This window comes from Lacerta agilis, chromosome 5 (genome assembly GCF_009819535.1).
Source record: "Lacerta agilis isolate rLacAgi1 chromosome 5, rLacAgi1.pri, whole genome shotgun sequence".
In the NCBI taxonomy this organism is placed as follows: domain Eukaryota; kingdom Metazoa; phylum Chordata; class Lepidosauria; order Squamata; family Lacertidae; genus Lacerta; species Lacerta agilis.
In genome coordinates this window covers 62,873,068-63,017,246 of record NC_046316.1, presented here as the reverse complement: position 1 = coordinate 63,017,246, position 144,179 = coordinate 62,873,068, and the positions used below count along the sequence as shown (strand labels likewise).

General features: G+C 42.4%; 1 protein-coding gene across 1 annotated transcript; it reads left to right on the top strand.

Annotated features, from left to right (window-relative positions):
* Window positions 1–33,523: 33,523 nt before the first annotated feature.
* On the top strand, window positions 33,524–127,836 carry LOC117047273 (vertebrate ancient opsin-like). The gene is made up of 4 exons (XM_033150220.1): window positions 33,524–33,976; window positions 48,913–49,241; window positions 91,129–91,362; window positions 127,375–127,836. The coding sequence occupies exons 1-4, from the start codon at window positions 33,598–33,600 to the stop codon at window positions 127,633–127,635; spliced, it is 1,203 nt and encodes a 400-aa protein (XP_033006111.1). The 5' UTR covers window positions 33,524–33,597; the 3' UTR covers window positions 127,636–127,836.
* Window positions 127,837–144,179: the final 16,343 nt, after the last annotated feature.

Genomic DNA, 144,179 nt, shown 5'->3' with positions numbered 1-144,179 from the left:
CTCTGCCCCACCCCCTCTGAACGCTGGAACACTTGAAGAATCTTTTGTGATGCTATAACACTTGTCAGGTATTTCCAGCTTTAATGAACATTTTCGCCTTTTCACCTTTTGCCTTCCATTCTTCAGAACTTTTCCCTGTGTGAGAAAGGGACTCTACAAAAGGAGACAGAAAGTCAATACAGTAGTAAGTTGTCATTTCCAGAGATCTTCTCTCCCTCTCTCTCTTTGGCCTTTTTAAGTGCAGTGCAATCCTATATATGTCTACTTAGAAGAAACTCTGGGAAGAAAGATCCTGATTTGCCCATCCCTTTTTCTCTGAGCCTGTATGCCAAGTGTTATGTATTGAAGTTCTCACCCTAGGCCACTAGGGGTGTTGTGTATATAGTTTCACTCTGTCCACTGTGGCTGCAGTTTTCACTCAGGTCCACAGCATGCAAATGAAGGATTGAGAGTTCCGTTCACGCATTGGGTAGCTAGAGAGAGTTGTTACTGTTGCATGTTACTGAGTACTATATAAACAGGCTAGCTGAGCCCTGCAGTTTAGTTCTGTTCCAGCCTGAGAAGAAAGAGAGCTGCTTGGAGAATCACTGTGTCATCTGCTATGTCCACCCACTACCTAATACCAAGCATCTCTTGCAACAGAGTTTAGGATGCACTGGCTCAGGGCCTTTTGAAAAACCAATGGCTTTGGTGTACCCCCAGTTCCCTTCTTCGTTTCTGGTGCTGTAGATGACAAAAAGGATGGTGGTGGCAGCAACTACTGGACATTGAGACCCGGATGACAGCACTGCAGGGCTGTTGTGCAAAGTTGGGCAAGGAAGGGGGTGTGAGAGGCTCTGCTGGATGCTCCCTCTCCTCCACAAACCCAATTAAGTTTAATGGTACTTATGAGAGGGGAAGCAAGTATAGAATTGAGGTCTAAGGGACAGAAAATGTGTATGTTCATCTTGTGGAAAACACTTAATGAAGAGTGCCATGTTTTAAGTCTCTCTGTTGCCATTCTTAGAGAACAAGTGGCTGTTACATATCGGCAGGCCCTTGTCATAAAGAGCTTCCTGAACCAGGAGCTGAAGATGATACATTGCTCAATATCCTAGGTGTGTGGATTTCTTTCCATATAGCACTTGTACCCAGAGGGAACACTTAAAACAGGTGTCCAGTTACCCTGGCATCAACCAGGCTTGGTTCACCACTCTGGGTGGTTTACTCTCAACTTGTGAAATTTTGCTTTACCGGCCTCATTTCTATGAACTGTTGAAGCAGTGAACAGTGTTGGACAGGTGGGCAAGTTAATCCCTGGTGTGGCAGAGAAAAATTGACTAGCCAGTTCCTTTCTTGACTTTACATTTACTGACTTCTACTGCAGCCATCTGATGAACAGCAAGGTTTGCAAAAACTCTTTAGGTGCAGCTCCAAATTCTTTCTATCAAAAGATGAGCCTTAAAAAAAATTTCTTTTATGTTTACATTTTAGAGCCAAGCTACTTGTTACGATAAACTTTTTTTTTTTTTTTTTTTAAAGCTGACTACTTTTATGTGAGTGGAAAAGCTGCTGTGTGAGATTCTGATCCAGGTCACAATTTTGATGCAAACTGCAGCCTCTCCTGCGTTTCTCACCAAATCCCCACACTTTGGTTGCTATGTATGCCTGAAGGTGGTGTTAGCAATTGGGAAGTGGGAGTGGGGTTTTTTTTGGCATGAAAGTGGAATGAGTCCTGAATTGGAACCTTACAAGGCTTCTTTTCCTTCATAATTTGTTAAACTGTTGTTTATATTGCTGTAACCCATCCTAAGACTTTCTAGTGAAGGACAGATAACAAGAATATATTGTTGTGATGAATAAAAAAATTGAAATTATTTAAGACTTCATTTAAAAGGGTTTCCAAGTTCATAATATTTTTTGTCATTATGTTTTCTCAGTTAATGAAGCCCAACATTACAATGATTAGCATGTGGCCACCAACAGCCGCTGGAATTTTTTTAGGTAACAAAGAGCACCTGTATTCATACAAGTTAAGAACAACTAGCCTAGATGAGCCCTAAGATTCCTCCCAGTTCTAAAATTGCTTGATTCTATTATTAAACGAACAACCAACCAACTAGAAGTGGTGTTCAAGATGTCTAAGCAAACAGCTGTTTCCTCAATGCATGGTTTCCCTGTATTTCTCTATAGCATCTTGTGGGGGGCCCAAATCAGTTCAATGTCTGCCCTTATCTTGGCAATGGTGGATTCAGTGTTCTTTGGTTTATTTTTTGCATTGTGAAATAACTCTTCCACTGACTGTATTTATTTACTGCATTTTCTATTTCTAAAAAAAGAAATGAATGTTAACATTAGACTCTAATGATTAGATATGAGCCATATGTCATTTGCATTCATTTTGTGTGGTATTCATTGTGAAGTAAATAAAACCACTAGGTGGCAACACTCACAGCATTTAAAAAGCTTTGCAGGCAAGAAACAAATGACTGGTTTGACTTTGCACACACACACACACGGGACATGAATCTTCTGACTTGATCATCCTTTGCTTCTGCTTACATCTGAAGTAGCAGCTGTATTTATAATAGCTTCTGTTCCTAAAAGTTTAATAATTTCTTACAGGAAACAATTAAAACTACCATGCTGGAGAATGGAAGTTACTTTATTTTACATTTTCTTGATTTCCAGAATTTAATCCTAAGCAGTGTTGGCATCAAAGTTTGAAAATAATGGGCTCAAAAGACATTTCCCAATGTTGTAAGAGCGTGGATGTTTTCTGAGAAAGGCTCCATTGCTTGGAGAGCTCCCTTGCTCTGCTTATTATTTGAATTGCGATGCTCAGTATATGGTACAGCTTGTTTTCATCCATTGTACCACAGAGAGTTTTCATCCTCCAAGCGTCTTCTCTCCAAACAACTCATCTCAGGGTTATTTGGCCGTCTTCCAAAGTATTCTTTCCACTCTGCCCTCGGATGATTCCAAGACCTTTCTGCACTTTTGAGGCATGCGCATCTTCACCGTAATCAAACAAAAATGGCACAAAGGCGCATGAAGGTCACACCAAGCACTTCTCATCAGCTAAATGAATAGTTTTAATAAATGCCCAATTGGAAATGCAGACCCAGAAGTTACATTCCTGGCCTTTCGGGGGACATTCAAACAAGGGCGAGCAGAACAGAAACAAATCAAGGAGACGTTCCCAAACGAAAGGTTTCAACCTGTATAATTTTAGTAGCTACCTAAAGCCTTGTATTATGAGGCTCTCAATATTGAATGGACAGGAACATGGGAATCTGCCTTACGCAGAGTACTCACTCAGTACTGTAGCCACAAACTGGCAGCAAGTTTCAGACACAAGGCCTCACCCAGCCCTATCTAGAGATTCTGGGTTACTGAATCTGCCACATTTTGCATGCAGCACATGTGGGTGTACCACTGAGCCACTGAGGATATTTTATGTTCCCCGACCCATGTCAAACACTCCTTGAAATTATTATGGCTTTACCTGCTGAAATGGCAACAGGTACTATTAAACAAAATGGACCCAATCCAGCTGGTTGCTTCCATGTGGCATTAGGTGAGTCCAGCTGTTTCATGAGTCCAGCTTTCAGCTCACAGGTTGCTACTTGCTCACCATGCATTTAAAGGACATTACTTCCCCCAAAGACTCACACGAACTGTACTTTGTTAATTGTAGCTTGGGGGCAGAGTAAACTACGGTTCCCAGGATTCTTTGGGGGAAAGTCATGGGCTCTAAATGAATGTCCTCTCCATTGAAATGTTTTCCTACAGGAAACAGGTGAAGATACAGTATATTCAGGCCTGAGCTTTTAAAACGTTCATTGTTGTAGATTCGAATCCTATTTTAGGTATAGCTCAGCTACTTTTCCCATTCTACGTTTTATCGCGCTGGTTGACAGCATAATCATTCACAGCATGAATTCAAGCCTGACATTAACAATTAAATGGCAGCTTGGAGTGCTTGCTTTATTAATAGCCATAGTCTGTGGGGGGTGGGGTGGGGGGGGGAGGGAAGTCTCTCTTTTTTACAGCTATAACATGTGGTTCACGAGAAAAAAGTGAAAGGTGGTGAAATTATTGCAGATGCTGTGTAGCTCTCTTTAAATAATGCCTCCCCACTGATTAAAGAGGGAGATCAATGGGACATTGTCCGCCCAAAGATAAAAGTTCCATTTTATTTCAGTAGGAAACATGTCCAGCACAATCCTAAGCACATTTATTCAGAAGTAAGACCTTCTGAGTTCAATGGCACACACTCCCCCAGTGAATATATGCATAGGATTACAGCCTTAAGTGCACATTCTGACTAAAATGAATGGAACTCAAAAGCACCCTGTTTTGGCTGCCATGTGGCCTCTTTCTGCATATTCTGTTTTCCTAGTCATGGTGTGAAAATGTCCAAGGCTTGAATTCTGCTTTCCCCTCTTGCATTGCAAACATCTTATAAATTTTCCCCTAGTGATTTTCTACTGCTCAACACCAGCTTTTTAATTGCCAAATCTGCTATTTTTTTTCATCCCCCCTTATATTCCTTCTGCTTTAATAACCTTCATTACACCGAGTTATGCGGAAAACCCCCACACTTTATTTTTTACATGTGCAGAAGCTCAGAACGATTGTAAGGATGAAAGAGGTTATCCAAGGATGCTTCTGCCATCTGTTCATGCATGCCTTCTCTCACTTTATGTTCTGACCTATTGGACACTTTTTCTATTTAGACGGAAAGGGGGAGGAGGAAAATGTTTATATGGGGACTAAGTGGGCAAAGGGAGACACTGGCAATTCTCTGATACCTTTGCATAGAAATGCCACACCAAAAGATAAAATAGTAAACGCAGAGGAAAAGACTGGGGTGTACATACAGTATATCAAAAGGGCTGTCACATAGACAGCATCAAGTATTCCCAGATTACTCACTGTATAAATTGATTAATTTATTGTGAATATCAGCAGAACTCCAAGATATGTGCCCTTTTCATATATTATTGATGGAAACAGCTTGTGCTTATTGCAAGTTATTTGTCACAAGGTTGTTGTTTGTGGCTATATTTATCTGTAATATACAAAACATTTCCTCCCATTCACTTCACATGCCCACCAAGTGTCCCTATTTTCCATGGTATGTCCCAGAATTAAAGAAGCCATCTCGGTTTCTGATATGATCCCGGAATGTCTCTGTTTTCCTTTTTCTTCCCCTCCACATCTTGGAGAACAATTAAAAGTGGCGGAGAGATCAGGACTCCCTACTGTCCTTTTTGGAAACAGGAGCCCTTGCTGTGTGTGTATATTGTGGGTGCAGGTGCAAAAATCGAAATAAAACTGAAAATAAAATACCTGCACCAAATGAAGGAAATGGTGAAGCTGACATACAAAGCCCTTCCTATAATTCTGAAGAAAAATATAACCAATCCACTTTAATTGTAGCACTTCAGCAGCCAGCAATTTTTCAGAAACCTGTGAAGTGCTTATTCCTTCATTGTAAATTGAGCCTTACGCTGCAAGCCTTTACATGTCTACTCAGAAGTAAGAGCCACTGAGTTAAATAGAATTTACTCTCTCTGGTATGTTCCTGATCATTCTCACAATTTCTATTATTATTATTATTATTATTATTATTATTATTATTATTATTATTACCTGCCTTTTTTTCCTGACAGGGACTTAAGGCAGCTTACAGCTAATTTTTTATTCCATTCCATTTATCTGTTGAAGGTGTTGTGAATGATCCCTTCCTTCACACGTTTTTTCTTTACAACAATCCTGTGAGGTATGTTGGGCTTTTGAGGTTGTAATTGGCTCAAGGCGACAGATGTATATGAGTATATTCCCTCATATACCAGATGGGCAGCCAGTGTAGCTGTTTTAACAATGGTGACACATGCAGCCAGCAATGTGCCCCCAGCAGCAGTCTGGTGGCCACATTCTGCAGCTTCTGGATGAGGTCCAAGGGCAGCCCCACATGCAGCATATTGCAGTAATACAATACAGCCTCTTCCAGTGAGACAAGATTACGGTATGTACTTGGAGCCTTGAGACTTCCCAACTTGGATGGCTTCAGTTTTGTTCCCATTGATTCTGTGCCCCTGATGAGCATTCCAAAGTCCTTGATTAACCTCTGCCAACAAATCAGCCCAAACTCCAGTAGGTTATGCATTAAACCACTTGAAGCTTGCAGCCCCCAACTGTTCACAGCAGCTGGGGGAGCAAGCGTATCAGTTCATGTCACTGGGTCATGCAATGAGAACAGAGGAAAACAGATTTTAAAATTTGTAAGTCTCGTTAAAGATAAAAACTAGGAAGATCACCAGAAAATCCAAGGGGCCTTCCTTCAATAACCTCTCTCACAGCAGTGTGCCATGCATTTTTAAAGATGTTAAACACAAGTATTTCTGTTTGTTTGGGGTTGTTTTTTACAGCAAAATCCCTCCCTTCTACTTTCTGTGTCTGGTGTGAATTGTCACTTCCTGGCCTTTCTGAACACATCTAAGTTAGGGACGAGTTATTTGCCATGACAGATTTAAATATTTTACTAGATGTCTGTATAAATTATGAGGGCCCTAAACTTTTACACAATGCATTTTACAGTGGCACTATAGAAGCCACTGAGCATCAGATGGGACATATGCCAAAAAGTAATTTATTGAGACACCGGGGTGTGCTTAAGGCTTTTGTTGTCTGGAAACCAAAGGTGTGATGGCTTGTGGGCTTCAATATATCACTTGTCTTTAATGAGAGATAATATTATAGCAAATGTGTGCCCAGCCACAGATAGTGAGCAGTTGTCTATAATCAAATGAAGATCAATGTCTCATCCAGAACCGGACTTATTGATTGTGCTAGTTGTACGAGGCGAGTATCAGAAGGAAGGTAACAAAAATACGAATGCACTAGGACAGTCCCCACAAATAAGAGGGCTGACATGCTGGCTAATGATGATAAATGCTTTTCCTCAGTACTTTGTGAGCTCCTGCGGGTTTATTCATCTTTCTGAAACTATACAGCGGGAATAATAAAATTGTACAGCCTCTGAGATGGCTGTCAGCCAGCAGTTTGTCAGCCACCAGTTTCCCATAAATATGTATATTAAAAAATGACACCGAAGTCATGTTGACTAGAATTGTTTCCAAACCTTCTGAATGTTTGATAAACTGGATTGTTAAAAAATAATATAGGTAAAGGTAAAGGGACCCCTGACCATTAGGTCCAGCCGTGTCCGACTCTGCGGTTGCAGCGCTCATCTCGCGTTACTGGCTGAGGGAACCAGCGTACAGCTTCTGGGTCATGTGACCAGCATGACTAAGCCGCTTCTGGCGAATCAGAGCAGCACACGGAAACGCCGTTTACCTTCCCGCCGGAGAGGTACCTATTTATCTACTTGCACTTTGACGTGCTTTTGAACTCCTAGGTGGGCAGCAGCTGGGACTGAGCAACGGGAGCTCACCCCGTAGCGGGGATTCGAACCACCAACCTGATCAGCAAGCCCTAGGTTCTGTGGTTTAACCCACAGCGCCACCCGCGTCCCAAAATAATATACCATACCAATAAATATGAAACATCACACCTGCAAGATGGGGAAAGAAAAAGAAGGTCCCCTTGGTGGGACTTAAGTTACTTGCAGGACAGCTCTCAGAGCCCAAGATTCAGGGTTGGCCCATCCCGTTTCTCTACCTGAGGCAAAACAGGAAGGTGATGCTCTGTCCTCTCCCCACTGCCTTCTCTGAAGTTTCACTTACTTTGGTCACATGGCTGCGGTTTCCAGGTTCTGGTGAGATCTCGTGAAAGCCCCACCAGATCACCCAGAGGCCTTGTGCGACACTCTGCTTTGCTTACTGCGGTATCGGGAAGGTTTCATGAGGCCTCTTGAGGCCTCCACGTGATCTCAAGGAGATCTCAGAGAGCTCTTGCAAGATCTCATCAAAACTCGGAAGCTGCATTTTTTTGATTATTTGAAAAAAATATAACCGAATGAAGTCGTGGCCAAGATTTCAAATTTGAGCAATGCGAAGAAAATGATAATATACGAAATAGAGGAATATGTATTAGGTGAAATGTGTGATATTATGCAGAATGTGGAAGGGATGGAAGGAAAGGTGGGAAGTCAAATTATAAGAGAATTGTATACCAAATTTGAAATTAATTGGTTAAAATTATGAAAATTTAATAAAAATCTTAAAAATTGAAAGCTGCTTCTGCTTTTCCTCACTGCTGCAGAGGCGTAGGAAGGTCAGATGGTACCCGGTGCGGAAAATTTCTTGTCCCCCCCATTGATCCCCGCCCCACAAAAATGGTTTTACATTATTTCATATTTTCTTACAAAGGAATAATAACAATTAATAATAATAATAAAACTTTTATTTATATCCCGTCGGGCTCAGGGTGGCTAACATTAGATACATAACATTGGTATAAAATCAAACAATAATTAAATTACCTCCTAAAAACACCTCAAAATCAAATTAAAGTCTAATTAGATGGCTTTCCACAGGTTTAGGGTTAGGAACAGTAAGTGCTCCACTGAACTGAAATTTCAGCCTTCACGACATAGGAAAACAGCCAAGTAAACAGCTATTTCGGTGGAGGAGGGTCAAGATATTAACCGATATGCATGAAATTTCATATATAGCTATATAATCCCTAGTATAGTAAGATAAGACCTTTGGAGCATGCATTTTGTTTTTTCAAAAAAGTTTTTTAAATGAACCGCCCTAGTAGGGTAGTAATTGTTCCTTGACAATTTGCCACCCCTCCATTATGGAACATGGGGCAGTCCGCCCCCTACGCCCCCCTTGCTACGCCCCTGCTTCTCTGGTGGCAGTGTGTGAGAGAGCCTGTAGAGACACCCCTTGGATTCTGCCCCCTGAGGTGGCTGTCTCTGTCTGCCTCATGGACAGGCTAGTCCTACCCAGAATGCCCCTAACTTCAGAGTGTATCTGGTGGCTCCATTGTCCCCTAAAGAATCAGAGACTAGTCTCATCTCAACAGTGTAAAAAGTACACTGCTTCTTACAGTGGTTCCAGTTCTGACTCACAACTGGGTCTTAGCACCCAGACATTCCTGCCCTGCAGCCTCCATACAGAATTCTACAGCGGTACCTTGGTTCCGTTCCAGAAGTCCGTCCCAAAACCAAAGCGTTCCAAAACCAAGGCGCGCTTTCCCATAGAAAGTAATGCAAAATGGATTAATCCGTTCCAGACTTTTTTTTAAAAAACTCCTAAAACAGCAATTTAACATGAATTTTACTATCTAACGAGACCATTGATCCCTAAAACGAAAGCAAGAAACAATGTACAGCAGTCACACCATCAATCAATCAGTAGCTGACCTGGGTTCTACACAGTCACAGTCACAAAAACAAAAGAGCCGCAGAAACAAAAATGCAAAATAAGTAGCAAAAACAGACAGACTTCAGCGTAACACTCAAGCCAGAAGCGTGGCACTCAAAATGGAAGTGTGGCACTCAAATTGGAAGCATAACACTCAAAACGGAGCCGTTCGACTTCCGAAAAAAAGTTTGCAAACCGGAACACTTACTTCCGGGTTTGCAGTTTTTGGGTTCCAAGTTGTTTGAGCACCAAGGTACCACTGTATTAGGCTGTCTTGCTGCAGCCTCCTCACTTCCTCTTCCTTCATCTGTGCGTTACCTGCCTCTGCTTCTTGCCCTTTGCGCCCCCCCCCCCCCGGTATATGACTCTTAGCTTTTTTTGGTCCTCTGACTCCCTCCTTACTTGTAATCAACTTGTAATGTTCTGAGTCACTGTGTTTGGGCTCCTCCAGTATCAGCCACTCTCTTATGTAGTGCATCAAGCCATTCTGCCGCCAGAGTCTGGTGGCTGCCTTTGATGTAGCCACAGTGCACTCAGGCTAGAAGCGGGATGCTGCGGAGGCTTGCAGCATCCTTCTCCATCTTCTTGCAGAACAATTGGCGTTTTCAGTGGGACCTGAACTTGGTCTGCATCCAACTCAATGTAAATTTCTCCCTCAAATGCTGTCTCATGTATGTAGCTGAGGACTTTTAAAAGCGAGTGTTGAATAAACTTAGCATTTTAAATAAATGGCTTCAGAGAAAACAAAGGCTGCAAGAAAGAATAGGTAGATATAATTTTCTCACAGGAGACAGGTAAAGTGCCTATTCTGAGGCAATGTTTTGTAGAAACGGTCGACCAGATCTCTGGAGTTCCATTATGCAAAATTATGACGCTGAGAATCCCAAAGCAAAAATGAATATACAAGAGCTTCAAACCCCAAGTACACTGGCACCTTCTGCAAGACAATATATGAGGGAACGTATTTCACTTTACATAACCGCCATGTGTCTCGGTTTAATAGACCATTATAGGCCTATATACCCTGATAAGACAAGACCTGTTGTTATTGTGCAGGGCAACCAGACAGATGAATCAAATCCATTTAAAATTATAAATAACACGAAACTGTTACCTCTAGAAAGTGGTAAGATTTTAATTTTACGCTGCTGTTACAAGCACACCAGTGCCCTCGAGAATGTCTGCATTTCTCAAGTCTGTTCTTAATCCAGATTTATTGACATACTAAATCATCTGTAAATAAGTAATTGCAACTGTCTTCAATCTTTCATGTTTGTTGTTGGCAACGTGTTTTTGTTTTAGTCAATTTTATTTTGTTTTTCCTTCCTGTGATAAATCGGAGAACTGTGCCACATAGAATCAGTGGACAGAATGGGAATAACTAAACCTAAATGAAAGCAATAGTTCCTTGCTGCAGATTAATTTGTAGCAGCAAGAGACACAATCTTTCTGCCTTTGATACTGGTGGACAGTGTAGTTGTTGGCTTCAATAAGAAGCCAACTCACCATATGACTTGAATGCTGAAATAACGCAGAAGCAGCAATAGACATCTACAGGCTACATTCCAGCCAGTAGCGGACAGCACAGTAGGTTCTGCACTGCTTACCTGACCTCCCTCTGCCCAAGTCACTGACGTATACCTGGATAGAGAAGGGAAGGGACAATGCGGCAGCGAGGTCAGTGTGGTGCAAGTCTTTATTTCTCCCATCTAGCTGCATTACGAACGTTGTCTTCTGGAAGGTGAACTTGGTTGGGAAGGATCAATCTTCTGAATTTTGCATACAGTTGTTTGCTCTTGTGCCATTGACTAGAGCTGCAAATAATTCTTGTTCCCCCGATGTTGGTCTTGGTCGTGCCCTTTGCTGGTTTTTTTAGGAGTCACCTCTGAGGGTGAAGAGGGTGAGCACTTGCCATCTTAACTAAAGGTTATTGAGAAGGGAGCCTACAGAACAGCAAAGAAAGACACTTTGGGAGCAAAGGCAGTGGCAAAGTGACTAGGAGAGCCAGTGTGGTGTAGTGGTTATGAGTGGTAGACTTGTAATCTGGTGAACCGGGTTCGCGTCCCTGCTCCTCCACATGCAGCTGCTGGGTGACCTTGGGCTAGTCACACTTCTCTGAAGTCTCTCAGCCCCACTCACCTCACAGAGTGTTTGTTGTGGGGGAGGAAGGGAAAGGAGAATGTTAGCCGCTTTGAGACTCCTTCGGGTAGTGATAAAGCGGGATATCAAATCCAAACTCTTCTTCCTCTGCTAGGAGGTTTGAAGGGGCTGGTCAGAAAAGCACAGACCTGCTTAAACTAGGACACAAAGCCCACAATAGAAAGATGTAATAGGTTTCTTGTTACTTCATTATTTAATAAGTGCAGCAGCTGAACGACAGCAACGTGACTGGAGTAATGCCCTTTCAGAGCAGCAGAACAATTCCTGGCATGAGTCAGAGTCATTTCTGTTGGAAGGTGAGGGATCAGGAACTTGGCTACGACAGATCCCTTCATTTCAATGGGGACTTGCCAATTCGCCAGCTGTCACTCTATCCCAGTTGTAATTCAAGCCACCTAAGTCCTCGGTTCGGTGAGAAAATGAGCATGTTCAGCTAGGAAAATATTTCTGCTGATCAGCAAGTCAGTGCTCCACTGCTGAACGTTATTCCTCTTGTTTATCAGGCTCTGCCTAATATCACTGTCAGTCACATTGGCTTCAAATTACCACTGGGATGAACTGGCAGTTGGTGTAATTGGCATAGCTCTATTGAAATAAAAGGATTTGCAGCACTAGCCAAGGAGCTGACCTGTGACCCTTTCCATATGCAGAGAGACTCTGTGTGCTGTATCTAATTACCTATATAGTGGTACCTCGGGTTAAGAACTTAATTCGTTCTGGAGGTCCGTTCTTAACCCGAAACTGTTCTTAACCTGAAGCACCACTTTAGCTAATGGGACCTCCCACTACCGCTGCGCCGCCAGAGCACGATTTCTGTTCTTATCCTGAAGCAAACTTCTTAACCTGAAGCGTTATTTCTGGGTTAGCGGAGTCTGTAACCTGAAGCGTCTGTAACCTGAGGTACCACTGTACTTTGGGTAAAAGCTGGCTGGTAAAGACAGTAGGTCAAACAAGGTCCATAGGAGTCCAGCAAAGGAGATCCAAAGAATGTCTATAAGAGTCTTGATGGACTTTGATCATTAGGCAATATAGGAGAGGTTGTGTGGCCTTTACTAAAAAGCCAACCCTTGTAATCTTGTCTGCCTCTGGAAAACGTGCAAAGTCAGCCTGAATAATTTGCATAATATATACATACAAAATTACTTCTATGAAAATAAAGGCACCTCATGTTAGAAATGCATTCATCCTAAGGGCAGTTCCAGATGGGGACTTAATACTGTAAATATGGTAGATTATTTGGGAACATTGGAAAATACTCAAGGTAAAGTCATTGAAGTCCTGTGATACAGATTTCTCAGGTTAGCCTTGATAAAATACATATTTCATAACTTGGTTGCTTGTCTAGAAATGCTCAAAGTCAAAACAGGTGGAGAAGACAAGTAACAGAGAGACTCAAGAAAGACTTCAGGGTGACAGCGGCTTCAACTTATTCATTCAGTCTTTACTTACTCAGCATTTTACCATAGGTCTTAAATGACCTTGGCAGAATTGCAGGGATAATATTTTCACATGGGTAATCTGTTTGTGACTCGTGAGTACTGTCTTCTGCAAAGTAAGCACAAATTGCCTTTTTTTTAAAAGCATCAGGAATACAGGACTTGTCACGCAAGAGATGGCAGTGACACGAAGATTAAGAAGAACATTTGCTGCCGAAATGTAGAAGAGGCAACATCAATGCTAGTATTAAGAGTTGTGAGAAGGGGTGTGTGGTTCCAGTGTCTAAAGAAGCAGATCCAAGCGATGCACTGCATTTTTTCCAAAGACAGGTGGAGCCACTCTCCCATTTTGGGCATGGAATGCTTGTGTTTAAGGTCTTCCAGCAATTCACTTTGAGATTGTACATTAATGGTGGCTGGTCGCTGTTGTGAGGTATCCAGAGTAGTGTTTAAGAACAGGCCCCCAGTAAGGGCTTCCCCCAAAGCATCTTGGGAACTGTAGCTTGTTAAAGGTGTTGAGGGTTGTTAGGAGACCCCTGTTTTCCCCACAGAGCTACAGTTTGCAGAGTGGTTTAACTATCAACCCCCTTTCCCTGGGAACTCTTTCAGAGACTTAACAGTACTGAACATTCATGGTCTTCCAGGGGGAAGGATTTCCCAAAAATCCAGACAAAGCTCTCCTCCTTGCCTCTGCAAATGACATGACATACTGTATGGAGTGTGAAGCATCTGACAAGCTTGCCCATTGTGGTAGGAAGGGCTTGCAGAGCAGCAATGGGGAACCTGTGGCCCTCCAGATGTTGTAGACTACAACTCCCACCATCCCTATTAATTGGTCATGCTGGCTGGGATTGATGGGAGTTGGAGTCCAACAGCACTTGGAGACTCAAAGGGTTCTCCTCCTTACTGTATACTCTCCTGGAGAAATCTATGCTGCCTATATAAAGAATGAGGGAAAATACTGAGCCATTAAATCCAAATTATACCTTTTCTTGTTAAGCATTTATTGGAAATCAAATTCACCAAGTCTTTATCTCTCCCATCTAGCTGCATTACGAACGTTGTCTTCTGGAAGGTGAACTTGGTTGGGAAGGATCAATCTTCTGAATTTTGCATACAGTTGTTTGCTCTTATGCCATTGACTAGAGCTTCATATTCACTCAATGATTTCTCTGTGGGCTCTAGGTGGGAACTGTTAGTGATTTTCTCAATTATGTCAATGAACAATGTAAGTGGAATGTCGATAGAGGCATCATCTGTTGCACAAAGGCAAACCTCTTTTTCGTCTCTTTAAAAAAGTTTATATTTACTAATTAAATTCCTGGAAAAGTTTTATTTATTTTAGAAACAGCATAAGTTTCTGGATTAATTTGATTGAGAGCAGAATTATGAGGTACCGTATATACGCGAGTATAAGCCGACGCAAATATAAGCCGAGGCACCTAATTTGACCACAAAAAACTGGGAAAACTTATTGACTTGAGCATAAGCCGAGGGTGGGAAATGCAGCAACTACTGGTAAATTTCAAAAATAAAAATAAATAAAATTACATTAATTGAGACATCAGTAGATTAAATGTTTTTGAATATTTATTTCAAAGAAAAACAGGGGCAAGGAGTTCCATAGGCTTGACTCTGCACCACAGGAATAAGCGCTTTCCTTTATTTGCCCCCTCCCCTCTTCCAACAGTTAGGCTTTCCTTTTTATTTCTTTGGTGTATTTTATGTCCAATATTTCCATCCCCCTACAACCTCTATCAATAAATGGGACTGATTCCTGATTGTGAGGGGGTTTATTTTCAGACCCTTTTCTTCCCTCCCCAAAGAACCCTCCCTTCCCAAATAGCCAAGCTGTGAATGGATCCAAAGAAAGATAAGAGTTGCAGAGCTCCTGTGACCTTGCCTCCTCCTGGGCTTTGCAGAGAGGAGGGGGGCAAGAGGCTCTGTTCCTTGACTTGGGGGTCCTCCCTGCACCCTCCCCTTCATCCCAGGGACCCCCCTCTTCTCCCCAATGGACCCTTTGCAAGATGAGCAGAGACTCACTGGATTCAGGAGGCGCCAGGGATGCAGCACATGCAGAAGAGAGAGACAAAGGCCCCCTCCTCCTTTTGTAGGTGGGCTTGGTATTTCCTGACCTCTCTAGGAATCCCACTCAATCCTTTTTAACCCTTGGCAAGCCAGTGCCCCCAGCTTCTCTGATCCTGTCCTGTGCCTTTTGCAGGAAAGAGCTTCTCTCCACTTCTCTCCCCCCCCCCAACTGACAGAGGGGGAAGCATTGTGCAGTGCTTCTCCGATCCTCCATTCTGTGCCTTTCTGCTGGTGAGTGGAGGCAGAGGTGTCTTTACCCTTCCAGCTTGTGTCTGGAGGCGCTAGGACCTCGCAGACAGCTGCAAACGCACGGGATGGGATCGTGCGGGATCAGAGAAGACGCTGCGTCTCAGATCTCCATCCTGCGCATTTCCTGGTGTGTGTGTGGGGGGGGAAACGGAGAGAAACTCTTTCTCTCCGCTTTTCCTTCCCAACCACCTCGCAGACAGCTGCAAACGCACAGGACGGATCGGAGAAGATGCCCCCGTCCTGCACATTTCCCGGTGGGGTGGGGGGAGGGAGAGGTAAGCGGAGAGAAGCTCTTTCTCTCTGCTTTTCCTTCCCCACCTCCCGCCTCACTTGCGCATAAGCCGAGGGCGACTTTTTCAGCCCAAAAAATGGGCTGAAAAAGTCGGCTTATGCGCAAGTATATACGGTAGTTACCTTTGTTGCAGAGTGCCAAGTAAAAGGTTTCATCTTACATAGCACTGTGCTATGCAACCTGTTACCTGTGACATAAGGGTACACTTTCAGATGACCCCAAAAACGAATGCTGAGGCAAAATGCAGGGGAGAGGGAGATTTCTAACCTCAAAGTGCTTCCCATTTCAAATATATTTCAGTGGCAAACAAATGTGTCCACTCGTTTGGCTGAAAAGCAATACTTCACATGTGGATGTAATACTCATGTGCCTGATGGGGAATCATTGAGCTGTTGTTGGACTACATACAGCTCTTATCAGCCCCATCCAGCATGGTCAGTGGTCAGTGGTGATGGGAGTTGTAGTCCAATATTGGCACCATATTGGCTACTTCTGTTCTGCTGGAATATTTTTTGGTTAAAGCATTCAGTAGCATGGGAATTCCAATAGTAAGCAAAACTTGGTAACGAAGACCACAGGGCTTAAATAGCAGAGTCCTCCTTTAGTGAGAAGAAGTTATGGGCAAAACCAACGGCCACAACAACAAAAATTAGTACGGAGATTTTTGTTCGCCAAGGTACAAACATATGAACACAAGAAGAAGCTGTGGGATCAGGCCAGTGGCCCATCTGGTCCAGCCTCCTGTTCTCACAGTGGCCAAACAGATGCTTTTTGGCAAGCCACACGCAGGACCCAAGCATATGAGCACTCTCACTTCCTGCAGTTTCCAGCAAGTGGTATTTAGAAGCATTACTGAATCTGACTGTGGAGACAGGGCCATATCCATTGTGACCAGTAGCCTCCATGAATTTGTCTAATTCTCTTTTAAAGCCACCCAGCTTAGTGGCCATCACTGCTTCCTGTGGGAATGAGTTCCATAGCTTAACTGTAAGCTGCATGAAGAAGTATGCCAGGGAATTTTGAGGGGGAAGGAACAGCCCCTTCCTTGATAATTTTGTGCTCCCACCCCCCCCCGATGGTGTGCCTGCATGAAGATTTCCACCCCTCCTGCTACTTTGCATTGGGTTAAACCAATCAACTCAGAATGGTTATCTTATTTTCCTTCTCCTTCCTGATATATATCAGGAGGCATGCATTAAAATGTGTACTGGAACATTGCACATTTTTGCTCTACCAATTTTACAGTGGTCCAGCTGTAAAACTCTTCTCTCTCACCACATGAATTTAGTCACTGATAAACATCATGAAAGCAAATAATTATTAGAAGCAGCCCCTTTGTGAGGTTTTAGAAAGTGATATGCATTTCAGCTTTTTTGCTCCCCTGTTTGAAGGTTGATAAAGTAAGCTACTTAATTATGGTGGGCAGCCTCATAAAGCAAAATCCAATGACCTTTCCTTCACCCTCACCCTGGTACATCCCAGTCATTCAGCTGTTACGCAATCTGTACACTTTAGCCCTGAAGATAGAAGTCGGTGAGCCAAAAAAGTCTTTAGCAGTTTTGCAACTATTTTTGGTCATCTCTAAAAGGGCTTCCAGATTGAAAAGCATACTAGGAGCGTCCTCCCTTATAAAAGTAGTCCAGTCACATAAATCTGTTTTGAGATTGCCCTTTGTCTCACCTCATGGTCCCATGGCCAACTAGAGCTTGTCCTAACCTTTCCTATCACTTACCTGAGGGATGTCTGAAAGCTACAATTTCTTTTCAACCTTGAGTTGAAAACTTTTCTGGGATTCCAACATTCAACCTTCCATTCCTCCACTATATCAATTTATATCAACCTTCCATTCCTCCACTATATAACTTTAGCGGGATGGACATAAAATGCTTAACCCTACTCAAATCACAGTTGCCATTAACATGAATGCAATTTTAGATTGTAAAAGAGAGTTCTACCTGATTTTCATGGTTAGCGTGGATTAACTGCATTCACTAACAAATCAAGCAGTGAATGCTGTTAATTTGCTAAATCTATCAAAAACATGCTTTCAACCACCATTGTACACACTGAGGAAAAGTTAATGAATGAATTTGTCAATTCGTTGGTCACCTGTGAGCAACATCTAGCTCAGTTATTCCTTTTGTAAATGTATAGGTGTACCTTCTGTATAAAACTCCTAGAGCAGTGCACACTTCAGAATCAATAAAATAAATGCAGTAAAGCTCAGAATAAAGACAATGGTAACACCATAAAAGTAGCAGCCATAAAATAAGTAAGATCAATAAAATCCATCTGTGCCAAAAATGGCAAGAAAGTGCTATGCAGAGTTTTGATACCATTCCAAGCAAAACATCAGTTCACTATGTAACATCAGCAAGAGCAGAAGGCGAAGAAGAGCTAGCAACAGTTTTTTGACACCAGGAGCCAGATAAAGCAGAAATAAAAGATCACACCAGTGCATTCCACCCTTTGTTTTTCCTTCAAAGCAGAATGCACCTCAGACATTAAAAAAGAATCAAGAACCCAACATTTTTCATGGTTCCCACTTTGCAGCTCTTTTCTGTCATAGCTGGAGAGTGGACTCAGCCACAACAATCTCTGAGATGCACAGCTGTGACCACTCAATCAAAACTTTGCAACTTTGCAGTCTATAATCCGCCCATTTTCTGAAGCAGAAAAGGGAACACGTGACCAACCTTAACAATATATAAACCAGGCTGCTGGGGAAACATTGTGGTCAGAGGTCATTTTCAGTCAGCCACATGCCTACAGCTGAAGGCCACCTGCAGGATCACAACCATCATTCCCTAGAACTGGGAGGATGCTGGCTAGGTCGCCTCCCTATAAAAGCAAGTTGCTACTATTGCCAGTGCTAAGGATGCACTCAGCCTCACACTTGGTGGAGCAGGAGGAAAGTAGGGTGTCCCCCCCCCCACTCCCCAGCAAGAGGAAATGGCAGGTTATTTCAGATGGTTGATTTGGGTGGCATTCCTATTTGGTGAGGTGCTTCTTTCCTTTCTAATAATTATTTCAAGGCTAGGTTGTACAGACGGAAAATAGAATTTCAGGTTATGAATTATGGTCCTAAAGATCTAATGAATTAATACAACTACATTTTTCATTGGATTCTAGCTGTGATTAAGGGGCCATGTAACCAACTGAATGAAGAGATTTATTAGGAATGAGTAAATCTTCTGATCTGGATTGTGATTAACTGACTGTACAGCTAATGAATCCATGGACTGACAGATATTTTTCTTTTTAGCTGTGAGAGGGAGCAACTTTGCAAAATTGAAACTTTTGCTGCCTCTAGCTTAAGGACAATGTGGGGGCATACCAGCATCCACTAATTCTAGTGATTTTGAGGAAGAGAGTAACTTTGCAGGCGTGCATTGGAAATGAAGTTCTCTTGCTCAAGTCTTACACCACTCTGTCCCTTTAGGGGCTACCTTCTCTTGGTTGTAACGTTGAAATGGTTACAACTTTCAATGGTGTAACATTGAAATGCGCACAAAAATGTAGGTGGTTTTTTGTCAGACAATGGAAATGACTGTTGTAATGGCACTGCCCCCTCCTGACTGTGGATTATTCAGTGTTGCAGTAATGCCATACTATGAGTTCAGCTGTAAGGTGTAAATGGCTCTTCTTATTTATCATTTTTATGGAGGAAGGTCTCTCTAGTCAACTTGACGTCCACTGTATTACATTAAGGGAAATGCTCCATGTACTTTAATTTTGTGGCTCTCCAATAAAAATAGGCACCAGGCCATGCTGTGAAATCAAGGCTTTAAAAAATGCTGTTTAAACAATTAGCAGTTTCAATCACATTCACATCTTGTTTCTTTGGAAAGCAGGCAGAAGAATTTGGCTCCCTACCACCCCCATATAGACCTGCTGGTGTTAAGTACTCTGGGAGAGATGAGATAATCTGGCTCCAGCTGTTAAACTAAATGGATTTGGCTTGGAGCCATATTGGTTTTATTCACACCAGTAGAAAGGTTAATATACTAGCCTCTCACCTCTCCGGGCTTAAATGGCACAATCATAGGTCCATTTGGATTTACTGAGCCAGATGCAAAGAAGGGTGTGCATAGGACTTTATAGCATTAATAGCATTTCTTAGAAGGAAGAATAGGCTGAAACCTGCCACTCTTATGGAGCTACACATTCTTTCCCTTTAGAATAGTTTGCTTTCTTTGAAAAATAGTGGCCTTGGGGTGGTGAATGGCATTTCATTGTGCCAGGTGGGAGCATGTGCCAGATCAAAACCATCATCCTTAAAGTGAGCTGGGGTCTCTAGTTTGATTTAACATTCTATCTGCAACTGAGCTGTACCTGGTGGCAATGCCCTGTGTTATCAGCAAGTTTGGTAGTTAAGTCTCTGCTCACCATGCCTTCAGTCTGCCATGTATCCCACCAGTGGGTAAAGTAGCCCTACAAGCATGCTGAATATGGCAATGTCACAATTCAATTCAGTAAGCATGTGTAGGATAACATGCTGCGCTTTGTATTTTAATACCAGCTTGATACCACACCTATCTTCAGAAGTGAGGAGGCAGTGCAAAATACAGCCCATCATGTTCTTTCCATTGGTGACAAAGAAGGGAAAGAAAGTTGGTGGGAGGTGTTTAGGGGTAACCACCTACATTTCAAAGACAACTGTCAGCTCAACCTCACACCTCAAAGGGGCCACAAATGATGCCCCAGAAGGGCCACACAGTATGAGAGTTGCCTTGAAAACTGAAAAATCAGAATAAAATTGGGTGTACAGATTATGGACACAACCAGTGCATTTTTCCCGGGGGCACGCATACCCCTAAATATTTTGTGAATCTAAGTTTGGCCTCATTGAGGGGCAGTATTTCAATATGAGTAGGAAAATGAAAGTACCCCTAAACATTTTTTTTAAAAGAAAAGCACTGGACACAACTGTCCATTTGAAACTCAAGCTCCACTCTGACATCCATTGCAAATGATGTTAGCAATGAAAAGTGATGGTAGTCACAGAGAAACCTCCACTTAGCGCTGTGCTTAGTTTATGACTGTGTCATCTTCATAAGATGGTTATGAAATATTAATAAGAAGATTTGGACAATTAAATTGATGAATCATTAAGATCAATCTACTTTAACACCTCCCCCCTTTCCTCATCATTCTCTGCACTCTCATTTATTTATTTACTCACTCTAATGATAAGTAGTTTCATTGAGAGACCTATAAATCTAACATGCCTTATAAAGGACCAGAGCCATTGGAAAAATATGGTTAGGAGTTTGAGGAATCAGGATAGACTTTTTTTTTAAAGGGAACCTATCAACTTGAGGCAACATGATACGATGGTCACACCAGAGGTACCTTCCAAAAACGATGCTCAAAAATCCCCTAGTGAGGGGTTTTGAACTGCGAAACAGCTGGGAAGGCTCTTGAGCCTGCTTTTGGTAAAATAAAATAAAAAGAATTCTTTGGCCCCAGCTTCTTGTTAGGAGGTGCAATTTGACCAAATGTCTTCAGTGCCATAGACTTCATTACACTTTAAAGGACATAAAATCACCATATGGATCACCCAAGACAAGTAAATTGCAAAATTAATGTCCTGTAAAGTGCACTGCAGTTGTTTTCACTGCCCCAAACAATTACCCATAAGGCAAACCACTATCATTCCTATTTCATAGATGGAGACCTGAAGCTGGGAGTCTGTGGCTTGCCTAAAGTCACCCAGTGAGATTATTACAGTCCATTACAGCGTCACAAACCTGGAAGGAACCCAAGGTTTAACTCCTTATTATGGGATTGTCATGGCAACAGCATTCCTGGGGAGATCATATTATATCTTATATGACATATTCCATATTAATAAGAATACAAAAATAAAATAAGCGGTATATGCGAGGTGGAGAAAATGAAGCAAAGATATCTGTAGATGCTAATTAGCATTTGAAATCAAAGCCCAATCAAAGTTTGAGATTTCTGTAGATGCTGCTGAAAACTGGTGTTGCCAAGGTGCACTGTTAATATGAGTTCTATCAGGTTGTATAAATAGCCTGTGGCTGTTCTTTGCCTTGTATAACTCTTAAATTATGTGTTATCCCCCCCCCCCAGAAATTGCCAGGTTCCATACATTTTTACACCAAATGAATGCATCTGAAGGATTTCCCCACCAAGACTCTCAGACTGCCATGCTGTTCCAATGTTCCATGAAGGCTGGGGAGTGGAGCAACTCGACACAGTTCTGGTCTCTGCCCCCATGTTGAGTAACATTGGGAGTATTAATGCATGGAAAGGGCTGATGTCACCAAGAAACCCTCATTACCAACTATCCCCTCATTCGACCATCAACTCCAGAGCTGAAGGCTGAAGTGAGAAAGCATGTATATTCCCACTGTGAGGAAGCCACTAACAAAATCTGGTACATTTGTTAACTCCTTGATAACATCAATTCAGTATCAAGAGGAAAGGAAGGGGGACACTTAATGAACTTCTATCAATATGAATAGATTGTTTTGCTCCACTGGGTGGTACATCTACATGGGCTTCTTTTGTTTCCTCATTGGTATTTTGCATTTCAGCATATTTTGACAATTGTGTGAGGAAATAAACCTCTCTGTGTGTGTTTGCTCTCAAGAGTACTTGAACATTAATTAAAAGTGCAATATGTGTGTTTAAAATTGGTTCCTTTATCCTGCTGAATGTAAGACTTTCCTCCCACCTTCTCAAATACTTCATGTTCATATTGATAAATCATGCATACAATCCCCTTTCCAGTGTGGTGTAGTGGTTAAGAGCGGTAGACTCGTAATCTGGGGAACCGGGTTCGTGTCTCTGCTCCTCCACATGCAGCTGCTGGGTGACCTTGGGCTAGTTACACTTCTTTGAAGTCTCTCAGCCCCATTCACCTCACAGAGTGTTTGTTGTGGGGGAGGAAGGGAAAGGAGAATGTGAGCCGCTTTGAGACTCCTTCAGGTAGTGAAAAGCAGGATATCAAATCCAAACTCTTCTTCTTCTTCTTCTTCTTCTTCTTCTTCTTCTTCTTCTTCGGGTAGTGAAAAGCGGGATATCAAATCCAAACTCCAAACTCATCTTCATTGTTAAGAACCTGCTGAAATTATTGATATGGTTATTGGATCTACTGAAGTACTATTTGCTACTTTGGAATGGGTAGTCTTTTCTTATTTATATACTGTACAAAGAACATACACAAGCAGTTGCATTTCTTTTGAATTTTGGTGTTTGAAAACAAGAATGAAAACCTACATTTTCTTCAGATAGTAACTCCCTGATTCAGCAGGCATAACAAAAATAATAGCCTAATATAACAGAGTCAGGCCACTGGTTGATCTAGTCCAGGGGTCTGCAACCTTTAAGACCAAAAGAGCCACTTGGACCCGTTTCCGAAGGGGAAAAAAAACTGGGAGCCGCAAAACCATTGCGACATTTAAAACAAATATAACACTGCATTTTATTTTTAAAAATCCGATTTAAATTTAAAAAAATCTGATTTAAAAAAAAAAATCCGATTTAAATAAAAAAAATCCATTTTTTTTTTAAAATCATTCATTTTTATCCACCCTGGGGACCACTACCAGGTCACAGCCTGATCCAAGGTGGGTTGCAACAGCATACAAATATTTGATTTGTTTTTTTTTTTTTTTTTTTTTTTAAAAAAATGAGTCCTCAACTGCACACTTGTGTTAAATGTTTGTCCCATGTCTAATTGAAGACTGCTGGCTTTTACAATAATCTTAGTGTCTTTTACCCTTAATATTCCAGACCAGAGGCTATGTTCACCTCTTCCAACCTCCTCTCTTGCTAAATAAAGCACAGAATTGCACCAGAGAAGCCTGTGATGTTTGTGCTGACTTGCATACAGGTGGCTGTAGTAGTTCGTAGTGTTCAAACCTTTTTAGGGGAGTTCCCTGCCCCCTTAATGACAATGGCGATAGATTTTGCACATGAACACAGATCCAAGTTAGGACTCCTCTCTTCCACGCCAACAGGTGCTTTGTCAAGGCTCCCCTAACACACACTCAGGACAGAGGAAAAACTGCAAAACGTCCCGGCCTTGCTCCGGGGCGGAGAGAGACGCGCGGTCTGAGGCTGCGAGCGGAACCAGGAGTGAAGGAGGCAGCGGCAGGGAAACAGGCGCCGCTTCCTCGACCATTTTTAAAAAGAGGGCTTCCCCCCTCGCCCGCCACCCACCGCCCCTGGCCCAGCCCGCAGCTGCCTACCTCGTCGTCGCCTCGACGCAGCAGCCAGCAGCCTTCCGAGAGGAACCACGGCCAGCCCTCCCCCGCGGTCCCACGACCCAGCCGAGGAGTCCTGGCCTCCAGTGCCCGTGTGGGGATGCGTCTGAAGGACCCCTTCCTGCCCCCATCCCGTCCCGCCTCCCAGCTGCTTCTGGATGCCGCGGGGTCCCACATACCCGCCGACCCTGGAGCTCCCCTGTCCGCCCCAAGGCCGCCTCCCACGCTAGGAAGACTCCCGGAGCTGGGCAGGGTTGGTCCCGCCAGGCAGGCTCGGGGGGCGGCCTCTCCCGTGGGCGCCTGCTTCGGAGGCGGAGGCGGGGTCTTCAAAGTTCCCCCTCCCGCTCGCCCAGCTCCATCTCTTCCCGAAGGAGCGTGCGCGCCTCAGGCGCGCTCCCCGCCAGAGCCCTCGGCTGAGCTGCACCACCTCTACTGCGTCCCCACCGCCTCCGAGCCCCGCTGCCCCACTGTTCAAGGCCAGGTGATCCTGGGTACGCCCCTGAGCAGCGCCCTCAGCCTCCGGAGGGCGGGCCGCCGGCCAGCTGGAGGGCGGTCGCTGCCAGCTGGAGAAGTGGGCGGGCGTATCTGCTCCGGAGCCGCGGCAGCCGTGTAAAAGAGCCGCATGCGGCTCCGGAGCAGCAGGTTGCTGACCCCCGATCTAGTCCAATACTGTATACTCTGACTAATGATGGCTACCCAAGGTTGTAGGAAGGAGGTTGCTATTTGATATTATTTCACTGGAGATGCAGGAGAGAGAACCTGTGACAAGCAAAGAATGTTCTTTGCAATTAAAATTATTTGTGCAATTTTGTGAACCTTCTCCAAATTTGTGAAGCATGGAATTTGCACCATCAGGGTGTTTAATGCAAAAAATGAAAGCCAGTGCCTTGGGAACGGCCTCATGCTGAAAAGTTAACACTGGAAAAATCAGCTAATTTTGCCAGTACTGTTATATTTATCAGAACAACATATGATTCTCTTTCCAGATTGCTCAAAACAGGGTTCCATCAAACACGATGAAATCAATTTCTGTATTGCTTATCTGTCCAGTGCTAAAACAAATAAAAGGAGTATTTAGAAGAAAAGTTCAAAAATCTAAAACCATACTTTCATGCTCAAAGAGTTTGAAACAATTAATCAAGAATTTTTTGACTATATCTTTATTCATTTACTGCTGAAGTTTTTACCCAGACCTTCAAAGGTCAAATGGCATGTCCAGGTGAGCTTACAAAAATGCAAAATAAATTGATATGGATACTGAAGAAATCTAAATCAATCAAAAGCACAGTGCAATATAAAAGTGTAAAAAGCCCACAGCAGCTTAAAAGAATTATAAACTGTACAGGTTATTATAAATTAATAAACTGTACAGGTTAGCAAATAGGCATTCACTTTGTATTGAAATGATAGCAAGGTGGGCCCCAGGTAAGCGTCCTTCTATAGGTAAGGCATCATAATCATAAAGGCCCTTTCTCTCTGATTGTCACCCATGCAGCTCTCAAAAAAAGCCTCAAAGGTAGACATTAGTCCCTGTTTAGGGAAGTTTTTAATGTTTAATGCTGCATTGTGTTTTTAATATTTGGTTGGGAGCTGCCAAGAGTGGCTGGGTATAAATAATAAATTCTTCTTATTATTATTATCATTATTATGGTGGGTGACAAGAGAAGACCTGGGTCCTAAGTCATGCAAGGTTTTGTAGGTCAGTGCCAGCACTTTGAACTGAGCCAAGAACTCAACACAAGGTCAGTGAAGTTAGTTTAAAACAGCTTTGAATATAATCCTGCTTCCTGGTCCCTGTTATTTAGTGATATTTAGTAGTTCGGAATAACTTAGAACTGTTTTGCATGATACATTTTGCATTTGGGAATGGACTCCAGGGTACACAAAATGTGTGTGCATGAAGAGCACTCATATGCCTGAAATCATCGGATTTCCCTTGAAAACAGGTGTGCACAGCTGCATGGCAAAGAACTGGCTCGTGCTAATTATATGTGAAGGTAAAAAGTACTCAGAGTTGCACTTCATAACTGATGTTATATTTTATATGCAGGAAATTGTTCCAGGCTATAAAGTACAGTCAGAGGCAATATGTCTCTGAATGGCATTTGCTGGAAACGGCAAATAGGGAGAGTGCAATTGCACTCAGGACCTGCTTGTGGGCTTCTGACAGGCATCTGGCTGGCCCCTATATGAATAGAATGTTGGACTGGATGGGCCTCTGGCTTGATCTAGCAGGAGTCTAATGCTATTAAATTAATATATCATAAACAGTGCTAATAAGATGAATTTTGCCCAGGGTGGAGAAACAGAAGTTTATCAACTAATTGTGGGGCAGGAGGTGAAAAACTAAAGTTCTGAGGCTCTTGTTCTTGTTCCAGCACCACAAACAGCTCCTTTGTAATCTGCATAATATTCAAGACTTTATCTGAGGGTGAGATAGTTCAGAGTGTACATTTTGTGATTCCTGATAAATGTGATAAAAGTCTTGCATCTGAAGCTGCCAATGTTTGAAAAAAACAAAACAAAACAGTTATGGCTATTATTAAATCTAAAAGGTGGCTCAGGACTGGCACTAATTGCATTCATTACTGTATTGGGACTGCTAAGGTCACAGATTCTTCCAGGACAAATTGTATTACTTCAAGTGAACTGAGACTCGGGGACTTTTGAGAAGTTTCCTCTTCCGAAGTTGAATGCAGCAGTGTTGCACTTTCGTGGCCACTGTCAACTTGCGTATATATTGCATTTCATAGCACTGTGGTCTCTGTTCCCAATTGGCTCAACAGCACTTTAATCTCACATAAAGTCCTGGGTGTCATTTAAGATTAAGTCCAAGGTCTCCACCCTTTTGTTCAGTTCCATGACCAGCTCTGCTAGAGCTCAGTCATTTAGGGGACCTGGAAATTGTACCTCTTTTTTGTGACTGGAACAACACATGTACCCATTATATATGAGGGTAATTGAAATACTATATAGCACTTCTTCCTTTGGATGTTTCCATGATTTCATTCTCCATTGCAAGATCACCCTGGCCATTTGGGTCAGGGAGATGTGATTATGCCCACAATGCTAGATTGCTTTTGGGGCCAGGTATCATCACCAACAACAGTTCTGTGGAGGAGACTGTCCCTTTGGTGATTTCTAGCTTGCTGGACTCTGTGTCCTCTTTGATGTGCAGATCAACACTATCTCCAGTATGTCCTTTCCTGTCCTTATAGAGATAACTGTATCCCCCTGGTTCACTCTATTCCTCCAGGTTTCTGTTATGCTCACAATATCTGTGCTTTTCTCTGAACTAAGCACTCCAGAGATCCCATCTTGGCTCAGATGTGGTTATTAACACTAGCTCCAATAAACCTAATTAGCAGTGGAATTTTTTTTGCATCCACATAACTAATGCCCTGTCCCTCTGCTTTATTGCTTCTGCAGCATTAAAAGCAAAACATTTCATACATTGACTTGAACCCAGCCGTGCAAAACCTGTTCTCAGCAGCTTGCTAACTAGATTTAAAATATTATCACTTGCTTTGTGGCAAAGCATTAGAGAATAACATGCTGCTTTTGCAAATATAATCAGGCATTGAACTCTTGCCTTGCATTGTGTGTTGAAACCTCATAGCTGATCATAAATCAGAATGCTGGGATTAACAAGTCTTACACTATTAGCCATCAAAATTTAGATTTTTAAAATATTTCTTCTCCAGCTTCTCTGTTCTATCATGCTGAAAGACCAGCATCATGCATCTTTCTATTTGAATAAGCTCTACACCTACTATTGCTTAGTTTCCCCCTGTTGGGATTAATTTTTGCTGTTCATTTCCTTCTGAAAGAGTAAGGCTCAATATTCACAGACTATTACGGCTTGAGTTTACAGGGATTCTTAACCTGGTGTCCTGAATGATGTCAGGTAGAGATGCATCCTATGGCCTCTTGTCCATCTTGACATTGGACAAAGGAGAGAACATCTGCAAAAATATCCATACCAGTCAGGGAAGACTCCTAACACTATGCATTATACACTGGACAACCTTTGAAAATGGTTCTAAAATGGCAGCTGGTGCATCATTTAGCAATCAGATTGTTGACCAAACATATAAAACCAATTCTGGCACTACTGCACTGGCTAGTATAAGACCTGGCTTTTATTTGTTGTGTTTGCTATAAAAGGTTTAGTGTTTGTGCTATATATATTTTTAAAAGTCTCTTAAGGGTCACGTTTGTGAGGAAAGTGACATCATCATCATCATTCTCCCTGATCCTCATAAAAGGGTCAGACTTACTTACTGGTCTTCTGAGCAAGTAGGAGTTACACTGCACCTGCCTCATAAGACCTATGTGTGACACAGGTAAGTGGGTGGCATAGGAATGAGGCTAAAATTGTCCTTACCTACTGACAAGGACTTACAGGCTGATGTGGAATGAATATGTTGCCTCACTGTAAGCATTTGAACAGCATTGCACATCTAGGGATTCCTGGGCCTCTCAATTTCCATACAACACCAACTTTTTTATCATTTGCTCATGCTTAGTGAAGACTAATGACCACAAGCTTTTGGGGGAGCCACAGTGGCACATAGGAAGGTATATACTGAGAATCCATTGTCTGAGTTGCAGAGAAGGAGCTGGCGAGTGTGTGCAGGTTACAGTAGAAGATAGAAACAAGCAGCAAACTCACCTGGGCTTTCCTCCCTCCTCTACTAAGGCAGTATTATATAGCCTGCTGGTTTGCCCTATAACAACCTTCCCCAAGCAGGTACCCTCCATAGGGTTTGAACTACAGCTTCCATCAGTACCAACCTCTGCAGGGCATCAGGTTGGGAAAGGCTGACCTAAACTCAGGTATGCTCTTGAAGCCTTCCAAATCTGTGAACAATGTTTATGATTTGAAGCTTCTCACACTGGTGAAAAATTTACTAGCAATGGGAAATGTTTCCTGCTTCTGTTATTGATTTGTTGACGACACATGCACAGGTTATGTGGAATGCTCTGAAGAATGCTCTCTCTTTCCCTTTTCATAGGTGTCCACCCCCACTCCTTTCTTTTCCCTCTCACGCCATAAACCAAAAGAAAGAGAGGTGGCTTTTTCCCAGAGATGCTATCAAATCAATGGCTCTAAACCTAGTCCTGAATTTTTAAAGAAAACCTGGCCCGCAGGCTTTTCTTTTGCAACGGTAGGGGACTACACTATTGATTCCAGCACACTTCATTTCCTCATTCCACATGAATTTTTCTATATATGGACTTGTTGCACTGGTTGAAAAAGAATGCTTCTCTTCCTTTAGGTACAGCATTAACATATATTTGTGGGAACAAAATAAAATAAAATAAATCCTTCCAGTAGCACCTTAGAGACCAACTAAGTTTGTTCTTGGTATGAGCTTTCGTGTGCATGCAAACTTCTTCAGATATTTGTGGGATTAGTGTAAAGATGTAGGTCAGAGGTGGTGAACTTTTTTGCAGCATGAGGGTTGCAGTCCAGGGGCCACCTATCAGTGGTATGTGTGGTCAGAGAGGAGGGGCTGGAGCAGGGCCAGTGGTGGATATGGTTAGAGAATCCCAAGGGCCAGATGTCTGGAGGGCTGCATTTCACCTTCATACTTGAGGTTTACCACCCCTCCTAAAGACAGAGCGAAACAATGCGTCTCTGCTAGACATGGCAAGGAACTCATTGAAAGACCCCAAAGGCTCATCAGATATCTTATTGGCCTCCTGTATGTATGTGTTTAATGGAAACTGCAAGTGAAGGCAGCATATAGTCAAACTGTAATATGGCTCAAGTGGAAGTACAGAGCAATTTTGGTACTGCTGCTATTTCCAAATCTACTCTGGGAGCTATTGAAGTTCCACACGATGCTATCAGGACATGCTTGACCTTGTTTGTCAGCTATACATTCCTGCCATTTTGATATGGTCTAACTTTGTTTTTTTCAGAAATGTAAGGAAGTCCATACACCACTTAAGTATTATTAAATTAGCATTGTCAGTGGCGGAGCTTCATGCTCCGGCACCGAGGGTGGGAAGCAGGTGGGGCAGGGCTGGCGCATGTTCTGGGGGCGGGGTGCACTGCCTGCAGGAGCATGATGCGCGTTCTGGGGTGTGGCACACGTTCTGGGGGTGGGGCACGCCGAGATGCAACCCTATCGGGATCCTGCTGCCTGGGGTGCCCCACCCTTCCTACGCCAGTGAGCATTGTGACAGCAAATTCCGAAGCTATTTTCATGGCATGGAAAATTGCTAATCATGGGACAAAAACAGTATTGGATGGCTGGTATGTAGCTAGGATCTCTTTAGCATGAATTAAGCAACCCCTTGCTTTATATGATGTCCACCTTGCTGCTAGTGTACAGTGAAATGGAAGGAACCAAAATATGATGAGCACTTCAAAAAACGAGGTTATCATGTGATAATTGCCATAATCACATGGATAATAAATCTACCCTAACCATTCCAAGAAACTCCCTTTGCTAGGCTTATGCAAATTGCTTTTTGATGCGTGAAAGAAAAAGTTATAGCAAACCAAGTCTAATATTTTTTTATCAGGCCTGGTATATGGTCTGGACTCCACCCATGCGGCCAAATCCATACTGACTCCCCTTCTGTTTTAAGAACAGCAGAAGAGTCTGCTGGATCAGACCAATGGCCCATCTAGTCCAGCATCCTTTTCTTACAGTGACCAGCCATATGCCTATAGGAAATCCACAAGAGGGACCCAAGCACAACAGCACTCCCCCTTGTGGTTTTCTGGAACTTGTATCCACAAGCATTGCAGAGCACAGCCATCATGGCTAGTAGCCTTCATAGTTCATTTCCTTTTACAGCCCCCTTGCCTTTTTGTTTCTCTGCTATCACATGTATTCTTTGCACAGGGAAAAGTGCTACACTGAGAAATGCCCTGGCGATCAATGGGGTGACAGATGTCGTAGCCAGATCACCCTCACATCCGAGAAATGCATGCCACTATTTAGACTGCTCCCATATTGGCTGAGTTTTCCAGGGCTGGCAGTCTGGATTAATCTTTTTTTAAATAACAGTGATCAAACTATATGGAAATGAGCAAGATAGAAATGAGCACCCCATGGGTTGGTTTTATAGTGTTGTTTTTCAAAAGTCTACACTATGGTGTGTTATCTAAAGGAGATAAGGAACAACACTGAATGTTATTAAATCTAGAATGCAGAGGGACCCCACTGAGTAATCCAGCACGTTTATTTTTCAGAATAGCTTTTGGTGACACCCGAAAACACTGAAAAATCAGGTTTTGGGGTAACTAAATTCCCTAAGCTGTTTTCTGTGTTCTAGTCATGGGGGCTGAATCTTGACTTGAAATTCATTCATTCCACTCACCACCCACTAAGCTTTCAGGGAAATGAACTGTGTATGTGTGTGTGTGTGGGGGGACACCTTTGGGTCCTTTCTCAATTTTCCTGGAAAGCTTGAGGGTGGAGAATACCAAACAGTTTCCCTACTTCGCTGCAGATTTCACCACCCCTTTCCTGATTCCTCCCCCCAACCATTTTCCTTGAGAAGGGGAAAGGGATAGCTGGCTGCAAGGGGTCTCTTGGGGAGACGGAAGAGTGCTTAGCAACCTCTCCTTAACTGGAAACGATGATCCACAGCTTGTCTTGCTCTGCTCTTGCTGACTCGCTACATAAAAGCCGAGACTATTCCGCTGATTAACCGTCTGTTGTCTTCTGGCGTTTCATGGGATTGTTGCTCTGGTTTATTGGTTGCTGCGTTGGCTGTTGCAGATTTATTTATGTGGTGTAAGATGCTTGGCCCCAGAGAGGCAAAAGTTGGGATTTATGTTCATTTTATTCAGACCTGGGCTTGGCAAACTATGGGGATTTTTAAATTTATTGCTCGGTTGATCGAGACCCCAGGCTTGTGCTAGTGCACAGAATAGACAAGTGACCATCAGCTTATGTAACTAGAAACACACAGTTCTGCCTGTTCCCATCAGCTAAAATAGCCTGGGTGAGTAAGTGGAGGCTGCTCCCTTCTGCCTCTCATAAGAGTGGGAATGGAATGGCAAAAGTGTGAGAGTGGGTAGGTGAAAAAGAGGACAGGGCTCCTTCACCTCTTAAAGGTTGTGCAGATGGTGGAATTACACCACTGAACTAAGTGGAGTTTACTCCTCGGAAATTATGCACTGGATTGCAGTCACTGCTGACTGGCGATGTGAACCTAGGTCTCCTCAACCCAATTCCAAACATGTTAACCATTATACCTTCTTTGTCAGGATTAGGAAGCCTCCAATTTAAATCTTGCCTCTGTAAATCCACTGGATGGATTTGGGTGTCAAATGCTCCATTCCCATCTAGAATGCGGTGGGTAAAAAAAACACCAGTCTACCTCGTAGATCTGTTATTAATTTCAAGATAATGCAGATGAAGTGCTGGGAACATACTCAAAAGCTGTTCCATAAAAGTTAACTAATTCCATCATAATATATTTCATTACAAAATGAATTTCACTAATTTTAAAACTTAGGTACAAAGTAATTTGCAAAGGCACAGGTATTTCAATTGTTTTGCAGGGAATCCATCCTTGTTGCAAAGACAATATCCCACTGTGCATTCCAGGGAAAGTAATCCTGTTTAGAGGAGCAACACCTGCATTTGGATACACGGCTGAATGTGGATGTCAGCCCTCTGTACTGTATTAATATCAATGGAGCACACATTTCAATGTGCATCCCAGCACTATCCTGGTTGTGTTTACAAGTGGAATACAGCACCAACTGATTGGAAGAATGAGGGATGAAAAGAAAAACAAATATTCAGAAGAGAAGGGATGATCTTTTCATATTTTTGCCACCCACAGAATGCCAACTCTTTCAGCTGCATGTTGTGCAATTTCGGCATAGAAAGCACTGCTAAGTCCCAAATAAAATCAAGATATACGTAATAGAAATGTTTAATTCTAGCAGAATTGTGTCCGAGGTTCATTTAAAAGTGTACCAACAAGAACTAAAAGCTTGTGTGTGTGTGTGTTTGGAGACATTATGTTGGGAGCATAATTTGATTTAGAAATGCTTCAACTGTCCTGGAGTATACGATTGTGAACTATTTCCCAAAGTTAAAAACTAAAGTGTAAGAACACAAGCTCCCTGTCCTTTTTTTTTGTCATTATAGAATTATGAGGGGGGCGGGGAGACCTATAGATTTCAGTTGACACATAAATCCTAAAGCACCCGGACTTTTCTCATCCCCAGATGGAACCATTTACAGAATTCTGTAGCCTTGCTTGAAACTTCAGCGATCTGAGGAGCTGTCACAACCTGAGAAGTGCTGAAAGGGAAAAGAAGGCAGCCTCCCAATCAGACACATGCCACTGATCACTGGGGGGTTAAAATAGACCCCGCCTCCGTTCTTTCACCTTGTCATTATATATTGCTCTTCCCCCGATATTAGAATCAGTCCCTTGTATGTATGTTTCTCTGACCTACATTTTATTTTTCAGGTTGTAATGGTAAACGTTGGGGATTCGGTACGGTGCCTCAGACAATGAGTGAAGCAAGCAGAAACAGCGGTCTCCGCTTGGCCACATGGTGGAGCATCGCTGAAAGAAATCCCGGTACATTTTAACTCATTGATGTTACCGTTCACCGAATTTGAAAACATTACGAGAAAGAAAGAAAAGAAAGAAAGAAAAAGATGCAACACAGTGAAGCCTTCTCTATCTTCTTATAAGGGTCTTGTGTGTGTGTGCTTGTGTGTTTGTGTCTGCTTAAGAGAATTTTCCTCTGCTGATCCTGCAATGCTTAGCCAGGCAGCTGAAGGAGATCTGGAAGGAGCCTTACTGAGATGACTGTGCCGAGCATCAGCTCCAGTTGCAGTGGTGTTAACAGTGTCTGGTGCAGCAGTAACGGTGGCGGCGGCAGCAGCAGCAACCACAGATATGGCCAAGAGCATCATCTGAGTCCCACTGGCCACCTAGTCACAGCCATCTGCCTTGGCATCATTGGCATTCTGGGTTTCCTAAATAATCTCCTGGTCCTGGTACTTTTCTGCCGAAACAAAGTGCTGCGGTCTCCGATTAACTTGCTGCTGATGAACATTTCAGTGAGTGACCTGATGGTGTGCATTGTGGGTACCCCTTTCAGCTTTGCGGCCAGCACCAAGGGAAGATGGCTCATAGGGCCAGCCGGCTGCGTGTGGTATGGCTTTGCCAACACCTTGTTTGGTAAGTACCACTTTGTTGTCCTGCACCTGTCTAGGAGCATGCTTCCTTCACTTCTTCTCTGTGGCTTGGACCCAGTCAGGGGCCTACCTACTGAGCAGGTCCCATCTATTGCTGCTAACTCGGTGTGCATTTTCTTTAGAAAGCCTTGCATCATCTCAGAAGGGGGTTCAGTGCAGCTTAGGTCTCTGGATGCTGCCTTACAGCCTCTTAGAGGTACTAACAACAAACTAGATCAAACTAGAGTTTGTAAAGGGGTTGTGGTGGTGCTGGTTGGAGGAGATGAAGTTCTGTAAGTGTGGAGGACTCTGAGTTGGAAGGATCATAGTTGAGGGTCACCATATTCCCTTTATTTACAAGTTAAGTGCATTGTTTGGATGAGAGGTGACGTGTGTGTGTGTGTGTGTGTGTGTGTGTGAGAGAGAGAGAGAGAGAGAGAGAGAGAGAGAGATGGAGAAAGAGAGAAAGGGAGAGAGTGTACACAGGTGCATAGAAGTACCAGAAGTCCTTTAGACCCCAACCTGATACCCTTCATATGTTTTGGACTACAACTTCCACTAGTCCCAGCCAGCGTAGTCAATGGCCTGGAACGATGGGAGTTGCAGTGCAAAACTTCGGGAAGGCACTAGGATGGGGAAGAGTGCTTTAGATTATATATGCATAGGACTCTGGTAATTATGGAGTGTCAAAAGTATTATATGATGAGAGCAAATAACAAGGATTGCCTATCATATTTATCTATCATCTATCTATCTATCTATCTATCTATCATCTATCTATCAATAAAACAATGTAAGTTTTTGGAACTGTGAAAACAGGACTAGGTTGAATAGCTGGGACTACAAAGGGAACAGTAAAAAGGTAATGGAGCTGTATTCCTGCACTGACAAGTCTGCAGCCATGCTTCTGTTTCAGTATGGGAGTGCTGGGATTTGTGATTAGCTATAGTACTGCGAGTATAGGATGAAGGGGGCTTTAGACTATTATGGTAGGTGGGGAATGACAGCATGACTCTCTGATGGTCTGCTATAGTGTGAATGGTTTTCTATATTCATTTTCAGGAAGTAAATAGCTATTTAGCTGGGTAAAATGATTATGAATAGGACAGTGAGGCTGCAGTCCTATGCACACTTATGTAGGAGTAAGCCCCTATTAACTTGCTGCTGAGTAGACATGCATAGAATTGCACAGAATCGCAGTTATATTGTAGCAAAGTTTAGCATTTGGGGACTCAAGTATATGTCTAAAGAGCTGAAGGATGCAAATACAATGGTACCTCGTGTTACGTACTGTCCCCCTTGCGAATGCTTCAGGTTACGCGCTCCGCTAACCCATAAGTAGATGCCCCTTGTTGCAAACTTTGCCCTGGGGTGTGAGAGGAAGTCGTGCTCTGACAACACGGCAGCAGCAGGAGGCGCCATTAGCGGAAGTGCGCCTCATGTTGTGAGCGGTTTCCGATTACGAACGGAGCTCCGGAACGGATTAAGTACGTAACACAAGGTACCACTGTATGGTTATGTATTTTGGTGTAGGATTGCCGCCTTAGTAACTTCAGTTTGGGTCCCCTGTTAAGTGTTTAAGAGTTTTGGGGTTTGTGCTTTTGCCATATTTGTTCATTTTACCCACCCTTCTCTGGTTTGCTATTTTGTCATGCTACTGATCTCATTGTCATCATTTTATGTCTAAAACTCAATGCAAAAATTCAGTTCCATTGGTTCAACTCAAGGGAGTGATCACGGTTCCACATCATAATACCCACAACTTCCAGCATGGAGGCTACTGGTGAATCACTTGATGCTTCCGACCAGCTCCAATACAAAAATTAAAAACCTGCTAATAGTCACATTTATATTGCTCTGTACAGAGTGTACAAAGCTCATCACTCACATACTTCTCAGACATCCTTACAGCAGCCTTACAAGGCAGCTCAGTATTATTATCCCTATAATGGAGAGTGGTGGTGGAGGTTGAGACAGCGAGAAAATTGCTTTCATGAAACTAGCCAGTATGTTCAGGACAGAGATAGGTGTTCTTTAGTTTATTGCTCTCTCTTAAAAACCACGCTGCACTCTTTCTCTCACCCATACAGTTTGTGCTTCAGCATCAAGTGCAAAGCCACTGTCAGAGACAGGATATTGGTCGACATCAAATATTGTTGGGCAAACCCGCATAGAGATTTCTGTAATTTGACAAGTTGCTGCTGAGTGAGGGTGGTTATGAAACAACAACACTAAATGTACACTTTGAAAAGACATCTGAGGCTTCTTCTCCTTTGCATATGTCATGTTTTCACGGAGAAACTGCTTGGCCTAGAAATTTCAAACTTTCCCCAGGTATCGTTGAGAAAGGTTTTGAGGATCTCTCCTTCTTGCCTCTATTTCAGATGTGGTCTTATGCTTCTTTTGCAAGTTACCTTGTAAAGAGTCTGGTGCCCAGCTGGTGGCCCTGAAGGTTTTGCTGCTGTTCCCCTTTAAGTGCGGCTTTGTGTGTTATGTCTCAGTTGTGCCTATCAACAATGCATTCTGGCTGGATTTCAGTTAAAGGTGTAAGAGCCCCTATCTATCTAGTCCAGCATCTGCTTTCCCACAATAAACAACCAGAAACTTGCAAGCAAGCAGCAGATGAGGGCAACAGCCTCTTCCCGCTATTGTTCCCAGCAACTGGAATTTAGAGATATGCAGCCTCATTTCTGATCCTTGATGCAATAGCATAGCAGCCACTGATAGCCTTATTCTCCATAAATTTGTTGAAACATCATTTAAAGCCATTTTAGCTGGTGGAGCAAATTTCATCATTTAACTACACACTGTGTGAAGAAATATCTCCTTTGGCTTGTCTTTCATTCAGCTTCATTGGTTGACCATAGGTCTCAGACACCTTTATCATGTCCTCCCATTACTTACCTTTCTTCTAAACTTAAACAGTCCAATTGTAGCTCACCGTTCAAGCAGCATCTACCAAAATTCTGTCTTCTGCACAAGTATTAAAGGCACAGGAGCTCTGCCTCTTTCATATGTTGCCACACTAAGTGTTACTTCAGATCAGGGCTTTTTTCCCCAGCTGGAGCTCACCAGAGCTCAGCTCTGGCACTTCTCAGGTGGGTGCCATTGCCATTTTAAGAGAACAAGGGAGAAGTTCGTGGTGAGCTCTGGCACCTCTTTTTCTTCTGCTTCAGATCCTTTGATCCTTGTTATTGTCTTTATTTTTCCTCTTTCTCCAACTCTGCAATATCCTTTCTGAGATGTGGCAACCTGAAATGTAAACATTATTCCAAGTGAGGCAATAAAAATCTCTATCATTATGGCATCTATACCCCATTCCTCCTCCTCCTCGGAGCTCAAGCAGGCATAGATGCCTCCTCCATCCCAGACACACTTTGTCATAATAATAATAATAATAATAATAATAATAATAATAATAATAAATTTTTATTTGTATCCCGCCCTTCCTGGCCAAAGCCAGGCTCAAAGCAGCTAACAACAGGTTAAAAATAGCACAGTGTACATAAAATCGCACAATTAATTAAACTACATTGTAGAATCAGTTCAGAATCAAATTAATGGCAACCATTGGGCTAAACCTTCTGAGGTAGGTTAGGCAAGAGAGTCCGCTCCCAAAATCACCCCATAAGTTTCTTGGCTACATGGGGATTTGAATCAAACACTCTAACGATGATGCTTCTTTTCCTCTTTTTAACGCTATACCAAGTTGGTGGGCATAATTTTTTCCTGTGGGAGTGAGTTCCATAGTTTCATTATGTTTTGCATGAAGAAGCACTTTCTTTTGTCTGTGCCGAATCTTCCAACATTCAGCTTCCCAGGATGCCCATGAGCTCCAGTGTTACGAAAGAAGGAGAAAACTTTTACTAAACCCATTTTCTCCATGCCATACATGATGATGATGATGATGATGATAATAATAATAATAATAATAATAATAATTTATACCCCACCCATCTGGCTGGGTTTCCCCAGCCACTCTGGGTGGCTTCAACGGAATGTTAAAATACAATAATCTATTAAATATTAAAAGCTTCCCTAAACAGGGCTGCTTTCAGATGTCTTCTAAAAGTCTGGTAGTTGTTTCTCTCTTTGACATCAGGTGGGAGGGTGTTCCACAGGGTGGGTGCCACTACCGAAAAGGCCCTCTGCCTGGTTCCCTGTAGCTTGGCTTCTCGCAGCGAGGGAACCGCCAGAAGGCCCTCGGCATTGGACCTCAGCGTCTGGGCAGAACAATGGGGGTGGAGATGCTCCTTCAGGTATACTGGACCGAGGCAGTTTAGGGCTTTAAAGGTCAGCACCAACACTTTGAATTGTGCTCGGAAATGTACTGGGAGCCAATGTAGGTCTTTCAAGACCGGTGTTATGTGGTCTCAGCGGCCACCCCCAGTTACCAGTCTAGCTGCCACATTCTGGATTAGTTGTAGTTTACGGGTCACCTTCAAAGGTAGCCCCACATAGAGCACATTGCAGTAGTCCAAGCAAGAGATAACTAGAGCATGCAGCACTCTGGTGAGACAGTCCGCGGGCAGGTAGGATCTCAGCCTGTGTACCAGATGGAGCTGGTAGACAGCTGCCCTGAATTGACCTGCACCTCCATGGACAGCTGTGAGTCCAAAATGACTCCCAGGCTGCGCACCTGGTCCTTCAGGGGCACAGTTACCCCATTCAGGACCAGGGAGTCCTCTACACCTGCCCGCCTCCTGTCCCCCCAAAAACAGTACTTCTGTCTTGTCAGGATTTAACCTCAATCTGTTAGCTGCCATCCATCCTCCAACCGCCTCCAGACACTCACATAGGACCTTCACTGCCTTCACTGGTTCTGATTTAAACGAGAGGTAGAGCTGGGTATCATCCACATACTGATGAACACCCAGCACAAACCCCCTGATGATCTCTCCCAGCGGCTGCATGTAGATGTTGAAAAGCATGGGGGAGAGGACAGAACCCTGAGGCACCCCACAAGTGAGAGCCCAGGGGTCTGAACACTCATCCCCCAACTTACTGAACACGGCCCAGGAGGAAGGAGCGGAACCACTGTATAACAGTGCCCCCAGTTCCCAACTCCTCTAGATGGTCCAGAAGGATGTTACGGTCTATGGTGTCAAAAGCCGCTGAGAGATCCAGCAGAACTAGGAAACAGCTCTCACCTTTGTCTCTAGCCTGCTGGAGATCATCCACCAGTGCGACCAAGGCAGTTTCAGTCCCATGATGAAGCCTGAATCCCAACTGGAAGGGATTCAAATGGTCCTCTTCTTCCAGGCATGCCTGGAGTTGTTCAGCAACCACTCGCTCAATCACCTTGCCCAAGAATGGAAGATTTGAGACTGGGCGATAGTTGGCCATATTGGCCGCATCTAAAGATGGTTTTTAAAGAAGCAGTTTAATAACCACCTCTTTCAGTGGGTCTGGGAGGGCTCCCTCGCAGAGAGAAGCATTCACCACCCCGCGAAGCCCATCGCCCAGCCCTTCCCAGCTAGCTTTTATAAGCCAGGATGGGCAAGGGTCAAGGAGAGAGGTGGTTGGTTTCACTCGTCCAAGCAGCCTGTCCACATCCTCAGAGGTACAGATTGGAATTGATCCCATGCAACTTGACTAGACAGGACTCTAGCACTCTCCCACCCCAGCCCTGCTCCCACGGTGGAGTCTACCTCTTCCCAAATCTGAGCGACTTTATCTGCAAAAAACTTTGCAAAATCATTGCAAGAGATCATGTGGCCCGTACTGGGCCCCAATGGAGAGGTGGTTCCGCTAGATTGTGAACCACCTGAAAAAGTCTCCTGCTGCTGTTTTCTGCAGATGCAATAGAGGTGGTGAATAAAGTCTTCTTTGCCGTCGCTAGTGCCACTTGGTAGGCTCAACATTGAGCAATAATTCGTGTCCGGTCAGCTTCAGAATGAGTTATCCGCCACCGGTGCTCTAGCCGTCTCAGCAATTGTTTCATTGCCCTCAGATCCATAGAAAACCATAGTTTTCATAGTTTTCCATACATAGTTTTATAAACTTTCATAATTCTGCCTCTTATTCACTTATCCAAAAGTCCCAGTTGCTGCAACCTTTCTTCATTAACCATTTGCGTTGCTGTTTTCTGAATTTTTCCCTACTCTACAATATCCTTTTTCGGGTGAGGTGACCAGAAGTGTGCACAGTATTCCAAATGCAGTCATATCATAGATTCGTATAACAGCATTATGATATTGGCAGTTTTATTTTCGGTGCCTTTTCTAATGATCCCTAGCATGTCCTTTGCCTTTTTCACAGCTGCTGCAAATTGGGTTGATGTCTTTATCAAGCTATCCACTATGACCCCAAGGTCTCGTTCCTGGTCTGTTGCCACCAGTTCAGTCCCAATGAGTGTATATGTGAAATTAGTTCTTCTTTGGTCAGGCAGGCATCACTTTACACTTTCTTACATTGAATTGCATTTGCTGTTTATTCTTAATTTCTGCTTCTTGCTGTTTAACCAATGCCTGTTCCATGAGAGTACCCCTCCTCTTATTCCATGACTGCTAAGCTTAATCAGAAAACTTCTAAGGCACAGTCATTTAGGTAGCTAGAGATTTTATCTCTTTGTTGTTACCGGAGCACATAAGGAGCCAATCTTTGTGAGGATAGCTGAAGTCACCTGTAACTGCAACATTCCCTCTTTTGAATGCTTCCTTCATTTCACCCTTCATCTCAATATCTCCCTAGGCATTTTGATCAGGCAGATGATAGCACATCCACAGTACTAACTTAAACACCCATTCGTCCCACCCTGGCTATCTGGCAGTTGTCTGTCTGCAGTCCCAGGAGCAGATTAAGAAAATGCATATGTATCTTCTGAGAAGAAGAGTGAGGTGTGCCTCCAAGTTTAATCCAGAAAAAAGCAATATCTGTGCACATCTAAAAGGTCTAAGTTTAACACTGATCTAGATGAACAAGGATGATTCCCCCAATTTCTTCTTTTGAAACAGAGAACAAGTAGAGGTGGCCATTGCAATCCCAACTCTCCAAGCACTGGGAAGTAAATTACAATAAGGATTTTTAAAATTTATTTTCTTCTCGTTGTTGTCGTCTGTGCAGACAGTCTTTTATTTACTGGGATCTTTCTGTGAATCATGATTTCTACCCACCTTGTTTTCAGATGTTAAAAATAGGCATCATTTCCTCTTCGCCAATATATTTTATTAATATTCCCTCTCTTTCTGGGAGCCCATCCTTAGGATGTGACAATATGTTTCCTTTTATCAAATCAGCAACAGAGCACGGTGGAGAGAGACTGCTGTTCTCTTTCTAACAACTTTCCACGCCTGTGATGCTATCCAGACTGGCTTCACCAGAGCATGCTGCTATCCTCCCGGGTGCTCTGATTTCTGACCTAATCAAACGTTTTCAGTAGGTACACATTCTTATTTGGTTTCTGGTTCCAAAATACATTTCAAAACCAATCTCCTTCAAAAAGGCTTTTATGCACAGTTTCCACAGCAGGCAGGGATCTAATTCCTGCTTGCCTCTCATTAGTGTCTTTGTTAGGAATCCAGGTTGCATTTTAGTATTTGACATTTAACCTTGATACCTTAGAAAGGAGCTAATGAGAGGCAAGTGAGAGGTAGGTCCCTGACTGCTGCTGGAATATTTCCAAGCAATTTAGAAAATGCTGCTATCCCTTGTTAGTGTGTGTATGTTTTTCATACTAATACATTTCAGTGGCTGGAGTGGACTTGCTCAAACTTTTCATGCTCCATCCATATTAAAAAAAAAAAACAAAAAACTTTCAATGTAAGGGAACGTTGCAAAACACTTGGCATATGCCAGCATGGCGTAGTGGTTAGTGTGTCAGACTAGGACCTGATAGAACAGGGTTCAAATCCTCACTTGAACGTGAAGCTCACTGGGTGGCCTAGGGCCAGTCACTGCCTCTCAGCCTAACCTACATCACAGGGTTGCTGTGAAGAGAAAATGAAGAGAGGGAGAGCCATATACACTCCTCAGATGAAAAGATGGTGTATAAATGGTGTATAAATAATAAAATTTTGTTGAGTGGAAGAAAGTTAGGCTGCCCATCATTCATGGTGACTCATAGTTATGCCCATCATGGTAACTCATAGCATGTTGACTCAGGAGGAGTAAGGTAAAGGGACCCCTGACCATTAGGTCCAGTCGTGTCCGACTCTGGGGTTGCGGTGCTCATCTCGCATTACTGGCCGAGGGAGCCGGCGTACAGCTTCCGGGTCATGTGGCCAGAATGACAAAGTCACTTCTGGCGAACCACAGCAGCGCATGGAAACGCCGTTTACCTTCTAAATTAAGTAGGACTTGCTGTCCTGTAGGGATGTTTTTCGGATAACAACCTCAGAAACAGCAGCTGAGGCAAAAAAGCTGGGCTGCTTTCTCCAGCTCAGTTCCCTTTAGATATTTTCAATTACAATTCTCATCAGTCCTAGCTGGCACAGCCAATGGCCAAAACATATTGAGGGCATCAGGTTAGGGAAGGATGGCCTATCAAAGCTCCATTGACTGCAGTGACTCTGAGGATGTCTTTGAGGGATAATTCCCTCCATTTTGAATGACTGTGTGTGACTTTGAACCCATCAAGCTGAACCCCCCCATCGTTCTGCCCCAACACTGAGGTCCAGCTCTGAGGGCCTTCTGGCGGTTCCCTCACTGCGAGAAGCGAGGTTACAGGGAACCAGGCAGAGGGCCTTCTCGGTAGTGGCACCCACCCTGTGGAACGCCCTCCCATCAGATATCAAGGAAAGAAACAACTGCCTGACTTTTAGAAGACATCTGAAGGCAGTCCTGCTTACGGAAGGTTTTAATGTTTGATGTTTCATTGAATTTTTAATATTTTGTTGGAAGCCACCCAGAGTGGCTGGGGAAACCCAGCCACATGGGCTGGTTACAAACAAACAAACAAACAAACAAACAAACAAACAAACAAACAAACATTATTACAATTTGCATTCCACAGAATTCAAATTGTAATACGATAAAATGCAAGGGATGAAATAAGCAATAAAAATACAATTAAAAGTCAGTATGAATATTCAATGCAGACATGTTGCAGACCACCTGAATAAAGCTCATGGTCCACAGAGCACAGTTTGGGAAACCCTGCCCTATGACAAAACTTTTGAACTCAACGGGACTTACTTTTCAGCAGCCATGAATAGGCTCTCACTGTACGGCTTCATTTGCACACAGATGTAGCTGGATGTTCACCATCATATCTGAGCTCCTGGCAGACAACAGTTTTCTCAAAGCTGCTCGGAAACATTTCTGTTCTGAAAGTTAACCTCTGCACCTGACAGAGACACTGATGAAAAGCAACTGGGAGGCAAACTCTTGCCTAATGTGGAAATGCTGCATGACAAGTGTTTTGCAGACATGTGGAGAATTGAGGAAAACTGTTGTCGTATTTTAACGGCACTTTGCAAGCATGGAAATAATAATAGTAGAGCAGATGACAATTGGAGGGAGATTTTGACTAACATATCATGTATTTTGTGCATTTCATTGCACATTGCCTCTAGCATTTATATAGCATAGTAGCAATATATAGATATTAAAAATAAATAAACTGTTTGAAATGTCACATTGGAGAAATCCAGAAGTGCTCAAAAGCAGGGAACTAATAATAATAATAATAATAATAATAATAATAATAATAATAATAATTTATATCTACCCTGCCCAGCCACTCTGGGCGGCTTCCAATAGAAGGTTAAAAATACATTAAAACACCAGTCATTAAAAACTTCCCTAAACAGGGCTGCCTTCTACATGTCATACAGTTGTTTATTTCTTTGACATCTGCTGGGAGGGCATTCCACAGGGCAGGTGCCACCACCGAGAAGGCCCTCTGCCTGGTTCCCTGTAATCTCACTTCTCACAGTGAGGGAACCGCCAGAAGTCCCTCAGCGTTGGACCTCAGTGTCTGGGTTGAATGATGGGGATGGAGACGCTCCTTCAGGTATACAGGACTGAGGCTGTTTAGGGCTTCAAAGGTCAGCACCAACACTTTGAATTATGCTCAGAAACATATTGATGCACAAACATACGTCTTATCATTCTTAGATCTTATGACCGGTCGCTGTGAGGACCTGAGGGTAGTTGCCATGAGAGCTAGAGACAAGCTCTTCCCATGATCCAACAAATCCAGTGATCATCACATACCCTTGGTCTTCTTCATCTCCCAGTGTGCCACAACTTTTGCTTCTCCATTTGTTGGGTGGATAATGATGCTTGGGAGCTATGGAGCAATGCTCTAGCATTTCTTCCTCCTGACCTTTTGCCCCTCTTGGAGTCTTTCAAAGAAGAAATGGGACTTTGTTGATCTGATTTCAGCAGAAGTTGCTCCCAAGAAAGGGCAAGGATTACAGCATTTGTTATATATTTTGTGGCTTATTTTGCACCAGTGAACAAGAGCATTAGTCATTGCACCTTGACCTTGAATCGCAGCTGTCTCTTACACACGTACTCCTAAATGAACTGCATTATCAAAATTGCAACTTGAAAGAGCAAAGCTTTTGAATCTTGACCTGTCAGTAATGTCTGAGTCACACCAGAGAACCTCTCAGAATCAAGAGGGAATTTTTAGGGAAGTTTTTAATGTTTGATATTGTTGTATTTGGTTTCTGTTGGAAGCCGCCCAGAGTGGCTGGGGAAATCCAGCCAGATGGGCGGGGTACAAATAATAAATATTATTATTATTATTATTATGAACATCTGTTATAGGTGAGAAGGCCAGCATAGGCCAGTGTTTGTGAAAATTGTGTTTCCTCTTTTTATTTTGGGTCTGTTGACCACAATAAATTAATAATGATGTTTGCCATTTCTAAAAAACTATTAATTATTAGCATTTATCTACACACTTTGCATCATATGACCTGACTTTTTACTGACAGAACCATTTTTTAAAAAGAAAAAAAAACCCGATTTCCTTTGCAGGTCTTTTTAGAGCCTAAACAGTATATAGACAAAGCAAATTTGTTTAGTGAATGCCAGCAGCTCTCACAGAATTTCAGTACAGAGGTGAAACAGCTATTTCTCCCCCTTCAAAAAAAAGTGGCATTTGAATCAGACGATCAAATAAGCCATTATTATTGACAGCCTAGTTGCTGTCAGTTATTTCTCCCCCTTCAAAAAAAGTGGCATTTGAATCAGACGATCAAATAAGCCATTATTATTGACAGCCTAGTTGCATGGTGTACTCTTAGAGATTGCTTAGTTAGATTTAGCAACATATTTAGCAGAATAATGTCTTTAGAGTGAGTTTTCTGTTGCAGCAGCCGTGCATGTTTTCATACGTGTTGCACTTTTTCATATGTGAAAGCAAAATGACCCTTTCCAAAAGTTATAAATATTTATGTGCCACTAGTACTCCAAAGTTCCCTGTAAACAAGGAGTGGGAAATCTTTTTCAGCATGAGCGGCACCTTCCTTTCTGGGAAATGTTACAAGAGCCAAGGGCTTTGTTGGGCCAGAGGCAAAAGTGAGTGGCGCAACTGCTGTTAAATTTTTACTTCTCCATAGTAGCCTGGGGCTTCTACCGGTATATATATTTCCACACCCCCTTTTCCATGCACATAGGAGCCAACTCCTAGGGGCTGAGGGGTCTTGGCCCCCCCAAAAATATTTGTGCTCCCCACCAAAGATGATGGGCATTGCAATTCAAATGGTGTGTGTGCACCGTGTCATATGATCAATTATGCAGGGCTTATCAGCCCCCCCCCATATTTTATTCAAATTGGCACCTCTGTCCATGCAGATAAGCAAGATGCATTATCAAAGTTCAAGGGATACATTCCAGCTAGGGAAAAATACTTGAGCTACAAATAAGACACCCTCTGGACCTCTCATGGAGGAGGTTCATGAAGAAGGGCCTCAGCTGATGATTGCAGGATCTGGGTCAGGTCATCTGGGGGAGAGGGGGTCCTTGAGCCATTGTGCCTGCAAGTGCAGTCAAGAGGCATTCCCTAGACCCTGGGACATTTTTTTTAAAAATTAATTTTTATTAAGGATTTTCTTGATATTTGATGTTTCCTTTTTGGTTGACACAGAACATCCTAGCTGATAAAGTGGTGTTGTGAAAGCTTGTAAAAGAATCCATAGATTTCTTATCTAGAGATCTTATTTGTATACAACCTTCTATCTCCTTTTCTGCCTTTCTTCCTGGCATCCTGAAAAACGAAAGACAAAGAAGTTCCCTTGATAAGCTTGCTTTGTGTGCCAAAGGCTTTCTACAAAATTCTATTAAGTTAGTAAACAGTCTCTGCCTCCAACTTACTTTATTGATATTGAATTGGCTGTTTTTACAAACTGGCTATTTTAAAAATATTGATGGCAAATCTCCAATAAATCAAGGGGAAGGGGTTCGTCAGTAGATTTCAGGTATCTAGTCCTCCTCAGATCCATTTTGGATTGAACTACACACTCTGGAGTTTGGCCAATTTTGAAATTGCCCCAATGTTCCCTGGAGCCATTGCTCTTATGTCTTCCTTTTTGCAACTTACTAGTACATGGGAAGCAGTGTGGATGACTCAGACAAATGCCATGGCTACAGCTGTGGTCTTGGATAACAGGAATATATTGCTAAGAACCATGGGAAATTTAATCAATATCCTTGTTCCCAATACTGTTAAATTTTGCTCCAAGCAGGACCCCAGTTCTCAGTGAGAAGGGTTTCTGGGAATGCTAAAACAGGGATTGAAGCCACCAGTCTCAGGAATACAATGTCTTCATTGGCTAACAGGGCCAAATCTGCCTCAGACCCAATCTGGAGTTGGGTCAGTTTTAATCTCATTATTCTGGACTCTAACAACAACAACAACAACAACAACAACAACAACAATTTTATTTCTACCCTGCCCATCTGGCTGGGTTTCCCCAGCCACTCTGGGTGGCTTTCAACAGAACATTAAAAACAGAATAAAACTTCAAACATTAAAAACTTCCCTAAACAAGGCTGCCTTCAGATGTCTTCTAAAAGTTGGATAGTTGTTCCTTTCCTTGACATCTGATGGGAGGGTATTCCACAAGGCGGGCGCCACTACCGAGAAGGGAAATTTTCTAGGGAAAATATGGATGAACCAATCACTGTTTGCGACCATAGACTGATAGATGGTGTGAGTGCAAGAATGATTTTGCATCTGTATTTGAATGAAAGTTATTGGCATGTACACTCCTTTTTCTTTGCATCTCCTACCTCAGTAGGATTTGGAAACATCCACATCAATTTTACCAGCATTACGGAAACAACTCCTTACCTTTATCCTGATACTTCCTATGAATAAAGCTGGCCAACTTACATACACATTTGAAGGGGATGCCCATGATACCATGTATGATGCCTGTGATAATTGCAGTAGGTATGGCATCCATTTAGCATGTGCAGGAATGATGTGATGTTAAATAATGACTTTCTCGAGTCTGTTTTTTTTTGGTTTTTAAGAAACATAAATATGTAATTATGCACTGACTTCAGCAAGTCTTTCCTGCTGTTTCAATGGTGTGAGAAAATGCCTCCTGGGTGATCTGCAGACTTCCAAATACATAAAACTTGCAATATGCTAGTATCCTGAATGCATAGTTTTGCATATTGAGTGGACATAGACACTACATTGCAATTTTTAGACATGAAAATGTGGAGGCAAACCTCTGCTAGTGCATGAGAAGAGTTGTTCTTCTGAAGACTATTTGGAAGAATAAGGAGATAGAAAGAGACTCTTTTGCTTCCATGTTATGTATAATCTAAAACAGATGGGGAACCTGGTGGCCTCAGTGTGAGGGACCATAATTTCCATCAGCCCCAGCTGGCATGTCCAGTGGTCAGGGATTGTGAGAGTTGGAGTCCAATAGCATTTGGAGTAACACAGACTCTTTATCTCTGTAATACAGGAACTTGCAGCCCTGGGTCTGGTAAGTGCCTGGACAAGAAAATGCTATTGTAATGTATAGCACCTTCAGTTTCATCATGGAAGAAAGGCAAGATATTAATGCAATAGATAAATAATAATTTACCAGAATTTACTATGTAGTTTCTAAAAGGTCAAGTTAGCTACAAGAAGAAGAAGAAGAAGAAGAGTTTGGATTTGATATCCCGCTTTTCACTACCCGAAGGAGTCTCAAAGCGGCTAAAATTCTCCTTTCCCTTCCTCCCCCACAACAAACACTCTGTGAGGTGAGTGGGGCTGAGAGACTTCAGAGAAGTGTGACTAGCCCAAGGTCACCCAGCAGCTGCATGTGGAGGAGCGGAGACGCAAACCCGGTTCCCCAGACCACTACACCACACTGGCTCTACAAGGCCAATTCTGAATGCAAATGATCTCTGAACCATTGCTTTACCACTATTTGCATTTATTTACACACATGCAGGGTGATCACAGATGGAAACACTCAACTTAAACAGGCTGTTTCCAGTCTGCCTCACATTGCAAGCCAATTCCTCATGTCACACACAGACACCTTGATTACATCTGGTTGGGAAGGGGAAGGGAAAGGAGAGAAGAGGCACCATGCTCTGTGATATTTGCTAGCCCTTCAGAAGGCCAGATATTGAGATTCTCAGCCAGCTATTTAGTTCCCATAGCAACATATTACCTGCAATTTGTCTAGCAATAGATTATGCCAGGCTTGACCTGGACAACTGGCTTGACTACTTCAGCTGTCCTATTCTTTTCTAGATCTCAAACATAAAACCATATTTGGAAAGAACTTTGGAGGCCACCTAGTTCAACTCCCTGCTCACAATAATATGATCACACAAGTAAAGAGGGAACAGTAGATATGAGGCCAAGGTGGTTCAGGAAAGAATTTGCTAATGGATGGGTCTTGTGACTCATCTCTTTTCCACAAAGTGTTTCTTCAGAGCCCTCAAAGCCTTGTTTATAAGATGCACTTGTTCGCTTAGAAAACAATTGTCCAAAATAAAACAAAGTAATCTGCTGTTACCTTACAGGTACGGTGTCACTGATATCCCTGGCTGTGCTTTCGTATGAACGCTATTGCACCATGATGGGTACAACTGAAGCTGATGCCACAAACTACAAGAAAGTATGGATGGGAATCTTTGTGTCCTGGATGTATTCCTTATTCTGGAGCTTGCCACCACTTTTTGGATGGAGTAGCTATGGACCAGAAGGACCAGGCACGACATGTTCAGTTAACTGGCATTCACGGGATGCTAACAATGTATCTTACATAATTTGCCTCTTCATCTTTTGCCTTGTACTTCCTTTTTTCATTATTGTTTACTGCTATGGGAAGCTGCTGTGTGCCATAAAGCAGGTGAGTGGATTTTTCAATCTTTTTGACAGAGCATCAGTGTGCTGTGTTGCATCCAATGGCAAGTCAAAGTCAGATCAAGGTACATGCAGGCCCCACTTACTGAACACAATGCTTTCCCTGGAAATCATTTGTTAGATGAGCATTTGCATGAGTCCACGGTTTCTATTGATTTCTATAGGATCATTTCTCATATAGGATTTGCCCAATCTCCCTACCCCCCCTCTCTCCATGGTTTCTTCCTGAAATGACTGCAGCCAACCAGCAAAAGAGAGACAAAGGAAAAACTGATTTGTGGATTTTTGTAAATGAGCAGGCAAGTAGCCGGACCTGCGTGTACATGGCAGAAACAAGCAGGACCCTGGACAGCTCCAAAGGGGCACCTCTGGCTGAAACATTTTCTTCCAAAGATGCTATCTAAGTGGAGAACTAGATCCCACTGAAGTTTGGCAAATGCAAATCAAAGTCAGATCAAAATAGGTTGGAGTGTGGTAGACTACCTCCCTGGAGGGACTGGCTGGCTGGTTAAAGAGCCCTAATCTTATTTTACAGTACAGTATTTGACTTCTGTAAGGCTAGGGAGAAAGAGGTACTGTGGGGGACTCATCCTCTGAGTCAAAGGTGGTGGCAGGCATGTGCCCTTTAAAGGAAATGGCATTTCCAGTAGTCCGGAGTCATATGAATATTTTCCTTTTGCTGAAGATGCACCTTGAAATCAAATGATTTATTTGAAAGAAGAGTCTTTATACGGGGAGCAAACTAAAATTAAACACTAAAAGGGCAAATGTAAAGATAAGATTGAGCCAGTGTTGGAACAAGCAAATAGTCATCTGCATATGTTAATTAGTCCATTTACAAGTATTGAAACTAAGAGACTATAAAGTAAATTTGATTAAGAAGCAATTCTCTCCTCAACAACTCCTCCCCGAACAATAATTCCACAAACAATAACCACTGTGGACAGGTCAGTAAACTTTAAAGGCAATCTATTGCCAATTTCATGGGAAAGTCATGATTTTTAGAATAATGGATAGAATTCAAAGAGCAACATCAAGAAGAATAGGTATAATGCTGTGGAAACATTTAAATTGTGTGGAAGAGCACATAAAATGTAAAAATCATCCAGAAAGGAAACATTGGGAAGATGGACTAAAGAGCTGTCCTAATGTAGCCACAATCTTCCCTCACCCCTAGTCATATTTTTTTTTCTACATTAAACAGCCCTCAACTGTTTGATCAACTTCCACTTTGACTCCCCATCCACATTTTGTTGCAAATTGACATTGAATTCATCATAGATATTGAATCCACTGCAACGGTGCTGCTGTTACAAGTGGTTTGACAAAACTTAACCCCTTACAATGGCTCTTGATGCTACTTATGAAAGTGGTGGAAACGAATTCAAGATTATTATTGCATGTCATGAGCTCAGAGGTGGAAGGATGAGTGCAGGTGGGGGAATCTCATCATGGAAAGATGAACAACAGCACATCTTCATTTGCTTTGAGATCCATGTGGAAATCCTACTTTGCAGAAGATATTCTGGGTACTCTTCAAGTAATGGATCCTGTTTGCACAATGGAGCTCCCCCACCTTTGTTCTGCCATACACCCCATAAAAAAGTTCTAGGGGTTCCCCAAAGCACCAGAGCAGATTTGGGGAGGGCATGGGGAGGAGCAGAGGGAAAGTTCTGTTGCACAAGCACAAATACTTGCACCAAAGGGACATGTTAATTGGATACTGCCCCCCCATTCCAATTTCATTTCCCACATTCTCGTGGGGTGGAGTGGGATGGGATGGGAGGGAGGGCGAAATCACCTCCTGATTTCACCCTACCTGTTCTGGCCCACTAGCATTCTCCATCCCTCTATGTGCTGAACTTAGCTTCTTTCATAGCTTGGATCCAGCATTTGTTCATGACAACCACTTTATAATGTTAAAGAGAGAATGGCAAAATGCTCTGCACACAGAAAAAGGCAACAGAAATGGGGTTGCTCTTAATAATTATGTGATGTGTGGCCCATACAGTTTTTAACAAAATGAGCTGATAGTACTGTAGAATCGCAATAACAAGGCCATTTGGCCTGATTTGGTTCAAGACTGGAGATAGGGTACAGGAGAATTCAATGATACCTCGGGTTAAGTACGCTTCAGGTTAAGAACTCCACTTAAGAACAGAAATTGTGCTCTGGCAGCGCAGCAGCAGCAGCAGGAGGCCCCATTAGCTAAGTGGTGCTTCAGGTTAAGTACGCTTCAGGTGTAGAAAAGACCTCCGGAATGAATTAGGTACTTAACCTGAGGCACCACTGTATAAGCTTTGACAGTGAAGTTCTCACCCTAGGCCACTAGTGGTGTGTGTATATAGTTCATTCTGCTGCAGTTTTCACTCAGGTCCGCACATGCAAATGAGGGATTGAAGAGTGACGTTCAGGGATTGGGTGACTACAGAAAGTTGTTACTGTTGCTTTGTAGCTGAGTTCTATATAAGCAGGCTGTTGAGCCCTTCAGCTCACTTCTGTTCCAGCCTGAGAATAAACAAGAGCTGCTTGGAAATCACTGTGTCGTTTGCTGTGTCCACCCACTACTTAACAGACAGCACAATCCAAACCCAAGATCCTACAGGCTGAGCAAGTTTAGAATAGGCTGTAACTTCCTCAGCTCAGCTCAGCCAGAGATACGCTAGCATAAGTCTCTCAAGCTGGCTGAGCTGGAGCTGTGATGGCTTACCAAGTGGAACTGAAGCCTGTGGAATTTACACCAGCAGGGATGGGACAGGGCAAGGAGAGACTTAGGAACATGGTGGAATTTATGTTTGTAAAAAGGGTAGTCAAACTCTATTCTAAAGACTGGGTCCCTGGCTGGGACCTGCTGAGCCGACAGTAGCCCCACTGTTGAACAGAGCTTGGAATAGGAATAACTTACACCACTTTTACATCAACTAGCTGAAATTCTAACGGCTTCTTATATTTAGGATTGCCCTACCTGGTATATTTGAGGTTCCAGTCAAAGGAACCCCACAAGCATTTTGCTAGGGGAAGCAGCTGAAAAGCAGTGATCCATTTGTCTGATTATTGGTTTGGTGATGCTAGACTGTCTCATATCAGCCACGGGTGTGTGTTTGTGTGTGTATGTGTGTGTGTTATATTTATTAATTTTGTATAAAAACATCAGTGTATGCATGTGAGCCGAAAAGGAACACACATACAAACACACTGTCTTTTACTCTCCACCCACACTACAACAAGAGAAGCTTCAAGCATGCTGTGCTCCCAGGGATTGTCTGGCAACAGCACATGAGCAAAGTCAAATGCAAAGTAGAACAATTTTCTGCATATTTGCTGAATGAAAAATGGGTGTTTGCAGTGTGGAGGAGGCAGGCTGCAAGACAGATAATGGAAAGCAGAAGATTCATGGGTAGGAAACTGTGTGTGTGTGTGTGTGTGTGTGTGTGTGACAGCACTAAAGTGCATCAGCTATAGATTTTTTGAGTTACGTTCATTTTAAAGGAACACCCAATGACTTACTATTGGGGTGGGGGGAAGAACCCAAAGACTAGCAACTAAATAGAATTGTAGAGTTTGTACCACTGAGGGTTCTACGGGGCCGAAAAACACACCCCCCCCCAAGCATCACCCTCTGGAAAAGTCTGTCGAGTTATGAAACATACCAGGAACGTAGGACTGTAGGCCCAAGGAGTTTCTGCAGATTGTTAGCAAGAAGGAAAAAACAAAACAATGGAAAAGATAAATGCTAACAAAATATTAAAACTGAGATAGAATAAAGAAGCTGCTTAATTGTTAATCTTGTTCACATAGTTGTGCAATTACAGGGATGAAAATACTTGTATCAATCAATTAACCTCTCGCACATAAATTGCAAAGAGGTTTACCTCATTCCCTTCCAAATTAACAAAATCCCTCTTTGGGAACCACGGTTTTGAAAAAGCGTGTCCTCCATAAAAGAGGGCACGTGTTGTGGTCCGACCGGCTATCCGACCCAGTGTTGTGGGTGGTTAATTGGAAAGATAGCCACAACCCCTGATAGGTTGGTCCCGTGTTGCTGGTATGTAATCTGGCCAATGGGATGCCTCAAAGAAGCAGCAATGCAGGACCTATTTAAGCCCATGCGAGGCTACTGAGCTTTCTCTTTGGGGCTTTCGCATCGGAACACCCGCCCACCTCTCCCTATATTTAGGGCTTGCGCTTGACCTTGCTATTCCGTCGTGTGTCGCCTGCCGTTGGGGCAGGGGCATGGCAGGAATTTCCCCCATTCGGCTGATTGGCTGGTGCCACTTGGGTTTTGCCTGCTGCGTAGCAAATTGTCACAACTTGTAAGTTGCGGATAGGTTCTGGTTCAGGTGACAGGCATGGCACGTGATGTGGCCACGCCTATGCAAATGCAGGATATTCCAGTAAAGGAATCCAGGGACTCATTGGTTTGGCATTCCCTGAATGGGGTCCTGCCTGAGCCCGAGTCCAGGGGACATCAGGGCGGCTGATTGGTACTCCTCCCAGCAGCTGTCCCTGGTGTTCATCCTTGGCTGTCCTACAAACGTGGCTATGGGACAGGTCTGCCTGCAACAGTGCAGGAAGCTAGTGGAACCAGAACCTATGCAACCACTCACCTGATTGTAATCAATAAAGTTGTGGCCTAAATTCTGCCAAAAACCAAACCAAATATTTGTCTCCCGTCTGAATTTATTTGGGGAGGGTAAAAGGTCTAAACACGCAATGAAAATAAAAATAGACCAATTGTTTGTTAAATGATCAGCGTGCTGACAAGCTCTTGTTCTAGTTTTCTCTTAATAATTTGAGGCCCTAAAAATAAACACATTTCTGCCTTATGGAGAGTTTTAGTGGTTCAGCTGCTCAGGGGATTGTCCTTGGTAAATGAAGCTGAAAAGTCGCTATGTGCCTCATTTCGCATGATGACATATGAGAAATGGTAGATGGGAGCTGAGCCTTAAATGGGCCAGGGCCCAGCCCCCAGGCCCTGAAAAGACACAGCTGCTCTTCTGAGATGAAGAAAAGAAAAGGAGGGATACAGGCGGAGGTTGGAGGGGTCCTGACGCTGCTTAGCACAGTGCAGACCTACAAGGTATGTTACATCAGGTGGGCCTAGATCCATGCCTTTTCTATTCCCTTCAGCAGGGCAACATTAGGCCCAGGGGTTTGAGGGTTTTTTTTTTAGCTTCTGTAAACTTTGGGATTCATTCCATTTTGCCAGTACTTTTCTGTTGAGTGGATGGTGCCATACTCAAAGAACTGAGTTTGCTATTGGTATATAAGAAGATGAAGTAACATGACCAAATAGCAGTTGGGAGCGTGATCAGCACTAGCAGTAAAGGGGATGAATACTTCACCTCAGTTTCCATGTCTCCATCGTTAGCAGAGTTACTTGAGTAATGCAGAGAGAAAATCCTGGTAGACGTTTACTGGACAAACTGAACAAAACTGTATGTCACTTAAGCACAAAGAAATAGAGGGGTTTTAGCTTTTTTTGACAGGCATTGCTCAGAGCAGGAAGGCATTCAACTAAACATCTGCGAGAAAACACCTGCACATCTATATAGCCTAGCAGAGCATGCGCTACCTCACTAAAGATCATGCCATCTTCCTTCCCTGCTTGCTATGCAACACTGACACCCTCTTGGCTAGTTGATTTACTGACAACAGAATTATCCCTTAAGTCACACACTGAATGATCTCTGCTGTTGCACCTCCAACACCCATGCCACAAATCTCCAGAATGCCCCACCAACTTTATGCCCCGCAACTGAAGAGCCTTTTTTTTTTTTTTTAGGGCTGCTTCTATTTTCTTAAGGATGCACTCAAAGATTTATTTTACTGACAACTAACAGAGCATTGGCTTGTGAAATTATGGATTTCCGAGTGCCATTCTCCCTCTGCATGTGCCGCTACACTGAGCAAGACCTATTACTTAGAGGCAAAGTCCACAGTCCTATGGGAATCACACATTAGTCACCTGTAACCTGGAGTCAAAGTGCTTTTCTCTTGTCAAATGTGTGGGAAGGATTAGAGTCTTGTTACTATTAAGGGAACAGAGAATAGAGAATGAAGGAAAGAGCTACACTGGGCAATGACTAATCTGCTGCAATTTCCTATGCAGCTGACAGCAACTATTGTGCTCCAGCTACTTACCTCTCATTTGCTATTTGCTGCCCAGGATCAGATGCCAACATCTGTGCACACAGCTGCCTTATCCTCTTCTTCCCTGGTTCATGAGTACCAAAACAAAACATTAATAATAATAATAATAATAATAATAATAATAATAATAATAAAGTAGGAGGAAGGGAGAGATAGAAGAGATTGTTACTGGAAAGGGCACAGAAAAAGACAACCAAAATGGTCAGGAGACTGAAACATCCTCCCTTTGGGGAAAGTTTGATGCTTTTTAGTTCAGCAGAAAGGTGAGTAGATGGTGTGAAGAAAGCAGGTAAGGATACATTTTCTCTCCTCATAACAGAGGAGCCTGCTGTTGTCCCCCCAAAATAGTACTGTTGTACCTTGGAAGTCGAACCCACTCATGAGCCGGCCCACTCATGAGGCAAGGTGAGGCGACCACCTCAGGCAGCAAGATCCATAAGGGCAGCAGATCCCAATGTAGATCTTTATTCCTGCTTTGTTCCTGATTTCAATCTTCACTCCCTGCTTCTTCCCTGGTGGGGAGAGGGCCGCCATTTTGTGGTTCGTCTCAGGTGCCGAAATGTCTTGGGCTGGCCCTGCATATAGCATTGCTTTTAAAAACAAACAAACAAACAAACAAACAAACAAACAATTTTGGGTGTGTGCACTGAGACACGCACCCCCCCACAAAAGCCAAATAGAGCCCAGCTTAATAGCGGCTTCTCTGCCTCATATACTTTCAGTTTGTTTGCTAATGAAGACATGGAGTTTGGGTCATAATTTTCTTGCCTTGCCACAGCTGAATTTAACTTCTGCATTGTCAAAGGTTTGGACACAGAGGCTTGGATTTTAAGCTGGTCAATTTCTGCTAACTGGCCCCGCCATTAACATCGGCTCCTGCACCCTATCCCAAATCATTACCAAGCGCCCCCCATCCCTCAGAGGAAAAGGGGAGCAGGAAATGTCTCAAATCTACCATTCTTGGGCAAGGTGATTGAGAGGGTGGTTGCTGAACAACTCCAGGCACGCCTGGAAGAAGCGGACCATTTGGATCCCTTCCAATCGGGATTCAGGCCTCACCATGGGACAGAAACCGCCTTGGTCGCGCTGGTCGATGATCTCCGGCGGGCTAGGGACAAAGGTGAGAGCTGTTTCCTAGTTCTGCTGGATCTCTCAGCGGCCTTTGACACCATCGACCATAACATCCTTCTAGACCGGCTAGAGGGGTTGGGAGCTGGAGGCACTGTTATACAGTGGTTCCGCTCCTTCCTCCTGGGCCGTGTTCAGAAAGTGGTGGTGGGGGATGAGTGTTCAGACCCCTGGGCTCTCACTTGTGGGGTGCCTCAGGGTTCTGTCCTCTCCCCCATGCTTTTTAATATCTATATGAAGCCGCTGGGAGAGATCATCAGGGGGTTTGGGCTGGGTGTTCATCAGTATGCGGATGATACCCAGCTCTACCTCTCTTTCAAATCAGAACCAGTGAAGGCCGTGAAGGTCCTGTGTGAGTGCCTGGAGGCGGTTGGAGGATGGATGGCGGCTAACAGATTGAGGTTGAATCCTGACAAGACAGAAGTACTGTTCTTGGGGGACAGGAGGAGGGCAGGTGTGGAGGATTCCCTGGTCCTGAATGGGGTAACTGTGCCCCTGAAGGACCAGGTGCGCAGCCTGGGAGTCATTTTGGACTCACAGCTGTCCATGGAAGCGCAGGTTAATTCTGTATCCAGGGCAGCTGTCTACCAGCTCCACCTGGTACGCAGGCTGAGACCCTACCTGCCCGCGGACTGTCTCACCAAAGTGGTGCATGCTCTGGTTATCTCCCGCTTGGACTACTGCAATGCGCTCTATGTGGGGCTGCCTTTGAAGGTGACCCGGAAACTGCAATTAATCCAAAATGCGGCAGCTAGACTGGTGACTGGGAGTGGCCGCCGAGACCACATAACACCGGTCCTGAGAGATCTGCATTGGCTCCCAGTACGTTTCCGAGCACAATTCAAAGTGTTGGTGCTGACCTTTAAAGCCCTAAACGGCCTCGGTCCTGTATACCTGAAGGAGCGTCTCCACCCCCATCATTCAGCCCGGGCACTGAGATCTAGTGCCGAGGGCCTTCTGTCTGTTCCCTCACTGCGAGAAGCAAAACTACAGGGAACCAGGCAGAGGGCCTTCTCGGTAGTGGCGCCCGCCCTGTGGAACGCCCTCCCATCACAGGTCAGGGAAATAAACAACTACCTGACATTCAGAAAAAACCTGAAGGCAGCCCTTTTTAGGGAAGTTTTTAATGTTTGATATTGTTGTATTTGGTTTCTGTTGGAAGCCGCCCAGAGTGGCTGGGGAAATCCAGCCAGATGGGCGGGGTACAAATAATAAATATTATTATTATTATTATTATTATTATTATGAATGGAACTTTGTTCTGCCATTGATGAGAAGTTGGGATCCAAGCCAAGGACTCCACTATGCTGCACACTTTTCAAAGCATAAACTTAGAGGAAACGAATCTTCCTCTCCATCTGAAACTCCAATATCTGCATCCAATCTCATCTGAAACATTACCCGGTAACTGACTGATTTAAAAGACAGAATCCTAGACTGAAACGATTTATCTATTGTTGCGCCCATGACTATTAATGACCAAAAGGAAAATATTCCAAGCAGCTTTTCAGATAAAAAATCCTTTTATTGATTAGATTTGATTTGTCGTGACAAAGCAAATGATGCAGTTGGCTAGTGCCCAAAATTCTGCATACCCTCAAGCACATGCAGGGGTATTTTATACCCTTTACAAACTGCTAATAACCCAACCCCTAGCATTCCTTCTGGCCAATCAGGGTGGGGGATACACCTATCTGGCCGTCTTACATGTTTCAAGCGGCTTTAGCCATCAGGAGGTGCTATATACTTATTCTAGCATTTAACTGCCTAGCCGTTGACCTTTGCCTGCACCTGCATCCTTATAATAGCTAAGGCTATTGCTGACGTCGGTCATGGGGTCAGTTCTGCGGTTAACTAGTCTACCGAAACTAGACAGAGGAAGTTTTGTGGTTAGCTACTTACTGGAATCTTGCTGAACTGCTGAACTGCTGAAACTGCTGATATGTCTTAAGAAGCTGCAATGTAAGGATTTTGGCTAGGGCAAAGTTCAATCGGTCAAAAGGGAATCTGAGCGAAGCTGTATCTAAAATGGGGTTTCTTTCTGGCTATCTCTTTATAAACCTGAGACCATGCCTTTCTGGTTATCCCCTTTATCCATTCTGTCCATACATATCTTGGTGCCTCATTTTCCCCCCTTTCAAGCTAGAGGACCAGATTCACCTGCGTCCTCTATAGCTTGACCTAACTAGTGTTTAAACACCTAAACCAAAAAGTAACTAGTCAGGAAGAGATAACCAGAGACGGAAAAGCTGACCATGCCAGATCACTGTCTCCTCGAAATACAAAAATCTTCCGCAATGATTACCCCATACACTCCACCCCCCGATCTCACACGGTCTGCTTCTCGGCCCAGGCAATAATTTGGTTAACCTTCCCACTCTGAGTAATAAAAACCCTAAACGTATAACCCTAGCATACAGAATACAGAAATATAAGCAAATGCACATGCACAATGCCGAATACTTTGAGCCATTTCCAATTTATAATAATATCCAGGATAATATGTCTCCAACTGCCAGTATCTTCAGCACTCCAAACTTGAATCTCATGTTCCAATCTCAGTAGATTACCTGTGATTAAACAAATATTGAAAGGTAACATTCCAATTTCTGACCAATTTAGCATAAAATTCTGCTGATGCCAGGGAATAGGGAAATAAAATCTTCTCAAATAGGATTCATCCCAGTTATATTCATACACTTGTCCTGCACTCTCCCCATCAGTCTTGGGAGCCACTGTTTTTGAGACAGAACTTCCTATTCACATAGAGACTGGATTGTCGTGTTGTGTTCGTCAACAGCTGGTTGGCAGGGCATCCATAACACCATCATCTGCAGTAACAATAACATCAGCATGTTTCCCCCTTCCTTAGGCTGACATGAAACAGAACAGACAAGAGATATGTTATATCTAATCCAATAGCAATATCATAGATTAGTTCCTTTCCTTTGTAGTGTGTCTGCATCCAAACAGTCTGGAGAGTCTGTGTCAGCTATTAATCCCCAGTACCTGGTCCTCTACTCACCACCTCACCAGACCTGTCATGATGGCTTGTATAAAGGAACAAAACCCCTTTTGTCCAATAATTAACTTACAGTCTGAGGACACAAAACCTCTGTTGCCTCTTAAATAACAGGTATACCCAGTTGTTCACAAATCAACTGGACTATGTAGTGGCTGTCATGCACTAGCACCTTTATTTCACCATGGAAATTAGCCTCTATGGCCCCTCCTAACACCTGAATACCTTTCAGGCCCAGGCTGGATCATGGTACAATCCGCCTATATGTGCAATGAGGAACTGCAACTCCCACACCCAGAGGTCTTGTCACCCGCCCTTCAGCAGGCAGCAACACCTCCTCTGGTACTAAGGGGTCAGCTTCTGCCTGTTCGGTGTTGCCTGGAGGGATATTTTACCATATGGCTGAGCTTTCCATACCTTAAGGTTTCAGGTGCTTTCATTCCTGTTGTACGTTACAAAGGTGTTAACCTTCAACAGGTGGGACACATTGGCACCTTCCAAACTGAGACAGAGGACTCACATAGTCTATCTGCCATACTTCCCCAGGTCCTGTTCCTGTGTGTGCAGTTGCCCATGGGATTCTTAGATAGGGGCAAATGGTTGGGCTGCAAGCACAATTCACAGTTGGCAACCACTGTTGGTACCTCCTGCCCCCACAGAGGGCAGTTGTATACAAAAGTCATTTCACTTCCATTGGGAAAGCCACACCACCAAACCCTTGCGCACTGCCCGAGAATCAGTGTATGTGTTCAATAAACCATTAATGCTGCTGTTAGCTTGCATACTAGCTAGACTTATCCTTTCTAGCTCGAGTCAGAGTCTTTGGATTGGTGGCTACTGCCTGCCACACCCTTTCATTCCTTTGGTATCGGGCAGCCCCATCAGTGAATCAAAATTGCAGAGGCACTCTTTTCCCTGCTTTTCCCTGTTGCCACAAACTCCAAACAGCCATCTTCTCATTTGCAGACACTTATAACTCAAAAGACTGTGCAGCTACAACAGATTTAGCCTCAGATAACACTTTCCGTTGCTGCTTCCTATTATTCCTTTGTTCACAAATCCCATTTTAGGGGTATATGTATAAATGAGGTAAACCTGTGCCTTGGATTCAAGAGCTAAACATTTTGCATCAAAGGAATGCCAAATTAATGTAATCAGTGGCCATTATTGGGCATCCTAATGTACAGAAAAGGAGCAATACACCCACATTTTTGCTGTACTAAACCACTCATTCAATGATGAATTGGTACTGGGAGACAGTCTCCCTTTCTGACCCCATTTTTTCATTTAAGGAGAACAGAATCTGCCAGCAAAAACAATATTGCGATTTTTGGTGTGCCGGAAGAAGAAGAAAAATGGGTGATCAGCATTAAATTCATCTTTGTATTGCAGGATCCGGTACCCTGGTACGTCTAGGGACTCTGCCCCTTCTTCAACGACTTCCAGAGAGACTTTGTGGATGACCTGAGACAAAACTACCCCTTTGGTCTCTGACATTTCAGAGAAATCTGACGCACTCTCATCAAACATGTTGGTCATGCCAAGACTTTCTAAAATTGGCTTGAAATCATATTCCCCATCCACTTTGAATTTGGGAAGAAACACATTGACTTTCGTGTTTGCCATCATACTTGGATTTGTCCATTGTATTAGCTTCTCGGGGGTGAGTTCCTTCTCAAGTTAAAGACGTAAGGCAAGACAGCAAGTGAATTAGAGTGTCAGTGGTCACAGTGCTCTGTTAGCCAGCTAGCCCATTAGTTGCCACAATAAACTGCAACAGAGCTGTCTAATATCTTACAGATACATAGCTGAAACCATGTGCAGCAATGCTACAGCAGTTGCTTATGCAAGAGTACAAACATAAATCCTTCTTGCAATGCTGTCCACCCAGCACAACCCCCTTATGACACCATGTTGCACCCACCATCCTCAACTCAAAGTGCCATACAGCAAGGCATATCTATTTTCAGATTCTACAGAGATTAAAATAATCTCAGTCCAGAGGATCTTTACCCAATTCTCCCTTTTTCTTTGATGCTGCTTTGTTAGCAAACTGGCAATGAATGACAGCTATGGCCTATTGGAGGGAAAAGCAAACACAACCAACCAACAATAAGACAATGCAGGCCTAAGCATTTTTTGATAAAACAAAGTGACATTAAACCAATAAAATTCCAATTAAAACCAATTATAAAATGAAACCAGCAAATTTAATGCAGTCACTTATCAGCTTGCTTGAAAGTCACAACACCTTTTCCCCAGCTGGGTGGAGAGCCCAAGAGCCTGACACAGTTCTAGCTCTTTCCCCCCTTTCCAAGGTAGAGAAAGGGGAAAGGCTGCTGCGAAGGAAATTTCTGTGCTCTTTAAAATGAGGCTTTCTTTCTGTTCCCCCGCTCCCCCTCCCTTTCATCCATTTTCTTCCACTTCCCCTTTTTCTCTGCTTCCAGCAAGCTTTTGTTAGAGACCTTAAAAAAGAAAAAGGAACAAGGGGGGGGGGTTCTCTCATATCCATAACAAATATCAATTAAGATACAAACAATTAATGAATTGCCGGAACCAAGTCAGTTAATTTGTGGCTTCATCCTAACTAACAAGAAACAGAGCAACCCAAAAGATTTCTGAAACCCTTTCACCAATCTTCCCAGCGCATATCAAAAGGCAAGCATTTCTAATTACAGAAGTTCTTATTGTTTAGTCCCTTCCAACTCCTCGCGATACCATGGACCAGGACACGCCAGGCACTCATGACCTCCATCAGCCTAATCAAACCCATGCCAACATCTCACCCTCTGTCGTCCTCTTCTCCTTGTGCCCTCAATCTTTCCCAACATCAGGGTCTCCTCCAGGGAGTCCTCTCCTCTCATGAGGTAGCCAAAGCACTGGAGCCTCAGCCTCAGGATCTGTCCTTCCAGTGATCAATCCAAGGCTTACCTCCCCCAGAATGGACAGGCTTGATCTTCTTGCAGTCCATAGGACTCTCGAGAGTCCTCTCCAGCACCATAATTCAATTACTTAGCAATAATTACCTGTAACCCACACCCTTTTACAACGTACCTTAACTCTCAGGATAACAGGATTGCCTTTCAATGCAAGTGCCTGGACTCGGGGCTACATTTGCTTTGTCCTTTGCCCCCCTTTTGCCAGGCTGAGAAGCATGAAATGCAAAATCTCTAAATCACCCACTTTCAAAGGCTAGGAGGATTACTTATTGGAGGGAAACAGAATAAAAGTCTGAAGACCACAGATGACAAAGTTAGGCAAAGAAGGGGAAGAAAAAGTTGTGGTTTCCCACAGCCCCCTCCAATCCAGTTGGAGAAAACACAAGCCTCGATGCAACACACTAAAAAGCGACCGTTTGCAAAAACACCCACACAGCCCTCTTTCTCTCAGCCTTTTTGCTAAAGAGGGAGAGAGAGGTTCACCCCTTAATCCATTGAATTTCAACACCAATTCCTCCAGAGAGAGCTACATAGGTAAAAAAGGAGAGTATAGGACTGTGCAGCTATATCTTCAAAAAAGACCATGACTCTAAAGGACCCTAAAGGTCTTACGTTCTCTAAAACCCCTGCCTCTTCGCATAAATAAATAAATAAAACCAGAAAAGATGCAGTAACAAATAAGGAAGTACAAGGGAGTTGCCCCGCTGTGGTGCAACGACCAGAAATGAGAAAGGAACCAGCATAAAACAACAAGAAAGTGGGGGGGAGATTGCTACCCTGCAACCCTCACCATTACACAAAGATTGTTTCTGTTGATCCCAGCAATATTCAAAGCTTGAAACAAAAGAAACAAAGTCCCCCCTCTCCTTTCCTCAGGAGAAATCAACTGAAGAAGGATAGCTGGGGGAAACTTAACAAAATAAAGATTCTCTCCCCTGTCCCAGCCCTCTGGAACCCAGAGCCCTGGCCTTGACACATAACACAATTACACAGTTGTGTTAAAGCAGAGAGAAAACACAAAGAGATCCACACAATATCACACACACCTATATTTGGCCTGTGCTTCTGGGTAACACAGCACTCTGCAACAACTCAAAAGATAACCTCAGCCATTATTTTGGAACCTATTTCCAATAGTACCTCCAAATGGAGTATTTGCTGTAGAGCAACCCCAAACCCATTATGTCCCATGTAGTGCTTTTCACCAACCTTCTTTTTTTTTTTTAGTGTTCTTTAGTCATCCACATTCATCACACAGCACTTCATTAATCACACACCACTTCATCACACAACTAAATTTCCCAATCATTCAGTCCTTTCACACCAAACCAAACGCTACCTACCTTTTTCCTTTTCCTCCTACCTATGCGCTGTTTTCATCAGTGGACTTCTTACCACTGATTACTGACACCGCAACCTATGCGTGTGGGTTCCCCAACGAACCTCTTATCATTGGGTACTGGCACCACGCTGGAGAGTGATCAGCTCTCCCATCTTCTCCCAATAGAGAAGGCCATTCCTTACCCTGCCGGCTCCTGTCTCCCAATGTTCCTCTGTTCCTCGGTCCGTTGCCGTCTTCGTACAGGTCAAGGGGGGGGGGGCCAAGGACACGTCCCAGTCTCCTCTGGCAAATCTGCCAGGCGGCCGCAGGAGAAGAAGGGCGGCTCCCAGGAACCCCCCCCCCTCTGTACGATAGGGCAAGGGGGCTGCCTCTGGTCAAAGAAGGCTAACCCTTCATCCGAGTCACGCTTGCACCAGGAAATGTTGCGCCCATGACTATTAATGACCAAAAGGAAAATATTCCAAGCAGCTTTTCAGATAAAAAATCCTTTTATTGATTAGATTTGATTTGTCGTGACAAAGCAAATGATGCAGTTGGCTAGTGCCCAAAATTCTGCATACCCTCAAGCACATGCAGGGGTATTTTATACCCTTTACAAACTGCTAATAACCCAACCCCTAGCATTCCTTCTGGCCAATCAGGGTGGGGGATACACCTATCTGGCCGTCTTACATGTTTCAAGCGGCTTTAGCCATCAGGAGGTGCTATATACTTATTCTAGCATTTAACTGCCTAGCCGTTGACCTTTGCCTGCACCTGCATCCTTATAATAGCTAAGGCTATTGCTGACGTCGGTCATGGGGTCAGTTCTGCGGTTAACTAGTCTACCGAAACTAGACAGAGGAAGTTTTGTGGTTAGCTACTTACTGGAATCTTGCTGAACTGCTGAACTGCTGAAACTGCTGATATGTCTTAAGAAGCTGCAATGTAAGGATTTTGGCTAGGGCAAAGTTCAATCGGTCAAAAGGGAATCTGAGCGAAGCTGTATCTAAAATGGGGTTTCTTTCTGGCTATCTCTTTATAAACCTGAGACCATGCCTTTCTGGTTATCCCCTTTATCCATTCTGTCCATACATATCTTGGTGCCTCACTATAAGCAGCAATTTGCCTTGCTTGACAAGATTGTTGGCTGCTTATAAATACAGAGATCGTGTCTATTTTTTTCAGAAGGAAACAGCTCATTTTATCTTTATTTCACTTCAGTTACAAACTTTAGGAGTCTGTCATCCAGTGGCCTGATGCAGAATAATTTCCTGCAAGAGACTCCCTGGGAATACTAGATCAGACTAGATTACATTCATGCCATAATATATACTCTCTAAAATGTTCAGAAAGAAGTAAATTGGTTTCATTTACTTTCAGATAAAAAGCTCACATTTTAAACTGTCCATTGGATTATTGCTATGCTTTGAGGAAAAGGCTGGAATTTTAATTAATTAATTCTATTATTTGTACCCGGCCCATCTGACTGGCTTGCCCCATCCACTTTGGGCAGCTTCCAAACATATATAAAAAACTTTAAACACTGAAAAGCTTCCCTATACAGGGCTGCCTTCAGATGTCTTCTAAAGGTTATGCAATTACTCATCTCCTTGACATCTGATGGGAGGGCGTTCCACAGGGAGGGTGCCACTACTGAGAAGGCGCTCAGCCTGGTTTCCTGTAACTTCTCACAGTGAGGGAACCGCCAGAAGGCCCTCAGAGGAGGAACTCAGTGTTCAGGCTGAACAATGGGGGGTGGGGTGGGGTGGAGAGGAGACAATCTTTGAGGTAAACTGGGCTGAGACCATATAGGGCTTTAAAGGTCAGAACCAACACTTTGAACTATGTTCGGAAATGTACTGGGAGCCAATGTAGGTCTTTCAGGACCAGTATAATATGGTCTCGGCGGCCACTCCCAGTCACCAGTCTACCTGCTGCATTCTGGATTAGTTGTAGTTTCTGAGTCACCTTCAAAGGTAGCCCCATGTAGGGCGCACTGCAGTAATCCAAGCAGGAGATAACCAGAGCATGTACCACTCTGGCGAGACAGGCTAGATCTAGGCACATCAAAGAAGCGTTTCAGTTAAACGCGTTGCAAACTTCGTATGCGAAATCGGGTTAGCAAAAATGGAACTCCACAGCTCCATCTGGTGTCACAGTGTTAGAATGCATAAACAACACATACAGTATAATGAGCTTTTTCTTTGCCAATGTAGCTGAGTCCACAGTGGGCAGGCTGGTAGGGTCTCAACCGATGTACCAGATAGAGCTGGTAGACTTTAAATACACACTTTAAAACTGGGCAGAATTATTATTATTTTTTTGCCTTTCAACAATCATATTAATTCAAATTCTTTTAAAGTTGAATAACCTCACATTCTATAAAAAGCCACAAAATCAGTTCCCCTTAATCCCCATTGCAGACTACATCCAGCTTTAATTACACTCAGTCTGCAGGGAGCACATTATATCAATGGAGGCAGGACTTGGTATACTGTGTCCGATCTGGTGAAGGAAAAGGTGAAACCGGCAGGGTGCACCCAGTGCCTGCATTCTTAGCTTTCTGCATACTGTTTTCGATGCCTTTAAATCTCTTTCTATTTTTACCTTATAATATTTCACTGATCTGCTGCCTAGGGAAGGATGAAACTGCAGCTAATAGGTGGGAAGTGACACACACACACAATGTATTCGGTGATGATGGGACCCTGGGTCAACTTGGATGCGCCCAGGCGGGATGAGGATGCTTGGCATTAATCTCTTTGGTGGCGTCATTCCTGGGAGCCCAAAGAACAGGCAACAACATGGCTTCTACCTGGCAATTTTTAGCACTATGATGCAGTTGCCAGGAAGGAAACAGGAGCCCTCAAAGTACTCCTACAAGAACAAAGCCTTACTAAGTTGTAGCCTAATGGATACTAAGAAAAAGTAAACCGTTCAACATATATAATGTTTACATGTTTTTATGTCTATGCATAAAATACACATCCTGGGCAGGTCTGCACCTGTCAGTTGGTGATGGGAACAATTCACCATTGATCCAGGACACCAGACCCGGAATAATTTGAGGATGCATCTATGGACTATGCAACCTTAGTCATCTTCAGGCATTACAGTACAGTACACTGTTCACAGACGAAACAAAATAGGAAATTCTTTCCAGTAGCACCTTAGAGACCAACTGAGTTTGTTCTTGGTATGAGCTTTCGTGTACATGCACACTTCTTCAGAAAGCTCATACCAAGAACAAACTCAGTTGGTCTCTAAGGTGCTACTGGAAAGAATTTCCTATTTTGTTTCGACTATGGCAGACCAACACGGCTACCCACCTGTAACTGGAACTGTTCACAGAATGTGTGATTGTTTTTTTTGGGGGGGGGTGTGATAGGTGCCCCAGCTCTGCCCTCTGTTGTCATTGTTTCTGTCACCCTCAACTTATGGAAAGTGATGTGCGACGTGCAGATCTTCCTGTATCTGCAGAGGTTTCCTACACATTTTGGAATCTGCTCCACAGTCATCCTCTATGAACTGAGAGTGATGGAAACAACAGCTGGGAGATGGTTATACACAAATCTAGCACCCTTCTCCACACTGGCTCCTCACATATTTTGTGAAATTAATGGTCACATTCCCACCATACATTTAAAGCACTAGGATATGTCTTTGAACAGTCATGGCTTTCCCCAAATAATTCTGGGAGCTGTCGTCTGTTCAGAACTCTAAGAATTTTAGCTTGGGGGGGGGGAAATAGGGGACCACCTAACAACTCTCAATGCCTTTAACTGCAGCTCCCATAATTCTTTGGGGGAGGCCACTACTGTTTAAAATGCATCATAGCACTTTAAATTTATGGTGGGAATGTGGCTAATGTCTGAAGAGGGTTTTGGAGTCATTAAAAAATCTGTATTTATAGGTATAAATTGCCTGGGGGGGGGAGTATATTGTGTGGGGTCGCGGATTGCTTGGCCCTAAAAATGCTTCAAGAAGAAGTTGCTTCTGACCGGCAGGTCTGAGAATATAGAATGTGCTCCTCCAAGAAGATCTTCTTGAGAAGGTGCCCTCCCCCTTTTGATTTAATTTGTTGGATGATATTTTGACAAGACCAATTTCAGCATGTTCCTCTGCTTCATTGTAAATACTAACATTTATTAATGTTCTTTTCAATGTGCTATTTTTCTTAACTAAGCAATTTAGCCTTTGTCTGGTGTGATAGACTATCTACAGAATTATTTCAAAAGTAAATAGGAATGCTATGTGCAGATAAATGGAAATTATACTTAGTGGGAATCTTTTTCTAACACGATGCTTATGGAATGACAAATTAAGCCTATTTGTTCTCTGATACTCTGAATAGAATAAATTCAACCCAACAAGCAGAAATAGCTAGATTAATCACCCAATTTCAGCTCATTTTAGCTCATCTAATTTTATTTCCATTTTTTAAATAGTCAGTGTATGCTTGTTAAAGATTTATCCATGGGAATTCTAGTAATATTGCTACTCTTTCTCCTAGGAACTTGGTTGCTAATAAACCTTTAACCCGGAAATGGCTTCTGGGATGTCTCTTATTAAGCACACACAAATAAATAAATATAATATTGTTGCGGAAAGTAGTAAGGGGGAAATGATTTTAGGATTGTGAGGTCGTCTACCAGGATGATGTGTTTAGGTGCCCTTTCCATTGAAAGTATCATGTTTCATGAAACCAATCAACTCATTTAAAAGTTGATCCCAAGACATCTTGATGCCCAAGGCAAAGCACCAGGTGACATCTCTTCCCCATTTCACAGACAGAAGCCAATGGGACCAGCAGCTGAATCTGATTTCAACACTGCTGAAAGTTAGTATCTTCCACTCCACCTGAGGTATCAGGCTAGTTTAGGGGCTTCAAACCATGTGGTGTAGACAGCTCTATCCTTCAACAGAGGGGGGAGAGGATAACTGCCCTGGGGTGGGGAAGCCACTGTAGCACCACCCCCAGTATTCACCATATGAGGCTGTTGTGACATTCTGTCTAATGGTAGGGCCAGGCCTGGTTGACCCCATTCTTCAGGTAATCAAGGTATACAGGCCCCAAAGCCCTCAGAGCTTCTCTCCCCCACCCCCACCCCATCTCTGAAAATGAATACAGTCATACCTTGGTTTGCGAATGACTTAGTTGCCGAACAAAACGGCTCCAAAACGCTGAAAACCCAGAAGTAAGTGTTCCGATTTTCAAATGGTTTTTGGAAGCCGAACATCTGACGCGGCTTCCGCTTGAGTGCAGGAGGCTCCTGCAGCCAATCAGAAGCCACGTCTTGGTTGTTGAATGTTTCAGGAGTCGAACGGACTCCCAGAATGAATTACATCCGAGAACCAAGATACCACTGTAGCACCACTCGCAAAACTGCAGTGTTGCCACACTGTACAGCTACACTGTTTTGGGGTGGGGGGAAGCTTTCATATGTGGCCTTTTGGAGATGATGTCTTCCTGCTTCGGCAGATCTGAGGAGGGAAGGAGAAGGTGTCAGAGAATAAAAGTTTCTGGATCGAAAGTGGCACTGTGTGGATGATAAAGGCTGTCAGCAGCAATTTGACAGAGGCATTCTGTACAGGAAGGAACTTCAAATGGTCTTTTCAACAAGTCTTAACTGCCAGAGTGGACTTGAGATAGTGGCAGTAGCCTACTAACCCCTGTACCGTGTTGGAATTTGGATATCCTGAGACGTAGGCTAGGGTGTTTGCATGCTGTGTGAGATTTAGCAGCAGGCTTGGGGAAACCACGTTTGAAGAAATAGCATTTTTATTTTTGAAATGTCACCCCAAAGCAAAGCAACAAGGACCTCACACCCTCAGTGGATATGGATGTGGACAAACTGTTGGGGTGGGGGACAGAATAAGGAGGGATGGGTAGAGATGGAATGGAATATCCTGGTAAAGGGTATGGCTGACTGGTTGGCATCCTGATCAGGAACACATTTTGTTGCAGTTCCCACTTGTTGAAGGTCAAATATTCCGTGACAATCCAAAGACTATTCATCATGTAAATTCACATTTCCAAAAAGGCATAACAAGACAAACATTCAGGCAGAACAGGACGGCACAGATGATTCAAGACTGCATTTGTAACTTGATGCTTTAGCTTCTCCAGCTAATCATTTTTTAAACACATTCGGTACATGGCTATTAATAATAATTTGTTGCATACACAAAGAGCTATGCTTTGTAGCTTTGATCTTACTCACATAGCACTCTGAGGAATGCTGCTGTTATCAGTGTTGTCTAAACTTATTAACTAATGCTATAAAAAGTGCACTATCACACTGTGTGCATGAGCCAGCGATGTCTCAAACCACAGGTTAATAATAGATTCGTCTCAAATCTAAAATCCAACAGGTTCATTAAAATCGTTCTTTAAAGAGATGTGCTTGAGAACATTTTGCTGCTCTTCAAATTTGATATTTATTGACATTTTGAGCTAGCATCGTGCCACACAAAAGCAATATAAGGCAGTCTAAGATACCTAATTATTTGAGAATGGCAGGATTCTTCTGTGTTAACTTTTACAAACAGCATCACAATAAGCAAGGCCGCAATAAGCAACTGGCTGCAACACACAACACCTGGAAGAAAAATCAGTAACCTATTCTCACCTCTCCCCCCCCCCCATTTATTCAGTCATTTCTAAATGAAAACACTATTTTCTTCTTTGGGGAGATTATTTTCTATTGTGTTCTGACAAAACAATTTGTTTTAGCAAGTGAGTGTGTGTTGGGGGCAGCAGAAAGAGGCGTGGGGAAAATGAACAATCGACATTTAAGGAATCAGTATGGCGTAGTATGGTTACAGTGTTGGACTAGGACCTGGGAGACCAGGGTTCAAAGCCCACTGAGCAGCCTTGGGCCGCATCTACCTCACAGACTAGTTGTGAGGATAACAAGAGGAATGGGAAAATGTTTGCCACCTTGAGCTCCTTAGAGGAATGGTAGGATATTAACGCAATAAAATAAATAAAATATATTCACTGCACCAGGAGCAAAATAACATGATGGCAATGTAACTTATGAAATCTTTTATCTAAGTTACATAATTTTGCCACTGCAGACAGCAAGGTGATGTGCTTTTTCGGAGCTGAGTCAGGCGAAGGTCCTCAATAAAGCACCTGACGTCAGTGAAGTTAACTCTTTATTCAAGGAAACCAAACAGCGCAGGCCTAGTGATCACAACAACCCTTCTCAGTAGGTCTTGCCCCTGTGAAGAAGTTGTGAGGACTGAAGGTCTCTGCCTTCCCACCGCTCTCTAAGACTCCTCCCCTAGTTCCTTCCCCAGCAACCAGAGGCTCCTTTGCCGTGTCTCTCTTTGCTCTGCCTTTTTCATTTCTCTTCGTATTCTGGGAGACCAGCAGGGAGGGAAGATGGTCTCAGCAGGAGGGGGCGACTCCCTGGATTCTTCAGCAGCCTGCCTCATCTCTGTCTCCTGGCCTTGTCCTCTTCTGTCTCCGAGTCTGGACTGCTCTCTGTCCCAGCCTCTTCCTGCTCACTAAACCCTGTTGCCTCTTCCTCTTCTGACACCTCATCCCCCTAGTCTGCTCCTTCTTCTCCCTCTGACCAATCATCCTCGTCCCACCACCAGTCCCTGGGCTCTGAGCCTTCTTCCCCTGGGGGTTCCCCAGCATTCAGCCAGTCCATGACATACAGCAACAGAATGGAATATGGGGTGGAATAGAAAACACCCTGCTTCCAACTCTATAATTCTTTGATAGATGCTCCATGGGACCTCCTCCTTTCAAAATGAACTATATTACAATTTATTAGAGAAAAGTACTGCAGAGCTCTCTCTCTCTCTCTCTCTCTCTCTCTCTCTCTTTCTCTCTCTCTTTCATGCACGCCGTACACCCTGGTTGGGGATCTGTTTTGTGTATCTCAAGCTCTCTGCAAATGGAAATTCCACGCACAAGCAGGTGGGCTCTGGATTAATTACCATCTGCTTCTTTTTCCCGTTTTGCTACTTAGTGCATCTGTTGGCTGCCTGGGAGAAATAATGTGGATTTGGGGTTGATTAAATTGCTGCAGAACAACATGAACTTCTTGATTCCTCCCAGATGTCACTACTAGTTAACATGATCGCGGTGTCATAGAGTTTCCCACCACTACAGCAGGTGAAATTTCTTCACCTGAAAGTAAATTGCTTCTCCCCCCCCCAATTAATGTAATTAAAATAGTTCATCATTTTACTGTCATCTGTTTGCCTGGTGGTGAAATTGTCCCTTCACTGCTCTGTGTTTCAGAGTTCTGAAGCATGACTATTTGCCCTCGTGCTGCTTTTACAGCAGCTCTGAGGGCGGAGGCAATTTTGGGAAACTCTCATTTATCTGATGTTTGAGTTAAGTAGGGCGTAGGTACAAACACAGAAAAGGTGATTTGTTAAGAAGGGGAAGTGCTGAATCATTAGAGTTGTCATTTCCCCCTGATGGAAAGTCAATATGGCTAAATGAGATCCTTGGATAGAAAGCACTTTCAACAAGTCTCATTGTCCTCAAAATCTACAGGGGGTATTGTTTTTTTTAAGAAGTAGATGCATATGGCCAAAGTCAGTCAGAGATGGGGAACCTGTGGCTGTGAGAATCCCCTCAATCTCAGCCAGCATGGCCAGACTTCTGCCTTCTCTATTCCTCCCTGCAGCCTGCCACCCACCCATCAAATTTGCTTCAGGTGCTTGTGGGATCCTCTAGAGCTGTGAGGGGGAGCAGAGGAAAGGGGAATCTGCTCACACGAAATCACCCCATGTGAATATAGTTGTATTTTCAAAGAAGTAGCTTGGGAGCAATAGCTTCATATGACAAGACTGGTTGGTTTACAATCTATACATTACATTACATACATACATACAATACATACATAGGTAAAGGTACCCCTGACAGTTAAATCCAGTTGCGAATGACTCTGGGGTTGCGGTGCTCATCTTGCTTTACAGGCTGGTGGAGCCGGCGTTTGTCCGCTTCCGCAGACAGCTTCTGGGTCACGTGGCCAGCATGACAAAGCCGCTTCTCGCAAAGCCAGAGCAGCGCATGGAAATGCCATTTACCTTCCCAGCGGAGTGGTACCTGTTTATCTACTTGCACTGTGTGCTTTCGAACTGCTAAGTTGGCAGGAGCTGGGACTGAACAACAGGAGCTCACCCCACCACAGGGCCTCCAACCACCGACCTTCCGATCGGCAAGTCCAAGCGGCACAGTGGTTTAAACCACAGCACCACCCCACATACATACATACATACATACATCATTTTATTTGTATGCTGCCTTTCCATAGTTAAAACCATGCACATAATTGCAGTCAGTTAACAAAATTCAGTCAATTAATAGTCAGTTAACAAAAGCGGTCATAAACAATGAATAGAATATCAAAAAGTGCACAACGTAATTCAACCATTTCCACATAAATCATAGTAATTTATAAAATAAAGATACAAAAATAATAATATCATTAACAGTGGCACCCCCCAACCCACCCCAAACATCTCTAAAAATATACCCCAGCCCAAGAGTCTATTCAACAGCCTCAGCTTTTGTCGCTGGTGTCAGTGCCCCGCCCTGCCAGGCCAGATGGGAAAAGGCCTTTAAGGCAAGGAGCAAGTCTTCCAGGATTCACAGCTAAGGTGGTCATTAAGATGGGGATTTTGGATGGATGGTTCAGAATGAGTGAAAATCTGCATTGTATGCTTGTAATGAAAGTGGCTTCTCAACTGAGAACCAAGCACCCTCCCATAACGCATAACTGCAGAGGGGTGTTAAGTTCACTGATGTCTTACAGCCCGATGTTGTTGAACTAAAACCGACCACGAGCCATGCTGACTGGGGATGATGGTTGTTGGAGTCTAACAACATCTGGAGGGTCACAGCTTCCTCCCCCTTGTTCTATAGACAGCTGCACACCAATTGTTCAAGTGGGAGACTCCCTGTTTAAACAAAGACCCAGATTCATGCAAACATTTAGCACATGGTGGCCCCTGGAGAAATCTTCATGGCTCCACTTGGTGAGAAGCCAATTGGCAAGATTATTTTGACATTCTGTCACTACCGGATGCCAGCATACCAGACACTAAAAATAATTGCCCATCAAAGCACTTATCACCTAAACTGCCCATTTTAGTGGAAGCTCATTTCAACCATCATGGGAGGGTAAATGTTTGAATTCATATGTCTTTATTTGTTAATACACCAAAGAGAAGGGATATCTAATATAGGATCCTATCTGTACAGAAGTGCATATCTTCGCAAACACACTTATATTAGCAGTTTTAATGAATTTCCCTTGCTAACATCTTTTTAGTGGTTTTGAATGGTATAATAAATGCGTAATAATTTCTTGCTATATGCTGTATTTTATGACATTAATAACACCTCTCTTTGTCAGGAACCTAATAGGATTGAGATTTAATAACAGTGAACTGACATTCTGGAGTTTATAAGGGAAACATTCTACCAGGGTGTTAAAACGTTCAGTAACTGGAAATGCCTCTTTGATAGCTAATGAATATTTGAGCAGAAATGAACCCACCGAAGGTCTCAGAGTTTCTCTGAAAATATTGTCTTATTTTCTTAATGGGGTTGCCTTGGGAGAATATCTTCATACTTCAGAATTCAATTTGCTATAAATCATTGACTGCTTTTTCTTTTGGCTTTGGAGAATAGATGCTCAGTATGAGTTTTTGATCAAAGATAGTTGATAGTGTGTCTGTGTGTTTGTTTGTTTGTTTTTAATAAAACAAGGTTTTGCATTAAATAAATCTTCGGAAGAAGACTCCTGTTCTCCAGACATCTTGAAGTCTACCCAGCTGTTGGCATTTGTCTGTCTTGAGAGATGATGGAAGAGTGTGCTATCAGGGGTAGAGTCAAACTATAGTAGAGTTACAGCGCCTCCTGTGGCTGTATAGACCAATACGGGAGAGACATGTTTTGTTGCAGTTGGGGAAAATGAAGGCATCTGGTTTCGATGGTGCATTTCTTCTCTCTGTACTCCTCCCAGTGGTCATTTCATGACAGCTACCCAGCTGGCATGAGGCCAATTCAGATAACCAATCTAGCATGTGGGTTCACAATTAAACACACATTTACCACAATTAGTCATTTGGAAACAAGTCCCAAATTTTAACATCTGTCGTGCTAAAGTACTAAAAAATAAAAAAATAAAAATGATACCACTCAGGCAATAAAAAACAGAACCAGAATTTGTTTACTCTTTGCATATGTTTCTTCTTTCATATGCTTCGGAGCCCTCAGGGAAATTCTCGATCTGTTCTCCTACCAAGACATTCTCAATCAGAGGCTGAGCACTGAAGCAAAAACCCATCCTGCCATTCCTGTCCTGTATACGTTAGCTGGGACACATTATTTATACACAGACCAAAAGTTCTCTTTTCATTATATCACCCATGCTAATCCTACTAGCCCTGGCTGCACCAATCAATGGCTCTAGCTGAATCTACTGTTGGCCTTCCACTCAATGGGCACCAGCCACCACTGATAGCAGCAGCAGCAATAATAATAATAATAATAATAATAATAATAATAATAATAATAATAATAATAATTTTATTGTTTATACCCTGTCCATCTGGCTGGGTTTCCCTGGCTAGTATCCAAAGCTAGCAAAATAATTATAGCCCCAGAGGCAGAAAATTGCAGGCATGCTCCTCCCTGGCAGTAACATATTGTAATAATAAATAAACAACAAAAGGGCAGAAAATTGCTAACGCTCAAAATTCACTGCCCATGGCAGGCATCTCACGCTACCAAATGGTAAAGGTAAAGGTACCCCTGACCGTTAGGTCCACTCGTGGACGACTCTGGGGTTGCGGTGCTCATCTCGCTCTATAGGCCGAGGGAGCAGGCGTTTGTCCGCAGACAGCTTCCGGGTCATGTGGCCAGCATGACTAAGCCGCTTCTGGTGAACCAGAGCAGCGCACGGAAATGCCGTTTACCTTCCCGCCAGAGCAGTACCTATTTATCTACTTGCACTTTGATGTGCTTTCGAACTGCTAGGTGGGCAGGAGCTGGGACTGAACAATGGGAGCTCACCCCATCACGGGGATTTAAACTGCTGACCTTCTGATCGGCAAGCCCTAGGCCACAGCGCCACCCACGTCACCTTACCAAATGGTAGTGCTGGGCAAAGCCAAAGTTAGTTTACTTCACCTGTGTGCTCACTTTGGTCTAAAAAAACACAGCCTGCTTTCACGCTCCTGCTTTAGACGTGATTGCAGCTGGCCCGGTTTTGCTTTATTTTTTAAGAAAACAGAATTTCTGTTTTCATGTTTAGTTTGTTCCTTGGCTGCTTTGAAATGTTTTGTTATTCAAAGTTAGCAATTGGAGGGGGAAGTACACCCTAAATTACAGGCTAACGAACCTTTTTAGGCTTCGTCAAACTTATACTTACTGAAAGTTGAAAAAGTCAAATGTACATTAGACTAATGAGAAATGCTGCCTCTCCACTGGGACAGGGGACCTTGTGCCCTTGTCAAATCAGAATTCTTTACCCCATAATATAAATGGCTCATAGTATCTTGAAATGGGGGCAAGAGTTACAGCTAATTAAGTTTATGACAGACTTGTATTCAACATGTGGGGTTGTTTTTTTCACCCCTCTTGAAAAATATTGTGGCAACGCAATGCCAAATTAAGATACTTGATAGGAACAGCTAATTAGTTAGTGGGCTATTACCGTATTGGCCCAAATATAAGCCGCACCTTTAAAATTCAAAGCGGAAAAGACAATACCCGAAATATGCAGACAATGACCCAGAAACTGCAATTAATCCAGAATGTGGCAGCTAGACTGGTGACTGGGAGTGGCCACCGGGACCACATAACACCGGTCCTGAGAGATCTACATTGGCTCCCAGTACGTTTCCAAGCACAATTAAAAGTGTTGGTGCTGACCTTTAGAGCCCTAAACGGCCTCGGTCCTGTATACCTGAAGGAGCGTCTCCACCCCCATCATTCAGCCCAGACACTGAGATCCAGCGCTGAGGGCCTTCTGTCGGTTCCCTCACTGCGAGAAGCAAAGCTACAGGGGGCCTTCTCGGTAGTCAGAGGGCCTTCTCGGTAGTGGCACCCGCCCTGTGGAACGCCCTTCCATCAGAGGTCAAAGAGATAAGCAACTACTTGACATTCAGAAAATACCTGAAGGCAGCCCTGTTTAGGGAAGTTTTTAATCTGTGACATTTTAATGTATTTGATATTTGTTGGAAGCCACCCAGAGTGGCTGGGGGGACACAGCCAGATGGGCGGGGTACAAATAAAATAATAATAATAATAATAATAATAATAATAATAATAATAATAGTTGCCTTAAAAGTCCACAGGCACTCACACCCGTTCCGTTTTACCTTATAGCTGTTTCAGCAGCAATATCGTAAAAGCCAATTTCTGTAAGGTCGCAAATTTAAGCCGTTTAACTTTTCACAGTCCGAATTTTTTTGGGGTGGGGGAGTGTGGCTTATATTTGGGCCATTATGGTAGCTGCAGCTTGGTGCCCCTTAAACACTTGTCTGTCCCATCCCAATCTGAGGAGTAATAACATCAGAACCTGTAGGTGGGATTCAGTAGAAGCTGTGAGAATGTTTTCATATAACACTATGCTTTCAAGAAGCAAGAGTGGCATGGATTGATTTCCCAAATGCATGCTTTTGGGAGTGTGGGTCCCATTTCCTGATTCCCCATTAAACAGGTCAGAGGCAGCTGAAATCTCTAGTTAAAGCTTATCTTTTTCTGACAACAGACTGAAGGAGAGACAGATGAAAACCTATAATCATGCTTATCATTCTTTACTATTGCCTGACACTTTTGTTCTGCTTTCTTGCAGTATAATAAGCTTTAATGATGGTTACAAATACATTGGCTTGAATAAGATGCAGAAACTTTAGTGTTAAGGAAGAAAAAGAAAAAGGGAGACATAGAGATGGGAAGGCCTAGAAAAAAACCCCCAGAAAATTGGGGGGGAACCCAGGTTTTTTCCCATTTCCCCCCAAAGCCAGGGTTTTTTTGGGGGGGGGGGAATTGAAAAAAACCAGTTTGAACAAAATTCGCACGCCAGCAGCGCAGTGGCAGCAGGAGGCCCCATTAGCGAAAGCACGCCTCAGGTTAAGAACCGTTTCAGGTTAAGAACAGACCTCTGGAACTAATTAAGTTCTTAACCCGAGGTACCACTGTATTACTAATTTTTCTGCCTTTTAAAAGGCGAGTTGGCTGGCAATTCTTCAATAGCATTATTACCATTGCTTAAGATTTACAAAATAGTAGCAATGTACAACCCTTCAGAAGTGTGACAGTAGCACTTTAGCTTTTTCACTGATCATCATTACATTCTCTGTTGCCAAGCCCTCACCAGAGACGCAATGGCTCATGGTTACTGCAGGCTGGTGTGACTAAGTTTGCTGTTCTAGGATCCTGAAACATGATACCATTTAAGTTTTTAGTTTTTCAGTTTCAAAACATCCATCACAATACCTCGCTCATGTTGCATTTTGCAACCCGACAAGACAAATGTACACATTGTCCCTCTGATTTTACAGGTATTGACAAAACCCACAGTAATAAGCCTCAAAATAAGCAAAGGAAAGTGGGCTGGAAAGATTGGAGAATGAAAGCTATCTATTAAAATGATGGATGAGAGTATCTAAAGGTTTGGGATTATTGGAAGATGATTTTAGCATGGAAACCTTGAAGAGATAATAGGCTGTATTCTCTTCTACATATTCAATGCTACTGCTGCTTAATTATATGGACGAAGAAGAGGAATTGTACTGATGTTACATTATAAAGGCACTTGTGGCTGGAGATTACTAATGGGAGGAAAAGTGATTGAATTGCAACAGCACGGCAGTGGGTTTTCTCTCTCTCTCTAGAGTATTCACTATCATTGTAATGGAAAAATTTACTTGGAAGATTACAGCTTGGGAACCAAGTATCTAAAAGAGCACTTACTCCTGTATTAAAATTCTTGGTCAGTCTGTAATATCCTTAAGGGCCATTTTCTAGCTGTTCCCCTAGGCAGGTGTCAGCTTTCTCTGTGTCAGAGGCCTGATTTGGGACACTCCTGCTAGAGATGTTCCCAGTGGGTATTTGCTCTGTAAGGGCACTGGGCTAAAACCATTTTATTCCAGGTTGATTTTACTGCTGCTTTTTGTTGATAGACATGCTGTTTCTGAGTGGGGTTTTTTTTGTGTGTGTATTCTACACCATTTTGTCTGTGTCTGCACAATGGGCATTTGATGGAACATCCACAGCAAGTCTTGGGGTCACATGCTCCTGTGTAGCTGAGAAGGATTTGAAAGCTTTTTTATTCCCTCAACCCAACATTTCCCTCTATGTTGCCAAGAGCAACAAACTGTGGTTAACAGTGGCCCCATCTGCACTATTCTTTTAAAGAGGTATCATGCCACTTCAAACAATCATAGCTTCCCTCAAGGAATCCTGGTATGGTAGTCTGTTAAGGATGCTAAGAGTTGTTAAAGGTAAAGGTACAGGGACCCCTGACCATTAGGTCCAATCGCAGACGACTCTGGGGTTGCGGTGCTCATCTCGCGTTACTGGCCGAGGAAGCCGGCGTACAGCTTCCGGGTCATGTGGCCAGCATGACAAAGCCACTTCTGGCGAACCAGAGCAGCGCATGGAAACGCCGTTTACCTTCCCGCCAGAGCAGTACCTATTTATCTACTTGCACTTTGACGTGCTTTCGAACTGTTAGGTGGGCAGGAGCTGGGACCGAGCAACGGGAGCTCACCCCGTCATGGGGATTCGAACCACGACCTTCTGATCAGCAAGCCCTAGGCTCTGTGGTTTAACCCACAGTGCCACCTGTGTCCCCTAAGAGTTGCTAGGAGACCCTTATAACCCTCACAGAGACTACTGTTCTCTGGGAAATGTAACTTCATGGGGGGGGGGCGGATAGGAGCCTCCTAACAACTTTCAACACCTTTAACAAACTACATTTCACTTGATTTTGGGGTTGAAATAAAGGTGTTTAAAATAGACCGATACTGGCTTAGTTACACACACACACACACACACACACACACACGAGAGTCCCATGGACTGCAAAAAGATCAAACTTCATGAGAAGAGAAGACTCCATAGAAAAGACCCTGAAGTTGGGAAAGATGGAGGGCACAAGGAGAAGGGGACGACAGAGGATGAGATGGCTGGACAGTGTTTTCGAAGCGACTAGCATGAGTTTGGCCAAACTGCGGGAGGCAGTGAAAGATAGGCGTGTCTGGCGTGCTCTTGTCCATGGGGTCATGAAGAGTTGGACATGACTGAACGACTGAACAACAACAAGCTGTGTTGGTCTGCCGTAGTCAAAACAAAATAAAATAAAATATTCCTTCCAGTAACACCTTAGAGACCAACTAAGTTTATTATCGGTATGAGCTTTCGTGTGCATGCACACTTCTTCAGATATTGGCTTAAACGTGAAGTGCAAATGGAACCATTAAGTGCAGCAAGTTTGAAACACACCAACTTCAAGCTTGTTTCTGAAATGGATTTTTTTTTAAAGGAGCCAGTTATTGTTACCGGTAACCACAGTGCCCTGTTTAAATAACAAGGGGAGCCGGGGTTGACTAAGAGTGGAAGCAGGAACATTTGAACTCCTCTCAGCCTTGTGGAACAATGAAAGAAGAGAGGGGAACAGGTGAGCCCGAGGCTTGTTAAAGTGCATTCTGCTCATATGCATAATGCTAAATAATGAAAAATAAATAAATAAATAAATAAAAATCCTCCCAGTAGCACCTTAGAGACCAACTAAGTTTGTTCTTGGTATGAGCTTTCATGTGCATGCACACTTCTTCAGATGCTAAATAATGGTTCAGCATGTGTAAATGTGGTCACTGAGTGTATATTTAGCAATTTTACTGTACCTTAAATATTTTCTTATGCTGCTTCATTTTGAAGCTGCCTTTTTTAATTAAAAGTGTGGTACGTACACACACACACACAGGTCCACCCACTCAAGAGACAGAGTGAAGCAGCCCCCTCGGGTGGCGGAAGTCCCCAAGTCAGCGCCTCCATGGATCTTGCTGAAAATCACTGATGCTGGTGCTGCTTCTTCACGCATGGCAGAGGAAGTGGGGTTGGTAGCATGGTGGTGGTGGCAGGGTGGAGCAAAATTGGAAGCGCCGGCGCTGCGCATAGACATGAAGATCAGCTCAGCTGGACTGGATTTAATTCAGGAGGTTGTTGTCTGCCTGGGCACAATAAACATTGGGAGGACAGTGTGAAGGGTAGATGTAACATTGTGGATCCATGGCTTAGCGCAAATAAGCTGCCCAATCTCCAGGGCATCTAAGATATTGCCTGGACCACTCAGGGACTGGCACCAGCTTAGCCAGGCAGAATCTATGGAAGCCTGAAATGTAGACAGATACCAAGATTTAGCTGAAGTAGAGGTGGTTTTAGGGTGGCATGGCTAGTACGCTGTAGGGAGTATTATTGATTGATTGATTGATTGATTGATTTTATATACCACCCTATACCCGGAGGTCTTAGGGCAGTTCACAGAAAAGATCACAACATATATAATCAGAATAAAACTAGCAACCCAATGACACCCCCCCCCCGAAAAGAGCCACATTTTAAAAGGGCATAGGATGTAAATCAGATCAACCAAAGGCCTGGCTAAAAAAGAACATTTTTGCCTGGCGCCTGAAAGTGTATAGTGAAGGCGCCAGGCGAACTTTCCTGGGGAGAGCATTCCCCAGACAGGGAGCCACTGCAGAGAAGACCCATTCTCGTGTTACCACCCTCCAGACCTCTCGAGGAAGGGGCACACAAAGAAGGGCCACAAAGAGGCAGACCTTGAGGTATTGCGGTCCTGAGCCGTTTGGAGTACCAAAACAATGCTGTAGAACAAAGCACTAGAGGCGGGAGTGCCAAATTTTAGTGTCACACAGGGTGTCGCTGAAATTTGAGAGCCCAAAGTCCACCACTGACTGGAGTGTGGGAAAGTCTGCACCCTTATCTGATCAGAATTTCCAATTCAGAAAATTCCCAAAATCCTGTATCAATAAACAGTTGTTGACTTTGTTCCCATAGCAACATACCACTTGTAGTTTATCTAACAAAAGAATGTGCCAGGCCAGATCTGGCCTGCATAGTTAACAAACTTTAAATAGTCCTACTGGCTGATAGCTATAAGTCTTAGTATCTTAGTCTTCTCATGCATGCACCTATCTAAATATACTTCAGTGGAAAAAGACATCCATCTAGGCATTACATTTAACTTCTACAGACCCTGGGGAGAAAACAGAAAAAAGATAATTCTAGCAACTCAGACTAACAAAAAGTTTGAAAAGCATCCTCATAAAGGGGAAAGTCCAGAGTCTGGAAGATAAGATTCACCCCGGTAAATAGAGACAGCTGAAATAAATGCAACCTGAAAAGAAAGAAAAAAAACCTCAAGAAGAAATGCCAACAAGCAGTGGTGGAGGAAGCCTCTGCGCCGCCCGGGGCGGTGGCACGGAGACACCCCCTGGGGGCAGGGCACCACGTGTCGTGACGCCACGATGCATCGCATGCACTGCGCATGCCCAGAATTCCGGGCATGCATAGTGCATCTGAGCCGGTGAGCGAGTGGTGGGTTGGGCAGCCCCACGACCCGCTGCTCGCTTGTTGGCTTGCCGCGGGAGCCGCAGCGCCCGCCGGATGCATCCGGCTGGTGCTGCGGCGAAGCGGCAAGCGAGCGGCAGGTCAGGCAGCCCTATGACCTGCCGCTCGATCTCCGGCTCCCCACAGGAGCAATGGACAGGGTGCCGGGTGGCAGGGGAGGGGCCGGGGAGTGTCACCCCCCCTCCCCTGGAACCCGGGGCAGAGCGCCCCCTATGCCCTGCCCTTCCTACGCCACTGCCAACAAGCCTGCATGTTTTGCATACATTCATGAAAGGCTCTTGAAAATTTAAGGTAAATAAGGTCAGTCATAATGAAGCAATATAATAATCAAGTGCTTTAAAACCCCATTGGAATTAATTTACATTCATCATTTATGTTTCAGTATCATAAAATGTTGGAGGCACTTATTAGGAAGTAGCTCAGCTGTTTTTCCCTTTTAGAACAGTTTAGCAAATTAGGCAATGTGAGGACATAAGAAGAAACCTGCTGAATCGGAACAAAGGCTTGTCTAGTTCAGCATTCTGCTAATTCAGATAGCTATGGGAAGTCCTCCAGCAGCACCTGAGCACAGCCGCACCCTCCCCACTTGTGGTATTCGGAAGCATCCCACCTCCAACAGTGGAGGTAGTAAACAGACAATCATAGCTTGCTACCACTGATAGCCTTATCTTCCATGAATCTGCCTAACTACCTTTTAAAACCGCGTGGTAGTGAATTCTATAGTTTAAATATGGGCTTTGTGAAGGAACACTTCCTTTTCTCTGCCCCAAATCTCCCAATATTTAGCTTTATTGGATGATCTCATGTTTTATAAGTAGAACAACTCTCCATCCAATTTCTCCCTACGATACAAAATTTGTATTGTACTGGTAGGTTAACCTCCCCATGAGTGCGTAAATGAGTGAATGCATGTGTGAATAGTCCCATCCACCACTATCCCAGGCCCCAGACACTTCCATTTCTAACCACACTTACTAACATGTGCCCCCTGACTGCCCACTCACCACTGCATGCTGCATGTTGCCCACTTACTCAATGGTATCTTGCAGCAGAGTGGGTGTTGCCTGTAGTCTACAGTATTGGTGAGGATTGGTGGCCCCAGTTTTAGACACCTGTCAAATCATCGGCAAAGTAATGACAGCCTGCCAGTTCTAAATACTGTTAAGAAAGGGAACAGAAACAGAAAATCTACTCCATTCTTCATCATAATTCCTTGACCCCACCTCACTTGCTTCAGGAAATATTGCTCCCAGATACCTTTGCAAGATGCTGAGCATTTTATTTGATATTGATATTTCATTAAAGTTACCACATTTCTACAATAACATAATGTCTCCCCTCTCCCTTGATCCCTTCCTCACTGTGGATCCCTTAACCTCTTTGGAATGAGCATTTTCATTTCTGTTATACAGTTACCCGTGTATTGGGTGAGTGTGTGCTGAGCAGTTAAGTGTCAGAGTGAAGAAAATAATAATAATAATAATAATAATAATAATAATAATAATAATAATAATAATAATAATAATTTATTTATTACCTACTCCGCCCATCTGACTTGGTTGCCCCAGCCACTCTGGGCTGCTTCCAACAGAATATAAAAGCACACACAATACACCAGCTTCTCAATACAGGGCTGCCTTCAGATGCCAATGGAAGGTTGTATAATTGGTTCTCTCTTTGACACCTGAGGGGAGGGTGTTCCACATGGCAGGCCTTTGTTCCATCATCATCATCATCATCAATTATTTATACCCCGCCCATCTGGCAGGGTTTCCAGCAATTGGTGCAATTGGTGGAGTAAACGGGGGAACAACTGGGTGACAGAGCATCTGAAGAAGAGTGCATGCACATGAAAGCTCATACCAAGAACAAACTCAGTTGGTCTCTAAGGTGCTACTGGAAAGAATTTTCTATTTTGTTTCGACTATGGCAGACCAACACGGCTACCCACCTGTAACTGTCTTGCATACAGAAAGCCTTGCATCATTCCTGGGCATCTCTAGGTAGGCTTGGGATTTTCCCCTGTCTGAAATGCTGGATTGCTGCTGCTACCAGTCAGTGTACACAATACTGAGCAAGCTGGACCAATGTTCTGTCTTTCTGTAAGGCAGCTTCCTTATACAAAAGTTTCTGTTTCTACAATGTGTTTCCCACTTTTTGTGGCTTTCGAAGATACTTGAAGAAGAGCTCAAAGAAACCACTCCAAAACTCTTGGAAGTTTTATGTACGGTAGTTTACTCAATAGGATTTTCTTTTGAGCCGCTATTTGAAAAAGGTCCTGCATTCAACTTTCTGTGCCTAGTGTGACACAGGAGGGTGCTGGAAGGTTTCGGCAACCTTGCTTTAAGAGTTTTGTGGGAGGTTATTTTAACAAATGCAAACACTGTGCTGAGTACAAAACAGGAAGAGGCATTATGTGTGCGGGTTCTTTAACATGAATAGGGAAGAGAGAAGGATAGACTGGCAACAAAGAACATTTCAAATGAATCTAGGCTCTCCCTGGATTAGAAACAATTACAACCTTAAATTTGTGTTCCCTGTTGTCTTGTTTCTCTATTCTCGAAACATGGTTAATAGTGCTGTTAAGTGTTTGCTGAGTATATCAAAAAAATAAATTGAAGCACACTGGAGCGCACAAAAGTTTCCACTGGAAGTTACATCAAGGTGTTGGATAAGACCACTTGGGAACTCAACTTGGAAAGTAATTTGTGACTTGAGTTCTGCAAAGCTACCTATGGGTAAATTGAACTTGTGCTCAATGCACCAAACACCAGGTAATGTGAGAAAAATCCTGTAGTGCTTACAACAGCAGCATTAAGTAAGAAGGGACATCGGTTCTGTGTCTGAGGAGTGGAGGACAAGAACAAACCTACTTGAAAGCAAGTAGGCAGCAGCCTAAGGTTCATCCAGACAGTCAGGCCTATTTTATACGTGAACCTCTGTTGTATGATATGGGTGTCATAGGGGTTTGGTTTAACAGATTAATCAAATGAGGCAGAACATGTTATATAGCACCGTCCTTTAGAAATGTGTAGGCATTTTTTAGTTGATGGGCATGTAGCATAGTTCTCTCATTGGCAGCAAAAGTCAGTCATGTTATTTGAAGAAAGAATGAAGGCTAGATAAGTATATTTTGAAGAAGAGACAGGTCTTAGGCAACTCCTATTAGGAATCAGTTCTGTGTGCAACTGGACACAAATTGGATGTATGCATCAGTAAAACATATAACAATCAGGCTAAATTAAGTATGGCAAAAGCCTTGGAGCTGATCTAATTTGTAGGGGTGGAGTACTCAGAAAAATATCTAGGGTTGCCATATTTTGAAGCGCAAAAAGGAGGACACATTTGCCGACTTCTACTTTTAACTATGGATCGCTATGATGATTCTCATTTTACATTCCCATAAAAAAGAAAATACACTAAGTAAGAATAGAAGCACTGCCACCCGACCCCACCCCACTCACCACTCCCCCCTCCATCTCTTTCCCCCTTTCCTTCCTAATGTAACACTAATGTCTCAACAAATGAAACTGATCTGTAGAAAATGTAACTTGAAAAAAGAGACATTGCACATACTTTTGTAAACCAAGAAATCTTTAATAAAAAATATATATTTAAAAAAGAAAAATAGAAAAAGGAGGAAGTGTCCTGGAAAAAAGAGGACATATGGCAACCCTAAAAGATACAACATTGCTTAAAGGAACTAACGTCTTCACATTTCTCCTACCTACCGTCTCTCTAGTGGCAAAGGTGGGCATAGCAGGTGTGCTTAAGAATTGCACGTTGGGGTCTATCAAACTGGTGATGCTTTGCAAATGGCAATTTCATGGAATGCTGATTCCTCGTACAATTTCCGGTCCTTGTTCCCACTGATGCAAATTAGCTTTGCCTTCTGCAAGCAGGGATATGGGATTTTGAATGACACCTGCACTATCAAAATGCTAAGGCTGAATCATCTCTTTCTCTTTGTGTCTCTCACAAGTTGCACCTTACGTAAGACCTGAGTGGCAAGGAGAGGAAAATGCACTCAGTGGACCTGCTATGGATTAATGGTTTTGCGTTTAACCATGTTGGCAGTGGTTTGAAATCTGTTGTGACTGAGAGTTCCGTGTCACAAACAAGCTTTACCGAAGCACATATCGGAAAGCTACATAAAGTCTGCCTAAATGTCAAGCTGCCCGGGGCGTATGGCTGACCTTTAACCATACAGCAGATAAAACTCCAGAACAAGACAGCTTACCCAATGGGCAATAGTAATTTACCCTGCTATTACTGCAGTAAGACCGCTTGCTGTATTAGATCTGACTAATGTGTCATCAAGGCTGAAGTGTTTGTGTGGCTTACTATCACCCAGTACTGAACGTAGCACTGAACTGAAGAATAAATAACATACTAACTTTTGTGCACTGGCAAGTTAATACTTCTTGGTGTGGTTTAGCCACTCCTTCTTTGAAGTACAGTTAGCAGTTCAAGCATCCAGTGTGTGGATTCATCAGGTGTGCAGTGTACCACCTGCAGGCTATAAACTTATCATCACCTGTACTGCACTATAGTTGGTATACTTTGGTGAGATGTTCTGCTTTCACCTTGACTTAAGTTAAACAAAGCAGTGAACAACTTAGGAAGGAAAGTGGAGAGGGATCCCTGTTTCTACATTAAAGGTAAAGGTAAAGGTCCAGTCGCAGACGACTCTGGGGTTGCGGTGCTCATCTTGCTCTATAGGCCGAGGGAGCATTCAGCATTCCAAGTCCACTGACAATGCATCATATTTGTTGGGCCTTGGGAGGCTGCCTCCATCCATTAAAATCTTTCTCCCCATAATGTTTTGTTGTCCTTCAGCAACCCCCCAAGCATGCCAATATGCCTCTCTTATGTGTGAATGGTGTTGCTTTGGCTATGTGAGGAAATGCCTTTGGAGACAGTGTTTGCTATTAGTATATATGCTGATGTATACATTTTATGTGCTATAACAGAGGTTCATTTTTAAGAAAAAGTATTTAGGTGGGGGTGGGGAGCCCCCAGTGTGCTTCTGGTCCTGTAGAGTCAATAATTGCTCTCTGTGACTCTTTGACTAAGCGCTGAAAAATACATTCAGACAAAAATTTTCACAAATTACTCTCACTTCCAAATGATGGCAGCTGCAAATTATACTCTGGCCTGCCAGACAGAGAAAGCTAGCCTAATTGAGTTAATAATTGCTCACAGCTTTAAAATTGTTGCAGCAAGGCCTCTGTGCTCTATAACCAAAAACAAAAAACAGAAAATAAAGCTTTTATTTAAATTATGATAGTTATTAAATTAATCCGCGGTTCAAATGTCTCTTGCAGTGTTGGGCCAATTGTGATGGAAAGTGTATGCTGGGATCATGTTGAATTTTTATTTTATTTTTTTGAAAAATGATCAGATAACAAACACCATTTCAGAGCAGCTGGAGTTCAAACATCCAGGCCAATATTTACTAGGGACTGTTTAGCTGTGATAATGCCAACTGGGTGAATTGTAATGTATTTGCAAGGTCTTTGCTCCTCAAAGTCTGGTTTTTTCTTCTTCTTCTGTTGGCAGGAAATTGACATGACAGGGAATAGCAGATGGTACAAGATCACAGTCTTTTGTTCACTGTTATGTCTCACTATTATGTCTTGGTATACAAGATTTGCCTCCAAGTCAGGGGTGGCTAATCTTGTTTTTGGCCAAAAGGCCAGTGGTGGCTGATGATGATTAAGAATGGTAGGGCAGAAGGCAGGAAGACCAACAGTAGGTGGAGCCAGAGCCCATAACCACCCCATGACTGATTATAAGCAACAAAGTGGGCAGGTAGGTGGAACAGGCTGGGGGCAGGTTGAGGTTGGTGGGGCAGTGCCCCATTTGCCCTAAAAGACCAGCACCCACTGCCAAGGGCATCATTCACTCTTGGCCAACCTACTGAGGGCTGCAGACTAGTGCTAGTGAGGTCACCCCACCCACTCCATCTCATATACAAGACACATGTACACACAAGTACACTCATGCTCCTTAGCTGATCTATGCGCATTGGCTGAAGAGAAGTGATTACCCCTCCCTACTTAGAAAATGATGGATCTGGTGCCTATGGAGAGGGCAATGTGAATCCTCATCAGGGTGCTGGGTTGGGTGGAGAGGTTCAAGCCTTTCTGCTTACTTAAGTGCCATGTTTACTTTAGTTCTTTTGCTTTTTGCTGCAAACACCAAAATCACTGCGGTATTGGGGGTCCATAAGAACGTACAGTACAGTACAGTACAGTACAGTGGTACCTTGGTTCTCAAACTTAATCCATTCCGGAAGTCCGTTCCAAAACCAAAGCGTTCCAAAACCAAGGCACACTTTCCCATAAAAAGTAATGCAAAACGGATTAATCCGTTCCAGACTTTTAAAAACAACCCCTAAAACAGCAATTTAACATGAATTTTGCTATCTATCGAGACCACAGATCCATAAAATGAAAGCAATAATCAATGTACTGTACTATAAAATAAATAAGACAGTATTGTAGATGATAAAATAAAATCTTACCTGCACTGATTATAGTAATTGTTTGGATTCTTGCGGGCTTTTATCCATTTCCCCAGTCACACAATCAATCAGTAGCTGAACTGGGTTCCACACAGTCACAAAAAGAAATTAACCAAAAAAAGCCTCAAAAACAAAAATGCAAAATAAATAGCAAAAACAAAAGCGCCAAACTTAATCCGTTTTGGAAGTCCGTTTGACTTCCAAAATGTTCAAAAACCAAGGCGCAACTTCTGATTGGTGCAGGTGTCCTGGAAACAATAGCTGACAGCCGCATTGGACATTCTGCTTCCAAAAAATGTGTGAAAACCAGAACACTTCCGGGTTTTCAGCATTTGGGAACCAAGGTGTTTGAGTACCAAGGCATTTGAGAACCCAGTTACCACTGTACTTGAGGTGCACATGGTACATTCTTCCAAACAAACTGTTGTACATGTGTAAGGACAGTTTGTACCTGTGCCCACCAATGCTAAGGAGTGTCAACAAGGCTTTGTGAAGGTGGCTCACTTGGACTTTCACTGAGATTCCGGCATTGCAGGAGGTTGGACTAGATGAGCCCTGGAGTCCCTTCCCACTCTACAATTCTATGAGTCTATGACTGTTTTCCTTCTGCTCTAGTTCTACCTCTCTAACTCTCTTTCAAATCAGAACCAGTGAAGGCCGTGAAGGTCCTGTGTGAGTGCCTGGAGACAGTTGGAGGATGGATGGCGGCTAACAGATTGAGGTTGAATCCTGACAAGACAGAAGTACTGTTTTGGGGGGACAGGAGGAGGGCAGGTGTGGAGGATTCCCTGGTCCTGAATGGGGTAACTGTGCCCCTGAAGGACCAGGTGCGCAGCCTGGGAGTCATTTTGGACTCACAGCTGTCCATGGAGGTGCAGGTTAATTCTATGTCCAGGGCAGCTGTCTAACAGCTCCATTTGGTATGCAGGCTGAGACCCTACCTGCCCGCAGACTGTCTCACCAGAGTGGTGCATGCTCTGGTTATCTCCCGCTTGGACTACTGCAATGCGCTCTATGTGGGGCTACCTTTGAAGGTGACCCGGAAACTGCAATTAATCCAGAATGCGGCAGCTAGACTGGTGACTGGGAGTGGCCGCCGGGACCACATAACACCAGTCCTGAGAGATCTACATTGGCTCCCAGTACGTTTCCGAGCACAATTCAAAGTGTTGGTGCTGACCTTTAAAGCCCTAAACGGCCTCGGTCCTGTATACCTGAAGGAGCGTCTCCACCCCCATCATTCAGCCCGGGCACTGAGATCTAGTGCCGAGGGCCTTCTGGCGGTTCCCTCACTGCGAGAAGCAAAGCTACAGGGAACCAGGCAGAGGGTCTTCTCGGTAGTGGCGCCTGCCCTCCCACCACAGGTCAAGGACATTCAGAAAATACGGAGCTGTTCCACCTGGCCTTTGGGTTGGTTTCTGTTTAATATTTATGCTTCATCTTTTATTGGTGGGTTATTTTGAAATTGAGACCTGCAGTTTTAATTGAATTTTTAAATTTGTATTTTTAATCTGTTATTTTAAATTGATCGTTTTTATGTTTCTTTTGCTGTGATTTTAATTGATGTTAGCCGCCCTGAGCCCGGTTTTTTGGCTGGGAAGGGCGGGGTATAAATAAATTTTTTATTTATTATTATTATTATTCAATTTGCAAGAAGAAGGAAGTACAAGCTGGTTGTCCCTTACTGGAAACATTCATAATCTCTAGACTGGTATTAGAGCCAAAGAATGACAACAATTTTTTTAACAAGTATGTGCATGTAGAATTGCACCTGCAGACCCAAACGCTAGCCAGAAATCTCCCAGAGACACCGTGGGGCATTCTATGGAAACCTTGCAGTTATTGTTGTCAGCAGCGGAAATGTCTAAACCGGGTTATTGGAAAATGTCATCCTATAAAATGTCATCCTAAATTCACTTGACTTGCTTCCACAGCTTTTAGGTATATCTTTTCAGCCCTTTTCAGGGAAGTTTTTAATGTGTGATATTTTTGTATCTGATTTTTGTTGGAAGCCACCCAGAGTGGCTGGGGAAATCCAGCCAGATGGGCGGGGTACAAATAAATAATAATAATAATAATAATAATAATCATCATCATCATCATCATCATCCAATGTGCTTCTTCTATTTCAGGTGAGCGGAGTCACCAAAGGGATGGCACAAACCAGAGAGCAACGGGTGCTGATCATGGTGGTTGTGATGGTCATTTGCTTTCTTCTCTGCTGGCTACCTTATGGCATCGTGGCCCTGATAGCGACATTCGGGAAGCCTGGCCTAGTTACCGCCTCTGCCAGCATCATTCCTTCCATTCTTGCAAAGAGTAGCACAGTCTACAATCCGGTCATCTACATATTTTTGAACAAACAGGTAAATAAAAACTCGCTCTGGTCTAGGGAAAGGATATGGGAACTGTTTTCTAAATATCCACTCCCAAATGACAAATGGTGGCTGTGAAGGAGAGGCACTCACTGACACAGTCTGGCCAGTTCGCCCAGTATTTCAAACTATGAAAATCCAACATTACACAATGAAGTCCTCTTGCTTTGACAACCCACTTATCTTGTCGGCTGAGTATATTATGGCTCCATGACAAGGAAATGGAACAGTGGGTGGTGAGTAGTCAAGGAGGTATAGGAGCTCCCCAGGGAAATGCCAAGGATGTGGCTTTGAAATGTATGACAGACTTTGTACAAACATGAGCAGTAACTTTCTAACTAAAGAAGCATACATTTTTGGAGTACTAAAAAGAAAGCAACTCAGTTGGTTGGTTAGACATTCTTTTCCTTCCAGTAAGTTTTTATGGGCAAAAAAGAGGGAAATGAATAAAAATTACTTAATAAAAATTGAAGATAATATTTGGCACTGACACTCTCGGAACATCCATTGTTTTTGTAAGTTGATCTCATGAGAAGCAGCACGATGAGTGCAACATCAGCTTTCATGCCACGTGGATATGTGGATGTTTTGAACACGGCGTGCTTCATCACATGCCACTCTAGTGGCTGAATAGTTTGGTTGAACAACCAAGTTACTCTGTAAATTTCCATGGGACGTGGGTGGCACTGTGGTCTAAACCACTGAGCCTCTTGGGCTTGCCGATTGTAAAATTGGCAGTTTGAATCCGCGTGACGGGGTGAGCTCCCGTTGCTTTGTCCCAGCTCCTGCCAATCTAACAGTTTGAAAGCATACCAGCGCGAGTAGAAAAATAGGTACTGCTGCAGCAGGAAGGTAAACAGTGTTTCTGTGTGCTGTGGTTTCCATCACAGTTTCCCGTTGTGCCAGAAGCGGTTTAGTCATGGTGACAACATGACCCAGAATGCTGTCTGGAGACAAATGCCAGCTCCCTCATCCTGAATGCAGAGATGAGAGCCGCACCCCATAGTCAAATTTGACTGGACTTATGGGTCCAGGGGTCCTTTACTTTCAGTGAAAGATAGGCGTGCCTGGCGCGCTCTGGTCCATGGGGTCACAAAGAGTCAGACACGACTGAACGACTGAACAACAAAATTTACAGGAAGCCATTCCAACAATGAAAATGTCAAAAGGAGCTCATGTTACAGAGCATTCAGATTATTCAGATGACAACTGCTTTACAACATCAATGGTTCATCACTTCAGATGAAAGGAGGCAAAATCAGCCTCCAGAGCAGTATGAATTGGCCCTAAATGAGCATTTCTTTATTTAATTTATTAATATTCCTCTTTTTCTCCAAGGACCTCAAGGTAGCATATATTAAAACAGGACAGTGTAGCCACATTACTATTTTAACCTGAGAATTTTCCCATTCTGCTCCTTTTTTTCTAATTTCTTTTGAGATGTTTTAAAGTAGATTTAAATGTGTGTTTATTTTTTCATCTCATGTTCTTTGCCACTCCGGGCTCCTTTGGGAGGAAAGAACAGGATATAAATTTAATAAGCAAATAAATGTTACTGCTTTGAATATTAGAAACAATGTCCAGTCTGAACATCTATGTTTAATATGAGGTATTCACCTTCACCTTCTACGCACAAAACACAATGATGAATTTTCAGCAACTTATCTGCAAGATTCGTGTAGAATCTGTATGTTTACAGATAGTCTAGAGATTCTCCTCAGCCTCTTTAAAAAATAATAATTAACCAGCACTTTTTCTGTTTTCCATTCATATCTAGTCTCCTGAATTCTAGCTGATAAATAGAATGTGGACTTCTGGAGTGAAATATATCTGACTCAACATCCAGATTCTGCACCAGTTCTGTGCAAACTGATCTATAGTATAAACCTAAGGACACAATATAGCCTTGTTCACTCACATGTAGTGCATTTCCATGTTGAACCAGGAGCAGCTAAAGAATCATGGCTGAAACATTCACAGATTATGCTGTTTACAGTAATTTTGACAGCAAAAGATAGAAGAAAATATATATATTTCACTATCATTTTGATTACTCAGTTCTGCAAACCGGTTTATGCAGAGTAACACTATCATTGTTTCTCAACTGTTGTATCTCCACAGAATGCCCTGTTGAGGAACATAACACAATTGGGGTTTTTTTTTTTCTTATATGAAAAAGTCCCCTGACTTTTTGCCTTCCTGTCAAGATCTGTAAAGCACAGAACTTCTGTATATGCAAGTTGTGCTTTTGATCATACCAACATCCGTGAAGACATAATGAGCAGGTCAGTTGTATTAACAACAGCTAGTGTTGAAGCAGTTACCCTTTTGTGGCAAATGCAGGCTCTCCAGTCTAACAACAAGGCTTGAAGGTAATGTTGTAAAAATGTTGTTTGCTTCCTCCCAGAGTTTCAAAATAATCCACAAGCAAGCAAATATTCTGAGTTACTTTTAGCTGAACTTACCATTTAATAAACATGTATTCCCAATATATTCCAGTATAACACTTCCCCCACAAATGCATAATATGTAGCACATCTATGTTGGCACTGAATATTTTAATATCCAGTAATGGTGCTGATTTGCTAATATTTGCTGGTGTTGCAAGGGGTAATGGAAGAGAGCTGTGGGTACAGGCTAATCTTGACTACCCAGGAGGTTTACATAGCAGAAATTTATTGATTACATTCTTGATCCAAAGAGGTCATTAAACATGTACAAATACTTCCATGTATAAACTGCTTTCTTGCAGTGGCTATTTTATTTTATTTTATTTTACTGCTGTTTCTCTTGCAACTTTGAACAGTGACTGCAGATGGCTTTCTTCTCAAAGCACACTAGAGATAAATATACTGTTTAGTCTTCAGCATTCCTGAACTTCTCTGTGTTTTAGGAGACGTCGTCTAAATAATACAGTGCAGATACAAGCTAAACACCACATCTTATATTTGCCACACATTATTGTGAGGAAATAGAAAGCTATTGAAAGCGAAGGGTTGTTTCCACAGGGTTTCTAGGCATGAGGATGATGGATCATATTATTACAGGATAATGCCACAAGCTGTACAACTCAATAAAAGACGGAACATCAAGTGTTCCCTTCTCTTGTGTCCCTCAATTTCAAAGAAAATCCATGTGATCCATCTTTGTTATTAGAGACCCAGGTCTTTTATCACCTTTGTCTTGTATGCCAGCTATGGCCATCTTTGGATCATGATAGTCAGTGTAGCCCATGGTTTAGTGCAGAATGCGGTATCTAGACTGATGATGGGGAGAGATGGCTGATAGCATGTGACACCTCTGCTGAAAGATCTGCACTGGGTGCCAATGTGATGCCCAGCTAGGGTCAAGGGCAGGCTTCCTCAGCCTCGGCCCTCCAGATGTTTTTTGGCCTACAACTCCCATGATCCCTAGCTAGCAGGACCAATGGTCAGGGATGATGGGAATTGTAGTCTCAAAACATCTGGAGGCCCGAGGTTGAGGAAGCCTGGTCAAGGGTATTGCATTAATATACAAACCCTGAAAAACTTGGGTACAGCATATTCTAGGGCAGTGATGAGTACTGGTTGTTGGGAATCACAAGTGGAGAGAGTGTTATTGTGCTCATGTTCTGCATATTGACCACAGCGGGAACAAATGAATAGACTACATGGGCCTTTGGTCTGATCCAGCAGGGTTCTTCTTTATTCTGTAATTTAAGTCACTTAATTCCAACTGCATGGTATTTACATCTGATCAGCATATGAATATTCAGTGTGAATTGGTCTTATGGGGAAAAAAAGAATCATTTCGATTCATAGCAATTCCGACAAATGACAGCTATTGGCAGAACAGGGAAAACAGGGAATTAGATTACATGTCAGAAATGTAGCTTTTTTGTGAGAAGGGTTCACAGAAAATGGAGGGAAGTGGACTCTCCTATTTTGGATTCCACAAGGCAGAGCAATGTCATTGAAGATAGATGTTTCGATTGCTTCATGAGGAAGCTTTTTAAAAAGGGAAGTACCGGTATCAATGGTATTTTGCAGGGAAATAGTTACTCTCAATCCATTTATCTGTGACCCAAATAACTGGTCAGTGCTTATTGTGTCATTTGTCTGCTCTGGGAGCTCTTAAAATAATAACAATAATATTCAACAGTGGGTGCCTTTCCATTATCACCCATATCCACTTATCTCCCCAAGTGAAAACTCTAAACCATACAGGGTAAGGAATGTTTTTGTTCAAGGTTAGCACTACCTCAATCTTATTTCAAAGTTACCTTGAGAGATGCATATACCCATTTGAAAAAAGATACAGCAACCCAGACTGCTAAGACTATTTCCAAAGAAAGGAAAGAAACTTCACTGTTTTATATTTCTTACTCGGGAATTCAGGAATTTATTTCGGAAGCAATCAAAATGTACTCTGATACACTGTTCTACAGTTCCGCATAACAGTTCTTTCATTTGCCACTTTTATTATTAAAATAAGGATAAACAATAAAAAACTGAAAAACACTAATAGAACACAGTTAAAGAAGAAAATTAACAACAACTAAAGTCATAAATATACAAGGGCTATCTGTGATCATTAAATTCTTCCTGAATATGGTATTTATAATATTCCTAAGAGTATTTTTTTATCATCATTTATAATCAGCAAATGTAATTATATTAGGAGTTAATCCAATTAAACTCCATATTCTATGCAACTGGCGAGTCAATCCAGTGAATACATAAATTAAACAATATAATTCATGACTAGCTCAAGGTCCTCTTATGAACAATGCCCATTTCAACTAACCACATCACTTTGTGAAACAGAATTATAATTTGCTGAAACCAAAATGTTGCTATCAGATGCTTAGGACACATACATAATTTTTCTTTTCTTTTTGCAAATACATATAATACATATTTATTGCTTCAGCTGCATGTAAAATAATTAATTCCAGTGGGATTCGTTTATTTTATCTCACTCCCAAATTTTAATAGCAGGGATTGATCTGAACTCATTCCTCTGGATGCGTGTAAGCCCTTGTGCAAGCCTAAAGCAGGCTTAGCACTCGAAATGCAGTGGGCCTGCCACTTACATAGAGTTTCGTTCCGGGAGTCTGTATACAAAGGCAAAATTGCACAAAGCCAGGAACCCCCAGAACCACAGAGGGCTGCAAGGCAGAGGGCTGCTTACTGGGCTCTGGGAAGGTTGTGGGATGGCCCATGACTTTCCCACAGCCCAGTAAGGAAGGAAAACCTGCTGTGTGAGCAGGTGGGGGAAATTAAATATATAAATTGAGAGTGGGGAATGATAGACTCCCTCCGCTCTCCATTTATTTATTTATTCATTCCCCAACTGCGTAAAGTTGCAATTGTACACCCTCCAATATTTCTCTGATGAAAACAGGGGAAATAATAATAATAATAATAATAATAATAATAATAATAGTCTCCTGAGACAGACGGGTCCCAACAACAATAGATTTGTATAAATGCATTATGATGTTGGCAGGTTTGTTTTCAGTTCATTTCCTACTGATCCCTGGCATGGAATTTACCTTTCCCACAGCTGTCACCCACTGGGACAGCGTCTTCATCAAGCCATCTACTACAATCCGAAAGTCTCACTCACTACCTGCTCAGGCTCCATGAGCATATATGTTAAATATATATATATATATATATATATATATATATATATATATATATATATACACACACACACACACACACAGCCCCAACAGGCATCACTTTATGCTTGGCTACATTACCTTTAAGCAGGAGGTAGACAGCATCTTTTAGGGATGCTGCAGTTCAGGTTTGGGAGAACTTTGGCCCTTCAGATGTTGCTGGACTACAACTCCCATCAGCCTCAGCAAGCGTAGCCAATGCAGTTCAGCAGAATCTGGAGGGCTAAAGGTTCCCTATACTGGCTATAGTTACAAATTCCTGCCCTGAGCAGGAGGTTGAACTAGATGACCTCCAAAGTACCTTCTGTGAGGGATCCTATTCCCTCCCCTTCAATACTTCCCCAACAGTGACACTCCCTAGGTTTCACTGACAACTAGGATGAATCCTTCAGTGTTCATATGGGAGTTGTCTCTGGGGTACCTCAGGGCTGTACGTTTGAAAACCTCTTGCCACCTATGGGATCAGTTTGCCTTCCCTTTAGGCAAACAAGTGGCACACTTGGCTTCACTGTCCAGCCCTCTGTATGACAGGAGAATAAGCAAACAGTTTCCTCTTCCACAGGAAAGCTTTGTTCTCTCCTCTTAGTCACACCTCTTAAGGTACTGATACACTGCCACAGTCAGCGAACGTTTAAGCACATTTAACTTTATTAGGTAACTTGAAAACACAGAGGTCTCGGGTTATTACTGGTACAAATCTTCTCATGTAATTCAGCTTTGTTATAATATTTCCTGCATCCCTTTAGCAATGGTAATGACCTTTCCTCCCATTCCCCAAAGCCTAACCTCACATTTTCTCTCTCTAATCCTCCACCCCCCAACTGCCTTTTAACGGTTGTTCCCCCTCCTTTTAGAATGCCAACTAGCTCCGCCTCCCAGGGAACACCTACCTAAAATGGGAGTGATAGGTTAGCCCCTGATGAACCTGAATCATCAGCAGGCATTATTCCGCCACACCTTCCATCTCTGAAATCCTATTATTCTGTTCTAAAAACCTATAGTGAAGTGTCACTGAATGCCTAGAGCTAGATTTCTCTAGTGTAATTGTATAGCTGGAGCCATACATTGTAAGGTTCTAGCTAGTCAAGGCCTGGCAGTTTCACCTATGTGGGCTGCATTGTGATGTGCTGCTAATTGCATTGTGTTTTTAAACATGATGCCCTCTCCATATTATAAGAAATAGGCAAGCTAGGTCTCTTTGGCTTTTCTTTCTAAGCAGTAGGGGGACTCATTTGTGCAAATTCATTAACAACAGTACAGTTGTACCTTGGAAGTCGAACGGAATCCATTCCGGAAGTTCGTTCGACTTCCAAAACGTTCGGAAACCAAAGCGTGGCTTCTGATTCGCTGCAGGAAGCTCCTGCAGCCAATTGGAAGCCACGGAATCCCCGCCGGACATTCGGCTTCCAAAAATAGTTTGCAAACCGGAACAGTCACTTCCGGGTTTGGGGCGTTCGGGATCCAAAACATTCGAGCTGTTCGAAAACCAAGGTACGACTGTATATGGAAAAATTTGAGCTTTATTCTGGAAAAATACAAAAGCTCTCGAAGATCGCTATTTTTTAATCATCAAACTTACTAAAGCAACACTGCAAGTTATATTTTTCATTCCTTTCGCCAGCACATATGATTCCTTGCCTTTTCCTCCCCCACCCTGGGCAGAGGTCAGTTCGTAAGACCTGACTCATCAAATATGAGAAGGAGCAAATATGAGAAGAGCTGCGGACATCGCTGGATGCGCGGAAAACCCTCCTGGGCTTCCGAGCGTCCCGTGGGGGGGAAGGGGGAATCCGCAAAGGCTATGCGGTTCCCAGCGCTTCAAGGGGGGCTACCTTGAAGCTCAGATACCCAGCGGCGCCTCATAGGACCCTCAACTGGCAGGGGCTCCAGGAAAAAGAAGAAGAGGAGCCTCTCGGAAGGGAGAGTGTGTCTTGGGCGCTAAGGGAGAAATCGCACCCCGCGGAAACGCGAAGTCTCAGGCATCCGATGGGAAGCAGCCTACCTCCAGGGAAATAAATACGTTCCCCGAGAAAAGCGACCCCGAAAACATCTAAGGGGAAAGGGGATCGAAGAGATAAGCAAGGCGGACAAAGGAACCCCCTCCAGCTCTGGTGTGAAAATGGCGCTCAGCGGGTCGTTGCAAGACGAACGAAACGAAACGTTCCTGTAGAGTGTGAGTAAGACGCTAATTTTTACCCCCCCCCATCCACATCTAGTCGGGGGAGGAGAGGCAAGTCTTGAAAATAAATTAAAACATCGGAGGGTAAAAAAGAGGACCCTATGCTCTCTTTGGGACTGGACTTGAAAAGAGGGAAAAAGCTGTATAAGAAAGATCGGCGGACAGAATAAGGCACAATATCGCCATTCTGTTACATTTCCTAAGAGACTGAGTTAACCGGGCGACATCCGAAGGAGATATACGTTTGGGGGCAGCTTATAATAAGGCTGTCCACTACGGATCTGTGTTTTGAGGATTCCTGAGCTGACTCTTTTATTCTCCCCCCTCGTTTTTCCTCTTCCTGACTGTTTCTTTTTTAAACGGGATCTGCCTGGTCTGGAGAGAAAGAGGAGAAGGAGCTGATTTTGCCTTGTCACGATCGGCGTGGTGGAGTTTGGGCTTGCGCTGAATTTTTGAACGTACTTTCTCTCAGTGAAACATCAAAGGAAACTTTGTAACTTTTTTTTGACAGATCTGAAACATCTGCTCCAGGGGGGAACTTGAAGCTTCCTCTCACCATAATTGAGAACTTTTTTCCTTTGCCTTTTTTGGGGCTCTTCTTTTTTTTTTTCATTTTTTTTTTCTCTCAATTTTTGGGGTAGGGGAGGGGGAGGGTTTCCCTTTGGCATTTTTCTTTCCCTTTGCAGGTACGAAGCTAACGTGGAGGACAGAGGAGATCGTCTGAATCCAACTGACGTGAGGAGAAAGAGAAATAAGGACTGGACTGGGAAGGATATAAAATAACCAGAAGGACTGAAGCTGAGAGGAGAACGAAGACAAAGACAAAGGAAACGAAAGTGAAAGTGGTGGAGTTAATGGACTGAGTATATCTTAGACTGTATTTAGTGTGTAAGAGAGTGACATCTAGAGGACATAGAAATAATTGTAATACTTGAAGATTAGAATTTTGAAGTGTTATAGTAACAAACTGGGGCTTCAAGTAATAGACAAAGTATTAAATTATTTTAGGATAAATAAAATGAAAGGAGTAAAGGGGAATGTCACCCCAGCAGAAAGAAGATCCTCTAAACAGGAGGAAGGCAAAGAGTGGGAAGGGTTGCTCTCAGAAATAAAAAAAGAATTAAGGCAGAGTGAACAAAATATAGAAAACAAGATAGGGGATCTAAAGGAGGCAATTGATCAGAAAATAGAGAAAGTAGTAGGAGAATTATCAGGCCAAATAAAAGACCTCTCAGTGAAGTCAAAAACAATTGAAGATTCTGTCAAGAAAGCAAACAAAGAAATTAAACAAGCTAAGAAAGAAACAGAAAAAGTGAGAGATGAAGTAGCAGACCTAAACAAGATCCAAGAAGACATTCTAGACAAGATAGCACTTTTAGAACTAAGACAAAAACAATTAAACATAAAATTCAGAGGAATACCAGTGGAACCAAATGAAAACATTAGAGAAAGATTAATAAAAGAACTGGCAAAATGGTTAGACAGGAAGGAGGAAGATATAGACCACTCCATCACGAATGCCTTCAGAATCAGTGTCAAATCAGCCAAAGCAAGAGCGAAGAAGCTCCCAGGAGATTGTTTAGTAATATGTAACTCGATGGATATAAGAAATGAAATACTGAGAGTTAGTCATACACAAAAATTGATAATCGGAGGAAGGGAAATTTTAGTGTATAAAGAAATCCCTACAAGATTTCTTCAAAAGAGAGATCCTTATCGCCAGCTAACAGGAATTCTAAACAGTAAAGGAATACAATTTCGTTGGGAGTTTCCGGAAGGAATATCATTTTATTTCAAAAACAAAAGATACAGAATTGGAAATGCTCAAGAATTAGAGAAATTTACCAGACGTTACCCAAAAGAACTAGGACTGGAAGGAAAGAAGAAAAAGGGAGAAACAGAAGAAGCATCAGGAGGAGAGATAGATAGAAGAGAAGAAGGAGAAGAAGAGGACGTAGAGGAGGGAGAAGAAGAAGAAGGAGAAGAAGAAGAGGAAGAGGCAACACAGAAAGAAATTACAGAACAATAGGGAGAAAAGGAGAAGAAAAGGATACAGTAATTTGATCGAACCTGTTTTAAAATTGACCAGAACATGACCTTGAGAATACAATCATGGAACATAAATGGCTTAAACAATAAAAGGAAGAGAAATAAAGTACAACATGTTTTGATGAAACAAAAGTTAGATGTCATTTGTTTACAAGAGACACATGTCGCAAAAAAACACAAAAAAATTTTGATAAATAAGAAATTGGGAGAAGAATTTATAGCTGCAGATTTTACAAAAAAACGAGGTGTGATAATTTATATCAAGAGTAAATTCGAACCAAAACTTATTTTTAAAGATGAAGAGGGAAGAGTAATAATCACACAGATGACATTTCAAGGCGAAAAATTGCTAATAGTGGGGATTTATGCCCCAAATGGTAAAAAGACAGAGTTTTTCAGAACATTAGAAGAAATACTATTCGAATATATGGATCAGAGGATAATCATAATGGGAGATCTGAATGGAGTGGTAAATCCAACGATAGACAGGTCGGCAAGGAAAGGGAACTCGGCACAAGGGAAATTACCTAAAACATTCTTCGCATTAAGAGATAACTTAGAACTTGTAGATACTTGGAGACATAAACACCCTATCATAAAACAATTTACACACTACTCAGAGCCAAATAGAAGCTCAGGGAGAATAGATTATATATGGACATCTCAAGAGATAGCTGATAGGGTGAACAAAGTTGAAATTCTTCCAAGAACACTATCTGACCACAACCCGATATATCTGGAAATTAAAGGAGAGAGAGGGCAAACAAGATGGAGGATGAATGAAAGTCTATTCAATGATCAGGAAATAGTGGAAAAAACAAGAAAATCATTAAAAGAATATTTTGAACTGAATTTGGATAAAGGAACAGATATAAATATAGTGTGGGATGCAAGTAAAGCAGTCCTTAGGGGCTTCTTGATCTTGCAAAATAACATAAAAAAGAAGGAAAGAGAAAAGAAAAAAGAGGAAATAGAGAAAATGTTATTAGAAAAAGAAAAACAGTTAAATAATAACCCTGAAGATAGAGAGCTAAAACAAAGCATCAAAATATTACAAACACAATATTCAATGTTAGTGACCCAAGAAATCGAATGGAAGATGAAATGGAATAAACAAAAAAACTTTGAATACGCTAACAAAACAGGCAAACTGCTAGCGTGGCAGTTAAAAAAGAGACAGAGACAAAATACAATAAATAAAATCAGGAAAGATGATAAAATAACAGAAAAAAGAAAAGATATAGAAGAAGCATTTTTAAACTACTACTCCGGCTTATATCAGAAAGGGCAAGAGGAGGAGGAAAAGATGAGTATATACATAAACAACCAGAATGTGAAGAAGATTACAAAGGAAGATCAAGAATTTCTGAATACACCAATTTCATCCTTAGAGTTACAGCAGGCAATCCAAGATTTAAAAATAGGGAAAGCCCCGGGTCCAGATGGACTGACGGCAAGGTATTATAAAGATTTGACAGCCCAGCTAAGCCCAACATTACTGGAAGTTATGAATAACATATTAAGGAAAGGACAAATTCCAAATTCTTGGAAAGAAGCGTATATTACATTGATTGCAAAACAAGATACGGACTCACTTGATGTTAAAAACTACCGTCCAATTTCTCTGTTAAATTTAGATTATAAGCTCTTTACAAAAATCTTGGCCAATAGGTTAAAAACAGTGGTAAACAAAGTAATACATAAAGACCAAACAGGTTTCCTACCGGGGCGACAAATGAAAGAAAATATCAGAACCATAGTAGACATAATTGAGTATCTAGAAATGAAAATAAATAAAAAAGCTGCTTTAATTTTCATAGACGCCGAAAAGGCATTTGATAACGTGTCGTGGATATTCATGGAGAAGACCTTGGAGAAGATGGAAATCAGAGGGAACTTTCTGAGAGGAATTAGTGCAATATATAGTGAGCAAAAAGCAAAACTAATTATTAACAATGCACTATCAAAGACATTCAATATCACAAAGGGCACCAGGCAGGGGTGCCCACTCTCACCACTTCTGTTTATTATGGTTCTAGAAGTATTAGCAAACAAAATAAGAGATACCGACACAATTAAAGGTATCAAGGTGGGAAAGAAAGAATTTAAAATCAAAGCGTTTGCTGATGACCTGGTAATCACATTGGAGGAACCTCAAGAGAGCATTATAGAAATGTTGGAAAAAATAGAGGAATTTGGAGAATTGGCAGGATTTAAATTGAACAAAAGAAAAACAAAAATGCTGGTTAAAAATATGAATAGAACTGAAAGTGAGGAGCTAGAAAAAAAATTTGGGCTGTCAGTGGTTAAACAGATAAAATATCTTGGTATTAATCTAACAGCGAAAAACATAAATTTATTTAATGATAATTACTTACCAATCTGGAAAGAAATTAAAAAAGATATAGAGGTGTGGGGAAGATTGAACTTGTCATTTTGGGGAAGAATCTCAGCTATCAAAATGAGTGTGTTACCCAGACTATTGTTTTTCTTTCAAATGATACCAGTAATTAAAGGCACAAAAATTTTCAAAGAATGGCAAAAAACACTATCCACATTTATATGGCAAGGAAAACGGCCTAGGATAAAACAAAAAATATTAGTAGACAGGAGAGAAAGAGGAGGCTTTGGATTACCAGACCTGAAAATATATTACGAAGCCTCATGCCTAATATGGGTGAGAGAATGGATCTTGCTGGAAAATACAGACATATTGGACTTGGAAGGGTTTAACAACAGGTTTGGGTGGCATGCGTATCTGTGGAGGGAAAAAGTTAAAGTTCATAAAGATTTTTTAACACATGTATTTAAAAAATCCTTGTACGAAGTCTGGGAAAGATATAAAAACTTATTAGAAAGGAAGACGCCAAAATGGTTATCCCCAACAGAGATCCTGACAGTAAAAAAAGTAAATATGGCAGGGATCTGGATTACATATGAAGATCTATTGGTAGATTTAGATAAAGGATGGAAGTTAAAACCTTATGAGGCCGTAATGGATAAAATGACTGGATGGATACAATATCATCAAGTGAATGAAATATTTAAGGAGGACAAAAGAAAAGGCGGCTTTGAAAAAAGCAAATCTAAATTTCAAATGGAGATTGTGGAAGGGAAAGGGAAATTGCTGACCAAAATGTATGACTACTTATTAGAGTGGTACACAAAGGATGAACTTGTGAAAGAGGCCATGATAAAATGGGCGGTGGATTTGGGGTATAACATTCAGTATGATAGATGGCAGAAATTATGGAACCACACCATTAAATTTACGGCATGTACAGTATTAAAAGAGAATTTGATGAAAATGTTATACCGCTGGTACATAACCCCAACCAAATTAGCCAAAATGTATAGAACAGGAAATAAGAAATGTTGGAAGTGTAAGATGAAAGATGGGGACTTCTTCCATATGTGGTGGGGGTGTGAGAAAGTAAAGCAATACTGGGAAGCAATATATAATGAGCTAAAAAAGATGTTGCAATATACCTTTCACAAAATACCCGAAGCCTTTTTATTAGGATTAATGGGAAGTGACATCATAAAGAATGACCAAAAGATATTCCTTTATGCTACTACGGCGGCAAGAATTTTGCTGGCCCAAAAATGGAAAACGCCGGACTTACCTACAATTGAAGAGTGGCGAAACAAATTATTAGAATATTTGGAATTAGCTAGACTAACAGGAAGGATAAGAAACCAGAGAGACCAAAAGGTCACAACAGATTGGAGTAAATTTATTGAGTATTTAAAAAAGTCTGGTAATAAAACGATAACACCAACAGGATTTAACAAAATACTTGCAATGTGAAAATATTCGATAACAGATGTAGATAAGAACAAATTAAGAATGTACATATGGGGAATGAACAATAATTAAAGCGAGAGAATGAGGAGAAGACTGAAAACCAGGGATGGAAGGGAGGGAAGTCACAATACTCGGCAGAGTATAGGGATACATAAAGAAAATATTTGAATACATAATTGTTTGCAATAAGTCACGGAATTATGTTTAATTTTATGTGAATTCGTTGATGTAATTAATAAAAGCAATAAAAACTTTGAAAAAAAAAAAAAGAGAAGGAGCATCAATGCCGCTGATAGAATAAAGGATAGGGAGACATAGTCCTTTGATGCGCCACTCTCTCTGGCTACAAGCCAGTCAAATTCTTAGTCATGCCCTTTTGTTTCAAATCTAGAAAGACTCCCACTCGTCCCAAGCCATCGGATTCTTTTTTTAAAGCACAGAGTGACTCATTTGTGTGATATATAGATGATATAGATATAGGTATAGATATAGATATATAGATATCGGTAGCAGTTAACATGGGGCACCTCTAATGTTAGACCACAACTCCCATTATCCTTGACCATGGGCCATGTTGGCTGGGGCTGAGGGGAGTTGGAGTCTAATACAGTAACATCTGGAGGGCACCACATTAACTACTGCTGTTATCATGAGGTCCCTCAGTGGGGTGGCAACAAGAGAAGGCTTTGTCATGGAGCACTCTCCCCATGTTCTCTTCAGGTGGCAGGCTAATACAAAGGCTTTTTAAAAGAAACATTTCTCTATTTTTTAAGATCCGAGGATGAACGGCAGGTATATTGAATTTTGCAATCAAACTTTGTGGTGAATTTGGAAAGTAGTTTTAATTTTGTGTGTGTTTGCATGGCAGAGAGGGTTGGACCTGAGTTGGCCAAGGATGCACTGAATCCTTAGCCAGTCCAGCTATTGGCAAGTCATGAGCACAATTTCCGAGCACAATTCAAAGTGTTGGTGCTGACCTTTAAAGCCCTAAATGGCCTCGGTCCTATATACCTAAAGGAGCTTCTCCACCCCAATCGTTCAGCCCGGACACTGAGGTCCAGCTCCGAGGGTCTTCTGGCGGTTCTCTCACTGCAAGAAGCGAGGTTACAGGGAACCAGGCAGAGGGCCTTCTCGGTAGTGGTGCCTGCCCTGTGGAACGCCATCCCATCAGATGTCAAGGAAATAAGCAACTATCCTACTTTTAACAGACATCTGAAGGCAGCCCTGTTTAGGGAAGTTTTTAATGTTTGATGCTGTATTGTGTTTTTAATATTCGGTTGGGAGCCGCCCAGAGTGGCCAGGGAAACCCAGCCAGATGGACGGGGTATAAATAATAAATTATTATTATGAGGGGACTGATGTGGGCCTATTTGCTGTAGCTGTCTATGAGTGCAATTCTAAACCTGTCTAGTCAGAAGTAGGCCCCACTGACTTCATTGAGATTTTTTGTTCAGTCGTTCAGTCGTGTCCAACTCTTCATGACCCCATGGACCAGAGCACGCCAGGCACGCCTATCCTTCACTGCCTCTCGCAGTTTGGCCAAACTCATGTTAGTAGCTTCGAGAACACTGTCCAACCATCTCATCCTCTGTCGTCCCCTTCTCCTTGTGCCCTCCATCTTTCCCAACATCAGGGTCTTTTCTAGGGAGTCTTCTCTTCTCATGAGGTGGCCAAAGTACTGGAGCCTCAACTTCAGGATCTGTGAATAGAACCCATAAATTCCAGTCAATAGCCATATAATCCCTTTGCTTTACAGTGGTACCTTGTGTTACAAACGCTTCAGGTTACAAACACTATGGGTTACAAACTCTGCTAACCCAGAAGTAGTACCTTGGGTTGCAAACTTTGCCCCAGGATGAGAACGGAAATCGCACGCCGGTGGCGCAGTGGCAGTGGGAGGCCCCATTAGCGAAAGTGCGCCTCAGGTTAAGAACGATTCCGGGTTAAGAACAGACCTACGGAACGAATTAAGTTCGTTCAACTGTTTTATAATAGTTTCATGTATTGCACTTTTTATTCATGTAGGGATTATCTGTGCGGTTTGTTTTTTTAATGGGATTTAAGCACAATCTCTGGATAGAGGCCAATCGCTTATTTGGAAGTAACTTTTTAGTTTTCATTGTCCTACAAGCAACAGGACTTTTCTGTCCTTGTTTTAGCTCAGTGTCCCCTAGAGAAGCATATACAGGTGTCTTTTTCTTGACAGAAGAATTTCACTGCAACAGTTTTGAAAATGTCTGCTGTATGCAGCAGTAGGCTTACCTCCCCTCCCCATCCTCCTCTAAAGTAGAAAAATATGCATACTTCCAGCTGATTAAAATATATTGTTATAATACAGGCATCTGCTCTGGCATCTGTTACTAACTCCATCCTCCATTTTATCTGACGCTAAGTCACAGTGAAGAATTTTGTGACTGACAAGTACAATTTAATTGTGAACCCTTTACATTTAGATAGATGCCATGGAAACATACACATCAGATAGTTTATCAACACTTTTTAGATCGTTTTAGATACTTTCCTAGGTTTTGTGGGCAAGATCTATCTATCTATCATCTATCTATTTAACTATCATGTCTCTCTCTCTCTCTCTCTCTCTCTCTCTCTCTCTCTCTCTCTCATATCTATCTATCTATCTATCTAATCTAACACACACACACACACACACACACACACACAATAAATAGAACAACCCTCACCCCTATAATGAGTATCATGTTGTATACATTAATTATTCCAATTACCCTATCCAAATGTCCAGCATATAATGTCCTGGGGGCAGCATAAAAGCTCCCCCCCCATCACCAATAATCATTCCCAGGAAAGAATATAGTTCAAGCCAAATATAGCTTTATATGCAAAGATGCTATTGAGAGTTTACCTTTAAGACCGGTTTCATTTGTATATTGAATAGTCCTTTAGTAGTAGTAGAGTCCTTTAAGTTCCTGGGCTCCATAATTTCTTATAACTTAAATTGGTCAAGCAACATCAATAGTATTATTAAAAAGGTACACCAGAGGCTGTATTTCCTGCGTCAACTAAGGAAATTTAAATTGTCCCAGGAAGTGTTGATTCAATTCTACAGAGGCATCATTGAAACTGTTCTCTGTAATTCTATAACAGCTTGGTACGGTACAGCCTCTAAGAGAGACAAGAAAAAGCTCCAACGAGCTGTAAGAATTGCAGAAAGGGTAATTGGTGTTAGCTTGCCTTCAATAGAGACAATTTATGCTACCCGAGTAAGGAAGAGAGCAGAGAGAATTGTAGCAGATCCTTTACATCCCGGTCATCATCTGCTTGATTTACTTCCATCTGGACGTCGCTACAGGACTTCATATACAAAATCGGCCAGGCACAAGAATAGTTTTTTCCCTTGTGCCATTAAATTGTTAAATTCGTAGTTGTATAGCTTAAGGGGAGGTAAAATATGGGTGGGGTTTCTTTACTTCTTTGTATTGTGAGAGGAACAGTGTCTGTATGTTTACATTGCAATGTAGCCGAAACAAATTCCAAGTATGTTGGAAAATGTACTTGGCCAATAATAAATTATTCCTATTCCTATTCCATATTGCAGAAAAAATGTCCGTTTTCTCTGTTCCTTTTATCACTTTTACATTATGTGTTATATTCTCAGTGACAGCCAATCGCCAGACATTTTTATACGATAAATCCAGGGATAATCCTTGTGAGGTTTCAGCTACAGATCGTTGAGCAGCTGCTAAAAAAAAAAAAATAGCCAGTAAATCCTTATTCTTTATATCAGCATTCAAGCCTTCCAAAAAGGGGCAGGAAAAACAACTGTGGTGGGAAATTCATGGGCTCACAAACCATTCTGGATACGTCTGGGGACACCAGTTCCCAAAATGCCTGCATTACTGGGCATCCCCACCATAAGTGCTAAGAAGTCCCCTTAGTACCACATCACTGACAGCATCGTGGCTGGACCAATGTCCTTTAAAAATAATTTCAGTGCAGTTTTAAAGATGCGCCTCTAGCTTATCAATTCAACCTGCAGAAATGGCCATGCACGAAGCACAGGATAATTTGGGTCTTTACAATTTGAATAGATCAGGGGTGGCAAATTTCTGGCCATCCAGATGTTGCTGATCAATAACATCCCATTAGCTTGAGCCAGCAATGTACATGGACGGTGGAAGATAGTTTAGCAACAGTTTGAGGACCACATCTCACCCATCACTGGAGTAGAGAAAACGCCTGATTCCTTGCCACCTAGTCTTAGTCCTGGGCCCAGCCTTTATGTACCTCAATGCCCATGACTTCTCCCTGGTGTCTTCTCACATCACTAGAAGGTTACACGAGCCACAATTACAACTTCTTTTTGTAAATCTGTGTTGTGCCAGTGCATCAGTGGAGGGACCTGTTCGAAGTCAAATCCACTTAAGGAAAATCTTTGGGAACTAAGAATATTAGGTAAACAGTAGAAAATAGGTATGCGGGGATAAGGTGGCAGAAGAAATTCAAATGTTTGTTTATCAATGAAACCCATGGTGTATGCATGTTGCAACACAGTTTTTTAAAGGGTGGTTATATAGTTGGTAGGATCTTTAGTAATTTTTTAAAAAAATCGAGAATCAGAAAGTTGGTGAGTAGCCTCATCCACATAATCCTTTCTATTCATGATGACAATTCCCCCTCCTTTATCAGCAGGTTTAATGATGATGTTAGTATCATTAGATAAATTATTAAGGTAGATGCGCTGGGGAAATGTTTGGGAACTATGATAGAAACCCTTATGGTTTCCTGTATGTATGTATGTATGTATGTATGTATGTATGTACTTCCTTTCTCATGCTGTATATATACCATGGTGTGATGTGCTCTGCATCTGCTTATGGAATTTGAATTTTGTAGCCCACCTGGAGCATGATTCAGATGGATAGTAACACAATAGCAGCTAGACCTGAGGCATGCTCCATCTGTGTATGCCATTGACTCTGGTGTGCCTTCATTTCACACTAAGGAGAACTATGAAGTCTAGTGTATTAAAATGTCACCACTACCAACAGGTCTGTCAGGGGAAATATAGAAATATGAGTGACTCACATTAACAATGATTCTAGCAAATTAGTAGCATATATATATATATATTTCAGTGCTTACAGGTTCTCCCTGTAGCTCTGGGCAATCTCTCTGCCAAAATTCTGAAACAATCAGCAAAGCTGTCAGGAGAGCTCATCAGCGGTTGATGCTATTATCTGCTGACAAGCACATAAATAAAACTCAAAACAGTGGAAAAGTCCTAATTAACACCACCACCATTCAAGTAAGAGACTAAAGACATCATTCATTTGTATCAGGGATAAAACAGTGCAGTAAATACCATCACCTTAAGAACATGTTTTGTCAAAAACATTTGGAATATATTCAAAAGTGACTATGTTCTTATCCATCTTGATTTCACTGCAGTTTGCCATTATGACAAGTTTCTGTAAAGAGATATTAAAAAATAAAATAATAAGTAGCAAAAATGGAACACAGAGATCATTAAACCTTGATTGATTGTTTTAACAACAGCACCTGGTTCAACTTCACTGTTTCCTAACCTCCCGGACTTAATAAATAATAATAATAATAAACCCTTCCAGTAGCACCTTAGAGACCAACTAAGTTTGTTCTTGGTATGAGCTTTCGTGTGCATGCACACTTCTTCAGATACACTGAAACAGAAGTCACCAGACCCTTATACAGTGGTACCTCGCTAGACGAATGCCTCGCTAGACAAAAGGCATTCGCTAACGAAAGGCTGACTCGCAAGACGAATTTCCCTATGGGCTTGCCTCGCAAGACGAAAAGTTTTCGCGATTTTTTTCCTGTCAAACCGCTCTTCCCCCGTTGGTGCTTCGCAAGATGAAATTTTCGCTAGACAATAGCACTCTCAGAACAAATTAAATTCGTCTTGCGAGGCACCACTGTATATAGTGAGAGGGTCTGGTGACTTCTGTTTCAGTGTATCTGAAGAAGTGTGCATGCACACAAAATAAAAAATACATAGCAAACTAAGGTTCTGCCCCCCCCCCTAAAAAAAAGGCCTGCTCCCCAACAAAAATCCTGGCTTCGTCCATGGGCACAATCATTCCCAAGACAAATGTATATATCAGTTTCAAACCAATGTATCTGTGTCATCTTTCAAAACATGGGTACATATTGGTTTGAAACTTTCATATGTGCCCATTCTGTCTGGTTTCCTGATGTGCTTCTTTAGAGCCTATTTTCAGATCTATATATCATGATTAACTTCCCTGTAGTATATATATATAGTACCAATATCTTAATCTAGCAGCATAATGCTTATGGGCTGAGCTGCATGGATGTGCTGTCATGTAAATGCCTGCAAGAATATTCTTAAAATTCCATCTGCTGCTGACTAAATAATACATGGAACATGTGTACAAATAATAAATATAATAAATAATAATAACAAAATTAATGAACTTAACAACATAGCAACCAGAAAATAAACTAAGCTCTTTTCCCACACCACATCCACAGCAAAGCCCTATCATAGCACTTTAAGAGTCAGGCCTTCCTAAAAAGGATCCTGGGAGCTGTGATGTGTTAAGGGAGCTGAGCATTATTAGAAGAACACTGTTCACCACACAGATCTACAATTCCCAGGGTGGTTTAACAATAGGGCTGCCATACGTCTGGGTTTCCCCAGGATTTCAAAGGTGGAATTGACGTCCGGGGAGAATTTCCAAAAGGCGGCACTTTGTCCTGGATCTTAGGCAGAAAATTGTGGGGGTTTTTTTGGCCGTTTTTGTAAAAAAAAGGAAACTCAACAACTTCCAGGGTGTCCTGGTATTTTACTTTTTGAAATTCGCCTATTTAACAATCAGTACCTCTTCCCAAGGACCTCTGGGGATTGTAGCTCTATACAGTAAGGGGAAATACCGGTCCCAACAACTCTAAGCACCCTTAGCAAACAGATTCCCAATTATTCTGTTATGTGAGAAATATAGTTTGTAAATCTGCTCAGCCTCCAATGGAACAAAATGTAAACAAAGAAACAAAGAAATGATTACCTGCCTTATCTGGCTCCAGGTGCCCACAAGGAAGTGTTCGGTGTAACATCACCTTGATCATCTGGATGCCATAGGAAGCATTTCATCTGAGAGCTGATAGCAGCACTTGTTCCATTGGATGCAGCCTCCTTTTCAGGAGGCTAGTTCAACAGGAGCTCTGCAAGCAAGTGGCATAGCATTAGTACTATCTGAAGTATAACTGTGCTGCATCCGTGGGAAGAGGAAACCCAGCCCTTCCTCACAAAACGATAAGCTTCAGAAACTCAAACATATCTTGCCAGATTCTCTTCGGGTTCCTCGTGCCCTTCTCATGTCACATTATTCCCTTGTGATAGTTTTGTTGTTGTAAATACCCCCATTTCCCTCCCTCAGCAATTAATCTATATTTATTCATCACATGGAGGGACGCGGGTGGCGCTGTGGGTTAAACCACAGAGCTTAGGGCTTGCTGATCAGAAGGTCGGCGGTTCAAATCCCCGCGACGGGGTGAGCTCCCGTTGTTCGGTCCCAGCTCCTGCCCACCTAGCAGTTCGAAAGCACATCAAAGTGCAAGTAGATAAATAGGTACTGCTCTGGCGGGAAGGTAAATGGCGTTTCCGTGCGCTGCTCTGGTTCACCAGAAGCGGCTTTGTCATGCTGGCCACATGACCCGGAAGCTGTATGCCAGCTCCCTCGACCAGTAACTCGAGATGAGCGCCGCAACCCCAGAGTCAGACATGACTGGACCTAATGGTCAGGGGTCCCTTTACCTTTAACCATCACATTGATCAATGTAAGTTGTATTTTTCCAAAGAAAGAAGAATCCAAACAGTTTCTGTGGATGCTAACATTCTGGCCTAAAGCATTAGGACTTTGCTAGAGTTGGGCTACTGTCACACATACCGGTTAAAATGGATCAGTTCAACCAAACTGCAATGTGAATACAGCCCAACGTTGGTCAAAATGCTGATGTTTGTCACTCTCTTCTACCTTCTTGCCCTCACTTACAGCAATCAGACATGCCACATAAGTATCAAGAGGAAGTCTCAAAGTCATGTTCTTCATCCAAGTTGCTGAATTGACAGCTGAACTACAACTAGTGCCCTGTTTTGAATAATGAGTGCTGTGATGACCGGGACCTAATTTGTATCAGGGATCAGCCTTGGGGTTTATGTTCAGTACCGAGTAAATACACAAAAGACCAGGGCCTCTGATCTGGCAGTAGGCAATGGAGAAGGCCAATGTCTGAGACTCTAGAGCACCACAGTCTAGGCTGGATGGTGGGAAAAGCCTGATCTCGTATAGGCAGCTTCCAATAACTTCATAGAAAAAGATTCGAGTCACAAACCATCACAGCCCTTATTGGTACCTCTAGTATAAAATTAAACTGGTTTCCTGCTTTCATTTTCAACAGGAGGTTTGTAGGCTTTTCAACATAGAAATGTCAAGGGTTATGGCAAGGGTAGCCAACTTGGTGCTCTTCTGATGCTGTTTGACTACAAATCCTATCATCCCTGAGCATTGGCCATGCTGGCTGATGCTGATAGGCACTGGATTCCATTGTCACATTAGCTATCTCTGGGATAGGGTGTCCCCAGCCTGTAATAATAATGAATGTAGCTGATGGGATAGTTATATATCAGGATAGTACTAAATGTTTCTGATGAAGTAGTCCGTAGTCCATGAAAGTTTATGCCATAATAAATGTGTTGGTCCTTCAGGTGCCCCAAGGCTCCTTGTTTTAATCTTAGTGTGTAAATGACAAGATGTAGTTACAAATGGAAACAGCCTTAAAGCAGGTCAGGCTATTTGTCCATCTGGCCCACTATCGTCTACTCTGACCAGCATGGTTTGAACGTATGAATTTGACTGAGAGGTCTTCCTCATCATCTCCTGCCTTAATTGACCCTATAACTATTTGCATTCAAAGCCTGTGCTCCTCTACTGAGTTATATCCTTGCCCTTTGTAAGCACTTGAAACACATGGAATTAAGTAGGTTACCACACTAGAAAGCTACCACCTAGGAATGATTTCTATAGAAATATGGAAACTCATTGAATTACTTCTGCTTCTACTCATTTGAATAGTCTTATAGAATGCAGATTATTATTGTATTTACTAACCTTGTGTACAAGTATGAATATAACTCATATGAAGGTTGTACGTGGTGCTTATTTCAGGAAAGGACAAACACCAATACCAGTGCCTTTCTAAAAATAAGCCAGAAAAATCTGTCTTATTTGTACTGTCTCTTTATCTCTGTGATGTAGAACTGTTGCATCCTGACCTGTGGGATGTGTGGTATTAAACAGTTCAGACACTTGTGTGCTAAAGGGCTGGACTACGGCTTTCTTAAAAACCAAAAGGAAGACACATGCAGAGTTTCTCTTCTCTAAGAGATGTCGGAAATGCTAGACTGCTCTTTCGTTTCACTCTTGTGTCGCTGAGGAAACATTTCTCGTTCCTAGTATTGCAAGTCATTTGCTTTCCACTGCAATCCTATTGCCTGTTACCTGAGAGTAAGCCTTGTTGAAATTGATGGGATTTATGCTGCTGAGTAGATATGTGCAGGATTGCACAATTAGATGTTAACTTCTTGTTTAAAATTTTCTAAAATACACCTAGTGAGGAAGCTACACACAAGAAAACTAAATCAGAATAAAAAGTGATACAAGTTAGTATTTTGTTATGCATGTGTTAGAGTGTCTGTTATAATTCTAAGATGGCTGTACCAATGGTCTTGCACCTAACTCTGCATATCATTAAAGGCAACAAATATTTATTATTTATTTACTTTCTACCAGAGAGGGGAATAGGCATAGGTGGGATTTTCTGCCTCAGGTGGCAAAATAACTTGACCAGCCTTAGGTTCTATAGACCTCAACTCTGGGAACTGGGCACTATTTGCTACTCTGCCCCAGGCAGGAAAATGTATTGATATGGCCTTGTATGATTGGTGAGAGCAAGTTAAGCTCAAACCATGGTTTCAAATATTTGCTTGTTTTCACTAACTATAGGTTTAAAGAAACCACACTCCCTGAGTTTGGGCATCATGCAGAACTATCATTTGTTTAAAGCCGAAAACTTCTGCTCCTTCTGAGTGCAACAGGAAGGGGATTATGCACTGGTCCAAGACTTACTGTGTCTCACTCTCGTAGCAGAAAACCAGGTTTCTCATTTCAAGCCATTGGGTTGCATCTCTACAACTGTTAGTTTGGTTTATGTTTGGTGCAACAGACGAAACTTGACCAACATCACCGAACTACTTACTAACCTTCTGGAACTAAAGGATTGGCATGATGGATTTAAATGGTTTGAAAGTATGAATCAGAACTCAGGGTGGAAAGTTATGTCAGTTAGTAGTGTATAAGTACCTCTCTATTTGACCCTCTCATGACATTCTTTTCTGTCAAAGTTTTTACTTTTATTGTTTAAGCTTTGTTACCTGTATTGCTCCATTAAATCGGAATCAATATTATTATTTTTTATCTTCAAGCAGGACAGTCAAGCAACAGGGTTGCCTTGTGCAATGCAAATCGAATCCACACACCATGTGGTGGACATCATGTGCATGTTTGGGAATGATAATTAATTCCTGTTTCTCTTTAAGTGAAAATTTGATGGTTTGCCACTGTGTGAAAGCATTTACTTCTTAACCAAAATGAAAGGATATGTAAAAGCCATCAAAATAAACTGCAAATTCCAATGGAACCAGGAAAGAGTTTTCTCTGTATAAACCAATCTTTTCCCAATGGTCTTTATCATGGTTTCTTCCCATGAAAATTTCAGGTAATCATACACAGCAGACATCAATCTCAGGACTCTTGGCTCTCAGAAAAAGTGGCGTTTGATTGCCCTGTATGTCATTTTCAGTCTTCAATTCCTCCCAGCCCGTTATATGGAAACTGTGAGTTGAGGCGAGTTGAAGACTAAAAATGCTGTGCAGATTCAAGGTAACATTCCCACTACAGAAGACTGACTGCCTTGAAAGACGAAGCCAGCAGCATCACAGGGAACTCCAGGAGAAAAGTCCAAGGTAAGTAAGAGACTGTTTCACCAACTAATTTATTCAGAAGTTATTTGTAATTATTTGCAAACGTATTCAGAAAACATGTACACGTTGAACTGCCTCCTCAGTAATAAAATGTGTTTAAAATATCCCGGTTTCACCAATATTTTCTGAAATTCGGCATTTGCTTTGTTTTATATCATGTGTGAGATGGATAGTTACATGCATAATATTGCATTGTTAGAAAAATCACAGGGAATGTTGTTGAAATACCTTGATGACAAAATTGTCATTGCATAAACAGGGAGTCACCAATATGATGGCTGTGGGGGCACATGTGCCTGAAGAGGCTTTCTCTGGTGCCTACAGGTTACCCCCACCATGATAAACATAGACTTGTTTGTTTGTTTACAACCATGGTTCCCAATTTGTGGTTCGAGGGCCCCAGATCTGCATAACCCACTCAGGGGGTCCATGGCAACATTCACTGTAGAGATATCAAAATTTTCAAAAGTACTGAGTCCATAGCTTGGCTTTTGAAAAACTGGGGGTCTGCAGTAGGCCTAATTAGCAAATTAGGAATCACTGATTTACAGTATTTAGGGCAGGAGAGTAACACAGATGCCCCTCTAGTAGTTAAATAAATGGGACTTAACATCCATATAAATATGCAAAGGCTCAAACAAAAACAGATTAAACCTGGGTCTCTGCCTGCTGTAGGTTTTCAAACAAGTCCAGTGCAGTTTGCTTCATTTTTTCCCAACCACTTCATTTCAACCACTTGGGTCAGCTGCAGCCCAAAAGAGTTACTGCTTGCCGTCAGTAGTTGTGTTGAGCTAACTTTGTCTGAGCACTGAAAACAACGCTAACTGGTTACAAAGTATTTGGATATTTGTCGCCACTGTGAACTAACCACGCACCTTTTGTCCAGTTCCATGGAGTTTTCTCTCCTTAAGTTCTGTTTTTCTTAATTGTTGTGTGCATTGTTTTCTTCACAGGAAATAAACGATTCAGCTTCCTTCCTCCAGTTTATTTTTAGGCTCTTCATCTATTTATTTAAAAAAATTATATAGCGGTATGTCACCAAAACGTATCAGATTGGTTCCTACCATATTCATCTAAGCAACCACTATCTGACTTGCCATATCCTCATAAATCTTTGCCACTAGTCTGCTTGAGCACCATGTGCAACTGACAGAGGCAATCTTCAAGTACTTAAAATCAGACCCCAAATGTTGTGGATTTCTCCACCAACCAACATTTTCCCTCTATTGTCTCCCAACAGAGCACAGATGTGCTTCAATTTCAGCAAGTGATTTGTTTGGAGCAGAAATGCTTTCAGTCTACCAATTGAAAGTCAACGTGCCACAACAGTAAGCTTTGCCTGCCAAGGTAACAAGGAGCGAGTGGGCACTCCAGTTCTTAGGCCTTTTATCTTCAAAGGCCTGTGCTTTTCATTTTACAGCTTGGAATAAGAGGCCTATGAATCAGATAATTGCTTGTGAAATATCTTGCTGATACCTGCTAGGACAACTTAGTCACCATTCCCACCCCCCAATAAACTTCCTTTTGCACAAAGGCATCTTCATATATATTTTTAAAAAGTTATGTCTCACAAGTTTCACTTGACAAGTTTCCTTTAGAAAACATCTTTTGAGCTACAGGTTATACTTGGGGAGGGAGGCGAATTAAAACTAATAGACATGCTATTTGGTAACACGGCAAAAGATGCAGTTTTTGGCTTGAGTCTTGAGATGGAAGCTTAAATCTCAGATGAGACAAAGCTTCATTTATTTATTTATTTGGGGGGGGATGTCATTGTGATTATAGGGTGTTTGGGAATATCTGCATGATCTTGTTCCTTAATAATAATAATAAATCTACTCCCCCCCCCTCTGTGTGTGTAAGAGACTGTGGCAGGGAGATATGGGGAGAGAGAGAGAGAGAGAGAGAGAGAGAGAGAGAGAGAGATCACAAATTCACCCCACTATTTTCAGGCAGCTGCTATTCACCGGTCACACCCTGAGTGTGAGAATGAGTCCCCAAACTCTGATAATGCCTCCTGCTTCTCTGGATGGGAGAGAGAGAGAGAGAGAGAGAGAGAGAGAGAGAGAGAGAGAGAGAAGAAACCAACCTAGTGTGCAAAGATAAAGATAAATTTTACATGGATTGCTTCACCCACTTTGGCCTCTGGCCCCACTAATCCCTGGCATGTGGCCCTCGGAAGCTTCCTCAGAAGGGAATGTAATCCATGGGCTGTAAAAGCTCCTCGATTCCTGTCATAAAGGCAGGTGCTGTCCATGGTTCAATTTTTGTAACAGACTCCAACGAGAGGTGGTGGACTCTCCTTCCTTGGAGGTTTTTAAGCCGGGGTTGGATGGCCATCTGTCATGTATGATCTAGCTGAGATTCCTACATTGCAGGGAGTTAGACTACAGGAGGGTACCCTCAAACATTATAATTCTATGTGTGGTGCTTCCGGGGAGTTGAAAATTCTGCCATTACTGTTTGCTTCTTGTATTCGTATCCCTTATTGTTTTGCTATATTTCAATTTAGTTTTCTTGCTGTCTTGGAAGTTTTCTGCTGAAAGGCGGGATTAAAAAAACCCAAAAACTTTTTATCTTTATTTTATTTCAAAAGTTCATACTGCCCACTAGTGCCCTTGACATGGAATTCTGCTAAAGAAATTTAGAGAACAAGGAAGGTATCAGATACTCTTTGTTCTGAAGATGTCCTTCATGAAGAATCGAGGGCATGATTTAGCTTTGAGGGTTTGTGGGGGTGGGGGGGGGAATGTTCCATAATACAGTAGGTTGATGTCTTTAGAGGCAATATTTAAATTAAGGTGGGTGAATGCTTTAGGCATGAAGTACATGACACACAGAGAAGATGCTTCACTGAACATGCAAATCCCTGATACACTGCATAATTCAAAGGATTTACAGTGATAACTCACCTTTTTAAAAATTGAAAATATTTCTTAAATTCACAAACATCCGCACATATGAACTGGTCATTTCCATAAATTTACTTCAGCTAAGGACACTGTAAGTGTGCTTTATTTCCACATATTCTGCTCTTGAAAGAAGAGAGTTCTACCTGCTGATTCTACCAAAGCTTGTGTGGCAACTGTAGCTAGCAATCTGAGTTGCAACCCCATTCTGAAAGGCTGCTATTAGTAGGCATATATGGCTGCACAGACATAGCTGGTGGTTCTGAACCAAGGCTGGCATGAAGGTAAGCAGTCACCAAAATTGACCCTTAAGCCATGCAATTATAAAGCTACCATCTTCCCAGGGGTGAGGAAGGACCATAGTTCAAAGGGAGAACATCTTTGAATACAGAAGCATCCAGGTTTAACCCCTAACACCTCCACATAGGACTTGAAGAGACCCTGGTCTGAAATCCTATAGACTGGCAGTTTATGCAGACAATACAAAGCTGCTGAAGCAATGGTCCATCTTGGTATTAGGCAGCTTCCTATCTTGGGAGGTTCAGTTGGAGCCTACTTTGTAATGGTCTGGGCATCAATAACTTTTTTCTGCTCTCCCAATACTGCAAAGTTCTGATTTCTAAACTGTTTTCAATTGCTTGGTTTTGCATGTGAGGCTATCTCTTATTTTGCTTTATTGGAATGACTATATTATTGTAAATGGCTGTTGGGGATTTCTTGAAACAAGGGGGTTTGGGGATCAACACCAAATCATATTAGAGTTTTGTCTCTTCATGTGAGGGCAGGTTGCTATTGAAAGGTAGACCATTTCAGAAGAGCTGGTCTCCCATTATGATGGTTCATCAGATAGGATATGATCTAAAACAACCCTTTCACACCAGAGCTGAGAAATAAAAGCTAGAGTCACATCAGTGGCGCAATTAGCAACAATGAATACTTGATTTGCATGTCAGAGTGCATTCATGAGAGCGGTAAAGAACGCTGCCAAAGGATAGCACAGGCAAGAATTAATGAGCATCTACAAAAGCCAACACTTGCCTTCTGAAAGAGAATGCAGAAGCTGTTCATTTTTTGTGCATTGCCTTGTGGGATCTATTGTCTATAGACAATGGAGTACATCCACAGGGAGGATCTGACTGTTTTATCCTCATGGTACTGCTTAGCTTTCAAAGAATGAGCAAGTCGTCACACCTGGAACACAGAATCCACTTGAAGTAAGTGGGTGAGAAATAGGTGGATTTTTCAATGAATGTTAGCCCAAGTGATTTGAGTAAGGGGCATTTTAAGGGAGTGGTCTGGGGGGTGGTTGACTTGAGCACCGCCCCCATATCTCATACCTTTATTTCTCCTTTTATTTCATTTGTTTGGGCAGATGGGGGTATAAGACTCCAGTGACCCACCACCTTAACTAGCTCAGTCATTCTTACATAAAAATCCAAAGTGTGGTGACATCTACTATTTGGAATTCTCATCTATCAGACAAGCATGAGCTCTATAGTCTTTTGGGCACTGATTGAAGGCCTTCCCCTTCCAAAAGGCTTTTAAATGGGAAATTCTTTTAAATCTCACTTTTTATCTTGTATCTATACACATTTCCACGCTGATGTTTTTATTGTTCAAAAACCTTGGGATGTTTCGTGGGAAGTGAAATAAATAAAAAAGCATGTGACAAGGAAAAGTGGTCCTTGTTTATCAAGACAGCTATTGGCTCATAGCCACCAGGATCTTTATGCTGATCTATGTCAATGATTCCCAGGGTTTGAATTCCAATACTTGAGCTACATATTAAGGGGCATGTCTATTTGTGCAAACCAAGGTTTGCCCTAATCACAAATAATGGAGAAGTTGGGCCCAGTTTTTTGAGGGAAAAAGGGGTTGCAAAATCTTCCCCAGATACCTGATTTTCTGCTGCTGAACTGACATTCATTGTCATTGTTTCACAAAACCTCAGCATTGCAGTTCATCCTATTATATAGAGAGGAAGCAGAAAATTGCTTTTCTATATCAGAACTGCTTATTTTTTTTGATACAGCAAAAGTACCTGTGAAGGTCGCAAAATGTCATTTCCACTTTTGAAAGGTGTGACGGAATAAGTTCTGCCACCCTCCAAAAAAATCCTATCTAGGTCATGAAACTACAACACCCAAACCAAAAACGTTGTTGGGAAATTTGGTACTGAATTTTATTTTTTATGAGCTTCACTTAATTTCAAATGGGAAATTGTGAAAGCTTGCATACTTGTAGTAAAGAAATCCAAACAAAGACCAAAGCCCATCTCAGGAAACATTGTGGAAAATTGGGCACTGTTATCTTCAAAGGTATCCAAATCAGCAGTTTGGAATGGTTGCATCCACCATCTTGCTTCAAAATGGTGTCCAGCGGTGTCAAAACATAGACAAAAGACCACTCCTTGAGCCCAAGCACTGTCATGCCAAACTGGAATGGTAGTATTTCCAGAGGCGTCCAAATTGGCACAGTTTGGAATGGTTCACTACACCATTTTGTTTCAAAATGGCATCCACCCGTATCCAAATACAGACCAAACCCTGCTCCTAAATCTCAGGTACTGTCATGCCAGCTTCGGCAAAAATATCTTCAGAGGCATCCAAATAGGGGAAGTTTGGAACATTTTGGTCCATTATCTTGATTCAAAATGTCATCCGGTATCCAAATGTAGACAAAAACTGACTCCTCTGCCTCTGAAACCCTTGTGCCAAATAATAATAATAATAATAATAATAATAATAATAATAATAATAATAATAATAATAATAATAATTTATTTATACCCTGCCCATCCGGCTAGGTTTCCCCAGTCACTATCTCAAGAGGCATTCGAATGCATAGAGAACAAACAGATGGACCACTTTCCAAAATATATAGTAGATTTATATTCAGTCTACAGTTCTACACTTTACCTGGGAGGAAGTGTCTTTGAACGTAATGTGATTTACTTCTGAGCAGATAAGCCTGTGGGGATAATGTCTTTGAACTAAATAGGACCACCTTTTAACAAGAGATACCTATTAGACTGCAATCATCTTATATGCATGTACACTGGAGAACATATCTTTGAAGTCAATAGGATTTACTTCTGTGTAGACTGTTACGGTATATCCTATGTCATGGCAAAATCTGATTAGAAGAAAAAAGTTTTCCCAGTGCGCTTTGACTACATTCGGTATGTTGCAGACTTCTGCAGGCACAATTTCACTTGGCTTTCTAGTCCAGTGTTTTTCAACCACTGTTCCGCGGCACACTAGTGTGCCGCGAGATGTTGCCTGGTGTGCCGTGGGAAAAATTGAAAAATTATTTTATATATAGTCAATATAGGCACAGAGTTAAATTTTTTAACATTTTCTAATGGTGGTGTGCCTCGTGATTTTTTTAATGAAACAAGTGTGCCTTTGCCCAAAAAAGGTTGAAAAACACTGTTCTAGTCTATATTATGCTAGAAGCTGTGCACAGAGGTTCCTTTCTCTGATATAGCAGCTAACAATCTCGGGAATTTCAGACTGTTCAGATGGGAGAGAAGGTACCAGATTCAGCTGATCTCTGCTGCTACCTTTCCACCAAACATATGAATTGGAGTATTTTTATCTGTTTCCTTTTTCCTTCTAAAGGGAGCTCTGTGCAGGCAACATTGCCTGTTTTCTTCACACTCTTTTGCTCCGTGAAAAGCAGTCACAGAAAAACAGTTTACAGTTTCACCTCAGATTATCAGACCAGAGTGTAGATGTTGCAATGTAAATTCTACATTTTTTTAAATAGTAACAGTGTTCCAAAACATCCAGAGTGGACATCATTTTCTTATAGGATCTAATTCCTATAAATCACCCATTCTCCAGCTTGGAGCTCACTGAAGCACCCAAAATCAATACTCGTATTTAGCCAAGCATGGCACTAGTCAGCAGTATAAAGGATCCATAATCCTCTGCTTGAGCTGTGGAGCAAAAGCTCATTTAGCTAGAAAACCCAAATTATATTGCAACGGTTTCCCAGGGATCCTACATTACCCTTACAGGTAATGCTCTGTTCTATAGTAATTACTTGCCGGGTGGAAAAGCTTCTAGTATGACATATTTCCAGGAAATGTGATGTAAACATCCATTCATCTAAGGAGAAAGAAGCAAAAGGCTTTAGGGTAGCTAAGGAATATCCTGCAGGCATGTAGCTGTCTGTGTAAGTTCAGTGGATGTCTTAACTGTGCAAAAAAATAAAAACTGACCACAGGTGAAATCATATGCTTTATGTCTGGGGCACTGAAACTTGATATGCAGCTTACATTTGGGGGGATGCGGTCATCTTGTAATATTCAATTCAACTTTTCATTGTAGCTAAATTTCTTAGCTCCTCTGCCTGCTCTGCAGTGAACAAATGAATAGCAAACTAAGAACAATTTGACCCAATGGCCAGATGTTTATCCTGCCCAGCCACAGAGGGCCTGTGAGATGTTGAACATCTACGCTATGTTGAACATATACTGTACAGTGGTGCCTTAGTTTATGAACTTAATCCATTCCGGCAGTCCTTTCTTAAACCAAAGCCGTTCTTAAACCGAGGTGCGCTTTGAGGCCTCCCGCTGCCAGGGCTCTTCCACCATTCAGCTTCGGTTCGTAAACCAAGGTGAAGTTTGCTAACCGGAACACTACTTCCGGTTTTGCAGAGTTTGTATGCCGAATCGTTCTTAAACTGAGGTACCACTGTACGCTAAAACCAAAAAGCTTGGCAGACAGAACTAGAATCCTTTGTACTCCACCTTGATCACTGAGAAATTAGGTCAGTGCAAGCAACAAATCAGACGATGTACTGGGTAGGTGAGGGGTATTGAAAAACCAAGTAGGTAGCAATACAGAGAAGCAGTTTGGACACAGTCTGCAATGCTCTCAGCCCTACATCTTGCTCCAACAGTTGCTAAACCTAAATTCAGGCATTATGTGCTGGTTGAGGTTCTGAATCTCGAGTCTTAGCTCTATTTTTCCTAGTGGAGGAGTGCCTTTTAAACTGTGCTCTTACTTGGAGCCTCCATCTCATTCAGTGCTCAACATTTTTCTTAGTGAACCTAGGAAGTTCATATGTTCTACTCTACAGAGGAGAGTTCAGTTCAAGGTCAGTTTAAAGAATAGAGAGCAGGGGCTTAGAAGCTGTCACCTGGACAACAGGCACACACAGGTCTGCTGATCCTAAAGTGTGGTAAGATGATGTATTTTATTTCTAAATAATTTTAGCAACTATTTTAAAATTTGCATCTGTGCATATAAATCAACAAGTACATATTTTCTGCAAATCTGTAGCCTCTCGTGTTCTTTTTTTGGGTGCATTCTCTCCTTTTGGGCAGTGCATGTGACCACCTTAGGTGAACCTCCTAGCAGCAAAAAGAGCTTTGAATAGCCTCAGATGTTGGCATTTGGCAGTGTCCCCTCTCTCCACTCCTCTGTGGCTTTTGGTTTATCAAGACTCTGTAAGTCTTCCATGGCTGCTTATCTAGATTGTTTTGGGAGAATTGTATCAACAACTACTACTGTATAGTGTCTTCCCTTACTCCAAATCTGTGACTGGCTGACTAGGGAGTTTTGGAATTCCCGCTTTTATTGCAGAAGGGGAAGAAGGGTGCATTTAAAATTATGTATCGTTTTGGCCATACAGTATCAACACCTTGTGATTACTGTCAATAGAAGGCTGTAGGACTAGTCTTCTGTTGTCTGGATTCATCTTTAATATCTCATTAAGAGGACTAGAAATTAGTTTAGCATGAATGAAATGCCAGAGGGGTTTTTTTTGTTTCGTTTCTTGCATTAGCGAGAATATTCTGGTGATACAAGTGTAACATCACAAGTTCACACAGCCTTAGGTGTTCACTACCCTAGATGTTTATGAAAGCTTACTGCTATTAGATACAGCATTGTAATTCTTGTGCAAACAGATGATATGTGACAGGAAGCCAATGGGTTGCTACCCTTTCCTTACAGACTCATAAATATGCATTCATACACTTTCTTAAACCTACAGACATCTGCATCCTGGCTCAACCCAAGGCCTCACTGTTAGTATATGCCATCCTTTATATTTTCACCTTGCCATAGCTTGTTGCAGCTTTCCCTAAGATCTTCAAAATACCAATGATTTTAAGGCTTTTGATGGAATAGTCCTTCTGTCCCCATCAGTCCCATCTTTGAATTTCACTATCTCAGATTATTGCACTGCGTGTACTTAAAACAGACAGAATAAGTTTTCTAAGTGCAACCATTCCATCAGACTACAGCAGAAGGAAAGACTGAAAGCAGGGCCCACTCTCATGGGCTCCTCCTCTCCCTCCCTCAACTGTTTCCATTGAAGTGGCTCATTATAAGAACTCTGTAACTTTAAGAATAGGAGTTTGCTTGTTGTTATCTTCCCGCATCCTCCCTTCTTCCTTTTATGTCATGCCTTTTAGACTGCAAGCTCAAGGGCAGGGGACTGTCTTTGTTATTGATCTTAAGCCACTCTGGGAACCTTGTCAGCTGAACAGCAGGGCAAAACTGCTTCAAATAAATAACATGAGAGACCATTGCAAACAATGAGAGATTTGCCACTTACTTCCAAGGGATGTAGATAGTAGCACTTAGTGGCAAATTCAACATTCCTACATGCCATTATGCACTTGAAAAAATGAAACTTGCTCCTCTGAGTTTGATCATATGTACAGAAGTATGCACTTGCTTGCCTGTAATCAGAGATGTTGTTTTTATTTTTTTGAGTTGCTCAATTGGTTTTCTGGTTTGTTGCTACAGTCCCTGACTTCTACCTGACCTTGTAATCATTGGTGGTGGTAATTTAGGAGGACCAGATGTAACTGATGACAATGTAGCTTAAAATCATTAGCATGCACTTGGTTTTGTCCTCTAATTCCAAGTTTAATGCACTTTCCTGAAGATTGAGAATTGAGCCATGACTTCTTTTAGCCCAAATTTGTAAAATGAGCAGTAGGACTTCCTTTAAAATATGGTGGTGACCTTGAAGTAGCTCCATGTGGAATTCACCCAGTGGCTTATTTAATGCCTTCAGATAATTCAGATGCATCAATGTGCCCCATGAGATTACATCTCCTTGCAGTACATGCATTTATACTAATTAGGAAATAAGACAGAGCATATGATTGTAACTAATGTTAAGGGCTCAGCAAAGGGAGTCAAGGCAGGACTGTTGTTCGATAAGATGGAAATATTTTTCAGAAGCCGAACTGGAATAAAGAGATGCAAGGAAATGAAGTAGGGTTGGGGAATTTAGGACCCTCCAGAGGTTGTGGGACTCTAGCTCTCATTAGCCCCAGCCAGCATAAGCCAAAGGACAAGCATGATGGAAAATGTAATCAACATCTGGACGTCCCTATTCACATTGTAAAGCATAGCTCTCTCTCTCTCTCTCTCTCTCTCTCTCTCTCTCTCTCTTCTCCATCACCTTTCCTTTTATAGCATGTGCCTGTTGATCTGTTAAAATTTTCATTTCCCTACCTTTTCAGTCTGAGCAGGTTTATTTGCTGTTTTATCCCTTTTATTTGCTGTCAATTTAATTGCTTTAAAATGCCTTGAACATTTTAAACAGAAAGGTGGGGTAAAATAGCTGAATAAATAAATACGGAGCTGAGATGAACTGTACAAAGAGAAAATGAACAAACATTCAACTCTTTTTGCTCCTGCTTTGAGCAGTTCTTTACATCCCAGCCAAAAGGTTTTTGTTAGCACATAATCTAAGGCAATAATCCTGAGCACACTTACTAAGGAGCAAATCCCACTGAGCTCCATGGGACTTACTCCTAAGGAAGCATGCACAGTATTGACTGTAAGTTCAGTTTTGAAATGCCCACCTTCAAAGGCTTACAAAGCTGCCTGTTTATTTTTTTATTTATGGAAATTTGAAGAGTTTTCTTTTGGGAGGAGGACTTTGTAGGCTCATAACAAGAGGCTGTTTATTAAATAACAGGCTAACCTGCAACTGCATAGGAAAAAGAAAGTAACTACAATTAAGGACAAGCTAAAGCATGAAGTCTTAGCTCCAACCCCTAATAACTAGAGACAATATTTAACTCCTTTAGTCTGCATTACTACAAGGATAGAGTCAGGTTTCACTGAACTAATATTTGGCTGCTAAGTAACTATATTGAACTCTAAATGCATCTTCTAATTTATTTCAGTTTATAATTCCTGCCCATTACAGTAGCTCGGAATATCATTTCTCTATTGAATATCGAAGAGGAGGACCACATCGCTCAGTACAATGGCAGAACAAATCAACCACATGACAGATTTCTATTTAACACCTTTCTTTGTGTTTCAGTTTTACAGGTGCTTTTGTTCTCTCCTGAAATGTGACAGGAAATCAGGCCTTTCCAGCAACAAATCCTCCTTGAGGTCTACTCGAATGTGCTGTACTGTCCGGAGACAGGACAATAACTTCACGTTTGTCGCTGCTTCAGCCGGACAGCCGTCTTCAGAACACCCAGAAGCAACTGTCAGCCTCCAGAATCCGGAACCCACAGCCCTCAATGGCCCCAAGGCAAAACAAACAGTGTTGCTTGTAGCTCATTACAGTGCTTGAGAGGAAGCAAACTCTTTGCTCTTTCAGACTGAGGAGCAGGTAGAACTGAAGAGGAGCAGGCCTTGGGGAGTACCTAATGAATATAGATTGGTTTCTCTCTCCGGGGCACAGACAGCATGTTATGTGTCACTCAAAAAGGTAATACTTGATCTTGGAGGTACTGAAGTATTAATTCTGTGTTTGGAGAGTCCGAATGCAGAAAATAGTTTAGTAAACTCTTCTAGAGGAGAAAATGCTCTAGATTTTAACCATGTTCAAAACATAGCATTGGTGGCCAATCTACAACATAAGCATGTGAACCCCCCAAGGGTGGTATATAAATCTAATTAATAATAATAATAATAATAATAATAATAATAATAATAATAATGTGCACGCACACACAGCACAGGAGACCTTCTGGCTTTGCCTATGGCATCGGTCAGTCCCACTTTCCGCTCAAGAATGTTGCCCACTTCCTAGCTAAGCAGGTGACAAGGAAAACCAACTCAAGTCATATGGACATGCCTATAGGCATTGTGCATGGAGAGCCATTATGTCTTACTCAGAACTGGAACTTTTGGCACTGCCGGCCTTGCCAAAATGGTTGGCCGCTGTTAAAGCAGAGGGACTGACAGACTTGTGTCATCTGTAACCACATAAGTGGAAGTTTCAATTTCACATCGTGCAATCAAGGTTCATATCGGATATGGGGAGAAGTTAATTTCTCTTTTTGTTACTTACTATATTGCAACTACTAATCATTCCTCCTAGCATGAACTATCAGCATTGGCCAGAGCACACAATAATTTCCCATTTTGCCCCAGACAGTTTATAATTATATTTCACCTTAAAACTACAATAGAATTTTGAAAGTGTTGCACACAGTGCTGGGTATTTTGTGACCAAATCATATCTAAGCTCAACATACAGGGTTTGGGTTAAAAGTTTGCTCCCCCCCCCCCCAGCAGGCTAATGCAAAAATAACTGAAACCCTGTAATTCTGATAAGAAAGTAGGTTAGGAAATTTAAACAACTCCAATTAAGAAAGGAGAATTGCTGAGTCAGCTTAAAGAGACATTAAACAAGAATGGTTTAATAAAAACATTTTCCCTAGGAAAAGACAGTACATTTCATTTCATTTTCATTTTTTACTCTCAGTGCATATATGTAGATACAACTATCAAATTCTTCATGTGTACCAAATGAAAATCCTTACACTAAAAATTATACTAAAATGGTTCAATTTGCACACTTGAAAGCATAACCAACAATGGTCAAAATTGATGGGTCCTTACAAACAACAGAAACTTTCCTAACCATTTACATTCACGGGTTTATGAATGTCAAATGGCTTCAAATCAGCAATGGACAATTGGTTGTAATTCAACTGAAATAAAAGCAGAACACATGGCTATCGCTTGACTGGGGAATATTGGATATCTCCAGAAGACAGAAAGTGGAATTAGACACAAATAGATTTCACTATCTCTTTCAAGATCCATCGTGAGGTAATGTACGTAAGGGTTGTAATTGCTTTCTTAAGGTAATGGCAAATTAATGGTTACATTAGAATAAAATAATGTATTTATATTAGAATGAAAGAATAATTGGGTTCTCTGAATCAGTTATTTATTGATAGTGCATCCCGAACATTCTTTAGGCTAAAGAAATAAAAAAAATCATAAAAGCTAGCATTTATTTATTTTTTATTTATAGCAGACATTTTATTTGTTGTAAAAAATTCAAAATCCCACATGAAAATAATCATGCATTGAATTGGCAACGTCACCATCCTGTTCCTCACAATGTATTTGTATATATGATGACTATATTGTTATGTGTACTTGAAAAATCCAAGTGTTCAAGGTTTTGGAATACTGTACAGTGGAAGAAGAAGAGTTTGGATTTGATATCCCGCTTTTCACTAGGAGTCTCAAAGCGGCTAACATTCTCCTTTCCCTTTCTCCCCCACAACAAACACTCTGTGAGGTGAGTGGGGCTGAGAGACTTCAGAGAAGTGTGACTAGCTCAAGGTCACCCAGCAGCTGCATGTGGAGGAGTGGAGATACAAACCCGGTTCCCCAGATTATGAGTCTACCGCTCTTAACCACTACACCACACTGGAAGAAGGCCACTGGAGTCTTACAGGGGTTTTATACCTTATAGGTGAAGATACAGGATTAAACCATTCCAGCACTTAGTCCATGATCCAGTTTTCTCCCATAAGATAGTCTAGGGCAACAGCAAAAACAGTGGAGATTAAGGCAGAGCCCAACCCAGTGCTTCTTCATCTGCCCCTGCCTACACCGGCAGTTTCTTCGCAAACAGTTTGATGACATCATCTTCCCAGCAATGAGGGGAAAGGAAGATATGTTCCCTTCCAGAAGAAGTCTCTTGACTTTTTCTCCTCATTTAAAGAAAAATAGTCTAACAATGACAGTCTGTGGGAGAAGCCCTTAGTCTATTTAACAATAGAATGCGTCTAGATGAAACCGACCTTGTGGGTTTCTGGTCTCTCTCCCAGAATGAATAATTTTAGAGTTGAAAGGAACAAACCTCAGTCCCATAAGCACTAGATTATGAGGAACAAAACTTTATAACATTGAGTTTAGGTATAATAAAAGCCAAACAGAAAGGCTGTGAGAATGTCGGAGAACAAAGATGCAGTTGCTCACAATCTGTGGAGTCCGTTGTCAAAGGATGATGTGACAGGCCTGTATCCAAAGCAGCACTAAGTCTCTTGTTCCCTTAGCGCAAATATTTACTCTTGTGCAACAAAATCCCCCTTCCTCCCACCATGTGTCACATAAATATGTGTTGGGGGTTCCCCAACCCCCCCACAAACAGATTTGGGGAGGGCAGGGAAAGGAGAGTGGGAAAGGTTCCATTGCACGAGCGTAAATCTCTGTATTAAGGGGAACAAGTTCCTTGGATCCCTCCCATAGTCTGAAACTAATAATGGGCCTTGTGTGGCCCTATTCAGGCATTCTTCCCCTTCTCCCCATGCAATTCCTCCTCGTCCCTTCTCCTTCTGTCATATCACCAACTTTATCCCATAACTCTTCCCCTATTGAGGGCTGGACTTCTGCGGATGAGATTGGGTAGTCCCCCCCCCCCGGTATAGAACTCTGGAAAATCAGGATTCCAAATCAGGCAGGGAGCCCACATGAGTCAAATTTCCAAGACACTGTTTAAAAATCTCACATGGCATGTCATATAGAATTGTAGAGTTGGGAGGAACAATGAGAGTCATCTAGTCCAGTGTTTCCCAACCTTGGGTCTCCAGCTGTTCTTGGACTACAACTCCCATCATCCCTAGCTAGCAAGACCAGTGGTCAGGATTGATGAGAACTGTAGTCGGAAAACAGCTGGAGACCCAAAAGGTTGGGAAACACTGATCTAGTCCAACCGCCTGCAATGCGGGAATCTTTTGTCCAATGTGGGGCTCGAATCCATCACCCTGAGATAAAACATCTCATGCTCTACTGACTGAGCTGCTTGAGGTAGCCATGCATCATTGCGCTTATTGATTATAATATGGTTGATTCTGCTTGTGTTTCAAAAGGCTATATTGTCCTTTTAAGGACTCCTTCCCTCTTCCCTCTTTGTGTTCCTTCGACTGAACTTTTTAAATAATTAGATTCATCAGTGTTGAAAATCTATTTCTAAATAACCATTGAACATAATATTCATGATTTTACATTTCTAGAATGTCTGTATTTTCCGTGATCCCCCCCCCCAATATGTGACTATATTTCAGCTTCAAGTGTATTTCTCTAGGCTGCTTAAGATGTTACAGAATGGTATTGTATTTCTTGTTTTTGACAAGAAGCTATTGTTTCAAATTATATTCATAGTCTCTGGTTTTATTTTTATTTTTAAATCTGTCAGCTGAGTTGTTGTTTTTTACTTCACAGAGGATGAAGGCATATCAGACCTACAGAAGTGCCTTCAGAAATGAGGTTGCTGTTCTAAACACACTTACTAGGGAGTAAGTCCCATTGAACTTGGCAGGATTTATTTTGGAGTTAACATGTATAAAATTCAGAAGTCGGCCACTCACCCAGGCATTGGATGCATTTTCAAATGCATCTAGTGAGTGGGGGGAAACCTAGTTTTTGAAAGTAAGTATGTAAGCCTTGAAACGATTTAGGAGCCTTGAACAAAATATACCCTCCGCAGCAGCAGCAGAAGGAGGAGGAGGAACCGTGGCAGAGCCATGGAGTCACCCTCCTATCATCAGCATTGATACAACTTACCTGGATGAGCTGTGGCAGAGTGGCAGCAAACCAGGGCTGCACAAATGCCCCAGTGGAGCCAATTTGCCACACCGCATCAACAACCACTGACATTCAGCACACATTAAATGAGTCCAAAGTTAGGCATCCATGGTGGTTTGCATGTGCTGAGTGGGATTTTGTTTTTCTTAACAACAACAACAACAACAACAACAACAACAACACCTTGGTCTATTATCACATGGTTTTGAAAGTTCCCCTTACATGACAATTGCCCGCCTACCAAAAAAATGGTTTGTGTTTGTTGATATTCCTTTCAAGGGATTAAAAAAATCCTCCCACACAACTAAAACACCTCCTATTTTGAAGGTGCCTAACATGAAAGTCCCTACACCAATCTGTCTGAAATTTCATAGGCTACATCCCCAAAGAAGGGGTTATCGTGCCAGCAAATTTCATCCAATTCTTACAAAAGAACCCCAATAATATTATAGGTGTTTTGTTGATTTCCACACCATAATCAGTGTGAAAGACACAGGACACTGCCATGGGTAGTCATTTGCTACTTTAAATAGGTAGTGTGCTAGGTCCATCAACTTTGAAAAACTGTTTATTACTTTTTATCATTTTTAAGACTGGAAATGGGGAAATAAAACACCTAAGAGCAAGCAAAGAACTAAAACTTAGATGGAAGAGAATCTCATCCTACCTAATTGACACTTCCTGAAACAATACATAAACTGAAACACAGTGTTCCTTTGAAAATCATACCTCTCCGAAGTTTCTGATGCCGTTTTCCAACCTAAAAATGTGTACAAAATATGTACATGAGGGGGAAAGTATGTGTGAAAATGTATGTATTAATAAAAATAAAACGGCAAAATGCATTCTATCAGAGAAAATCATACATGAAACTGTGTAAGTCAGGAGAAATGCAAACTAAGATGCTGGTGAATTTTCATGAGGGCTATTAAAAATAATTTGCAAACTGATGAGAGAAATGTGGATAACTGAATTTAAGATTGGACATATGAGAAACTGAGAGAAACAAAAATTGACAAGGTCATCCACCCCTAACAAAGACAGCTGAAAATCAATGATTGCTAGATATCTATGTGCCATTTTTGCCTTTAATGTCAAACTCTGGGCACCCAAACTGTGAAAATCCCAGCTGACATTTTCATTCCTTCTTTTGGGATTAGGTACTTTGAAGTGTTTCAAATGGTTTGTTATTTCAAGGTTGTCTCATAACTAACTGGTCAGTGACTGAATTAATGTCATGTTGAAATAATGAATAAATTATTTTCTTCTCAGTGCTGTTACTATTATTATTATTATTCAATTCCATTTTTCAATTCAATTCTTTATTGCGGTCCAAAGACCCACAAAACAATTTCAAAACTAGATACAGTTAAAATGACCAGAAAGACAGATGGAAGAAACCATTATTATTATTATTATTATTAGTAGTAGTAGTAGTAGTAGTAGTATGTTAACTAAACTATAGACTTGGGTCCAGCTTTTGCAGAAATGTTGTTAAACTGATATGGAGAGAGTGCTGACTGCAGAGCAGGGGCCCAGCCCCTGCAGAGATAAAAGTTCTCCATAAATTCTGGTCCCAATCACAGCTCCAGATGATGTAGTGAATAGAATGAGCCACCCATCCTTTTGATCAATCACCTTTCACAATACACACTGCACACACCGTGTCCCTGTAACCACATGCCTAGCTGATGCTTCCACTTCCTACTGTGTTGCAGCAGTTCCTACAATATAATTTTAAAACCAGAATATCAACTAGATTCTTCACCAGTGGCACAAACAGCAATACAGTTGGACGCTGGATCTGCTTCCCATGGGCATCTGATTGGCCACTGTGAAGGATTAGATGGGGTCTTGGCTTGATCCAGCAAGGCTTTTCTTATGTTCTCAAGTAATCCAAAAGGTCTTTCTCCTGACTGCATGTCCCTTCATATGATTCCAGCCCAGACATTTGAAACTGAGAAAGGTTGGCAAGCCTAGCCAATGGAAGTATTGTATGATTAAGTCTCACTGATTATAGTGTGTCTTAGGGGTCAGTTGCCTACCCTGCATTTTGCCTGGTGTTCATAAAACATATATTTTCCATATTCATCCTTTGGCATAGATACAACATGATGCTCCATCTATGTGGACTTTCCTGAAAGAGTAATAGAATCATAGAACTGAAACCAAGTCAAAATGCCATCTCCCCACTAACTATGTCTGGCTGGTGCAGAAAGAAGATGCTGATTGCGTGGCAAGTTCCCGACCCACCCACCCCCGGTAGAATAATGACACACATGACACAATTATTTAAGCTTAATGGGCAAGAAAAAGGCCACAACTCTATTGGTTACAGATGATGAGCGGGTATTGGCTTAGGCACTGGATCTAACCAACTATATCTGACTCCAGCCCATCTGCTGGGAGTCTGGGAAGGGTTAACCACCAGTAGGGGGAGTCCCGCTGATGCACATCAACTAGGAGCTCCCCCTGGGGTCACTGATAGGGGACGTGCCTTAGGCCCTAACCTCCCTAAGCTTCGGACAGGGCCATGCCCCCCCCCAATCCTTTAACGGAATACCCTTCAATATGCAGGGCAGATGATGGTGCTACCTCCCCTCTTTCCATCTACAGAACTATTCTATTCCAATGCCTAACCGCCACTCGAGCCAAAAGGCTCGCCGCCAATACCCTCACACCTGCAACCAATCCCTGATGCCAATAATTATATCAGCCAACCATGTGTCATTTCCTGCATCAGAAAGATGCACGCCATCTTCACGGTAGAGGGCCATCTTGCTGAACTTAATGGTGGAGTGGTCGATGACTTGACCCCCCCAGCGCTGCCACTCTATGAGCCACGGAACGGTCCAATAGTTTCCTGGCTTTGTTTATCGCAATAGGGCACTGAGAGTCCCTCCACACAAGCCTCTCCAGCAGCGACGACCAAATTAGTGTTAAATTTGGAAAAGAGGCAATCAGTTCATCAAAGTCACTGTAAATGTTCCACATCAAATCCATGCATTTTCGATAGGCCAAGTAATTTTCTCCCAGCTGAATAACCAGGACATCAGGGGGACCCTGCAAAGCAGCTCTGGCTTTCACTGCCAGCAGAAATTCAGCCCAGCGCATTCTCCTCCGAGTGATCCAGGAAACTCTAACATTCAGCGGTAGATCCATTCTGCACCCCAGGACACGACTGAAGGCACGAGCTTGAGCCCAGTGGATGATGCTGTGGCCTATGATCCAAATGTGCGCCCCAAAGTCTCCTGAAAGCAAAAGAAGGTGACAAAGCCGGGTCAGGTACACCAAGATAAATCACAAGGTCTTACAAATATACCCCCTGAAGGCATCAGACTTCCACCGCCCCAAGTCCTTTATCCTTTCAGCTGACAGTCCCAAATGCACCGCCGTGGTAGCGCCGCCGATTTGAAAGGAATGAGCCGCGAATTCAGCTGGGTGGAAACCACAAGCCGCAATCGCCTTTTGCATAACCCGTGTGAACCCGTGTGCAAGGCGGGAGCCATCCTGATGTATCAGGAATGGGCCTGAGACAGTTGGTCTCAAATACAAGAAATGCCTGGTGTCCTTTACCGGCCATGGCCCCTTGTGCCCAGTTGCCCGAAGCTGAATAAGGGCCCCATTCCCTCTCTGATCAGTTTTCAAATGGCAGACATGAAGCAACAAGTCTTATCTGGATAAGGTTAAGTCTTTCAATAATATTCCCTGGGAAGCGGAATCAGGAGGACCCTCATAAACCACCTCGCCTACCTGTAGAGCGCCAAAGAAGGCGATGGAGTAAGCAGCCGAAAATAGTCGAGTCTCGTACTTGGACCAACATATACTCCTTAACTTTTTATGAACTTGGCAAAGTATGTCATATGTTATGGGCCTTGTTCCATCGCTGCTGGGAGGCTGTAGCCTGTGCCAGCCCTCAAGTGCCCTGCGGACTAGGGAGTCCGCACAGGGGTCTATAGAGAAAACAGCCTTACTAAAGAAAGGAATCGCAGCAGACTGAATGTTAAGCATCTTTGCTGCGCGCCCCAACTCCCTCAAATGCACCAAGTACTGTAGAACTTCCTCCTACAGTATCCCATCATTAACCGAGCCGCCTCTAGGGTAAGATAGGTTGTGAATCAAGCGGTCCTCCCCGGGGTCTTTTTGGGAACAATACCTAATGGGGAATGTGTAAAGCAGATATAGGTGGCTCCTGGAAGGGGCCGGCCACCCTGCCAGCCATTTTTTATTAAGAGTGTGCTGTCCCAAGAGAAATTCTGCCCCAGGACAGAGCCTAATGGCCCAACTAGAAGAGTTGTGAAATTTATTTTTGTATTAAAAAAAAAGCAGAAAGCAGGCGCTGAGGGCGAAGGACAGGTAATTATCTCAGCAGGCACCAATGGGAATTTTCTCCCGTTGCAAATAGCAGCTTCGAATGAAGTGAGCTTCTTCTTTTTTTGCATTTTAAAACATAATAGTGCTTGTTAATGTCATGTCCAGCTTGGCTTGAATGCTGCTGAGAAGACTAGTGCTGTTGTTACTGGCTTTCTCTGGGATAAAAATGAAGAGGCAACTCTCCATCCATCTCCACCCTGCAAAGGTACAGAAGCCCCTCCAACAGGAGCACCTAGAAAGAAGCCCAATGTGTGCAATGGCATCTGAGGTAAACTGTACTCCTTTGCGTTCTGCTTCGGCTCTTGCCAGTTCCTGCACAGACATGAAAGGCCATCTTCCTGAGGCGGGACATGAGTGTCAGTTACCATGGGAATGACAGTGACAATGATTCAGCACGACAGCCCTGCAGGTAAAGCATGGCACTCAACTATGTATTGGGAAGAAGGCAGTGTTCATTTCTTCCTTTCGTCACTGGTACTGTCTGAAAAAGCTGCAGATAAAAATTATCAGACGTTCAAATCCAACACCTTTTCCTCATCAGAGGCGGTTTTAGGGGAGCGCTGGGTGCAGAGCCTCGGGGACGCCACAGGGGACACCACAAATATGATTTAGAATGGAGCATGAGAGGTGAGAGGGGCAAATTTTGGCGTTCTACAGTGCACTGCTGGAATTTGAGACGCAAAGCTCCACCGCTGTACCTATCAACCAGGGGGAAGAAAGAGTCTTCTTGGGAGAAGCCCTTCTGACAAGCCTGGGTTAAGCCGACTGACAGACTGCAGGAATGCTAATGGCAAAATTCTTGACAGCTTTATTAAGGCCTTCCAGGGCCGATGAAGCTATGTCTTGGAAGAGTCTTCATGCAGTACATAGTAAAACTATGGAGCTTTCTCCCACAGGAGGCAGTGATGGCCACCAGCTTGAATGGCTTTAAAGGAGAATTGGACAAATTCATGGGGTAGAAGCCTATCAACGACTGCTCCTGGCCATGGTGGTGCTCCTCTGCCTCCACTGTCTGAGGCAGTAATGCTTCTGAAAAACAGTAGCTGGGAACCATAGGAGGAGAGAGGAGTGCTCTTGTGCTTGAATCCTGCTTGTGGGTTTCCTGCAGGCATTTGTTTAGCCATTGTGAGAACAGGATGCTGGGCTAGCTAGGCTTTTGGCCTAATCCAGCAGCGCTATTCTTATGTTTTATGACACCACAGACCGGTTGCTGAGCTGAGTAATGGTGGTACTTATCTGACCTTCCAGGGTGGTGGCACTTATCTGACCTTCCATCACCACTGTGGCTTACTGGGAGGAAGAGGAAGATGCATGAGGCAGCGGTAGGTGACTGCAGAGCACCAGCAGAGGTGCTATATTGGCTCTGCCAGTGCATTTGCACAGCACGAACCTGCCACCACCTCACCCCTCACCCTCCCAATAATAGTGGTGGCTGGTCAGGTAAGCGCCCCCCCCCCTGACAGCTACTGCTGATATTGATTACAGCATATTCTTAAGTTTAGAAAGATGTCCTTGCCACAAAAAGCTTTCTCTGCTTTTGTTTACGAGGTTTAGGCCGTCTCACAGAAGGCGCATAAAAAGTTGCTTGTCAGATTTTCAAGCACTCAGTTCGTTGTACAAAATACTCGCCCTGCAGGATTGTTTCCTCTCTTCCTAAAGTAACTCTCTTTGCACTTTAGGTGTGAGAAGAAAGTTTCCATCCCAGGGGCTCCCTCGGCTGCGCTGTCTTAGCACTTTCACTAATGCTGAAAAGTTTCCTTCCTGGTAAAGCTGCCACAGAGAATTTCCTCACCACTCTGTAAAAAGGGAAGCTTGGCCCAGACAGTGTTCTTCTCCGTGACCTTAAGCTACAGCAATAATTAGGAACTAAACACAAAAGCAAATTCTAAACCAGCAAAACAATGCGCTGTGATGGGTCATAAGGAAAAGACATTTGACACCACCCATTTGAAGCTGATGAAAAAGAAACAAAACCCCTCCAAAACTCTCAGACAAATAGCTGCCAGGCTTCCCTCACATCCTCACAGCAGCCAGGGATGTGGGGGGGGGGGGGTGAGGGAGAAGACCAACCCAAGTTAACCGGTTGCTAGCAATAAAGTCTTCAGAAAAGAGGCTCTCAAGCAGAGTATGAAATGCCCAGGGCCCTGTTTTATAACAAAAACTGAACTAAAGACTGTGCAGATCACGAAGTCTTCGCTTGTCATATTTTCTAACAGATGTGTGAAATGCTGAAATGCAAATGTCAGCATCCAAAGTTCTTGCAACATTTACGATTGATGCTAAAGGGTAAATATATAGTCTCCATAGAAGTGTGAAGAGGGAATACAGGAATGCTACAGGTCCCGTTTCAAATAGTTTTAAGTTATCTGACAAAGCTGCAACAGTCTGAGGAATGAAAAATTATGCAAGATAAATAGGGGGGAATGCATTAAGAGCATGATTGTAACATGTGCCCTTGATTTACTATAAGAATAAAGTCCTAAATTCATGACATACATAAACAATGCATAAAGAAAGGGGTTCTTCTTTGTCACTAAGATGTTTCCATCAGGCAAGTACCGTATTTTTCGCTCCATAGGACGCACCGGACCATAGGGCGCACCTCGTTTTTAGAGGAGGAAACAAAATAAAAAATATTTTTTTCTGGTTTTCCTCCTCTAAAAGCCCTGTTTTTTTGAGGATCAGCTAAATGTTTTGCAGCTTTTTTTGCAAAGGGAAAAGCCCTGGTTTTTTGAGGATCAGCTAAAGGTTTTGCAGCTTTTTTTGCAAAGGGGGAAAAGCAAAGCTCCTTTTGCAAAGGGGGAAAAGCAAAGAGGAAAAGCCCTGTTTTTATGGGGTTCAACTCACTTTTCTGCAGCTTCTAAAGGAAAGGGCACCTTTTCTACAGTTTCCAGACAGATAATCTAATCAGCTGGGGAAACAAAGAACCTCCCTCTGCAGCACATTCAACAATGGAGGGCGGGGCTGAAAGGGAGCCCGGACTCTTATCTCTCTCCCGATCTCTTGCTGATCAGCTGCTGAGCAGGGTCCTTTCAACACCCCCTTTTCTCTTTGTAAAATAAGCATGATCCTCTTTTGGCCCCTGGGCAATTCAGCTCCAGGGACCACCATTCGCTCCACAAGACACAAAGATATTTTTCCTTACTTTTTAGGAGGGAAAAAGTGTGTCTTATGGAGCGAAAAATACTGTGAACTTTTCCCAAAGCACTGACAGCTACATTTATACTACAGGCATATTTTAGTGGTATAAATCATCTAAAATTGGTCAGAAACTATGACGGCATCAACATTATGACCTCCTCTCATCCCTCCTAGTTAACTGTGATATTAATGTGGTTGAGTACAACCAAACAATCTGTAGAAGGAAACAGTATGAAAATGAAAACATAGCAAAATGAACTTATTTTTTTCTACAATCAAGACTGGGAAGTATCCCTAAGAGATTTAATTTAACTTAAACAAAGATCTCAATATTCTGGCTAAATGAGTTCTGCTCCCTCAACCACTCAGCATTCGGTTTGAGGTTAAATCACCACGGAGAACTGTTTGCATTCACTGGCCCCTTACACATCTCATAATATGATGAGCTAGGCCTTTATGGTTAACATACATTTGCTGAGCAGAGTCCACTCCAGCGGCAAACATCTGACAGCAGATGTACTAATTACCTGATCTGGTCATTTTCTTACATTAGCTTCCAGATCTGGTCATGCAAAAATGTACTTACCTTGCATTGCAAACATAGCAATCAACTCAAAATGTGTCTGAAACAGCTTTTCTGCTATATAGGGCCCAGCTGTTTGTTTTGTGTATGTTTCTGCTCAGCTTCATCTTTCACATACTTCCTGATCCAGTCTAATAGGAACAGCTCTCTTACTGGCTTTTTAGAAGAAGCTTATGAGTAGGCCAAATATTTATCCTTTGGGTGCTGAAACTGGATGAGTACGAAGTAGTCAGTGATCTGTGGCCTTCATCCATCAGACTAATGCATTGGAGAAAACTGTTAGCTGCTGACAGCTTGGCATTGATTTTAAGCACTTTGATGTCTTAGGCAAAATATTGACAATGACAGTCCTTTTTGCTTCATAGTAGGACCTGGAACACCTGAGCCTTTTAGAGCCTAATATACATAAAAAGCTTGTTCAGACACAAACACTTGTGTGTGCTGTGATGGGGGAAGGGACAGGATAATGGTGCCAGGTCCATATACATTCAGATAAATATGCGCATGGAATCTACAGAAGCAGATGCAACATGGGAATGCAGGAAACCGAGGCAGACTTTTGTGGATCCATTTTCAACAGTGAAACTTAAAAAGAAGCCTTCAAGAAAACCAAGCACCACAGAAAGAAGTGCAAAATAGCATTGAAGTACCTCGTTCCTTCATTTTCTGCAGACTTTTTCTTCTGTGCGGAGGTGAGAAAGGCATACCTACGACACCTTTCGCTTGGGGATCTAGCCCAGTTCATTGAGGTTTTTCCTTCAGATTCCTCATACAGCTCCTGTGGCTCAAAGAGAACTTTTCATCAAATACAGTAAAAAGAGAAATCTGTTCCAAAAGACATGTGAAACCGCACCACCTTTCTCTTTCCCCTCATTTCCCAACATATGACATTTCCTTATTATGCAGTTCCTTCGTTTGTCATTTTCTTTTAACCCATCGTTTCTAATTCTTTATTTGGCTTTTTGAAAAGATAAGAAGATCAAATTATTCGTAAAGCTTCTTACCTGCTAGCACATCCCTGAATGCTGTGGTTTAAAAAAACACAAAAAAAAAACACCCGGGGTTTGCAAATTCTTTTCCTCCCTCTGGGATGGGAAACCTTTTCTCATCTGAGGGCCACATTCCCTTCTATTCCACCCTTCTGGGGGCCAGCAGCCACTGGTAGACAGCACCAGAAGCAAAAGTGTGGAGAGCAGCATGCATATTTATGTTATTTATTTATTAAATTTTTTATATATCGCCCTTCGTCATAAGACCTCAGGGCAGTTCACAGAATATATACATTTTACCTTTGTACAGTAGACTAGTTTATGAACACATTTACAAACCCACCCACCCCCATTATTTTCAATTCAGCCAAGCAAGAGGCATTTTAGCTTGGGGAGCAGCTGTTCTCTTCGAACAGCAAAGCAAAGCACGTCTGTCTTCAAAACAAGAAACACAAACTTGGTGCTGTGACTGGCAGCCATGATGGGGTGGGTGGGTGGATCTATGTGTGGCAGCAGTGGCAGCTTCTTCTCACCAGAGATGAACATACCTGTCCTTGCCAATGTCACCACTCAGTCCCATTTGTACTAGAGCAAGAGGTCCACTGGGAGTTCATAGAATCATAGAGTTGGAAGAGACCACAAGGGCCATCCAGTCCAACCCCCTGCCAAGCAGGAAACACCATCAAAGCATTCCTGACAGATGGCTGTCAAGCCTCCACTTAAAGACCTCCAAAGAAGGAGACTCCACCACACTCCTTGGCAGAAAATTCCACTGTCGGACAGCTCTTACTGTCAGGAAGTTCTTCCTAATGTTTAGGTGGAATCTTCTTTCTTGTAGTTTGACTCCATTGCCCTGTGTCCGCTTCTCTGGAGCAGCAGAAAATAACCTTTCTCCCTCCTCTACATGACATCCTTTTATATATTTGAACATGGCTATCATATCACCCTTTAACCTTCTCTTCTCCAGGCTAAACATACCCAGCTCCCTAAGCCATTCCTCATATGGCATCGTTTCCAGGCCTTTGACCATTTTGGTTGCCCTCCTCTGGACACGTTCCAGCTTGTCAGTATCCTTCTTGAACTGTGGTGCCCAGAACTGGACACAGTATTCAAGGTGAGGTCTGACCAGAGCGGAATACAGTGGTACTATTACTTCCCTTGATCTAGATGCTATACTCCTATTGATGAAGCCCAGAATTGCATTGGCTTTTTTAGCTGCTGCATCACACTGTTGACTTATGTCAAGTTTATGGTCTACCAAGACTCCTAGATCCTTTTCACATGTACTGCTCTCACGTGAAAAGGATCTTTGTTGCACAAGATTCCAGAACAAGCAGAAGGGAGCTAAAATCCACAGGTTTCATGCATCATGTGTGTTGTCTTTTAGAGATGTGTATGAGCTAACCACTGGCTTCTTAGTTCTCTCTCTCTCTCTCTCTCTCTCTCTCTCTCTCTCTCTCTCAACAAAGAAACATTCTATTCTCCTAGGGGTACATGAAAGTGGTGTCTGCAGTAGTCCAGAAAGACAAAAGAACTGATGTCTGCCATCAAGACATCACAAGGCAGCATAATGTCATCGCAGGTATGGGAAACACAAAAAGGTCTGAAACAACTGCCATGAAAATTGGCAATGGAGTAGGCAAGTTCAGATGCCAGAGTCCCAGGTGTTTGCTTGGTGATCACACACACACACACACACACACTTTTGGAGCTGCGGGCTGTCTGTTAGCATTGCCATTCAAGTGACAAAATGACAGCTGAGGAAAATAATTGTTCAGGGACCGGGTCGTGCGTAAACATTGATTTCACTAACAGAAGCACTGACGTATACGTTCAAGGAGGCATCATTTCAACCTCGCTAGAGCAGACTAGCAAAAACAATAATACATCCAAAGGCAGATTGTGTGAAAAGGCAGCAATGCAGCAGAGGGCTATTGAGGGCTCCTAGCCATGATGGCTCAGCTCTACCTCCACTGTTAAATACTAGTTGTTGGCAACAACAGGAGTGGCAAGTGCCGCTCTTGGGCTCAAATCCTGCGTGTGGGTTTCCCACAGGCACCTGGTCAGCCCCTGTGAGAACATGAGGCTCAACTAAATGGGTCATTAGCCTGACTCTTATGTTTTTATGTTAACCCCCTCTTGAAAAGTAGAGTTCCCCCCCCTTGAAGACTTTCCCACCCCCTCTCCCTGCCCTGAAGCTCCCTGTGTTCCACCAATGCTGCTCTAGATGAACCCCCCAACCCTCCAGATAAGATTTTGAGGACACACCGAAGGCTGCAGGTGAGAATGAGAGGAAGGGGAAGTCCCATCGCACAAATGGAAGTCTATTCCACAAGAGGACTCTGTTTTTATCCTGTTTAAATGATATCATAAGCTATTGGTGATCTCATACGTTACCCTGCCTTTTTTGTGTACACCTCAGATCTTTTCATTGTACACCTAAAAATTTAAGGTGAGTTTGCAAACATGTGGATTTTGCTGGTGAGTTGTGATTGGTTGCTGCTTCAAGTTGGATTTACACTCAGTACCAAACCCTTAGTAGGCATAACGTGTGAATGCGAGCCTGAAATCTTGCAACTAAAAACAGAAGACTCAGAATAAAGTTCAAAATTAATTTACCTGTTTTTACATATATATCATATTTTTATTTGTTTTGACCATTTATGTACTGCTTAATTACAATAATCTCTCAGTGAGGTTATTATCAATCTTTGTGGCGGTCCTCGGTGGCCTGCTGGGTTTCCTAATTAGATCTTAACTCAGATACAATTATACAAAATTATCAAAGCCAAGAACATGTGGGAAGTTAGAAAGGGCATTTGCTTACATATACTAATGTCACCAAGAATCACACATCAAAAAACGGTGAGTTTTGTATCCTGGCATGTGTTTCCTCACAACTTGAGAATTAATTTGCAATATGAAAATAAAACACTATTAATACACATGTATGATGGCTTTGCACATTTGTTCCATATGTTCTTATAATAAAACCCAACAGGCCTTTAAAATGAGCCACCATGACTCAGAAAACTATGGCAGAAATCTACAACTCTCCCTAGGTAGAAATGTGAGTACTTGTGTAACATTTGATTATAAATGGTTGTGGGAGAAGGAAAAAATTGATTGAGGCAGGTTTTCCTGCTCTGAGGGCTCCAAATCAAGAGTGGGAAACACAGCAATCATGACTCTCTG

What these genes read in the sequence shown, in the direction of transcription:
- LOC117047273 (XM_033150220.1), top strand. Translation starts at nt 33,598, where the DNA reads ATGACTGTGCCGAGCATCAGCTCCAGTTGCAGTGGTGTTAACAGTGTC. An exon ending in TGCTGTGTGCCATAAAGCAG is followed by an intron (nt 49,242 to 91,128) that starts GTGAGTGGATTT and finishes CTTCTATTTCAG; the next exon opens with GTGAGCGGAGTCACCAAAGG. An exon ending in ACATATTTTTGAACAAACAG is followed by an intron (nt 91,363 to 127,374) that starts GTAAATAAAAAC and finishes TTTGTGTTTCAG; the next exon opens with TTTTACAGGTGCTTTTGTTC.